This window comes from Pelobates fuscus, chromosome 3 (genome assembly GCF_036172605.1).
Source record: "Pelobates fuscus isolate aPelFus1 chromosome 3, aPelFus1.pri, whole genome shotgun sequence".
Classification (NCBI taxonomy): domain Eukaryota; kingdom Metazoa; phylum Chordata; class Amphibia; order Anura; family Pelobatidae; genus Pelobates; species Pelobates fuscus.
In genome coordinates, this window is record NC_086319.1 from 113,206,545 (window position 1) to 113,350,723 (window position 144,179).

Genomic DNA, 144,179 nt, shown 5'->3' on the forward strand with positions numbered 1-144,179 from the left:
ATTCCCAACTACAACTTCTGTTTCCACAGTACACTACTAACCCCCATATTAGCCCCTGTTCCTCCATTACCGCCCCATCCCCCATTAGAGCCCCTAATTCCACGCACCCCAAACTACATCTCCTATCCCATACTACACCCTACAACAACCCCTATCCTACTTTACAGCCCCTATACCCTCATCCACCACCTCATACTACAGCCCCTAAACCACCATTATAGCCCCTATTTGCTCACTGCAGCCTCTATACCCCATTACAGCTCCAATTCCCTCACTACAGCCTCTATCCCCCAATTACAACCCATACCCCTCCCCCCCCCCCCCCCTACGCCCCTGCAACAAAATCCTAATCTCCCCATTACAGATCCTACCCCCCTATTATGGCCCCTAATTGTCCAGTACAAATCCACAATTACAGCACCTAGTCTCTCCATTTCAGCCACTATACCCCTATTAAAACACCTAACTATTAACTACAGCTCCTGCCTCCCAACAACAACCCCTATCCCACTTTAAAACCTGTATATCCCTATCCCTTACACTACATCCCCTATCCCATACTACAGCCTCTATCCCCCAATTACAGCCCTTATTCTCCTCATTTCAGCCCCTTACTTGATACTACATCCCCGATTCCCCTTTTAAAACAGCTAACTTCCAACTACAGCTCCTGCCTCCCAACAACAACTCTTATTCTACTTTACATCCCCTATACTCCCATCCCCCAGACTACATCCCTTATCCCATACTACAGACCCTATTTTCTCATTGCAGCCTCTATCCCCCATTACAGCCCCTATTTGCTCACTGCAGCTTCTATTTGCCATCACAACCCAAATCATCCCGTTACAGTCCTTATTTGCTCACTGCACCTCTATTCCCCATTACAGCCCTTACTCTCCCTATTTCAGTCCCTTACTCGCTACTACAGCCCCTATTCCCCTACTACAACATTTAACTTCCAACTACAGCTCCTGCCTCCCAACAACAACTCTTATGCTACTTTACATCCCCTATACCCCCATCCCCCACACTACATCCCTTATACCATACTACAGACCCTATTTTCTCATTGCAACCTCTATCCCCCATTACAGTCCCGGTTCCCTCACTACAGCTCCTATCCCCCACTACAAAAATCATATTCCCACTGTCTCCCCTCTATAGCCCCTATTCCCCCTCCATATCCCCAGTTCCTTATTATTTACCCAACTATAGCTCCTTTCCTCCCATTACATCCCCTATCCTCTCCATACTACAGCCCCTATCGCCCCTCCCCCCCTCCCTCTCAACACTGCAGACCTTATGCAGGGCTGGCGCTACTGGCAGTGGCAAAACTAGAGGGGTCGCTGAGGTTGCGAGTGCGCCCCCTGTATTCCACCTGTCAGGTGGCCAGCTGCCCACCTTAGGGCTTCCCAGGAGACGGCCAGCTGTTTGCCAAGGCAGAGTAGGCACCTGCTTATCTGAATGGCTATTGCCTACTCTGCCGAAATATTTGTGTCCTGGGGGTGGCTGAGCATGGGCAGCAAGTGAGAGCTATTTCTCATTGCTCCCTTTCGCGCCATGTGTGGTGATGCCAGGATTACAAATATGACGTCACTCTGGCGTATAAGGGAGCAGTGAGGAAGAACAAGAAGATTCAAGCAGCCTTGATAGACCCCAGGGAGAGGACCCACTGGAAGGCAGGATGTGCCTAAAAAAATATTAAAAGAAAAGATTATAAATAAAATAGCAGTGAGTGTATGTCAGTGTATGTGTACCAATAGTAGCATAAGGGGGCTCTTCTTTGATTCTTGAACCAGGGCCCTGTGATTCCTTGTTGCACCCCTGGATGTAGCCTCTCTGCCAGGCTTGTACTGCTCCCAAGATGCATTGTTGTTTACAGCCAGAGTTAAGATTGGCTGCAGTTTGCAGGACACGACATAAAGTGTGACAAGGAATCTTAATGCTGCCTGCGCACAACAACAGTGCAACTTACAGGCACGTTAAATCCCCTGTCAGCTGTCAGTCACCTTTCCCTCGTCTAGTCTGCTTAATGCCAACTCCCACAAAGTTCAGCCAATCCATGAACAGGATTAAGGTCGCCAGCCAATGAAGAGCAAGCTGAGCAGCATCACTTCCTCCTTCTGACTCTCCCCACACGTTGACCAAAAGGCAGCTGCCGGTATGGAGGTTTGAAGGAGCCCTGCACTGCTCATATAATTAGATCCTGACTTGTTGTAAATAATTCAATGGGTACTGCCACTTAGAAATTATTAAGAGTTTTTAACTTATAATAGTGTCTGTCAGGGGCATACCTGGAGCATTTGGCACCCCGGGTGGATCTTATATTTGGCACCCCCCCCCCACAATGTAAAAAATACCCACACATTTTTATATATATTTTTTTATGTATTTAGCATTGAGCAGTGTTAGCATTTTTTTTTTATGTATTTAGCACTGAGCAGTGTTTGTGTGTTTGAATGTAAGCACTTTTTTTGTATGAAGTATGTGTGATTGAATGTAAGGGTGTGTTTGAATGTAGTGTTGATATTTGGATGCAGGGGTGTATTTGTGTGCAGTCAAAATGCTGAGATGTATGCACATATACACATATACTCAAATATACACACACTGGCACACATGTAGACACACAGATGCACACACTAGCACATACCGATCCACAGACACATAGGTATACACATGCAGATACATAGAAACACAGTCATGCACAGATACAGACAAACATTGACACATATACAGATAGAGACACACAGATACAAACACACATATAGATACAAACACACACACTTACAGACACACACTGACACACATGTACAGAGGCACAGACACATATACAGATATACACACATACACTGACACACAGATACAAACACAGACACACAGACACACATACGGATACACATATATATACACACATACAGATACAAAGACACACACGTGTCAGGGTACCTGAAGTCTCTACCTCTGGGAGAGGTAGAGACTTAGACGTCTATCCATCCGGACGGTCTGTTTCCCCTGTTCCTCGCGGTCCACCCGGTCACATAAACGCCGGCCGCGAGGGAGTCACTTCCTTTTGTAGCATGACGTCCGGAAGTCGACGTCATGACGCCAACCCGGAACGACCTGTCACTCAATTGTTTGGAGACTAATCAGGACTCGTCGGAGGCGTGTCTACCCTTCTGAGCCAGGGTATTTAACAGTGCTTCTCTCATTTGCTCATTGCCCTGTCGTGGTTCTAGCCTGCCTAGTCACACAGTGCTCTGGTATTTTCTGTTATCCCTTTGGTTCCGACCCGGCTTGTTTGACTTACTCTGTTTACCTCTGTTATCCTTGACCCGGCTTGTTCCTCGCTTACCTGTCCTCTCGTTCCCTCGACCTCGGCTTGTCTCTGACCATTCTCTATATTCTCCGTACGTTAGTCCGGCCATTCTAAGGTCCGGTATACGTATCCTGTACCTGTTTGTACTCTGCGTGTTGGATCCCTGTCCCGATCCTGACAACACGAGAGTGTTGCCTGGGTTACCATAGCAACGTGTGACATTGCTCTAGCGATCGTGAGAACAGAGGACATGCTGCTGCTGGATGTGGAGACTCCTGCAAGCAGCATGAAAGAGTGCCCCGGGGGGGCGGGGCCTGACCACTGACTGAGCAGGACGCAGGCTGAGGGAGCTCCTCAGCCTAAATACTTTTCTAAGCAAAAAAGGACAATCTACCCTCTAATTCCCTCTGACATGAAAAAGTGCCCCGGGGGGGCGGGGCCTGACCACTGACTGAGCAGGACGCAGGCTGAGGGAGCTCCTCAGCCTAAATCCTTTTCTAAGCAAAAAAGGACAATCTACCCTCTAATTCCCTCTGACATGGGCATGCCTCGACAGGGGTATGTGGGGGCAACCTATTGGGGTGAAACCTCGAAGGCAATGCGTACTCTTGGAGATGAGGGTTCCCTGCGGCCTGTAACTTCCTACAGGGCGGGGGATGCGGCCAGTCCCCCGTCCATCATACACTCCATGGACAACTTATGTCCCGCTTTCTCCCCCTCTGGGCCGGTGGGGTTATCCCGGCCCCCGCTGGGCTATATGCTGAGGCCCCCCAGACATGTTGGGAGAAGTGCAACAACAAATTGAGCGCCGAGCGGCGGCACACAAGATGGCGGACGCACCCGCGCCTCTGAAACAGGACCCAGTGCCGCGTCAAGACGACCACATGGACCCACTTAGCCACATTGAAGAGCGTCTGGAAGCAGCCTTCAACCGCTTTTGGGCAACCTTAATGGACCGGATGAAGCGGGCACCCCCTGCAAAACTACTCATTTTAATTTTACATCTCTCTATCACTATGCCTAGGATTTGTATAGCCTAGTATCACTCGCTCAATAGTTAACCCAGACATGCTCTGCCTAGCCTGTAATTTAACCAACAACAAAAAATACACCTATAATCTTATGCATGACTAGTTGTGTTGAGCGCACACTTTGCCTAGCAGGATATACTACAATACTTATTTATTGTGCAAACTTCAAAGAAGCAAAGTGTTACTTTACCCTACTCATGTCTGTTTAGTATAATTATTTTCTGTTTGACTAGCTTATGACATAGCGTAAAAACCTACTATCCAGAAAGTTACAAGCGATGTTGTTTCGTGTTATGTATTGAAATGCTTCAGCAACGTAAATCTATACTGTTCATAACCTTATTTACTTAAAAAATGTGCTAGATCCACCGTCTACCCCTATGTTTAAACTGTTTACCACGCGCTAGAGGACTGCCTTTGGGGTACCTCACAAGCGACTGTAATAATCGTATGCACAACTAAAATAAAGAATAAAAGAACAAAAAAAAAGCGCCCCGGGCACCCCCCTAGTGAGTGGCACCCGGGGTGGACTGCCCCCGCCACCTCCCCTTAGTACGCCACAGGTGTCTGAGTATCCCAAAGTTTGGATGTCATGGAAATACGTTATTTTTTTTTAATATAATAGCATTTTTTAAAAAAATTCCTACACAATGTTGGAATAATAAAAAAGTACCATTATATATATATATATAAGTACCGCTAACTCAGTATGTGCAATGTTTCAACTATTCAAATCAGTGAAGTGGTCGTGGTGATTGTAGTAAGCCTTTCAATATAATTTATACACTTCACTCACAATTTGGACAAAAACGGATATAGGGCAGCTGGAATGGAGTGCTCCTGTGGGTTACCTGATTAACAGGTCTGATGCGCTGTTTTATTTACAAGCTACTGCAGTTCTGAGGCACCCTGAGAACTAAGAGCGAGCTCATGGTATCTTTTGCAATGATACAAAGTTGTAACGTTGCTTAGAATGACCCCTTAAAACCGAACAAAACTATTCTATTTACCATGATACAGGCATATTGTTTAACAGTTCAAAAGAAACAAAATAGACAGACCTGATACAACTATCCGGATGAGTACTGGATCACAGAACCAAAACAAGGAACTATTCCTTTAGTTCCAGGATACTTGTCACATATTTCGAAAATATGGAAGTGTCTCTGAAGAATGCATTTTTGTCAGTATGGTGGCAACTATATGGGAGAAGATGAGAGACAGAGAGACAAAGATTAATATTAACCCATTAAGACCAGATGATTAGGCAAATCCCAATATTTAATGACAGGGCTGGCATGTCACTGATCTTTTTTTTGCAGTTTTACAATTCTCCACATGCCCCAAGTAGGGCATTCGAAAAGCAAAATACAAAGGTAGTTCCAGCAGGTGGACATGAACAAGCAGACGCAAATAAATGCTTACTTAATGAACTATAAAAAGAAAACTCTGACCTGCCAAATTTAGGCTAAAAAAGTAAACCCTCTTTCTATAGCGATGGTGGACACTTTTTCTAAACGTACTATTTTAACCTAAATTTGGCTATACCTTGTTCAAGTTGAGGCAATGGATAAACCCCTTATATTGTAAATACGTACTCAGAAACCACACTCCCCGGGGCTTGCATAGGCCCCATAATTAAAATGTCCTTATCATTTGAGTTTCTGCCCCCCCCCCCCCCCCCCCATGTCCCTTGTTTGTATAACTCCAGCCATTTGGACCCTACTCAGAGTCTGTGAATTGACCCAACCAATGAGAGACTCCCACAACCCCTGTGAGATACTACAGACCCCAAAATTGAGATAACCAACTCTCATCTTGCACAGTCAACCAATAGGTCAGAACTCAAACCATTGTACTATAAAAACACATTTCTCTGAATGTATACAGTCCCAATATTAAATATACTTCATTTTGAGATTGCTTTATTTACTAAACTCATGGCCATAAATAATTTCTACAAAATAAATAAGTTTACTAAACAATGCAGTGAAACTGAGCACAGGAAGAGAAATGAACTACATATGCAGTCATTGATTTTTTTTTTTTTTTTTTGTTCAACCACCAATCAGCTGCAATTCAAGACTGTCACTGGTTTATTGTAAAGGGAGGGTGAAGGAGAGTTGGGGACTTCCCCCTGAACACCATGCTATACAACAGCATGATTTCCCAGAAATGATGCTCGCTAATGAGTTCCACTGTGACCAATAGGGGCGCCGTAACGTTTGCTGGGCTGGACTTGCTCTTTATAATACCTGGGCTTCCCCACAACATCTAATATATTCTCTGTAGCTTGATCAAGAAAAGATCTTTCAAGGAAAATATTATTGCACCTACTTTGCTCTCTACCAAGAACAGCAGAAGGATTATTACTTATCTTTTATATTTTCTAAGTGACAGCAGGATTGTACAAGCCAGAAAAGGTACAGTGTGCAGCTATACACTCATTGATACATCACTTGTCTAACCTGGAACTTTTATTCATGCACCCTAGTAAATCTGACATATTGCGCACATGCAAAATAAATATGCATTTGAAGTTTTAGTGAGGCTGAGTTGGATGTTATCTATTGAATGTGGATTTGTATTTTATTTTATTTTTTATAATTTTTGAGTTATTAAACACATCTAAAAATATTTATGCATTTTCTATGCATTTGAATGTGTTTTTCTGCAGAATTCTGTAGATTGTTGCTGGTTTAAAATCTTGGCAGTAATTCCAGCACGCATTTTCATTAAATCCATTGTACAGCGCTGCGGAATGTGTTGGCTCCTTATGAATAATAATTTGCAACACTGCAATAGTTTTAAAAATGCTCTATTCTATTAGACAACAGGCAGTGTTTTATCACTTGTCAGTTATTATCATTGTCAAGTCAATGCAATAACTATTGTTCCAAGTTTAGAATCCAGCTCTAAAACTGAAAATGCAACAAAAGTATATAAAAAAAAAAGAATGATATAGTATTATTAGAATGTAGCTCAAAAGCGGCAAATGTTATAATTTTTGCATTTATAAATATATATATACATATGCAAATATTTTATAAATCAATAAATATGCATGCAGCGTGTTGTGTTGCAGCGACCGGCAGAGTGAATGAGGAAGTGCTGGGAGAAAAAAAACAAAGTCTGTTAGACAGCAGGGGAGGAGTGAAACAGGGGCACAAAGGGCACAACCATGTAAAGGCTATTGCAGGGTGTTATTGTCATCATAAATCTATATTTGCATAGATTTAAGGAGCGTCCTTTAGGTTTATAGTTATGCTGATAACGTGCCTAAGATCTCTAAAGTATCTTGCACGAATAAAAAAAAAAAAAAATAATAATAATAATCTAAATTTGAGGTTATTGCTAAAAGCTAACAGCTGGTTCGTTCCTGTGTATCTGTCACGCACATGGCTCCGAATGTTGATTTTCATGTAATTAAATTGCTTACCAGGAGATCATTGAGAAATGTTTTTTTGGCAAACATTCCATGTGAATGTTCCAAGAAATGAAGTAAATACATTAGAAAATGTAGTGTAATGGCTTCCCTTGGTTGCTATAAAGGACTAAATGCACAGTTGTTGTGGACAGAACTCTTGACAACATGCATGTAGTAACCCTGTGGCACCACAGGAGTTATCAGCTGCAGCTGTGTTTGGGATTTTTTGCAAGCTGTCAGCTTTCCCTCCATTAGTGATATACAGTGCAATACAGACAAGGGGTGTGGTCGTGCACAAAAGTTCAGCCATAAGAGGGATCTGTGTGCAGACTGCCTACTGCCTTCCAACTTTAGCTTTTAATTAAAATATAAAAAAACAAAACTTCTGTGTATACAGTCACGTATAAATGTGTAGCAAGAGGCAGGTAGAGTCCACAGCTCCGTTCATTGGAACTTAACATTATTATTCGCTTTATCTGTAAAAGCTCCAACATGTTCTGTAGCGCCATACAATAGTTCACATGCACATGCTATGATTACCGCAGATTAATTTATCTGTTAGTGATTTATTTGAATTCTCATGTCTCGAGTGGTGGTTTTTGTAAACATTACGCTGCCAGAAAAAAAGCAAAACACACACTGTGCACTTTGTGGCAGAGAATGAGTTAAAATTTTGGCTTGATCGGTCTCCTTAGTTTATTGTATGACATTAAATCCCTTGGCATAGCCATGAAAACTTTGATTTGTATTGTGTACAACTAAATTCAGTGCACCTGATTTACTTTTTTTGTTATCAAGTATGTGCCTAAAAATATGTAGATTTCATATATTAATTGGGCAGAAGACAAAACGAGATTAGCGTAGGAAGTATTGTTCCTGAAGAAATCTATTTTATATTTATATTCCTTCCGGTATTATGTTACAACTCACAAGGTGGCAGTAAGACGATAGAACAGCTAAACATGTCCAAGTGTAAACACGAGGATAGGAGGACACCGTCCACATGTATGCACTAGTTTGTATTACTCAAGCTGTGTCAGCCACAACTGTTTTAACTGGTATTCCCCCAGATAATCATTGGGCCTCAGGGTTTTTTTTTTTTTAATCATTTTAAGCCAAATTTAAAAGAAAAAAAAAAGTTACTGACTTGTTTCAGTGATTATGACCACAACTACATATATATCTATATATATATATATCAGCTTAATTAAATTCAAAGCTTTTAAATCTTTTCACAGAAACATGCCTGTCCCACGTCTGCGGATGAGACCTTGGCTTGAAAAGCAGATTGAATCTAAGGCCATCCCTGGCCTCTCATGGGTTAACAAGGTAACCTATATATATATATATTTTTTGTATTCATATACAGTGCTTATCCATGTAGACTATGTAGTCATTCCAACAACAAAAAAATTGAAAAATAAAATAGTACATGTAATATATTTTATGATAACGTATATAAAGCTCATAAGTAGGAATTATCCCCAATTCTATTCACATACACCCTTTACAGGTAAAGATAACAACTTTTACATTTGAACTTCTAAGTAGAATACAACTAAATATGTAACCATGTTACAATTGAGAAAATACAATTATTTACTTATGTTAAAAAATCAACAATTATAATATTTTAAATGGACAACAATCTAGGCCAGGGGTGGGCAATCTTTGGCCCTCCAGATGTTATGGACTACATCTCCCTTGATACTTTGCTAGCATTAGGGCCCTAAGAGCATTATGGGAGATGTAGTCCAAAACATCTGGAGGGCCAAAGATTGCCCACCCTGATCTAGGCTATTATTTGCTTAAACATTTACATAGTAAGACAAAATCATTTTATATTTCTTTTCAATCAGGAAGAAAAACTTTTCCAGATCCCTTGGAAGCATGCAGCAAGACAAGGCTGGGACATTAATAAGGATGCTTGCCTGTTCAGGAGCTGGGCTATTCACACAGGTACACTTCTTATAGTAATCTACTAGGTGTGTTATCTACAGTTGAAAGTGGTTTAGATAAATCAGATTAGATTATTAGCTGTACTTATTTTTTTCATTTTCATTCAAGGGAGATTCAAAGAAGGAGAAAAGGAACCTGATGCTAAAACGTGGAAAGCGAACTTCCGATGTGCTATGAACTCTTTACCTGATATACAAGAACTTAAGGACAAAAGCGTGTACAAAGGATCAAGTGCTGTCCGCGTTTACAAAATGCTACCTGCCCAAGTCAAGGTAGAACGAAAAGGTAAGAGATAAGGATATAGATATATATATTATATATGCCTGTATGTACTGTATGGTTTCATATTGTTTGTGATATGTATATGCCATGTAATATGCATATACTGTATGTGATAATAAATGGTATGTGGGATATTTTAAATGGTTAGTGTGATTATATCTTAATATAACATTTCATCAAAGAAAATAAAGACGTTAAATAAAGACGGTCACGGGGGATTGGTTTATGTCCTCTATTCTTTACCTGTAAGCCCTATAACTAATAATACATATAATAATAACTAATAAATATGTTTTGCAAGGAAACTAAGGTTTACTGCTTTGTATAAATTACAGAATTTCCAATATTAGAATTTTAAACTAGACTTTTCTTTTGTGTTTTTTTTTTTTACAGAACGGAAGTCCAAGTTAATAAAGGATGCAAAGAGCAAACTTAGTAAAAAGGTACTTTTTGTTTTATAATGTAGTACTCACACTGCTTGTGCATAATGTCTTAATTAGTACTGTCAACAAACTTTATAATTATGTTACCAATGACTAAAAGTATATATTTTTTTCTCTTGTAGGGTTCTGATTCATCGCAAGAAGAAATTGAGGAGGCTGTTAAACACACTCACCCTATGGGAGACCATTGCTACACTTCAAATGTCTTCACAGAACAAGAAATAGCCATTGCAAATGTAGACATCATGGGTGAGACATTATTTTTACAAATCTTAAAATGCTCAACTATTCTTGCAGTAACAATGTTGTAGATCTAATCCATTTTTTTAACTTAGTGCCCAACATCTACATCATCAACTGCATTAGAAGTTTTATCTTTTTTGTTTTTTTTTATCAGTGATAAAAAGTTGAATTAAGGCAAACAGACATTATAACCCAAAATGCACAACATGTTATTCTTGTGACTTTTCTTTATGGCCCTTCCATTATGCTATGGAATACTCTAACGTCTAGAATATAACAGAATATATGTTTAAAGTATTTGTTTTGATGGATTGTAATTAAATTAGAAGTCTGGTGCCTCTGATATGGCTCAGGCACATACGTTTACAACTGTTTCTTCATTCAGTGTCTGATATTTTCAGTAAGTTAAAATATCAGACTGTTGAAAAACAAGCTGTCATTTCTCAAAATTAAGGCAGCCGTACTCATGTACTGGGCATTTAAATGTGGATGACAAAGGTTCAAGACAGATTGAGATTCAGTCTTTGAATATGAAGACTTTCAATTTAATACCTTAATAGCGTACGGTCTGATATCTGCATATTAAGGCTAAAGAAAACAATATAAATAAATGTTTGACAATTTTTAATGAACATCTAATTATCATTAAAAAAATACTTGAAATCTAACACAAGCTTTTTTTTGCAGATTTACTTGAAAGTGAAGAAGTCACCAGCAGTATGAAAGAATGGAATAACCAGTTGGATATACCATTACCTGACAGTACAAATGATATGTACCCTTTCCAAGTCTCTCCCATCACTTCTTCCTCAGAAGGTAACTATCAAAGATCAATATAAAATATGTATTTACTTTACTGAATCAAGGCAGAATTGTATTGTATGACTAGATAAGCATTTTCATGTGACATAGAAATATTGTAGTTTTAGATGATGGTAAAGTCTAAAGAGATACAAAAAGTCAGTAAGGGACCAAACTGGACACTTTAATTTTAGGGGTGTGGGTAGGGGCGTGGCCAGATGCAGAACTGTACTGAGAAATGTAAAGTTTCTTACTAATAACAATTTATGCAACTAAAATGTAATTTAGAACAAGGACATTGAATCTTATTTACACAGACTGATTTAAAAACATGACTGAGGGAATTATTGCGGTGTCCTACATTAGGAAAGAAAATAGGGACAGAGGGATTTGGGCTCAAAATAAGGACTGTCCCTCCTAAATAGGGACACTTTGCAGAGATGTGAAAGGGGAGCAGAAACCCAACACCTTGATAGGTCGGTCTTACACCATGTGACTCAGCAGAAGCAATAGGCAGCTAAGCACACAATACTAGTGGTGACAGGTGAATATAGTGCAATTGTTTACAATAAATGTAAAGGAATTCAATGTTTTAAGGAAAGGAAACATGATCATTGTATCTTGTTTTAATGTATGACATGGAAAACACTTTGCAATCTCTTGTTTTGTTAATGAAAACGTCTAAAATTGTTAAAATAAAATGTTGGATATTAGCAATGTTTATTTAACTAACTCCATCATGTCGTCTTCAGATATCAAATAATTTTTAAGCTGGACTGCTAAATTTCTGTTTTATTTTTAGAAAGTATATTTTAGTAATATTGTATTTATTCACATTATAACTTCATATTATACATATAAACAGTCTAGGAATTAAAATGATTTCAATCTCAAATTAAATTCCATTTTCTTTTCTGTTACAGAGGAGGAAGATGAAATAAAGGTAAGTTACTATCCTTTTTTTCCTGAACCTAAAAGAAATAGCTTAAACTAGGGGTAGCCAAATTGTAGACCCCAAGATGTTTTAAAACCACAGCTTCCATGATGCCTAAGGCATGCTAACAACATGCAAAACAGTGATTTATACATAGTGTAGGAGTTAGAACAGGTGAAGTTTTCCAGAGATAAGTTGCATTCCAAAAATATGTGAAACATTACTTCTCTGGCACTTGTTTAGCATCAGCAATCCAGAAAAAATCCAAGGATCAACAAGCATTATTGTTTTGCACACCAGGCTCACAAGAGTTTAGATTCACAGTAGCAAGACAGCTTAAGCTTACTCATATCTGGCCTAGAATGTAGTATGTGTTTTAAATGCACTATTTATGAATGTAGTTATTGTAAGTGCAGTCTAAGAATACAAAATGCATCATGATTTTCTGTGTGAATCCCATGAATGTTAATGTTTTGCTGTTTATTTCAGAAGTGGGATCCAAATGTTGAATGGCAACAGACCAACATAGATGGCATCAGATATTTTACGAATGAATCTGGCGTCCAAAACAACTGCATAACAGAGATGAATCCAGTGTTCGATGACCTAAGTAAGGTGGCTGGTGTACATACATTTTCTATAATTTAATAAAATAAATAAGTGTATTGCTTATCTTTATAGATGATGATCACCACTGAAGCATTTATATTTGTGCTTTATTTTAATACCCTCAATATACTTAAACGGAAAAAACAGTGGCAATATTCAACATTTTAGACAATTTTAGAAATTGTCTCAACAAAACAAAGATATTGCAATTGCAGGAGACTAAACCACAACAAAATGGCAGTGAGTGAGCAGGCCAGAACCTATCAAATCTATTAAAGTTGTATTGCTGCCTGGAGTATCCCTTTAAGGCCATAATAGCTGAAATTGAAACCTTTTTAAAGTCAACTATGCTTCCAGTTGTACCTTTTTTTGGTCTAATTTTTTTTAAATAAACTTTGATTTTCTGGCAGTTCTCAATTAAGTGAACAACCATGTTGATGTATAACTGTCACTTCACTATGCAAAACTACCTAAAAGTTAAGGGTTGTTGGTTTTTTTTAATCCTCGTGGTGCTTAGTGTGCAGATGCATGTACATTACCATGCATACGTGCACCTGGAACATCATGAGGTGTTAACCTCACACATAGAAGTGCTGTGGTGGAAGGCGTGTTCTATGCTTTCCTCTGCACTCTTCACCTCAGAGACCACTTCAATAGCATTCATTAGGGTGATGGATTGATAAACTGTAAATAAGTGTTCTAAAATGTCAGTGTATTTGCATGTAGTTTTCTTGTAAGTTCTGTTGCAGTTGTTGTCATAATAATTTTTCAATCTCATTAGGGTTAGTTATTCTCAGACTTACAGTTCCACAGACTAAGGCATTCTTGTCATTCTCAAATAAGGGCCATGTTTGTCCTCGTGGTACAACTTGTTTATAAAGAGAGTAATTTATAAGGCCGACCATGGCTAAAGATTCCAACTTAGCTGGATAGAGAACACTCTTCTGCAACAATTTTTCTTAACCAATAATAACATTCATCGCCCTGATCTACAGTGAGGTCTGGGGCACCTATTTATTTTTTATCACTGCTGCACTGAAAGAATGCAATGACATAGAAATGCAGAAACATGACTGAGGCTAGTCAGTGGCAAACTGAAATACAGATTGAAATAAAATGTATATATGCTGGTGTGTGGATTTTCATCTTTAAGTTATTCTGGAGCTGAACTATGTTTGTTTCTTTAATTAAATTGTACCACATCCTGCCAGTCATTTTTCTGCTTACATTCGCATGCTTTTTTAGACAGTGTAATTGTATTCATTCCTGTTTAGTTGTGTTTCTCACTTTGTTACATTTTTCTTTTATTCCAGGAGAAAATGACCCCCGGTTGCCAACAGATATGAGGACTGGGTTTGATATCTGGAAAGAGCACTCACTTTCATGGGCTACAGGACTGTCTCCTATTTGCTCTTTGTGAAATGAATCCTGCCTTATTAGAAAGTCTGTTTATCACTGAAAATAGTGACAATTAAGAAGATGTTTTCCTCTCTTTGGAATCAGAAACAAAAAAGAGAACCAAAACAATTATTTCTTCATGGCGCTTAACCATGGGATGGAATTATGAACTTCCTGTTGCTATTTTGTTTCTCAAAAACTTTAGCACAGAGCATTTCACTACATTCTTTCTGGTCATCTTAGAGGGGATTCTGCATTTCAGAATCTGTCTGGAAACACAAAACGTTGGTGCATCAGGGATCTGGAGACATCCTTTGGTAATGAGAGAATTTCATTAGTGTAGAAATATGTACTGGGTGGATTGGTCAAGCAGGGGAAAATCAAAATACTTGCTGGATAAGAAGAGCTGAGCTCAGAGTATGCATTATTTAACCGAACTCTGAAGAATAGGGCTTTGACACCAATAGCTATCATAGCTGTGAATTTCAGATTATTTGGAAAGATCTTATGACTGAACCACATGGGAATACTTTGCTAAACCAGTCATAAAGCACTTAATATTCATACACTTTGGAACTTCCTGTATATTTAACATTATTGCATTAACTGTGTGATGCGGCTATCAATTAAAAAAAAAAGTTCACTTATTTATTTAGATCAACTAAAGCCATACTGAATACATGTCTTACTGAACTGTAAAGTAACAGGAGAACATTCTGCTATAAAACACCCACAGATGTGAAAACAGGTGCAAAATTGCTCTCAGACTCCATTTTATAGCAAGTATGGATAAAAGACATGGAAAGTTATTACATCACAACGCACTTTATATTAGTGATGTGAGACATTTTACATGAACAGCTTCTGTCTTATTTGTGGGCCAAAACCTTGCAAAACATATGTTTAACATATACATATATATATAAAATCATTGTTTGCCATTCACAATTCAGCCACCTCAAACTGAATTTGAATGGATGATACGTGATAATGTTGGCATCCTATTAAAAACAGATGTATTCTTGGAACAAACAAGAATGCGCTGTTGGTGTGGGTGGTAATATTCCACTCTTGTAAATAGTATATGTAGTTTGTATAAAATATTTTCATGTGTGTGAATAAATTTTTATTTTAAAACTAAATTTTGTTTAAAGAATCTGATTTTGAAAATCTAAAAAGAAAAAATATGGTGTGAAGTAAAGCATCTGGTGCATTGTTTTGGATTGTACAGGAAAGTGAAAAAAGACACTGAGATAAAGAAGTATCCGGTTTTGTAGGGAAAACAATGCAATTAGTAAAACAGACATAAGCAGCGACGACGATCTGCAACTCAAGATGTTTTGGGAAAGTGGCTGTGGCTACCAAATGTTTTAAACCTACTGCTGTGTGTCTTAAAGAAAGGAGGCCCAAAATGGACATTTCAAACTGTTGTAGAGCTGCACATCCTATTGCATTTCTGCCAGTATAAAAGGACACTGTGACTACTTAAAGGGACACTTAATGTAGTTGTTCTGGTGTCTACAGCCTGTACTTGCGGGCTTTGTAATGTAAACACTCTTTTCTCTATGAAGAGATGCTGATTGGCATATTGTTTTGCGCAGAAGTCTCACAATGCTTTTCTATGGGAAAGCATTGGATTAGCTGAGATTGTCAAATAGAATGATCTCAGCTAAGGAGGCACAGCAGGGCGGAGTCAACTGCAACAGACCTGCGTAGACCACTTTCAGCTTATCAGAGCTGCTTATTGATTGTATGAATTGGGATTTTCAGGGTTATTTACTAAAGTGAAGAATTTTGGAAATTTAACATGCATCTCAAATATGAAGCCAAAATGAAATAATTCTCCAATTCAGTCATGCCCCCACTAAAATTTGAGATGCCTTTTGAAACCCTGATTGCCTTTTGAAACATCATCTTTCCAATTACAAGTTTATTTTGTGCCATTCTTATTCTTTCTAAGTTGGAATTGCTCCAAGTAGGGGTACATCTAGGATCCACTGGGCCCAAGTGCAAGAATAAAAAATATTTTTTTATTTAAGTATATTGACTTAAACAATACACCTGAGTGGGATGGTTGTGGTGGTTCTAGTTCACATATTATAGAAAGCCAAAAAGGTAAGTAAACATTCCAAATGCGATTCATCATAAATAGACCAAGACAATATTGTGAACATAATCCACTAACATATATAGTTAGGTGTGGCACAAACTCCACCAAATTCTTTGCATGCAAGAATTTTTTTTTTATTATCAGTGGAATAGAGGAGAGTTATGGTCTAAAAGATTAGGAAAAAAGACAAAGGGAGGACTAAACAAAAAGTGGGAAAAAGGCAAACAAGAAAGAGGAAACAAGGGAAAGAAGAAAAAACAACAATCCCCATGAAACAAAGACAAAGGGCTCTGCCCAGAGACAGGATCCATCTTACAGATGGGCCTCTCCCAGTCATCTAGTGTCAGGGTACCTGAGGTCTCTACCTCTGAGAGAGGTAGAGACTTAGTCGTTTATCCGTCTAGACGAGCCGTTTCCTCCGTTCCTCGCGGTCCATCCAGTCACTTAAACGCTGGCCGCGAGGGATCCGCTTCCTTTTCTAACATGACGCTCAGTACGTGACGTCATGACGCCAATCCCGAGTGACCTGTCACTCAATTGTCCGATATCAAATCAGGACTTGTCGGAGGCGTGTCTACTCTCCGGAGTCAGGGTATTTAAGCTTGCTTCTCTCTTCAGCTCATTGCCCTGTCGTGGTTCTAGCTTGTCTAGTCACTCAGTGCTCTTGTATTCTAGTATTCTCTTTGGTTCTGACCCGGCTTGTTGTACTATTCTGCTTATCTCTGTTATCCCTCTGACCCGGCTTGTCTCTCGCTTACCTGTCTTCTCGTTCCCTCGACCTCGGCTTGTCTCTGACCATTCTCTGTTATTCTCTGTACGTTAGTCCGGCCATTCTAAGGCCCGGTACACGTACCTTTCTACTGTTTGGACTCTGCGTGTTGGATCCCTGTCCCGATCCTGACATTACGACAGGGCCAATGGATCCTGCAGGTACAAACAGTCAGCTTGGTTCTTCCGACCCCAGGTTTGATGCCATGGAACACAGGATGGATCAGATGGCCCTAGCACTACAGGCGCTATTGTCTCGTGCTAGTAACCCACCAGAGGAGACACGTACTCCTTCGATCTCTCCTGTAAGTTCAGGTCTAGAAGTAGCTACTGTAGGTGCTTCTTCTCGTATTACTCCACCAGTACGTTATGGCGGTTCTCCTGAGAAGTGTCGTGGCTTTTTGAACCAGATCAGCATCCATTTCGAATTACAACCCCGCTCCTATCCTACAGATAGAGCGAAGGTTGGATTTATTGTTACGTTACTCATTGAGAAGGCTCTGAGATGGGCTAATCCTTTATGGGAGAATGATAACCCGTTAGTGTATAACTATAATGCCTTTGTAGCTGCTTTTAAAAGAACTTTTGACCCCCCTGGTAGGAAGGTCAATGCAGCTAGATTACTGTTGCGCCTTAGACAGGAAAATCAAACACTTGTGGATTATGCACTAGAGTTCAGATCCTTGGCGGCAGAAGTTAAGTGGAACGAACAGGCTTATATAGACGTATTTTTAAATGGGTTATCAGATGTAATCCTTGACGAGGTCGCTACTAGAGAGCTCCCTGAGAATTTGGAGGATTTAATTTCTTTTATCTCTCGCATTGATGAACGCTTAAGAGAGAGGCAGAATACTCGAGATAGGACTCGTAGACCCTCCTTTAAACTAGCTCCTGCATTTCAAAATTCTGAGATCAAAACCTCACGTTTCCCAGAGCCTATGCAGATAGGTAATACTCACCTCACAGAGGAGGAGAGACAGTACAGGAGAAGGGAGGGTTTATGTATGTACTGTGGAGTCAGAGGTCATTTACGCCTAAATTGTCCCAATCGTTCGGGAAACGCTCGCACCTAAGTTTCTCTAGAGGACAGGCCTTGGGTGTATCTATTTTGTCCTCTGTTCACAATTATAAAGATCACAGGCTTCTGTTACCCGTTTCTTTGACTTGGGAGAAGGGAGTAGTAAAAACCATGGCTTTGATCGATTCTGGAGCCGCTGAGAGCTTTATCGATCAAGTTTTTGTTAACAAGCATACTATCCCATCCCAGTTAAGGGAGACACCCCTGGCCGTTGAGGCCATAGATGGTAGACCTTTACTTGAGCCTGTTATTTTCCGTGAGACCATACCTGTTAATTTAACTGTTGGTATCTTGCATGAGGAAGACCTATCCCTGTTGATCATTTCCTCTCCTTCTATTCCCATAGTCCTGGGGTACTCCTGGTTAAAGAGACATAACCCTATCTTTAATTGGGAGTTAGGGGAGATAGTTTCATGGGGTCAGAATTGGCAAGAGAAATGTTTGCGGAGGGTCTCGCCTCTTTGCCTGGCTAACACGTCGGCTAACTCCTCTAATCCTACAGAGACACAAATACCGCCTCAGTACCTGGATTTAAAGGCAGTATTTGATAAAAAGAGAGCCGATACCTTACCTCCACACAGATCCTTTGACTGCAAGATTAACCTACTTCCTGGTACTATGCCTCCCAGGGGTTATGTATACCCGTTATCTACTAAAGAGAATTCAGTTCTAGAGGAGTATATTCACGAGAATTTAGACAAGGGATTCATTAGGAGATCCTCCTCCCCTGCCGGGGCTGGATTCTTTTTTGTTAAAAAGAAGGATGGTACACTTAGGCCTTGTATTGATTATCGAGGTTTGAACAAGATAACCATTAGGAATGCTTATCCCATTCCTTTGATTACCGAACTCTTTGATCGTTTAAAGGGTTCTAACATTTTCACCAAGTTAGATCTCAGAGGGGCATATAACTTGGTGAGAGTCCAGCAGGGACACGAGTGGATGACGGCGTTCAATACTCGATACGGTCACTATGAATATACAGTTATGCCTTTTGGGTTATGTAATGCACCGGCTGTATTCCAGGATCTGATAAATGAGGTTCTTAGGGAATTTCAGCATGAGTGTGTTATTGTATACCTGGACGATATATTCATACATTCTAGAGAGATTGAGACTCACCACGAACAAGTCAGAAGGGTTTTGCACAAACTTCTTCAACATGGTCTGTACTGCAAATTGGAGAAATGTAGTTTCGATCAATCCCAAGTAAACTTCCTCGGTTATGTGATCTCTGGGGAGGGATTTAAGATGGACCCGGATAAACTCCAGTCCATTCTAGATTGGCCTCTACCCAAGGGTCTTAAGGCCGTTCAGAGATTTATTGGGTTCTCCAATTATTATAGGCGCTTTATTAAGGGTTATTCTTCTATTATTGCGCCCATTACCAATATGACTAAACAGGGGGCTGATACTAAGAATTGGTCTAAGGAAGCTCTCCTTGCTTTCAAAACTCTCAAGGAGCTTTTTGCTTCCGCCCCAATTTTAGTTCACCCTAATACCACTCTTCCTTTCCTACTTGAGGTTGACGCCTCGGAGACTGGCATAGGTGCTATCCTATCCCAAAGGCTAGGTGTGGATAAACCGTTACACCCATGTGGATTTTTTTCTAAAAAATTGTCTGGTGCTGAGAGCAGATATGACATTGGTGACAGAGAACTACTAGCTGTTATCAAGGCTTTAAAAGAATGGAGACATTTATTGGAAGGGACATTACATCCTGTTACTATTTTAACGGATCACAAGAACTTGTCCTATATTGGAGAGGCCAAGCGATTGTCCTCCAGGCAAGCTCGTTGGTCGTTATTCCTCACCCATTTCAATTACGTTCTCACTTATAGGCCTGGTTCGAAAAATTCTAAAGCCGATGCCCTATCTCGCCAATATGAACCTTCCGCTTCATCTGAACCGGTTCTGTCCTCTATTGTACCTAAATGCAATATTATTGCTAACACTAGTCTCAAAATCCATTCTCCGTTGCTTGCCCAGATCATGAAGTCACAACATCTGGCACCTGGACAGACTCCTGAGGGAAGAAACTTTGTTCCTCCTGAACTCCAATTGGAGCTCTTACAGTGTTTCCACGAAAGTAAGGTGGCTGGTCATCCTGGCATTCGCAAGACTTATTCCCTGATCTCCAAGGATTTCTGGTGGCCTTCCTTACGAAAGGATATTAAGGAGTTCATCGGAGCTTGTGAGATTTGTACCAAGACTAAACAGCCTCACACATCGCCATGTGGTCTATTACACCCTTTGGACATTCCTGAGAAACCATGGTCCTGCTTGGCCATGGACTTTATTGTGGATTTACCTGCTTCCAAGAGACAGACTGTTATTCTCACGGTGGTTGATAGATTTACTAAGATGGCTCATTTTGTGCCGTTACCTAAACTCCCGACTTCTCCTGAATTGGCGGAGATTTTCGCGAGAGAGGTTTTTCGCTTACATGGGATACCTTCTGAAATTGTTTCTGATAGAGGTTCTCAATTTGTCTCACGATTCTGGAGATCCTTCTGTTCTCAATTAGGCATCAAATTGAACTTTTCCTCTGCCTATCACCGCCAGTCTAACGGGGCTGCTGAACGTACCAATCAAAAGATTGAACAATATCTGCGCTGCTTTGTTTCCGAACACCAGGATGATTGGGTCGGTTTGATTCCTTGGGCGGAGTTCGCACACAATAATCTCGTTTGTGATTCTACTCGTTCTAGCCCCTTCTTCATGAACTATGGCTTTCATCCTTCCATTTTTCCTTCGGTCCCTTCTTCCCAAGGAGTACCGTCGGTTGATGATCATGTCGCCAATCTGAAGAAGTTGTGGGATCAGACTCGTCAAATTCTCCTGCATAATTCTATGTTGTTCAAAAAACACGCTGATAAGCACAGAAGGGCGGCTCCAGTTTTTGTTCCTGGGGATAGAGTATGGCTGAGTACTAAGAACATTCGTTTAAAAGTTCCCTCTATGAAGTTTGCTCCTCGTTACATAGGTCCTTACAGGGTTCTGACTCGTATCAACCCGGTTGCGTATCGCCTAGCTCTGCCATCTGCCTTACGCATCCCCAACTCCTTCCATGTGTCTTTGCTGAAACCGCTAATTTGCAACAGATTTTCCTCTACGGTTTCCTCACCTCGTTCAGTTCAGGTGGAGGGTCAGGAGGAGTACGAGGTCAACTCCATTATCGATTCCCGAGTCTCCCGGGGGAAGCTACAATATCTAGTCAACTGGAAGGGATATGGTCCTGAGGAGAGGAGTTGGGTACCTCAGGAGGATGTTCATGCCCCTCGCCTCCGCAGGGCGTTTCACTCCCGCTTTCCATCTCGTCCCGGTTCCTTCCGCCCGGTGGGCGTATCTGAGGGGGGGGTACTGTCAGGGTACCTGAGGTCTCTACCTCTGAGAGAGGTAGAGACTTAGTCGTTTATCCGTCTAGACGAGCCGTTTCCTCCGTTCCTCGCGGTCCATCCAGTCACTTAAACGCTGGCCGCGAGGGATCCGCTTCCTTTTCTAACATGACGCTCAGTACGTGACGTCATGACGCCAATCCCGAGTGACCTGTCACTCAATTGTCCGATATCAAATCAGGACTTGTCGGAGGCGTGTCTACTCTCCGGAGTCAGGGTATTTAAGCTTGCTTCTCTCTTCAGCTCATTGCCCTGTCGTGGTTCTAGCTTGTCTAGTCACTCAGTGCTCTTGTATTCTAGTATTCTCTTTGGTTCTGACCCGGCTTGTTGTACTATTCTGCTTATCTCTGTTATCCCTCTGACCCGGCTTGTCTCTCGCTTACCTGTCTTCTCGTTCCCTCGACCTCGGCTTGTCTCTGACCATTCTCTGTTATTCTCTGTACGTTAGTCCGGCCATTCTAAGGCCCGGTACACGTACCTTTCTACTGTTTGGACTCTGCGTGTTGGATCCCTGTCCCGATCCTGACATCTAGAGACTATGAACTATGCAAGAAGGGTCTGCACCTCGCATGAGGAGAGGTTACCCAGCCAATAAAACCACTGGGTTGTAAAACGCTACATTTCGATCTCCTTTGTGGCCAACATACTTTCAGACTGCCTGAGCTCCTCCGCTCTAGCCACCAAGTGGGTGAGAGATGGGGACTCAGCGCTATGCCAGGTCAGTGGTATTGTTGCTTTAGCAGTGCATAGCAATGAGCCACCACCGAGGTCCAGTATGATTTAATGATTTCTTATATAGTAATGTAGAAACATGAATGCTGGCATAAAGGAGGGGTGGGTCCTCCAAGAGTTTGCAAATAATTATATGGTTTGCTTTCCAAAAGTACTGCATCCTGTGCACTCCAACCATATGTGTGCCATACTGCCTGTGCTTTGTGAGCATGTCCAACATATATCAGATATATGTGGAATCTTAGCGTGTAGTGACTCTGGTGTTTGATACCAGCGTGTGATCTCCTTATAGGAGTTCTCCTGGAGCAGAATCGAGGGGCTACATTTGTGTGTCAGATCATGATTTTGTCCCATTTTGACTCTTCCAGTCTGATTCCCAACTCCTTCTCCCACTTTCATGCACAAGAGTGCAGCAAAGAGTATCTGTTTTCCACCAACATTGAGTAAACTAGCGAGATGCCTCTCTGTGGGAGGGTCTCCATGCCATTATAGTATACAGTCGATAAGTTCTGGTGGCTTAGTGTGGTTTGTATGAAGCTGTCTAAGTGTGCTTTTGTGTGACGTTGGCTGAGTGATGATTGTCCGTTAAGGTGACTGAATGTGGTTGTGCATTGGTGCATTGGGTTGACTGAGTGTGTGAGGGTTAGTGATGTTCCGAACTGTTCGCTGGCGAATAGGTCCCGGCGAACATAGCGTGTTCGCGTTCGCCACGGCGGGCGAACACATGCGCGGTTCGATCCGTCCCCTATTCGTCATCATTGAGTAAACTTTGACCCTGTGCCTCACAGTCAGCAGACACATTACAGCCAATCAGCAGCAGACCCTCCCTTCCAGACCCTCCCACCTCCTGTACAGCATCCATTTTAGATTCATTCTGAAGCTGCATTCTTAGATAGAGGAGGGAAAGTGTAGCTGCTGCTCATTTGATAGGGAAATGGATAGCTAGGCTAGTGTATTCAGTGTCCACTACAGTCCTGAAGGACTCATCTGATCTCTGCTGTAAGGACAGCACCCCCAAAAGCCCTTTTTAGGGCTAGAACATCAGTCTGCTTTTTTTTCCTGTGTAATCTAATTGCAGTTGCCTGCCTGCCAGCTTCTGTGTCAGGCTCACAGTGGATACTGTGCCCACTTGCCCAGTGCCACCACTCATATCTGGTGTCACAATAGCTTGCATTTAAAAACAACATTTTTTTTTCACTGTTATAGATTGAATAGCAGTTAGTTCTCTTCAAGCGTGGGGTCAGGCCTACAGCGTCTACTCTGCCAACCTCTGCCAGTGCACAGTGCCACTCATATCTGGTGTCACAATAGCGTGCATTTAAAAACCCCAAAACTTTTTTTTCACTGTAATAGATTGAATAGCAGTTAGTTGTCTGCAAGCGTCTGTGTGTCAGGCCAACAGCGTGTACTCTGCCCACCTCTGCCAGTGCACATTGCCACTCATATCTGGTGTCACAATAGCGTGCACTTAAAACCAAAAAACTTTTTTCACTGTTATAGATTGAATAGCAGTTAGTTGTCTTCAAGCGGGTGTCAGGCCTACAGCGTGTACTCTGCCAACCTCTGCCAGTGCACATTGCCACTCATATCTGGTGTCACAATAGCGTGCATTTAAAACCAAATTTTTTTTTACACTGTTATAGATTGAATAGCAGTTAGTTGTCTTCAAGCGTGTGTGTCAGGCCTACAGCGTGTACTCTGCCAACCTCTGCCAGTGCACATTGCCACTCATATCTGGTGTCACAATAGCGTGCATTTAAAACCCAAAAACGTTTTTCACTGTTATAGATTGAATAGCAGTTAGTTGTCTTCAAGCGGGTGTCAGGCCTACAGCGTGTACTCTGCCAACCTCTGCCAGTCCACATTGCCACTCGTATCTGGTGTCACAATAGCGTGCATTTAAAACCCCAAAACTTTTTTCACTGTTATAGATTGAATAGCAGTTAGTTGTCTTCAAGCGGGTGTCAGGCCTACAGCGTGTACTCTGCCAACCTCTGCCAGTGCACATTGCCACTCATATCTGGTGTCACAATAGCGTGCATTTAAAACCCAAAAACTTTTTTCACTGTTATAGACTGAATAGCAGTTAGTTGTCTTCAAGCGGGTATCAGGCCTACAGCGTGTACTCTGCCAACCTCTGCCAGTGCACATTGCCACTCATATCTGGTGTCACAATAGCGTGCATTTAAAACCCAAAAACTTTTTTCACTGTTATAGATTGAATAGCAGTTAGTTGTCTTCAAGCGGGTGTCAGGCCTACAGCGTGTACTCTGCCAACCTCTGCCAGTGCACATTGCCACTCATATCTGGTGTCACAATAGCGTGCATTTAAAACCCCAAAACTTTTTTCACTGTTATAGATTGAATAGCAGTTAGTTGTCTTCAAGCGGGTGTCAGGCCTACAGCGTCTACTCTGCCAACCTCTGCCAGTACACATTGCCACTCATATCTGGTGTCACAATAGCGTGCATTTAAAACCCTAAAAACCTTTTTCACTGTTATAGATTGAATAGCAGTTAGTTGTCTTCAAGCGGGTGTCAGGCCTACAGCGTGTACTCTGCCAACCTCTGCCAGTGCACATTGCCACTCATATCTGGTGTCACAATAGTGTGCATTTAAAACCCAAAAACTTTTTTCACTGTTATAGATTGAATAGCAGTTAGTTGTCTTCAAGCGGGTGTCAGGCCTACAGCGTGTACTCTGCCAACCTCTGCCAGTGGACATTGCCACTCATATCTGGTGTCACAATAGCGTGCATTTAAAAAAAAAATGTTTTTTCACTGTTATAGATTGAATAGCAATTAGTTGTCTTCAAGCGGGTGTGTCAGGCCTACAGCGTGTACTCTGCCAACCTCTGCCACTGCACAGTGCCACTCATATCTGGTCTCACAGTAACTTGCACGCATAGTACCACTAATCCAAAAAAAAATGACAGGCAGAGGCAGGCCACCCCGCAGGGGCCGTCGTGGTCGTGGTGCTGTGATTCCCTTTTGCCCTAAAATAATGCCCAATTTTCAGAGGCCACGTACCCTGAACTTGAAAAGTTCTGAGGACATAGTTGACTGGCTAACACAGGACACCCAATCTTCTACAACTTCCGCTCGGAACCTTGACGCACCATCCTCCTCCAGCTTAGCTTCGGGCACCTCTCAAGATACCACTCACCCGCCTGCCGCCACCACCAACACTAGCACCACAGCCGCTTATCTGTCAGAGGAGTTATTTACACATCCGTTTGAAGAAATGAGTGATGCGCAACCATTATTGCCAGAGGATGTAGATAACAGGGATATGTCTCAGTCAGGCAGCATTACACACATGGACGTACGGTGTGATGATGATGATGTTGTACCCGCTGCTGCTTCCTTTGCTGAGTTGTCAGATACAAGTGAAGCGGTTGATGATGACAATGCGTCCATGGATGTCACGTTGGTGCCCGCTCGGCAAGAAGAAGAACAGGGCAAAAGTTCAGATGGCGAGACAGAGAGGAGGAGGAGACGAGTTGGAAGCAGTGGGAGGTCGTCGCAAGGAGCTAGTGGCACAGTCAGACAGCATGCATCGGCACCCGGGGTCAGCCCGACAGCACGCCAATCAACGCATGCTGTGTCCACCACCAGAATGCCGTCATTGCAGAGCTCAGCAGTGAGGATTTTTTTTTGTGTGTCTGCCTCTGACAACAGCGATGCCATTTGCAACCTGTGCCAAAGGAAACTGAGTCGTGGGAGGTCCAACACCCACCTAGGTACAACTGCTTTGCGTAGGCACATGATCTCACATCACAAACGCCTATGGGATCAACACATGAGTACAAGCAGCACGCCTACTCTAAGTCGCCATCCTCCTCCTGGTCTAGCATCTTCAGCCACGTCAACCACTGCTGTCCTTCTTGCCCCCTCTCAACCATCCGCCACTCTGTCTCTCGCCTTGAGCAGTTCCCGCTCATCTGCCCACAGTCAGGTGTCTGTCAAGGACATGTTTGAGCGTAAGAAGCCAATGTCAGAAAGTCACCCCCTTGCCCAGCATCTGACAGCTGGCTTGTCTGAACTATTAGCCCGCCAGCTTTTACCATACACGCTGGTGGAGTCTGAGGCGTTCAAAAAATTTGTAGCTATTGGGACACCGCAGTGGAAGGTACCCGGACTAAATTTCTTTTCACAAAAGGCAATCCCCAACCTGTACTCGATTGTGCAAAAGGAAGTAATGGCATGTCTGACCACTGATACCTGGTCTGCAAAGCATGGTCAGGGCAGGTATATCACCTACACTGCGCATTGGGTAAACCTGCTGACAGCTGCCAAGCATGGAATGCGTGGCTCTGCAGAGGAGTTGGTGACACCGCCACGACTTGCAGGCAGGCCTGCTGCCACCTCCTCTATTCCTCCTACTCCATCCTCTTCCATAACCTCCTCGGCTGAGTCCTCTTCTGCTGCTGCGTCTTGCTCCACATCAACGGCACCCCCCAGCTCCCCAGGTACTATTCCACATCCCGGATACAGCAGTGTCACGCCGTCTTGGGTTTGACTTGCTTGAAAGCAGAGAGTCACACCGGACAAGCACTCCTGTCCGCCCTGAACGCACAGGTGGAAAAGTGGCTGACTCCGCAGCAACTGGATATCGGCAAAGTGGTTTGTGACAACGGAACAAATTTGTTGGCGGCATTGAAGTTGGGCAAGTTGACACATGTGCCGTGCATGGCACATGTGTGTAATCTGATCGTACAACGCTTTGTGCATAAGTACACAGGCTTACAGGACGTCCTGAAGCAGGCCAGGAAGGTGTGTGGCCATTTCAGGCGTTCCTACACGGCCATGGCTCACTTTGCGGTATCCAGCGGCGAAACAACATGCCAGTGAGGCGCTTGATTTGCGACAGCCCTACACGTTGGTATTCAACACTCCTAATGTTCGACCGCCTGCTCCAACAAGAAAAAGCTGTTAATGAATATTTGTATGACCGGGGTGCTAGGACAGCCTCTGGGGAGCTGGGAATTTTTTTGCCACGTTACTGGACGCTCATGCGCAATGCCTGTAGGCTCATGCGTCCTTTTGAGGAGGTGACAAACCTAGTCAGTCGCACCGAAGGCACCATCAGCGACATCATACCATTTGTTTTCTTCCTGGAGCGTGCCCTGCGAAGAGTGCTGGATCAGGCCGTAGATGAGCGTGAAGAGGAAGAGTTGTGGTCACCATCACCACCAGAAACAGCCCTATCAGCATCGCTTGCTGGACCTGCGGCAACGCTGGAAGAGGATTGTGAGGAAGAGGAGTCAGAGGAGGAATGTGGCTTTGAGGAGGAGGAGGAAGACCAACCACAACAGGCATCCCAGGGTGCTCGTTGTCACCTATCTGGTACCCGTGGTGTTGTACGTGGCTGGGGGGAAGAACATACCTTCATTGAGATCACTGAGGAGGAGGAACGGGAAATGAGTAGCTCGGCATCCAACCTTGTCCAAATGGGGTCTTTTATGCTGTTGTGCCTGTTGAGGGACCCTTGTATAAAAAGGCTGAAGGAGAACGACCTGTACTGGGTGTCCACACTACTAGACCCCTGGTATAAGCAGAAAGTGGCTGAAATGTTACCAAATTACAACAAGTCAGAAAGGATGCAGCATTTGCAAAATAAATTAAAAAGTATGCTTTACACAGCGTATAAGGGTCATGTCACAGCACAACGGGAATCTAACAGGGGAAGAGGTGAAAGTAATCCTCCTCCTCCCACGACCACGCCGGCAAGGACAGGATGCTTTAAAGACGTGTTGTTGATGGAGGACATGCAGAGCTTTTTAAGTCCTACGCATCGCCACAGCCCTTCGGGATCCACCCTCAGAGAATGACTCGACCGACAGGTAGCAGACTACCTTGCCTTAACTGCAGATATCGACACTCTGAGGAACGATGAACCCCTTGACTACTGGGTGTGCATGCTTGACCTGTGGCCTGAGCTATCCCAATTTGCGATAGAACTTCTGGCCTGCCCCGCTTCAAGTGTCCTGTCAGAAAGGACCTTCAGTGCAGCAGGAGGTATTGTCACTGAGAAGAGAAGTCGCCTAGGTCAAAAAAGTCTAGATTACCTCACCTTTATTAAGATGAATGAGGGATGGATCCCGAAGGGACTGACAGTGGGCGATACATTCAACTAAAAAAGGCCTGATGAGATGAGCTGCCTTGAGCTAAAAATGGTGACCCTATGTAGGGGGAACAGTCCCTATTCTGCTCTGTGTCAGTGTGTATCAGGGTCTCTCAGGACAGGTGTCAATCCATATCTGCCAAGTGACCCTATGTAGGAGGAACAGTCCCTATTCTGCTCTGTGTCAGTGTGTATCATGGTCTCTGAGGACAGGTGTCAATCCATATCTGCCAAGTGACCCTATGTAGGAGGAACAGTCCCTATTCTGCTCTGTGTCAGTGTGTATCAGGGTCCCTGAGGACAGGTGTCAATCCATATCTGCCAAGTGACCCTATGTAGGGTGAACAGTCCCTATTCTGCTCTGTGTCAGTGTGTATCAGGGTCTATGAGGACAGGTGTCAATCCATATCTGCCAAGTGACCCTATGTAGGGGGAACAGTCCCTATTCTGCTCTGTGTCAGTGTGTATCAGGGTCTCTGAGGACAGGTGTCAATCCATATCTGCCAAGTGACCCTATGTAGGGGGAACAGTCCCTATTCTGCTCTGTGTCAGTGTGTATCAGGGTCCCTGATGACAGGTGTCAATCCATATCTGCCAAGTGACCCTATGTAGGGGGAACAGTCCATATTCTGCTCTGTGTCAGTGTGTATCAGGGTCTCTGAGGACAGGTGTCAATCCATATCTGCCAAGTGACCCTATGTAGGGGGGGCAGTCCCTATTCTGCTCTGTGTCAGTGTGTATCAGGGTCCCTGAGGACAGGTGTCAATCCATAAAAACGGCCTGTTAGGATATTTATGCCCTTTATGGATTAAAACCAGACTCTGCATCAACTGTGTAATTTTCCATGGGAGTTTTGCCATGGACCCCCCTCCGGCATGCCACAGTCCAGGTGTTAGTCCCCTTGAAACAACTTTTCCATTACTATTGTGGCCAGAAAGGTCCCTGTGGGTTTTAAAATTTGCCTGCCCATTGAAGTCTATGGCGGTTCGCCCGGTTCGCCGGTTCGTGCACGTTTGCGGAAGTTCGCGTTCGCCATTTGCGAACCGAAAATTTTGCGTTTGCAACATCACGAGTGAGGGTTGTGTATGGTTTTTTGTTGTCTTTTTAAAGTGTTTAATCACCTGCCTGCTTACATTTCTGCAGGGCTGCGGTATAATCCCTGGTGATCCCGTAGGGAAGCATGTGGTTTGCACCTCCAGCAGGTGCAGACCACATAAACACTGTAAAGTTCTGGCACTCAGTGGATGAGTCAGAGAGTTGCCATGATCACCTGGTGGGGTAGTTTGTATATTAGTATACAAAGGAAAAAGACAAAAGGTTAACCGTCAATATCTATATAGCACACAGTACCTTAGATTTACAAGTGTACCCTTATAAACACTCAAAGTTCAGTGACAAGAAAAAAAGAAAGAAAATCCAGGTACAAAATATTGTGAATCACCAAAGTGATAATGTATGAATGAATATAATACAAACTGCAGATGTGTAGAATTATATGGATTCAAAATGATATCTGCAAAAAATATATAAACACTACATAGGGTAATATTGTAAGAGACCACTGAGAAGTATGGGTGGTAGAGAACTCACAAGATTAAGCAGAAATCAGGCGTATCTCCCTCTAAAATGGGGAACTGGACAGTATAGAAGATCTCCAGCGTTGAATCTCAATATGAGATGATGACAAATCTTCTAATGCACTCCAAATACAAAAAAGAGAATAGATAGTGCAGATGGTATAAAAAATTAACAATTTAATTGCATATATTGCACTTACAATGTATCAGAGTAAAATCAGCTTTTCTCCACACTGGGTGGTATTTATAAGCAGCAACTGAACCAATCAGGATGTGGGATCAGGAACAGTAAAGCAGCACCAAACAAAATAAAATAAAATAAAAGTTCGGTATCAGAAACAAATAAAACAATTCCAACGCGTTTCGTCCTTCTATGGACTTCCTCAGGGATGTACATCCCTGAGGAAGTCCATAGAAGGACGAAACGCGTTGGAATTGTTTTATTTGTTTCTGATACCGAACTTTTATTTTATTTTATTTTGTTTGGTGCTGCTTTACTGTTCCTGATCCCACATCCTGATTGGTTCAGTTGCTGCTTATAAATACCACCCAGTGTGGAGAAAAGCTGATTTTACTCTGATACATTGTAAGTGCAATATATGCAATTAAATTGTTAATTTTTTATACCATCTGCACTATCTATTCTCTTTTTTGTATTTGGAGTGCATTAGAAGATTTGTCATCATCTCATATTGAGATTCAACGCTGGAGATCTTCTATACTGTCCAGTTCCCCATTTTAGAGGGAGATACGCCTGATTTCTGCTTAATCTTGTGAGTTCTCTACCACCCATACTTCTCAGTGGTCTCTTACAATATTACCCTATGTAGTGTTTATATATTTTTTGCAGATATCATTTTGAATCCATATAATTCTACACATCTGCAGTTTGTATTATATTCATTCATACATTATCACTTTGGTGATTCACAATATTTTGTACCTGGATTTTCTCTCTTTTTTTCTTGTATATTAGTATACAGCTGAACTGGTGTCATATTCAAAGAAATGGCCCTGCTTGGGGGATCTTAGCCTGGCCCGGGTCCCCTTAACAACGAAATTCCAGGGCCGTTTGACTTTCCTAACCCTAGTAGTTTCACCACTGCTCCCCTTTTAGTAGCTTAGAAAACGTTTGTAAAAAAAAAAAAAAAAGTTGATAAATCTCCCCAGTATGTTTGCCTGCCCCCACACTAGCATTGCATGTATAACTATATATATATTTAAAACCATCTTAAAATGATTACAAGTGTTCTACTGTGGGGAAATCTACTTGCAGACATGTATATACATTGTGACATTGAAAAGGTTGGAGAAATGGTAACAGTAAGTTTTTATATACATTGTGGTTATATCAGCAGTTATGTTTACAAGGGACGTGTGTAGCCCTGTTATCCACTAGGGCTGTGCAAAATGATCCCTAATACTTTTACGGTAATCCTTGTCTAATTCTGTCAGTCCAGTTCAGTTCCTACACCTATTAATTACACTTAAATTGTGAGAATGCATTTGATAGAATTTGACTTCGCTATGAAAGAATGCACAACTGACCTGTTGAATGAACGAATCACACTCACATGTTGCCCAGGCAGCATCCATTCATTTGTTTACAATGCTTTTAGATTATTTTTTTTTCCTGTAAATGAAAGCAAACCACAGATGAATAAGAAACATCCAGAAGTATATATTTTTTCTATGCTGCATTATCCGTAAGTGTACATTCAATTATACATCGAAATAAAAAAATTCAGTTCATCTGGAAAATTATTTTATTTGTGCAATTGGATTTTTTCCATTGAGCGTTTTGATTTAGATTCATTTTTGTCCATGCTAAATTTTTGGGAAAAACAAGTAGGATAAACCAGAAGCTTAATCAGTATGTATAGCAAAATATAAATATGGCAAATTTGTGCGCCATTTGGTTTACAGTTCAAATGACAAGAAGTAACCAACAGAGGAGGATATATTATATATTTATGAGATATAAAAATACTGTTACTTTTTTATTTCTCACCATTTTCCCCACTGTTGGTCTCTTCTCACTCGATCTGTGAATAAAATCAACATTGAATGATTGTCCTCATAACGATCAATCATCTTTTTTCCCTAGCGATCATTTATTTATTCCTTTTGACTCAACGAAAGAACTCTGAATCATGAAACAAATTAAACTGGTATTCCATTGTCCATTTATTTTGCTTTGTGATTCATCCATATGTCATTTTGGAATATCAGATGATAATTTTTTCAGGAGAAAGTCTAATGTTCATTATCCCATTCAGTGGATACACTAATCATTTTTAATACAGTATAAAGAGCATGGACTGCAAGGGAGTAGAGCTGGGTGAAAAGTTCACATGAGGTCCCACTGCAATATTTTACACACCTCTAATATACCTGTAACCTAAGGAGATCAATGCAGTATTATTATGTAGAACTGTAATTAGTCACCTGGTCTCTCTAACCTATAAACACGACACGCTAATGCCAAGCCAGCAATGTCACTTGTTACCTGTTACTAAGACACATTACACACACATCTAAATTATAGGAGTGTACACAGCGCCAAAACATAATGCAGGTAGAGTGTTAGGCTGCTTCACAGCTGGCAGACATCAAAAGATCTCCCTGACTAGCCCTGCGCTGTCTAATATTCTTCCGATCAATCTGACCTGCACCATGTGTGCTATTTATTGTTCCGGACATCCCAAAGTCATAAGGCTGCACTCAGCACATTGCTTCCTACACTGCAGTCTCAGCTACTTTTACAACAAAAGTAGGCAGCTATGTTTTTTTTTTATTATAATAATAATAATAATAATACAACATTTTTATAATAATTCTAGAACTAGCACAAAGCTCAACAGTTCTGAAATGTATATATTTATAACGAGCTCTGAGTTTTATTGCTGCCACAGTGCCACCTCATATCTCTTCCTAACGCACCCATCCTGCCATCAAACCCTCTCTACTCTTACTCTCTCCCTATCACGCCCCTCCATGTCTCCTTCTTTCTCCATTCCCCCCTACCTCCCTATCACCCCCACCCATCTCTCTCGCTCTCCTATCACATAAACTAATCCCTCTCTTTTCTCATAATTCTCATATCACTACCACCCTCACTCCAACTTCTAAAACTACCCCTCCCTCTCTTGCTATTTTACCAAATCCCATTCTTACTCCTCATCCCCCCATCATTCCTCCCTCACTACCCCTCCCCTCCATTCTTCCATCAAAGAATTCTTGGATGCACAGACTAATAAAATGCGCACGCATATGGTCTAAATCTAGCTAGTTAACCATGAAACTATATAATGTTGTATGTGATCTGATCTTGGCACCATACATAACATTTGAAAGTTCAAGCTACTAAAATTCCACTGCAAGTTCAGGGGAAGGTTACAAAACCAGAGGCAAAAAGAACAAATGGACTATTGGAAAAACAAAACAAAAAAAACCCACAAACATAAAAAAAGATTTGTGTGAATGCGAGTCAAATTTGAATATAAATGTAGTTAGGCTTATATAATAAATGCATATTCTATAAATATTTGTATTTATCTCTAAATATATATTTATATATAAGATGCCAAAATATCAGAGTATTGCAGTATTTAATTATATTTTTTTTATTGGACTAACATAATATTTAAAAAGACAAGCTTTTGAGAGTTTTTCTCTCTTCCTCAGGTCTGAAGCAATACTAATCAATCTGATAGAGTTTAACAGTTAAAATAACTGATGTTTTTTAAAACGGGGGGAAAAAAAAAGAACAGGGCAGAGAATACAAATACAGACACACACACCGCAACGCTCTGACCTTTATCCTTAACACCGGACCACCAGGTAGCCCACCGAACCACCAGGGAGAGAAACAAGGTAATTCTCCTCCCCAGTATCTCCCCCTTCCACATCATCACTCCCTCCCAGTATCTCCCCCTTCCACATCATCACTCCCTCCCAGTATCTCCCATCCCTTACACCCTTACCCTCTCCCAGTATCCCCCCTCTTTCACACTATCACCCCCTCCCTCCCAATGTTCTCCCTCACAATATTACCCCCTCCCTCCCCAGTATCCCCCCTCACAGCATTACCCCCTTCCTCCCAGTATCCCTCCCTGCTATAATTCTTATTTAATTATTCTCTAATAAATGTAATGTTTCGTAGATCTAAAGCCAGAGGTTTATACCCCCATCATATCACCCTATGTTAAGAAACAGCCTAACCGTTTAACCGTTCTTTGCTTATTTTCTAGATGTGTTTGTAATCTTGAGCATATAGATTTTGTGGGCCTTATCTTAGGGACATCAGTTACCGCTTACCTGAGGGCACGAATTAAAGACTTGCAACATACTAACCTGTATAAACGTGTGGAGAGGCAGCTATACAGCAACCAATTAAGCCCCTAAACTCCCATTATTTAATTATTACATGATATATTTTGAAAGTCCACTTACTTAAAGGACCACTCTAGGCACCCAGACCACTTCAGCTTAATGAGCTGGTCTGGGTGCCAGGTCCTTCTAGGGTTAACCCATTTTTTCATAAACATAGCAGTTTCAGAGAAACTGCTATGTTTATGAATGGGTTAAGCCTTCCCCCTATGTCCTCATTGACAGCCGCTAGAGGCGCTTGCGTGCTTCTCACTGTGATTTTCACAGTGAGAGCACGCCAGCGTCCATAGGAAAGCATTGTGAATGCTTTCCTATGTGACCGGCTGAATGCGCGCGCAGCTCTTGCCGCGCGTGCGCATTCAGCCGACGGGGAGGAGAAGAGGAGGATCGGAGGAGGAGAGCAGGAGGAGATCTCTCCGCCCAGCGCTGGAAAAAGGTAAGTTTTTACCCCTTTCCCCTTTCCAGAGCCGGGCGGGAGGGGGTCCCTGAGGGTGGGGGCACCCTCAGGGCACTCTAGTGCCAGGAAAACGAGTATGCTTTCCTGGCACTAGAGTGGTCCTTTAAACACGAGCCAAAATGTAATTTTAATATCTAAAAGCGAAAGATTAACTCTTTCTCTGATATTTGCTATAAAAAAAAAACAAAAAAAAAACTTTCAGATGCATATTAAGGCTTACTTTTATTTAATTTCTTTTCTACTTTATTTTAATTGTATGAGTTTGATGAGGCTTAGCCAGGGCAGAACCAAACATGTGATATGTTACTGACCTACATGCCAAGACCTTATTGGGTGCTGTTATAATGCCAATAGCTCAGATCTATCGGTGACTCATACGGCCTGAATACTATATTCCATTCTTGCCGCATGCGCTTAACATTACGCTATATAGTTAGGATTTTGCTTTATAGATAGCAATTAATAGGGGTTAACCTGCTGTAAAGCCCGGCCATACATTTAATAGGAGCCTTACTGAGCTGATCTCTACTTCTTTAGCTACGATTAGTTATCAAATACAGCACTATGGTATGCCCTTCTGTTCAGTCATAGTTTAATGGTGTGCCCTTTTGTTATGCCATAGTTTAACCCCTCCCTGCCAACATATGTGGACTTACTATTGGGTTGTTGCGCATTGCGTAGTCAAACAAAGTCGAAACAGGCATAAAACGTTATTTAACTTGACCTGTTATAATTCAGCGTAGACAACAGTGTATATACTTCGGTTCAGATTTAGCTAAAAATTTTACTGCTAACATATGCCGACTGCAAAATAGGATACGGAGAATGGCTTATTATTGCTAATGGAACGGATGTGTAATATGACATTTGCCTAACCTTTGTTATGTTACTTGTGTTCACATACTTTAACCTTTCCGCCTTACTAGGCTTTGACTGTTCTAATTTGATACATAATGCACTTTGAGGCATATGCTTATGACGTATGTTTATTATGGTTCGTTTACCTCCCCTGCGTGGGATGACTGCTTTTCCTATGAACCAATAAAATTATTTAAAACAAATGCCCGTAGGTCCCCCATATTACCTTTTTTTAAACTTTATTTTGTGCTCGGACCTAGGTCCTGGGAACTGCCATCTTTGTGTGGGCAGATGAAGGCCCTGTGGGACACGTCATCTGCCTACACTAGATAGCATTGTGAAATACCCGTGCATGCCCAGTTAAACATTTGGACGGGAATTTCATCTATTTACTTATTCGTCAAAAAGACGAATGAATGAAAAGAAATTTCAAACGAATTAACGAAGATCTCTTTGTTCATTCGTTAGTTTATTACAAGGAGGGAGCTACCGGCTCGCGGCTCCCTCCTTGTAATATGGGAAAATAAAAGCGGCGGGGAGCAGTGCTCCTAACTCCCCCCATGCCTACTGTCATTCTATGTGGGTCATGTAATAATTAAATTACAATAATTTTCTCAAATAATTAACAGGGGAGGACATAGTGTCCTCTCCCAGCCTCCACCCGTACCCTGGAGTCAATGGGATCTGTTGTCTCCCCCCCTGCCCCCACCCGTGAGCAGTGGGTGGGGGCACTAAGTAACAAAAGGGAGGGGGGACCTATTGTCTTCTCCCCAACCGCCACCCATGAGCGGCGGATGGGGGCCAAGAGTAACAAAAGGGGGGGACACCTATTATCCCCCCCAACCCCCACCCATTGGCGACGGGTGGGGGCTGAATGTAAAAAAATACCCCCCCACAATTGACTAGGGGTCCCCAGGCTCGTAGTCACCCCCCTCCCCAATAAAATTACCTACCTACCCCCTCACCCTAAAAATAGTGAGGGGGGAACAAAAATCGAAATACCTGTAAATAAAAAAAATTATACTTACCAACCCCCCAAAAAGTCGAATAAAAAGTCATAATTCCTGTCGGAAAAAAAATCCATCTTCACCCAGTGAGGGCACCGCGCAGACTGAGCTCCGCAGGGCGGGGAAAGCTTATAATCCATAAGCCGTCTCCAAAGGCATTTCAGAGAATTTGGCAGTACATCCAACCGGCCTCACAACCACGTGTAATCACAACAGCCCAGGACTTCGTCATCCAGAATTTTCACCTCCAAGATCGTCTGAGACTAGCCACCCGGAAAGCTGCTGCAACAATCAGTTTGCATAACCAAAGAATTTCTGCACAAGCTGTCAGAAATCGTCTCAAAAAGCTCTTCTACATTCTCGTTGTCCTCATTGGGGTCTCGACCTGACTGCAGTTTGTCGTTGTAACCGACTTGAGTGGACAAATGCTCACATTCTATGGCGTCTGGCACTTTCGAGAGGTGTTCTCTTCACAGATGAATCCCGGTTTTCAGTGTACAGGGCAGATGGCAGATGGCCCACATTCTCCCAGCACAGCACCACCTGTGGCTGCATGGGGAACAGATGGTTAATGTAATGCTTGCAGGATGGCCAGCTGCTGCAGAACCTCTTTGTTCCCATCTCTGCAAAGGGCTCCAGGCACTGCTTGTTGTGAGTGTGAGCCACTGTAAATTAGGGGCAGAGGGCACTTGCACTGCAGTAAAGACAGATCTGGCCAGGAGGAGAGTGCTGTGCAATCAGTGCACTCCCCTCTTGTGGGTCACCAGTAGACTGGTGCACCTGCCCAGTGCATAAGGGATGCAAGGTGTGTGTCTGTAAGTGTGTGCATTGAGTGTGTGTAATAAATGCATTGTGTTTCTGTGTATATGTAAGAGAAGCAGTGTGTGTGTTTGCATGTGTGTGTACGGGTTTGCATTGTGTGTTTCTGTGTATGTGTGCAAAGGATGCATTGTCGTTGTGTGTAATGGATGCATTGTGTGTTTCTCTGTGTGTAAGGGAAGCATGTTGTGTTTCTGTGTGTGTAGGTATGCATTGTGTGTTTCTGTGTATGTATAGGGATGCATTGTGTGTGTGTGTGCGCACGTAGTGTGAAAGAGCTCCCTGTCCTGCCCCCTGTCCTATGGAGCTCTCCCTTCTGTCCCTTAGAGCTCTTCCCTGCCCCTTAGTGGTCTCTCCTCTCCCCCCCTCCTCCCCTAGCGGTCTCTTCTCATCCCCCTCCCCCACCCTCCCTGTGCTCTTCTCACCCCCCCCAAACCTCCAGTGTTCTTTTCACCCCCCCGTGTTCTCACCTTCCTATCACTCCGGCCGGGCACCGCAGACCGGAGAAGAGCTTGGCCACGCTACAGGGGAAGGGAGGGGAGAAGCAGCGCTGCAGCCGCCTGAGGCTCTTAACAGAGCGCTCAGGCGGCTGCAGCATTAGGACCGGCCCGCTGCGGCCGGTTTTAAAATTATTTAGAGCGGCCTGGGGGGCAATTGCCTCCCTGCCCCCCGGCCCAGCCCGCCCCTGGTTACACCTCCAGCAACAGCGGGGTTAAACTCATAAACTCATAAGAAAAGCTGCACATACAGACTATGGCACCAGAACCAGGACCAGGAGCAATTATTTTAGGTGTTACAGGAAGAGCAGCTGATATGCACAGTTTGCATGTGCAGCTTTGTCTGGTTTTCATGTATGCATTTAATATCAGACATTTGTGATGGAATAAATCTGAGGAAGGAACTAGAGGGAGGAGGCAAGTAAAAAGAAAGGTCATACAAAAAAAAGGTTAGACATACTGTAGGAGTTGGTGGGAGGACATATGTGGAGAATAAAAACAAGAGAGGCTGCCAGCAAGGCATGCGAGCAAGTGAGGAGGGGAAAAGCAGAGCAACACTCACATACAGTTTGGTAAAATATGGTGTGGATGATCATTTACTATTACTGCTACTTAGTTAAACATGTTCGTTAACACTTCAAGAGCTGGAGGAGAAAGCAATGCATTGCTAAAAGATGTATTCCTAACACTAAAGTTCCCTCTTTCCCCGCAGCTCAACCCCCCCCCCCCCTTTCTCCCCCATCCATGAAAGGGTTAAAAAAAAACACACTTTTCTTTCACAATCCTGATTTAGAGGCCTCTTGGCCCTGGTTGATGCTCCTCCTCCACCAATGTCAGCTGAGTGGTGGACCTTATGCACATATGCAGCGAGCATTGGACTTAGCATTCAATCAATGCTTTCCTATGGAGTGTTGCTTGAAGCTAAGCACATCCAGCTTCGCTTCACGGTGGCAAGTCCGGGAAACTACAGGAAGCTGATTGACAGCCACTAGTGGCAAACAAAACAATGAGATGAAGTTGTCTGGCTGCCTATAGTGTCCCTTTAATGAATAAAAAGAATTATTTCCTACTATTTTTTTACTGTAAGACCAATAAGGATGTGAAATTCTCTGTCTGAAGAAGTGGTTTTATCAGAGTCCATACAGATGTTCAAACAGCAACTAGATGCATAATTGCAAAAACAGAATATTCAAGGATATAATTTTTCAATGTAGGGTAATAGCTTATTGATCCAAGGATAAATCTGACTGCTATTCTGGGGTCAAGAAGGAATTTTTCCACTAGTTTGTAACATTGGAACTGCTTCAAACTGGTTTTTTTTCGCCTTCTTTTGGATCAACAGCAAAAAACAAATGTGAGGAAGGCTGAACTTGATGGGCGCAAGTCTCTTTTCAGCAATGTAACTATGTAACTATTGTAACTAAGTAACTTGCACTTTTTAATTTTTTTTTTATCGGCTTTTAAGGGGCACTCCAGGCACTAAAACAACTTCATTTAAATGAAGTTGTTATGGTGTCAGGAGTCCAACTGAGGCACTGTTACCTCAATGGTCAACCCAAACTGAGTCTCCAGTGCCGATCTCAGTTCTCCCCAGATGGCATTAGGTTTCTGAAATGACAGGAAGCATGGAGTGCCACCGGGCAGGGACGCAGCTAATTGGCAGAGAGTGGTCAGCTGACTCCCCATTCACTAAACTAGCTTGAAAATAAACATAACTTTTTCAAGACAGTTTAGTAAATGGGGAGCCATTTATTGTCTGAGGGCATCAGGTAACCTCTCTCTCAGCCAGTCAGCAGCGCCCATGTCTGGCGGCACTCCACATCATAACCATAACTGAGTTTCTGAGAGAATGCTGAGTGGTTTCTAGAATCCTGAGATAGTGTTAGAGGTAGTGTTAGTGTAGTATTGGTCTTTATTAGTTATGGTATGCTCTGTTAGTGTAATTGGGTTTTAACATGTAGCATAGTGTTTAAGGGAAGTGTAGGGGATAAGGTGAGGACTGTACTGTGCCACTGAGACATAAATGCTGTTAGAGTGCCACTGAGACATAAATGCTGTGGTGCCTGGGGAAACCCTGGTGCTGACTAGCCTTGCCCCTAGAGTAACCCTTAAATAGGTCGCCAGGTGGTGATTTGAAGTGGTTATGGTCCCTGGAGTCTGTATGAACAGCATTGAAATTTATATGGAGTTTACCCCTTTTCTAGTGAAGAAGTAAGTACGCTTCCGAAAGCATCATTGAGGTGCCAACAGCCAGCAAGGAAGTAGAGTCCCAGGCTGTCTGATGTCAATACTGTGCAAATTTTGATACACAAAATCGAATTAATTTGCTGACAGCGATCAGCTGGCTCTTTTAGTTGAGGTATGAGTGTCAAGATCGACATTTGACTTCTGCAGTTCGTAAAGCTTGATTCAGAGGAGTCCTGGAGACCCACTTGTCCAATATTGTCCAATAAACTCCAGCCCTCCAGATGTTGCTGAACTACAACTCCCATGATTCTATGAATGAAATAGATAGGCTAAGAATCATGGGAGTTGTAGTTCAGCAACATCTAGAGGGCCGGGGTTTGGAGAAGCCTGGTCTATTTGTATGTATCTCTGCATGTATGTGTGTGTCTATATGTGTTTTTCTATGTGTATCTGTTTATCGGCATGTGTGTCTGTATGTGTATCTGTATGTCTGCGTATTTGCTGGAGTTTGGGGAAGCTTGATATAGACACACACATACAGAGACACACACAAAAATATAGACACATACCCACACATACATACATACATACATACATACATACATACACACACAAATTCATACATACAGACACACACAAACATCCAGACACATACACATACATATATACATACATAGAGACACACACATGCAAAATGGTTTAGTCATGTTTCCTACCTTTTAGGTGCAGAAGGGTGACTTCCCTGAGGTCAAGTGGTGGCTCAGGCTGATGGGAGTCGTTTTGACTGCCTCCTCTCCTACCTCCTCCCGCGTGGCTCTCTATGATAGCTGGGAGGAGTGACCAGGGCTGTCACTTCCTCCCAGCTCTGACCTCATCATAAGGGGCTCTGTCGCGCTGTTAAAGCGTTGCAGCCATGGCCAAGCCCTCTACTTTGCCATCGGGTGGCCCTAACAGCATGGGCAACCCGATGGGCCCCTGAATGTGCAGCCCCGGCGGTTCTACAGCGTGGGCCGGGGCCGCAACACATGGCTAGCGGGCACCTAGGTCGCAGGGGTCCACAGGGTAGTGACAGGCCCGGTCTCAGCTGTGATCCCTGCGACCACGGTAGTTCCACCACTGTATATATCATGACCTGTTACTTCTGTAGTGATTATGATGCTTGGAGTACCCTGGCCCTGTTTCTATGAATGAAATAGATAGGCTGAGAATCATGGGAGTTGTAGTTCAGCAACATCTGGAGGGCCGGAGTTTGGCGAAGCCTGGTTTATATGTATGTGTCTCTGCATGTATGCATGTCTATATGTGTTTCTCTATGTGTATCTGTTTATTGGCATGTGTGTCTGTATGTGTATCTATATGTCTGCGTATCTGCCATATGTATCTGTATGCGTCACTGTTTGTATCTGTATGAGGTTCGTTCTGTGCATCTGAATGTTTGTCCTTAAGTGTCTGTGTATCTGTATGTATGTGTGTCTGTGTATCTCCATGTGTGTCAGTGTATCTGTATGTGTGTCAGCGTTTGTATCTTTAGGAGTGTCATTCTGTGTATCTCAATGTGTGTCATTCTGTGTGTCTGTGTATCTGCACGTGTATCTGTGTATCAGCTTGTGTGTCTGTGTATTTGCATGTGTGTCAGTGTCTGTATCTGTGCATCTGTATGTATGTGTGTCTGTGATGTATCTGTAAGTGTTATATGGTGTGTATCTGCAAGTATGTCAATGTGTGTTATCTGTTTATCTGCATGTCCTGTCATATTGTGTATTACACCCCACCTCCTATACACTGTAAGCTCGTTTGAGCAAGGTCCTCTTCAACCTATCGTTCCAGTAAGGTTTTTTGTAATTGTCCTATTTATAGTTAAATCCCCCCTCTTATAATATTGTAAACTGCTACGGATTCTGTAGGCGCTCTATAAATGGCAATAATAATAATAATAATAGTAATAATAATGTGTGTCAGTGTATGCACCTGTGTGTCTGTCTAACTGTCATCCAACCACACACACACTGCCCCCCCTACTCCAACCTGCCACACTTACAATAAATACCCCAATCTTTTCACTCACCCATGCAATACTCACCTCCCATCGCCCTGCCATATTAACCCTATTACACTCACCTTTTCTAGCCCTGTCACACTCACCCCCCCCAATCCTGTCACATTTATTCTCCATCACTCTGTCACACACGCCCCCTTTCACCCTGCCACACTCACCCTATCACATTAAGCCCTCCAATTTGGTTATACTCATCCCCCCAACAATGCCACACTCATCCTGTGGGGTGTGAAGGAGACACAAGGAGGGGCTGGGGGGCGTGAATGTGACACATGGAGGGACAGGGGGGGTTCGACATATTGGGGGGGCCCCAGGGCAATTTTCACTCCGGGGTCGCGTGGTTTCTAGTTACGCCTCTGGGTACACACACATATATATATATATATATATAAATATATATGTATATATACAGTATCTCACAATAGTGAGTACACCCCTCACATTTTTGTTAATATTTTATTATATCTTTTCATGTGACAACACTGAAGAAATTACACTCTGCTACAGTGTAAAGTAGTAAGTGTACAGCCTGTATAACGGTGTAAATTTGCGGTCCCCTCAATATAACTCAACACAAGGCCATTAATGTCTAAACCGTTGGCAACAAAAGTGAGTACACCCCTAAGTGAAAATGTCCAAATTGGGCCCAAAGAGTCAATATTTTCTATGGCCACAATTATTTTCCATCACAGCCTTAACCCTCATGGGCATGGAGTTTACCAGAGCTTCACAGGTTGCCACTGGAGTCCTCTTCCACTCCTCCATGACGACATCACTGAGCTTGAGGATGCCCCACATATGCTCAATAGGTCTGGAGACATGCTTGGCCAGTCCATCACCTTTACTATCAGCTTATTTAGCAAGGCAGTGGTTGTCTTGGAAGTGTGTTTGGGGTCGTTAGCATGTTGGAATACTGCCCTGCTGCCCAGTCTCAGAATGGAGGAGATCATGCTCTGCTTCAGTATGTCACAGTACATGTTGGCATTCATGGTATCTTCAATAAACTGTAGCTCCCCAGTGCCGGCAGCACTCATGCAGGCCCAGACCATGACACTCCCACCACCATGGCTGACTGTAGGCAAGACACACTTGTCTTTGTTCTCCTCACCTGGTTGCTGCCACACACGCTTGACACCATCTGAACCAAATAAGTTTAACTTGGTCCAGTAATCCATGTCCATAGTCTGCTTGTCTTCAGCAAATTGTTTGCGGGCTTTCTTGTGCATCATCTTTAGAAGAGGCTTCCTTCTGGGACGATAGCCAAGCAGACCAATTTGATGGAGTGTGCGGCTTATGGTCTGAACACTGACAGGCTGACCCCTCACCCCTTCAACCTCTGCAGCAATTCTGGCAGCACTCATATGTCTATTTCCCAAAGACAACCTCTGGATATGACACTGAGCACGTCCACTCAAATTCCTTGGTCGACCATGGCGAGGCCTGTTCTGAGGGGAACCTGTCCCGTGAAACCGCTGTATGGTCTTGCCCACCGTGCTGCAGCTAGGTTTCAGGGTCTTGGCTCAACATGTGCAATTATTTTCGTTACGAATGTAATTTTGGATGAATTTCAGAAATTCGGATATTCGGATGCTTCTGAATGTCCGAATTGCTGAATTGCCGAACTGAAGCGAATTGCTGAATTACTGAATTTCGGAAGTGCCGAACCGAACTGAAATGCCAAAGTGCCGAATTTCGGAAGTGCCGAAGTGCTTTGGATTTCTGAAAAGTGGCAAAACAATAGAGGTAGGGAAAATTACGTGAATGATGACAGGAATCTAGACCAATAAGCTAATTCCTTGCACTGGGAGCCTAACCTTAACCCTAACCCTAGATGTGTAAGTGGTTGTGGTGGTTAGGGTTGGGAGTAGGGCTAGGGGTAAGGGGGTCCTACAGATGTGTAAGTGGTTGTGGTGACAAGAGAGGGATGCTCACGAATGTCCGAATTGCCGAAGTTCCGAATTTTGGAAATGCCAAACCGAACCAAAGTGCCGAAGTCCCGAATTTCGGAAGTGCCGAAGTTCCAAATTTCGTAAGTGCTGAAGTCTCGAATTTCGTAAGTGCCGAACCCAACCAAATTTTTTGACAATGCACATCACTAGTCTTGGCAATCTTCTTATAGCCTAAGCCATCTTTACGTAGAGCAACAATTCTTTTTTTCAGATCCTCAGAGAGTTCTTTGCCATGAGGTGCCATGTTGAACTTTCAGTAACCAGTATGAGAGAGTGTATAACAAGAGCGATAACACCAAATTTAACACACCTGCTCCCCATTCACACCTGAGATCTTGTGACACTAATGAGTCTGATGGCACCTGGGAGGGAAAATGGCTAATTGGGCCCAATTTGGACATTTCCACTTAGGGGTGTACTTATAGTCAATACATTGCTAAACACAGATATGCACACCAGTCAAGTCGTAAGACATAAAGCTTTTCCCTACTGCAAGGGATTCTGGGTGGGCACAAGCAAATTAGTTCAACAAAGAATTACCTTTTTTCCCCATTATTCCATTTTAAACATGGGTTTCTTAGAGTTTATGTTTTCAGTATATAACAGCTCACAGACAGTGGTTAATGCAACTCATCAGCATGAGGTTGCTTACTGGCTTGCTATTGAGGCTTGACGTTTCTTGCGGAGCACAAACCAAGAAAGTTATGGTAGAGAAAATGTAATTAACAACTAAACAGCTGTTGAACTAATTTGCACTTGTTGTACTGTAGAAACAAAACTAAAGGGCAATGTGGTCAAATGAGAAATTAGCAATAAAAGGAAAAAAAAATTGGGAAGGAAAATACCCTCCTGAGTCCAATAGAATTTATATAGTTGCTGTTTCTACTGTAAATAGGGGACACAGACACATAAAACAGTCAGAAAAAAAAAACATGGAGAAGGTAGATTTTGCCTCCTGTCAGTAAAATGTATTCAGTCACTGAAGTTAGAATAATCCTTAATTTATCTTCATATCAAAGGCTTGTGGGATGTTGACTACAGGCAATTCCACTGTAAGAGAACAATCAGTGTTCAGTTTGCCAAGATTAGTTTCTTTTCTTCCTTTGTTTATTAGAAATGGTATTGGTAGTAATCTTAAATACTCTTTGTGTGGTAAGGGTTTGACATCACTGAGTTGTGTTTTTTTTTCAGTACAGCTAACTGAGGTCAATGTAGCCACAATAGCTGTTGGCAGGACTGTTAATAAACCAAGTCTGTGAGTAAATCATGCCATTGCTGCATGTGGGAGATTACACAAGGAGACGTTAGCAGCACATTATTTATAAGCCGATGTCAAATTCCTTGAGACATCATCTGTTATGGCTAGAATTTCTTTTTTTTTTTTTTTTATTCTTTATTTTTGTAGTGCAGGTATATAATACATGAACAGGAGAGAACATGTCTGCAGATCAGGCAGTAAATTATGCAGAAAATAACATAGACATCAGAAAATAAATGCAATTATTTTGTTTTTTGTTTCATAGAAATGAGTACCGTAGCTTAACCCCTTAGTGACCAGACCATTTTTCAATTTTCTTATCGTTAAGGACGAGGCTGTTTTTACATTTCTGCGATTTTTGTGTTTAGCTGTAATTTTCCTCTTACTTATTTACTGTACCCACACATATTATTATATACAGTTTTTTATCGCCAAATGGTCTTTCTAAAGATATCAATATTTTTCATCATATCATATATTTTACTATAAATTACTATAAAGATATGATGACATTTTTTTTTAAAAAAAAAACAAAGTTTTTCTAACTTTGACCCCCAAACTCTGTTACACATCTACAACCACTAAAGAACACTCATGCTAAATAGTTTCTAAATTTTGTCCTGAGTTTAGAAATACCCAATGTTCTTAGCTTTTTTTTTTGCAAGTTATAAGGCTATAAGTACAAGTAGGACATTGCTCTTTCAAAATTTATATTTTTAAAATGTATCAATAGTGACATTGTAACACTGTTATCTGTCATAAATCTCTGAATCACACCTCACGTGCACATATAGACAACCTAGGGTATTCAATATGGGGTATGTCCATTCTTTTTTAGTAGCCACTTAGTCACAAACACTGGCTAAAGTTAGCATTTATATTTGTTTGTGTGTTAAAAATAAAAAAAAACGGGGGGCGGGGCCTGCCCGCCATGCAGACCGGCCGCAAAAAACCACAGCTCCTGCAATTGAGCGAAATTTTATTAAGTACAAGTTAAACGGGTACCTTTTCAACGACCAGAGAACGCGGTCCGATACATGTGGGGGCACTGGACCTGGGGAGAGGCTTGCACTCCGTGTTTTAGTCCCCCAGAAAGACTTAAGTCATCCGCACAGGATGAGGCCTACTTAGGCGGTGAGCGGGGTAGACGGCCGCTGCCCCGCTATCCCGCCCGACTGAATCACGCCGGACCACCTCAGGATCATGGAGCAGGCCCTGTCTCCCCCCCTGGGGCCGGTGGGGGTTATCCCGGCCCAAGCCTCAAGACCCATGCAACAGTGGTGAACCTAAGGCAAAGAATTCCCACCATACTGCGGATGAGATCCTGAACAGCATGTAAAATGGCGGCAAACATACTCAACAAAAATGGCGTCAAAAAAGCGTGTACCTTACCCGTACAGACCGACCCCACGAAAGAGCCTGCAGAACCTAAGCAAGGGCCCGCTCCGGGCACCTGCGGCCTCAGAGAAGACCCCCCGCGGGCACCAAGGTACCAACTGTCCTCACCCACTCCCGATTACCTACCGCATCCAAGGGGAGATCCACGGGCACAAGCCGAGTTTCATGACCGGGAGACAGAACAGGTCACATGGCACTGCACTGAGGGAAATAATCATTGCAAACCGGACCCGGCCAAAGAGGAACTTGTAGCAGTGTAACCTCAGGGGACTTAATAGCAAGACCATGTCCCACATTAGACACACGCAAGTTTAGCCTTATTACTTAATTATCATTTTTGGTTTTAATCATTTCCCAGCGCAAGCAACGTGACATAGTGCTGCACAAATAATATATTTTTGAACCTGTAATCTTGTTTAACTATGCATCCACTAGATAACATGTATAGCCTGCCAGTTCCGTATATTTTATCAGTCTACTCCCAGTATGTTATGCCAACATCTTACACCTCACTTATTGACCTTGGTATTTCCCAAACCACTTTAAAATGCACAGCTACAAACCTTAACAGGTCTCAGGGACCCATTGTTTACCACTGTTTGACAATCTTGTTTGACAGTCTTGATGCATAACTTTACATGACTTTCTTAGCTCTCCCTTGTCTCAAGCGCTGAACACCCCTCTAAGCTACTGACCATAAAGCTGACCTCTCATAATGATAATAAATAAAAAAAAAAAAATATGCAAGTTTACCTATGTGTACCCCAATGTTATAAATGTCATAAGTGAAAAGTGTGTGGAATGCCGTCGGGGTACCACACATACATTGTTATACCTGCATGCATTACAAAAATAAAGAATAAAAAATAAAAAAAAATAAAAATAAAAAAAAAATATTACTTTGGCCAGTGCTTGTGATTAAGTGGCTACTAAAAAAGGCTATACATACCCCATTTGCAATACCTTGGGTTGTCTTCTTTTGCAAATGGTATGCCATCATGGGGGTTATTCTCATTCCTGGGCTACCATATGCTCTCAAAGGCATCATAACCAATATTTTGTTTACATTTGTTTTATTTAATTATTATTTATATTTTATAATATATATATATATATATATATATATATATATATATAAAATATATACTGTACCTTGCACTCAAGCTGCCTGTATTTGCAAAAAAACGGGTGCATTAACAGGGCCAAATCATCATAAATACAGATAGTGTGGCTGCACTCACGGAGTATTTCTTTAAAATATAACTTTTATTATTATTCCATAAAAAATCGACGTTTCAGTCCAACATGTGGACTTTCATCAGGATTACTAAACATTAAAAAACATGTTACATATAAAGGAATGCAATAATTGTAATAAGTGTGTGTAACTCACTCCAGGTGTTGATGGTGCGGTTGCCGGCGTCCTACCCGGCAATGTGTGCATGTGCAGTAATGTGCCCGCCCATTCGCGTGACGTAACCACATTACGTTGATGCCGTTGCTATGGGAACGCGGGTAAACAGTGTTCCGTCACCATAGCAATACTGAAACCTCACCCGGTCACAGTGATCGAGAATTACATGTGCTGGATTAGTAGATAAAGTGCAAGATATGTAATAGAATAGAAGCTGTCATTTACATCAGGGGTGAAAACTCCCCAGAACTCATAGTGTTGAAGGCAACTATCTAAAGTTGCTATTACAGTATTAAGAAGTGGCTAAAAGTGCCATGTGCTGGAAGTACTTAATAGAGTTATACATATATAAAGTGCTGTATATAAAGTGACAAGTGATGAAAAGTGACAAGTAGTGACATCAATTAAAGTGCTAGTAGTGCATAACTAATACATAACTCTATATATACATATATATTCAGACAGATAAAATATTAATATTAAAATATTGATATTACATATGGATGGCTAGAAACAGCTGTAGAGGTATATATATGTACAAAAATTATATATGCACAAAAATTGTCTATGTGCCAACCATATCTCCAATTATTTCTTAAATTATTGATAGCACTTAATATTGTACATCTACATCATACTGAACCTCTATTGTACGCCACCATTTGTATATCAAAAATTATATAAAAATGACAGAATAAATATACTAATACATTGTATATGTTCTATATATTCTTTCCATAACCCTCATCAAGCCAATACAGCACCTTTTTTAGACACTATGGGGAGTGGAGAAGTGACGAGAAGCCGAGACAAAGGAAGCGCAGATCAAGAACACGGAGGGGACACAAAGGGAAGAAGATTTGCACAGGGGAAACCACCGCGCAGAAGATAATCCCCATATTTAATTTGTCACGTAGGTCTTTAGATGCAGCAGAAATAGACCTCCTCAGCAGGGTCTATCGTTTGTGCCTACATCAAGACCAGATCAATTTAAATGGAAAATCAAATTGCACAAATTTGGAAGAACTATTTTGCTAACCCACATGAAATTGCGGGTAGCAACATTGGAAATATGGGAGAGTCCTTTCAGGTGAAATCCACCTTTGATCCAATATCACACAAGGCTTCTATCAAGTCATTTTTGTCAGTTATGAATCAAGATGCGTTGGGACATATGCAGCAGGACCATAAAAGAAAACAGAACGTGACAAAACAGCAAAAGAAAATCATCAAAGAGTCTGGCAGAAGACTCCACAATTATAATACGCTCAGCAGACAAAGGGCATTGTGGTAATGGATTATATCTATTATGCCACGGAGTTCAAATCACAATTGGCTGATCGAAACACCTATATGCCACTGGAGGGGGATCCCACGAGGAGCATCCAAAACAAGATAGATGAAATTCTAACTATGGGCCTGACGGCAGGCTACATAGATTTAAAGCTGCGACAATTCCTGGCTAAACAACACCCACGCACACCCATAATATACACGATTCCAAAAATTCATAAGGATGCTAACCGACCACCAGGACGCCCTATAGTCTCGGCAATAGGAGGTGTCCTAGAACCCATCGATAAATGGTTGGACCACCTCTTCCAAGACCCAGTAAGACAATTGCATACCTGCATTAAAGATACACCGACAATCATCTCCAGCATTAAAGAGATACAGTATGATGAACATAAACCTGTCCTCATTACCATGGATGTACAAAGCTTGTATACGATTATTCCACATGAAGATGGCGTTGAAGCCATGCGACAAGTTTTGACAAGATCTACTGTATATAAAGGTCCGCCCATAGAGTTCGTGTTAGAACTCCTCATTTTAATTCTCCAAAATAATTATTTTAGGTTTGAGGAAACGTGGTACCTCCAAATAGCAGGTACTTCCATGGGGTCAGCTATGTCGCCTATGTACGCCAATGCGTACATGTTCATCTATGAAGAAAAACAAGTATTGGAGCGGTACACCAACAATATCATATCATACTATAGATTTATAGATTACCTGCTCATCATATGGAATAAATCAATTGAGGAAGCACAAGAGATGATTCAAGATCTTAACCAACTACCACTACCGGTTAGATTTACGGCAGAAATAAGCACAGAAAAAGTACATTATCTGGATCTTCAGATAGAGGTGGGAGACACAAGCCTCCAGTATTCTCTTTATACTAAGCCCACAGATAGGAATACAACACTACATTATCAAAGTGCACATCCCAAGGCACTCAAAGACTCATTACCAAAAGCACAGTTTTTGAGAGTCATCAGAAATAATTCGGATGTCCAAACTATGGGGAAACAGATTTCAGAGATGAAGACTACATTTTTACAAAGAGGCTATGATAGCCGAATTCTTGAAAAAGCGCTTCAAGAAGCACAGAGTGCGCGCGCCGAAGAGAAGAAGAAAAAGAAGTCTTCAAAACTAGTTTTCCCCATGTTGTATCAACCAGCATCTCCACAGGTAGCAGCCTCAGTTAAGAAGAATTGGAAGATACTGGCAAGTGATGAAACGCTTCCAAGAGAGTTCAAGCAAGCACCGTTGGTTTGTTTTAAAAGAAACAAGAATTTGAAAGGACCTTTTAGTGCATACGGACCCTGTAGCAAGTTATCAAAGGATATCTAAAGATCAAGTAAGGGGATCAGTTAGATGCCTAGGATGCGTCATGTGCAGTCACATGATCCCGGCAAAGAAATTCAATAACCCACATAACAACAAGGTATATCCCATTAGGTTTACAATAACGTGTAGAACTACACACGTAATATACAAATTGAATTGTCCATGTGGGCTTTGCTACATAGGGAAAACTGAAACTGCCATATGTGAGCGCATCAGGGGACATAGGTCCAGCATACGGTTGGCCTATAGGGATGGCCAATCGGACAAACCAGTGGCAAAACATTTCTTGGAACTTGGACACCCTTTGGCCACATTGAAATTTGTGGCGATTGACCACATCCCATTATCAAGAAGGGGTGGGGACTGAGGAAAAATACTTTTAAACAAGGAGGCGTTTTGGATACACGAACTTGATACTGTTTCTCCTAAGGGGCTTAATGAATCTTTGTCACTACACTCGTTTCTGTAAAAACATAACAGATCTTCAGCCCTAGCTTGCGAAAGAATATATAGAACATATACAATGTATTAGTATATTTATTCTGTCATTTTTATATAATTTTTGATATACAAATGGTGGCGTACAATAGAGGTTCAGTATGATGTAGATGTACAATATTAAGTGCTATCAATAATTTAAGAAATAATTGGAGATATGGTTGGCACATAGACAATTTTTGTACATATATATATACCTCTACAGCTGTTTCTAGCCATCCATATGTAATATCAATATTTTAATATTAATATTTTATCTGTCTGAATATATATGTATATATAGAGTTATGTATTAGTTATGCACTACTAGCACTTTAATTGATGTCACTACTTGTCACTTTTCATCACTTGTCACTTTATATACAGCACTTTATATATGTGTAACTCTATTAAGTACTTCCAGCACACGGCACTTTTAGCCACTTCTTAATACTGTAATAGCAACTTTAGATAGTTGCCTTCAACACTATGAGTTCTGGGGAGTTTTCACCCCTGATGTAAATGACAGCTTCTATTCTATTACATATCTTGCACTTTATCTACTAATCCAGCATATGTAATTCTTGATCACTGTGACCGGGTGAGGTTTCAGTATTGCTATGGTGACGGAACACTGTTTACCCGCGTTCCCATAGCAACGGCGTCAACGTAACGTGGTTACGTCACGCGAATGGGCGGGCACATTACTGCACATGCACACATTGCCGGGTAGGACGCCGGCAACCGCACCATCAACACCTGGGGTGAGTTACACACACTTATTACAATTATTGCATTCCTTTATATGTAACATGTTTTTTAATGTTTAGTAATCCTGATGAAAGTCCACATGTTGGACTGAAACGTCGATTTTTTATGGAATAATAATAAAAGTTATATTTTAAAGAAATACTCAGTGAGTGCAGCCACACTATCTGTATATATATATATATATATATATATATATATATATATATATATATATATTAGTATATATATGTGTGTAATTTAATTCTGATTGTATTTTTATATTAATATATGTATATATGAATATAAAAATACACTTACCGTATTTTTCGCTCCATAAGACGCACCTCACCATAAGACGCACCTAGTTTTTAGAGGAAGAAACCCAGAAAACAATATATTCTGAACAAACTGTCCCATAGTGTTTCTTACTATGGGACAGTTTGTTCAGAATATTTTTTTCACCCCCCCTCCCCATAGTCTTCATCCCCCCCTCGCCATAGTCTTCATCCCCCCTCCCCATAGTCTTCATCCCCCCCTCCCCATAGTCTTCATCCCCCCTCCCCATAGTCTTCATCCACCCCCTCCCCATAGTCTTCATCCACCCCCTCCCCATAGTCTTCATCCACCCCCTCCCCATAGTCTTCATCCACCCCCTCCCCATAGTCTTCATCCACCCCCTCCCCATCCCATAGTCTTCATCCACCCCCTCCCCATCCCATAGTCTTCATCCACCCCCTCCCCTCCCCTCCGTCTTCATCCCCCCTCCCCTCCCCTCCCCATAGTCTTCATCCCCCCTCCCCTCCCCATAGTCTTCTCTTCTCTCCCATACTGTCCCCCTCCCCTTGTCCCATAATTACTTACCTGTCTTGTAGCGTTTCTCGGCAGCACAGGGCGCACCGCGGTACTGGAACTTGAATTTCATGTTCCGGTTTCCGGCGGGACTGAAAGGAAGTGCGCACACTGAGCTGAGATACAATTCGTATCTTGTAATACCTTTTTTATTGGACTAACATAATTCTTTAGTGACACGCTTTTGGGAGAACCTCCCTTTCTCAAGTCTGAAGCATTTCTGAGCAAGACAACACATAGAATTCAAAATTGAGTTGTGATACAGGGGTTAAAGTGACATGAGTGCAGATAAGACAGGTTTGCTAGAACATAGACACCATTCTTGCACAGGGCCATAAATATATAGGCGAAGATCACAGAGTAAGGGGGGAGTGAGAGAAAAAAAAACAAGCGAACAGTGCAGAAAATGGTGCTAGAAGGGGGGAGTATTGATATAAACAATGCCTGATTTCCCATCCAAGAGTTACAGGATATGCATGAAGGCCTATATTCAGCATACACAGACACACGTACACGATTGGCGATCGGGTAAGTAAAAAGGAATGCCGCAGATGTACTAGGTACTTTTGACGGACGTACCTAGTACGTCCGCGGTCCTTAAGGAGTTAAGCCTGGACTGCGACTCTCGTGTTAGTAAGCTCCACCCCCGACGGTTAGGATTTTATACGATGAATTACAAATTCTTTGTACTAAGTTAAGAAACTTATGAAGGTATTAAAGAATCACTCTGGGCACTGTAACAACCTATTGCTGCATCTCTTTGTGTGACTCTGTTTCTCATTGTGTGAGTCTTTCTGTCTCTCTCAGTGTGTGAGTCTGTACTCAGATGACATGAGCTTGACTATCTCAGATTAGATGTGGCTGTGTGGAAATATTTTGTATATTGTTACCCACATAACACACCTTAAATTGACACGCCACTGCCCAAATACAATACAAATATAAATACGGTAAATAGAAATCACTGTTGTATATAGTAGTTCTGTGGAATGTGATTTGGTTTCATTTAAGGAATATCAAAAGTTCAATTATAATGCATCTCTGAATAAAATAAAATAAATATTATGTAGTAAGTGTGCATGCATGCCAGCAGGTGTGTTTGTGTGCATGTTTGCGTGTGCGTGTGTGTATGAGGGAAAATATGCAGTCACAGGAGAAAACACCCACCCCTTGATAGCTTTCAATTTGCAATTCTTAAAGTGTCTCCCACCCTAGCAGCAAGGTTTAGAACAAAGCTTACATAGGTGTCAGAGAGCAAAGTTACAAATAAGAGTGAATGTTCCCTTTAAGGGACACATCACTGTCCAAATAAAAAACAAGTAACTATCATTATTTAGTAGACATGCCCCAGTGAAATCATATATTTTTTTGAAAGACGACAACCTAACGTATTAAAATTGGGGTATTTTGACTCTTTTCATGCAACCATTTTACCACCAATCTATGCCAATTTTTTTTAAAAAAGGGTGATTTTTTTGACACACATGGTAATTTAAGAATACATGTACTGAGAACTTTAGGGGTTGGTATGAAATTAATTAGTTCAGTCCATAGGGACAGACTGTATTCAGTTCATGAATCCAAAATGTCTCTTTCACCTCCTCTTCATCGTATAACACCCGACCACGACACTGCAAACGATCACAACGGAATTCAAGACATACGGCAACGTCTCCAACTTATGCATCAATTATACCAAATCGGAAATATTAAATCACAACGTTGGACACACCCAAGCGCAGATGCTCAGGCACTTCTTTCCCTTCCGTTGGTGCACCACCAAGATGAGATACCTAGTGGTGTGGCTCACGCCGATCCCGGCGGACCTATACACTCACAACTTCCTACCACTCCTCAAGACCGCGCAGGCGGTACTTCAGGCCTGGAACACTTACTACATATCCTGGACAGGCCGCATTAATCCAGTGAAGATGTTCAACTCCCGAAATTCCTATTGGTTTTCCAAACAATACCGGTTGCGGTACCAAAGCTTTTTACATCCATCCAAGCGGCAGTCAGACACTTCATATGGAAAGGCAAACCCCCCCGAATAGCTCACTCTCAACTGACTCTCCCTAAGCTCAAAGGGGGCCTAGCCATCCCCGACTTCAAGAAGTACTACATTGCAGCCCACCTCACTCGGATCATTAGTTGGTTGATCACATCGCAAGAAAAACCCTGGGCCCAACTGGAAGTGGATAGCACTGACTTCAACCTTAGGGCCCTACCCCGGCTTACACGGGAATCCGATCGTCAAGGCCACCCTCAGAATCTGCCACCAAAATGGCGCCAAATTCTATCTCACAACTGACCCGGGCCCCCTGCTCCCTCTCAGGGGTAACCCAGATTTCCCGGCTGGAGACATGGGTACCACCCCGCGACCAGGGCCCAACACCGCATTGCCCCGAATAGCGGTTGTGACGCCCAATGGCACAATACGACCAATGGCTGCCCTCTTCCCGGACCAAAGACACACCTTCCTACACACTATAGCAAGAGAACAAATAAGGCGCTATACACGCTCAATCCCCCAGCCTTATACGGAAATGTACAAAGTTTGAATCCTTGTGCCTGTCGGACACACCACCCCCGAGAGCGATATCCCAAATATACACCTCGCTGGCAACCGGACGATACCTCCTGGCACCGCCGTGCATCCAGAGATGGGAAGAGGACCTTGAGGAAGCACTCACGGACGCAGACTGGGATAAAATCATTACACTCACCCAGAAGATCCCCGGTTCAGCGAGGCTCCAAGAAAACTCATAGAATCTTCACAAGATGGTACTTCACCCCTGTGGACCTCCATGCCAGAGACAGCTCTAAATCGGACATGTGCTGGAGATACGGAGGGGAGACCGGGATGCTTCTACACCTATGGTGGGACTGCTCCCTCATTAGACCTTTTTGGGAAACAGTAAGGCGAGTGATCAACGAAATTGCAGAAGAAAACCTCCCAATGACACCAGCTCCCTTCTTGCTACATCACACGACGATACCCATGCCGGCATATAAACGATCAGTGATACCAAGGCTTCTCAACGCAGAGAAAACAACAGTCCCCATCTTCTGGAGGCAACCACCCCCCCCCAACCACTCAGAAGATGGGTGGAGGAGGTAGAGGACACCTGGAAATTTGAAGACGTGAAGGCAACCACAGCGAAGGCAAAAGAAAAATACACAAAGAGATGGTTCTACTGGTTGAGATATGTTGCCTCGGATGACTTTGTGGCACTCCTGAATGCACCCGAACGTAGGGAGGAGCAGGCAGGAGGCATGTGAGAATTGACTACCTGTGGTGCCGGCAGGGCCGGACGAGCCGGGGCGGAGACTGGGGATAAAGATCGGCCGGACGGCCCATGCCCCTCTCTCCTCCGCTCCTTCCCATTTTCCTCCCCTTCTTTCCTTGTCCCAGAACCTTGCCCACACGAACACACCCAAAATGGGGCCCACATAAGAATATGAACTGAGCTCCCTGGCGATTACTGAACACATGAATGGGACAAGCACACATACCCACATACCACAAACCACGACTCTAGGGCCCACAACCGACGTTTCTGGCAGCGTCACCCACAACCCCACATGACGGTGGCCGTACACCACGGCAACACGCAGTCTACAGGGACACATAGCCCTTCGACTACCTTATCACGCGTAATCCAACACCAACCAGAAATCGATACCTACACCTGACATGACCTGATTATACACAGCAGGGCCACTCACATTGCATTATGCAACTACTTAAACATCTCGCCAGCTCGGCCACCTACGCAGGTGTGGACGACAGACATGGCATGGAAAACACAAACCAGGCTACTATTTAGGCACTTGCACAACTCACGCTATATACCATAATCAGTCTCTACACAACCAATGCCGCACCAACTGTGACCGTACAATTCATGCAGCACTGAGTAAGATGCATGTATCTTAATTAACAAATAACTTAGGATGGTCACACCAGGTAGCATATAATGCATATACACAGATAGGAACCTATATGCATATGACATACTGAAGATTGATAATATATTGTGATGCGACACCAGGCCTCTGCGAAGGCACATGCAAGTCCATCATAAATTACCGTGCTAAGCCTCTGTGTAGGCAATGATGCAACGACTCACACCCTTGTTATATGCCAATTCTGACAAATTTTAGTCAATGTCCCAACTCCAAAAAATGCTTTGCCACTGGCTTGTCAGAACTACCATCCCTGTAAGCGATCCTTATGTTGGATCTATGGCCCCTGATGCGTTCACATAGAGGGCTTTCAGTTTTCCCTATGTTGTCTTACATGTAATGGTATGGCAAGTTTTGTAGCTTTTATTTTTGTGAGGGTGATTAAAATTACGTGAAGGGACCATATGCCCGCATGTGACGCAACTGAGGCATCTAACGCTGCCCCTAATCTGTGTCGTCTGGTTCTGTTGGTAACATGTCACCGGATCCGTCTTAACCAGCATGTCTCATAAGTTTTTATTGTGTTGATGGCAAATCATCGGTGGTTCCTTAAAAACCTTGGGCAGTATGTCATCAGACGACAACATCTTCCAATTCTTTTTGACGATATGTGAAACTTGACAAGATTTGTTGTGATAAGTCATAGGGAATACCATCCTGTGGGTTTGTGTAGGTTTCTTTGGAGCGTGTGCATGCTTTGCTTTATTCAACACTTTCACCAAGATGTGCCTACTTTAACCACATTCCAGGAATTTATTGGTCATGCCTAGTACTATCGTCCGAGTTATTACGTATAACGTGGCGATATTGTGCATAGGGAATAGATTCGATCAGCGCTTGTGGATGGGCACTATTATGATGCAAAATAGTGTTACGATCCATTGATTTAGAGTAAAGATTATATATCAACTTATGGTCCGAAATTCTTAACTCCAAATCCAGAAAATTAACTTTCTCGATGCTAATAGTAGCTGTCATCTTTACTGGAGATGGAAGGAAATTAAGATGTTCAACCATTGCATGTGCCTGAGCTTCCGTTCCCTTCCAAAGAATGAGCAAATCGTCGCTATAACGAAATTAACTGATGATGTGTTGTTGGAATAAAGAAAAAATATTATTGATTTCATAAATATACATGAAGGATACAGAGGAAAGGGTTCTTTACAGTAAGAAAATTAAAGATGTGGAATTCTGTGTTAGCAGATTCTATAGATAGAAACATAGAAACATAGAATGTGACGGCAGATAAAAACCATTCGGCCCATCTAGTCTGCCCAGTTTTCTAAATACTTTCATTAGTCCCTGGCCTTATCTTATAGTTAGGATAGCCTTATGCCTATCCCACGCATGCTTAAACTCCTTTACTGTGTTAACCTCTACCACTTCAGCTGGAAGGCTATTCCATGCATCCACTACCCTCTCAGTAAAGTAATACTTCCTGATATTATTTTTAAACCTTTGTCCCTCTAATTTAAGACTATGTCCTCTTGTTGTGGTAGTTTTTCTTCTTTTAAATATAGTCTCCTCCTTTACTGTGTTGATTCCCTTTATGTATTTAAATGTTTCTATCATATCCCCCCTGTCTCGTCTTTCCTCCAAGCTATACATGTTAAGATCCTTTAACCTTTCCTGGTAAGTTTTATCCTGCAATCCATGAACCAGTTTAGTAGCCCTTCTTTGAACTCTCTCTAAGGTATCAATATCCTTCTGAAGATATGGTCTCCAGTACTGTGTACAGTACTCCAAGTGAGGTCTCACCAGTGTTCTGTACAATGGCATGAGCACTTCCCTCTTTCTACTGCTAATACCTCTCCCTATACAACCAAGCATTCTGCTAGAATTTCCTGCTGCTCTATTACATTGTCTGCCTACCTTTAAGTCATCAGAAATAATCACCCCTAAATCCCTTTCCTCAGATGTTGAGGTTAGGACTCTATCAAATATTCTGTACTCTGCCCTTGGGTTTTTACGTCCAAGATGCATTATCTTGCACTTATCCACATTAAATGTCAGTTGCCACAACTCTGACCATTTTTCTAGTTTACCTAAATCATTTGCCATTTGGCTTATCCCTCCTGGAACATCAACCCTGTTACATATCTTAGTATCATCCGCAAAAAGACACACCTTACCATCAAGGCCTTCTGCAATATCACTAATAAAAATATTAAAGAGAATATTTAGATACATTTTAAAAAGTCTTGGATGCTTTTTTGCATAAACAGAATATTCAATGATATAATTGATATGTATGTAAACAGGTTGTTGATCCAAGGAGAAATCTGATTGTCATTATGGGGTCAAAAAAAAACTATTTTTCTCTATTTGTGGCATGATTGGAAATAGTTGTTTTTTTTTTTTTACTTCTTTTGGATGAACAGCATAAAAGCTTTATGGTTGAACTTGATGGGCTTTAGTCTTTTTTTTCCCAACCTAGACAACTATGCAACTATGTAACCCCCTGTGTAGTGCTGAATAATATTAGAGTGTTTTGGTAAACAATAATAAGCACACAGTGTGTCTACAGGTACCAATACGACACTGGCTTAAAGCAGAATGGTCACTTCCCACATTTTTTACATTTTATGTTTACTTATTCCTATATTTAACAAATATGTATTTGTGAGGAGTAAGAAACAAAATACAATGTAGAAATCTACACTTCTTTATTCTGTAACTGCGCACTTCCATCTTGATTCCTTGCCAATAACTTTACAAGCTCTTTCCTTTGCATATGGAGTCTGCATGCAGAAGGAATAGAGCAGATGAGAAATTAAAGGGACACTATAGGCATCCAGACCACTTAAGCTCATTGAAGAGGTTTGGGTGCAGTGTCCCAGGTCCCTTAACCATGTAGTGGTAATTATTGCACTTTTTAATATACTGCAATAATTACTATCCAAGATTAACTCCACCTCTAGTGGCTGTCTACGAGAGAGCCACTAGAGGGACTTCCGGTCATTAGGTGACGTTTAGCATGCATGAATACAGCGTTACCTGAAACCCCATAGGAAAGCATTATATAATGCTTTCCTTTGGAGAAAGTCCTAATGTGAGTGCGGCCATCACCGTGCATGAGCATTAGGTCCCCTCTACTGGCTGACGTCAGTAGGGGAGATGCAAAGGTGGAGCCTGAGACAGTGCCAAGGCATATCGGTGTTGGAATCAGGTAAGTGACAGAAGGGGTTTTAATCACCTTCTGCACCACAAGTGCAGGTGGGGGATGATGATACGGGAGGGAGCCACTATAAGGAGCTATAGTGACAGTAAAACAGCGTTGTTATTTACTTTACTTATTTAGTTACCCTTTAAGCAATCAAGTTATTCACTAAACTGAGAATACAAGGTGAATTCAAAGTGAATTTCAAATTTAAGGTTAAAATAGCCAGCTATGCTTTCATTTTGGCTACTCTGGCCTTAGGTACGTCCGCCAAAAAACAGTTGTTAATGACCACGAACGTACCTGGTACGTCATTTAGTAAATCGGCACTTGCCTGGTCGCTGGCAATCCCCTAACGGCGATCGCAATCCCACTGCCCGATCCGGGGCTCCCCGGCCATGTGATCGCGGGGTCCTTGCGATCACATGGCCGGAAAGTACGTTAACATGCACATAAACACACATACACCATTATTAAAAGTGTATTTTAATATGAATTATATATATATAGCAGACAAAAAAGGAGAGGAAAGGAAGCCTTAGACAGGCACTCAATAGGTAGGGGATAACCCTCAAGAACTACCAGGGTAGTAACAAACAAAACAGAAACAAGAAGAGTGCCCTGCGTTATTAATACGTAACCTTTAATAAATATATTAATAAAAATAGGTGAAATACCACCAAAACAAATGTGAACCAATAAAAAACTGTTATAATTCCAATAGAATGAAATATCGAAAATAGGTTATGAGTACCAAAGTATTGACAGATTATAACAGATGTTCCAGCATGTGAGGGGTTAAAAACCCAATTCCGTAAACCCCCACCATGTTGGAAGTACAAACTGCTTCAAAAAATAAAATGAAAAGAGAGGACATGTACTGAGGTGATCATTATCCCCATGGATATACCACTGGACGCTAGAGCGAAGATGGTATCACAGTACTAAACTGAGGGTAATCTGCCCCATGTTTATAGGTGTACCCATGTGAACGGAAACCTCATTCTATAGATCCCTGAGTCCATACATGAGACTTCAGTAATGAACTGTTATTAACAATTGTAGGTCTATACAGTGATACGTAGAAGCCTGAATCTAGAGAGAGGTCCTGTTCAAAAGTTTTCAGTGTCCTCTCCTAAATAGCTATGTGCAAAAGAGCAGTAATTTTGCACGTAAAAATATATGAAAAACTGAGATCTCCAGGGTATGAGGTTTCAGATAGATCACATAGACATATAATGTAGGCACACTGGGTAACAAGCTGTATACATTGGTAGTATATGTGAGATGTTAGAGCGACCATGGGAGTAAAACACTCCTAAATGCAGATCGCTAACACAGCCATAGTGGCTGGTACAGCCTTAATGCATGGTATAGTACCAATGCTAGTCAGGTATACCCCCCTGTGTCTCATAGGTACCCCTATATGGCCTAACACATATATGCATGGGTACCACAATCAATAATGTACCCTCAGTCCGTATTCCATAATAAGTCAGAGAGAGACTTTAAAAATGAACCCGGGGAAAACAGGATAAAAAGCACGGCCAATGCAATAGTAATGGTGAGAAGGTTTTAAACTACTGCAACATAGCAGTAAAACTGTGGCCACTTAACCGGGTTGCTCCTAGTAGGAGTTTGAAGTCAGCTCAGGACCCATAATATCACGAATGCCATGATGAACAAAAACTGGTGATATAGCTGGATCGTCAGCCCCTGACGTGCACGTTTCGCCCGCAGCTCATCAGAGGGGAGCCGATGTGTGGGAACTGAGCCGGTATTTAAAGGTAAGTAAAACGTTTTCATTGGAGGAAAGTTAGAAAGCTGTCAGCCGTTGGCGGCCAATCAACATCAGGTAAGGATTTGAAAGTACAACGTAATGTTAACGTCCCCTGGGTTAACCCCTTCAGGGGTCCTATTCTTGGAATCCAAAAAGGGAAAGAAACAGAAAAAGGACCAGACTAGAGCCCTTGTGTCCACTCTGTCGGGTGGATTTGTAAAACGGCCCTGACAAGGTAAAAGTATGTAGTTTACCCGGCATCTGTCATGGAATAGTCACAGAATCTGCCTACTGCACACTTAGTAAAACCGGCAGATGGTGAGATCACGGCACTGACACGGAGAACACTCCTGTCCGTGTCAGTGCTGTATGGGAGGTGGACTAACCCCTTCGGGGATCCCAAATATTTAGAGCCGGAATATTTCTATCCTCCCCTAGGGGAGGATGTTAACAGAGGCCATAACAAAATTAATGAGTACAGCCACAAAGTATTGACACACCGATACATGTTATCGGAGTGTGATACAAAGTGCTCAAACTGCATGAGCGCTCAGTATGGAAAATGGAACAGTGAACAACGGTTTCAAGTGGTGCACAGTCCGTATATTCGTGATGTTTAGGGTATGATAACATTGTAATTAAATCCCTACTATAACATATATACACTGCTAATTTACGAGATAAATACCCGAAAAATTAGCCACAGAGTTGTTGTGGTTGGGTCAAAATACTGTATATAATCAGTGAACATTGCCTATAAGTTAATGGTCAAATACCCATAATAGTAAACAATAACGAGACAATATTGTTGAATGCAGTGAATGTCACTCGGATGACGATAGAGGTGAATGATTGTACAGTGGAATCCCTCTGGCGCCACAGTGCCAACTGATTGGAAGTTGATATTTCAAAATCACGGTCTAGTGGACTTATGTTCGAAGTCCAAAAATTGACTTTTATATCGAGCCTCAGAGTCTCAAAGTAAGGGAGCTCACAACATTCCAACACATGAGATAGAGTGAGATTGGTTTAGTGACTGTGGAATGGTCCAGAGTATCTGGCCTACCCCGGTGATACCTAACGACCACCACAAGACATTAGTATGGGATCCCAGATATTCACCAAATTGCTCGAGAAACGAGCACAGGTGGATTAGTGGATGAACCAGCCACTATGGCTGTGTTAGCGATCTGCATTTAGGAATGTTTTACTCCCATGGTCGCTCTAACATCTCACATATACTACCAATGTATACAGCTTGTTACCCAGTGTGCCTACATTATATGTCTATGTGATCTATCTGAAACCTCATACCCTGGAGATCTCAGTTTTTCATATATTTTTACGTGCAAAATTACTGCTCTTTTGCACATAGCTATTTAGGAGAGGACACTGAAAACTTTTGAACAGGACCTCTCTCTAGATTCAGGCTTCTACGTATCACTGTATAGACCTACAATTGTTAATAACAGTTCATTACTGAAGTCTCATGTATGGACTCAGGGATCTATAGAATGAGGTTTCCGTTCACATGGGTACACCTATAAACATGGGGCAGATTACCCTCAGTTTAGTACTGTGATACCATCTTCGCTCTAGCGTCCAGTGGTATATCCATGGGGATAATGATCACCTCAGTACATGTCCTCTCTTTTCATTTTATTTTTTGAAGCAGTTTGTACTTCCAACATGGTGGGGGTTTACGGAATTGGGTTTTTAACCCCTCACATGCTGGAACATCTGTTATAATCTGTCAATACTTTGGCACTCATAACCTATTTTCGATATTTCATTCTATTGGAATTATAACAGTTTTTTATTGGTTCACATTTGTTTTGGTGGTATTTCACCTATTTTTATTAATATATTTATATATATATAGTGTTCAAGTAGAGATTGTAGCCGTATTAGTCCAGTGATGTATATGTAAAAAAACAGATAAAATGTGTATCTTGTAATACCTTTTTTATTGGACCAACAGAATTTTTTAATGACAAGCTTTCGAGAGAACCTCCCTTTCTCAAGTCTGAAGTATTTCTGAGCAAGACAACACATAGAATAGGGATTAAGTAAATATGTTTTTTGCAGGACAACTCGCTGGGGACAGTGGTGTATCCTGGAGGCACCCCCCTTCCCCCACCCCCCCGCCACCCCCACCCAACCCTTCCCCCCGCCCCACCTTCTAAATGCACACACACATTCACTGACAGATATGCATACATTAGCTAACAGAAACACAAACACTCACTAACAGACACACACACACTCACTCACTAACAGACACACACTCACTAATAGACACACACACACACACACACTCACTAACAGACACACTCACACTCACTAACAGACATACACACACTCACTAACAGACATACACACAGACACACACACTCACACACTAACAGACTGACACACACACTAACAGACACACTCACTAACAGACACACTCACACTCACTAACAGACACACACACACACACACACTCACTCACACACTAACATACATACATATACACACACACAGACACACACACACACAGACACACACACACACAGACACACACTCACTAACAGACACACAAACACACTCTAACAGACTGACACTCACTAACAGACAGACATACACACACACTAAGACTGACACACACACACTAACAGACACACTCACACTCACTAACAGACATACACACACACTCACACACTAACAGACTGACACACACACACACACACTAACAGACACACTCACACACACTAACAGACACACGCACTCACTCACTAACAGACACACACACACACACACACTAACAGACTGACATATACACACACTCACTCACATTAACACTTTTTTTTTTAATTTTGCCCCCCCCCCCCAGTCTCCTTACCTTTGGGAATGCTGGGGGGGGGGGGGATTCTCTATCTCCCTGGGGTCTAGTGGGGCTGCCGGTCGGGCTGCTGGGCTGGTTGCTGGGTGGGCGGCTGGCGAGGGAGCACTTTCCTCTGAGCTGTCTGCTCAGCTCCCTCGCGCGCCGCAGATTGAGGCTGGGAGCCGGAAGATGACGTCATATTCCGGCTCCCAGCCTCAATCTGCGGCGCGCGAGGGAGCTGAGCAGAGTGCTCAGGGGAAGTGCTCCCTCGCCAGCCGTCCACCCAGCCCAGCAACTAGCCCAGCATGTCAGTTAGCCGCAAGGCTAACAAGGCATTTGCCCTGGGCATTTGGGGGCGGCTTTTTTTGGCGCCCCCTGGAAAATGCCGCCCAAGGCAAATGCCTTGTTTGCCTCACGGCTAAAACGTCCCTGGCTGGGAAAGCACTTATTTAATGGTGAAGCGTTTGCTTGATCTTAAAGACTTCATAGAAGAAATGAACAATGAAAATCTTGCATTAACTGAAAGCCAGTGGACACAAACAAAAGAGCTGGAGACCCTTCTTTCTCACCCCTTCACTGTCACCAAGAGTTTGCAATGTGACAATCTAACCCCAGGTAAATTCCTCTTGGAATGGAAGAGCCTGTTATATCGCCTGAACAAAAATGGAGGGTTATTAGCTTAGGGCATTGCATCTTCGAAGATGAAAAGACAGAGTCTTTTGCTGGAAAATGAAATCTTGTTAGCGGCTATTTGTCGACCCAATGAGGCGACTTTTGTTGAACAGTGAACAGACTGCTACTGGGAAAAAGGCCCTCTATGATTCAGCAGTTCGCATGAAGGGATTACGACCTGAAATACCTCCATTGGATGAAGTTCTTTTAAGCAATAGTGGTAAATCAGGATCATCTTCTTCAAACGAAGAATTAGATTTTGATTCCTTCTTAGACAAAATGGAAGGTTCTAAAAGAAAGCGAAGTCGCATAAGCGTTACAGAACCAGTAAATGTCCAAATAAAAAAATTCCAACAGGAGTTTTATGAAGCACTAAAAGAAGTTTAAAAGTATGATCGCTCATCAAAACTTACTGTTGAAGAAGCCATCCTTGTTTATCCAGAGATCGTTAGTGATGTAGCCAGAATAGTTACTGCAATGCCACCCACCCAAGTCAGTGTCGAAAGATTATTTTCAGCCCTAAAAATAATAAAGTCTGACTTAAGAGCCCCTATGAAAGAGGATCTGACAGAGGCAATTCTCTTCCTTAGAACTCTACATTGAATTGATTTGCATTTGCTAAGCCTATAACTACATTTCAAGATTAATATAAACCATTTCTAGGTTTTACAGATTTTGTTTTTGGTTCATATAGATAAGCTTTGTTTTTGTTCTAAAACAACCAAATAACGTGGTTTGTATTTTTGAACTGGTAAAGTTCCTGTTCCTGATGTTTATGCCTGCTGCTACTATCCAGCCACTTGATTGATTAATAAAAACATTTTAATAAAACTTTGTTGTTTTCATTGTGTTTGTCTTTTGCTTAAACTGTTCAATACAGTAGACTGTTAGCTTCCCAACCAGTAGTCCTGTGGTAATGACATGTATGTTGCCTTTCTTTCCTTCAAGGAATGTATAAAATGAATTTGCATATTAATACAGGATATATGTAGATCTTTGTGTATTAGGGAGGATAGGTAGGTTGGAGCGGCATTATGTAGGGACTTGTAAGCAAGCACCAGAATTTTAAATTGAGCCCTATATCTAGCTGTAAGCCAATGCAGGGACTGACAGAGCGGGGAGGCGTGGGAGGTTCGAGCGGACAGGAAAATGAGCCTCGCCGCCGCATTCGTTATAGATTGCAGCGGTGCAATCTGGGAACACATAATACCACTGAGAAGGGTATTGCAGTAGTCAAGGCGAGAGAGAACAAGAGCATGGACCAGCACCTTAGCCGCATCCGGGGTTAAATAGGGGCGAATGCACTCTGTTTTTGAGATGGAAGCGACAGGATTTGATTGGACATGAGAAGTTAAGGAGAGGTTGGAGTCAAAAGGAACACCCAGGCAGCGAGACTTCGAGGTAGAGGTGATGGTAGCGCCGTTGACTTGGAGGGAGACAGACACGGGAGTAGTAACACTTGAGGGAGGAAAGACCAGAAGTTCTGTTTTGGACAGGTTGAGTTTAAGGAAGTGAGCAGCCATCCATTTGGAAATCGAAGAGAGGCAGTCAGAGACACGAGTCAAGATGGGCAGAGAGAGATCAGGAGAGGACAGGTAGATTTGCGTGTCATCCACATAGAAATGATAACGGATTATAAAACTTTCAAGGACGACCTCGCGCCGAGATTGGAAAAGCTCTTCAATTACCTCATGGACGGTGGGGCCGCAGACGGTGAGATGTCCAGAGCTAATATAATTCTCATGCAGAAACCTGGAAAGGACCCTTTACAAACTGACAATTACAGACCTATCTCCTTGATCAACCAAGACATCAAGATCCTGGCAAAAATATTAGCGGACCGACTCAACCCCAGCTTGAAGACGCTGATACACCCTGACCAGGTGGGATTTATAACAGATAGACAACTTTTCGAGAACACCAGAAGGAACATCGACCTCATCTGGAGACAAAAAAACATCAACACACCAACGCTACTAGTCTCAATAGATGCTGAAAAGGCCTTCGACAGGGTGAATGGCCTTACCTGTTCAACCTTCTAGAATATCTAGGCTTCCCTGACAGATATGTGGCATCGATCAAGGCAATGTACACCCACGCAACCGCACAGGTCAAGATCGCAGGGACAGGACCCACACCATTCAAACTGGGGAATGGAACCCGGCAGGGATGCCCCCTATCCCCACTTCTATTTGTGCTTACATTAGAACCGCTCCTGCAAGCCATGCAACGACATCCTCGCATCAAGGGGATACGGGTGGGTGGGAAGGAGTTCCTCGTCTCCGCGTATGCGGATGACGTCTTATTGACCCTCACGACACCAGAGGAGTCCATAGAGGCATTGCAAGAACTCCTTATTCGTTTCGGCTCTTTCTCCGGATATAAGGCAAACCTAAGCAAGTCCAGCGCCCTCCCGTTGTGCATGTCAGAGGGAGACGCGGCGGCATTGGGGACCACCTGTGGTATCCCTATGGTAAGGGACCACCTGAAATACCTGGGGGTAACCCTGCCAAGCGATCCGACCAAACTTTATCAACTAAACTACGCTCCACTAATTCGTACTCTAATAAGAGACATGGAAAAGTGGCACGATAGACCCATTTCATGGATAGGGCGCATTCACACAGTAAAAATTAATGTCCTCCCCAGGATCTTATTCCTCTTCCAAACACTACCAATAAAAATCCTAAAATCTGACCTGGCCCACTTACAAAAAGCCATAGGCAACTTTATTTGGCAGAATAGGCGCCATAGAATTTCCAGAAATATCCTATACAGACATAAGCAAAGGGGGGGTCTAGGTCTGCCGAACCTATACTACAATTATCTGGCAGCACAATTAGCGCAGGTGGCTATGTGGCACGCTCCATTGGAAGTGAGGAGATGGGTGGACCTTGAATCCCTCCTAACTGGAGCGGACGTCCCGCAGTACCACATGTGGGTCCCCAGGGAGGATAGGCCCATCCTAAGAACGACGTGCCCGGCAATACTGAACTCTCTGAGAGTTTGGGACGCCTCGGCACCTAAATACAAACTAGCCTCCTTCCCTTCCCCGCTGACTCCCCTCTTGAGAAACAGAGCTTTCCCCCCGGGATTGGCAGCGAGGGAATTCGCGACACTTGAGGGGGTGGGCATACAGCGAATTTGTCATATGTTTGACAAAGGTCAGCTGATCACGTTTGATCAAATACAACAATTAGCGCATCTTTCCCCAGCCGATTTCTTCAGGTATATGCAAATTCGAGATTACGTACAGCAACCAGTAGTGCAACAGGCCGCCAAAACATCACAGACCTTCTTTGAGAGGATGTGCTTTACAGAAACCACACAACGAGGCCTAATCTCCAGCTTATACACACACTTAAGCTCGGAAACAGGGGAATGGGGATCCCTAGCGTACACAGAAGCATGGGAACGGGATTTAGGGGAGGTACTGGAAGGAATAGAATGGAGAGAAATATGGGAAGCCAACAGCTCCGTGTCCATCTGTGTATCCCTTCAGGAACAGGCATATAAAACGATGCTTCGTTGGTACACCACGCCAGCTAAATTGCACTGCATGAAACAAACACCTACCGACACCTGTTGGAGGGGATGCGGCCATAGAGTCCCACATGTGGTGGGAATGCACCCTAGCGCAAACCTATTGGTCAGGGATATACGATTTGATTAAAATAATTTTCCATAGAGCGCCCGACTTAAACCCCTGGACGTATTTGCTTAGCAGATCTATAGACGACTGGACGAGGAGGGAACAGAAGCTGTTACATAAAAGCACCCTAGCTGCCAGGAGAGCGATAGCGCAGACCTGGCTACAAACACAAATGCCATCGACTCGGAGAGTCATATCCAATATCAAAGAGGTATATTTAATGGACGATCTGACCGCCCGACTAAAGGGGACCATGTCCAACTTTGACAAACTATGGGAACCCTGGCAGAACTGTGACCTCTACAACACACTGGCACCCTGCGACCCCCCGTGAAACAGCGGGAGTACCTAACTTAAGATCCCCCCAGAGGGTCCGGACACTGTTTGGGTACCCCGGGCGGGGCTCTACTGCATGAGACTGACGTACCCCCCCTCTCCTCTTTTCCCCTCCCCATTCAGTTTCAGTTAACTCTCTATTCTCTCTCTGATTCTACACTCTGTCACCTTTCTCTTGTTCGTCATTTTTTACCATTCCATAACATTAGCTACAAAGTACTACATAAAGTTAGAGGCCGCACACGGCTGCACAGTGAGATATATAATAATGGCGTAAAGTGCACCGCCCTGATGGAAACAGAGTCTCCCCAATCACAAGGGGAATCGTCGGGAATGACCCCGATACAGTGGGTACCGCTACCGCACTGTACCAGAGGGGAAAGAGTGTTAAAGAGTTGAACATACAGGACGTGAGGCACACTAATCTGAAGCATATACTATGTTGTTATATTTGTATTCAGTAAAATATTTGGTTTTAATAAATAATATATGAAAAAAAACCTTGACGGGATACTGGACAAGCATACTACTCAAGCTAAGTCGCCTATGTTACAAGTTGTCTATTGTTTAGCAGGGATTGTACTATGTCGCATATTTTTAGGCTTTTGCATAAGCCATGTTGCCTATGTTATGATAATATCCTTGTCAAGATGAAAAAAAAAAAAAGAAAAAAAAGAAATGATAATGGAAGCCAAAGGAGCTGATGAGTTTACCAAGGGAGGCAGTATAGATAGAGAACAGTAGGGGACCAAGGACAGAACCTTGGGGGACGCCAACAGAGAGTGGTTGGGTGGAAGAGTCAGAGTCAAAGAAAGAAACACTAAAATAGCGCTGGGAGAAGTAGGAGGAGCACTAGGAGAGAGCAGTATCCCGTACACCAAAATGACGGAGAATGCAAAGAAGCTGTTGATGATCAACAGTGTCAAAGGCAGCAGAAAGATCAAGGAGAATTATGATAGAGTAATGACCGCAAGATTTAGCAGCAATTAAATAGTTGGATACTTTGGTCACAGCCGTTTCGACAGAATGACCAGCGTGGAATCCAGACTGAAGGGGGTCAAGTAGAGAGTTGGACTTGAGAAAGTCAGTCAGTCTGGTGTACACAACTCTCTCGAGGATCTTGGAGGCAAATGGCAGTAGCGAGATAGGGCGGTAGTTGGATGGGGAGTTGGGGTCAAGGCTGGGCTTTTTCAGAATTGGGGTTACAGTTGCATGTTTGAAAGGTTAGGGAAATGTGCCAGAGGAAAGGGAGAGATTGAAAATTTTAGTGAGAGGAAGAGCAGAGAGGGAGACAAAGTACGGATGAGATACAAGGGAATAGGATCGAGGGAACAGGTGGTGGGGCGGGAGGATACACACACACATAAATATGCATTTATACAAATACATGCTCATGAATTCATATACACAAATATAAATGCACAGACATATATATATATATATATATATATATATATAACAGACCAGACTCTGGCACTCAACCCAAAAAAAGTATATATAGTATGTAAGTATATTACCAGGGTGCCTCCAGGCCAGTACATATGAACGGAAAAAACAGGAGCACTCACTTGGATTTTTCAAACGTGTATTAACAGTCTAAACACAAATCTACATCTACACAGGTTTTTTACCTTCATATATATATATATATATATATATATATATATATATATATATATATAAACGCATACATGCATAAGAGTATGGGAAAGCATAGGTCTACACATAGTACTTTGTATATTGATAGAATAAACACATTGGAATGCGTTTTAAAGTGTTGGTACAATGCAAAAAAACCTTGCAGCAAACTTTGTCAGCACATATGCACAGACAACACAGCCACACATAACAATAACACCTACAGCATTAAAGCTTCATACTCCTGCACATCCAGCAATGTGGTATACATGATACAATGCACCAAATGCCACCTAGGATGCTACATTGGGGAAACCACCCAGCAATTAAATGGCAGAATATATATGCACAGGCACTCTATTAAACACCACAAAGAAGAATCCTACTGCACTCCTGTGGGACACCACTTTACCCAGCCTGGCCACTCAATGAAGGACCTAAAAATCAAAGTACTGAAAAAATAACCAAGAAAGGGGGGCGGAGCTTGACTCCAAGCGGACCAGACGTACCTGCCAAGAGCTCCATTCGTCTGGGGCCAAGATTTGGGGTGTACCGCCCGACCACTTGGTGACACTGGCTACAAACAGCAATCACTCTGACCGGAGGACACGCTGTCCGCACGAGGCACACAAGTTAAGATGGCCGCCGACATGTCATACATGACATGGGCCCACTTTGAAGAGCGCATCGAAAAAGCCTTTAAACTCCTGTGGTCTCGACTACGTGCTGCCATCAAGAGGCAATCGAAACGAGAATTACCTCCAAAGACCGTGGAAAATCAGACATCAGCAACACGGCCAGCACTGGCCAGCACATTCACAGTGCAGTCGGCTCAATGGAAGGGAGGAAGGAGGAAGACGGCGCCTCCACTCTACAGACGCCACTCCAAGATCTGCCGCCACCCACCTAGACCTCAGCCCACACGGGGTATATATACCCAGGCCCTGCTCACAAATCCAGGTACTCTATGCTCAACGACAATGCCAGCTACAAGCAGGAGGGTCCCAGGATTCCATCCAAACCGCGGGAAGCGAACGGACTGTACTGGACTGTATCAGAATATGGGGCTGGTGGGGTGGCCTTGTAGAATCACAGTACTTGATTATACCTTGGGGCAGGCTGTATGGATCAGTGGGCATAGGATGATGATCCTCCTCAACAGGGCCCCACTCCCACCAGGCACCCCTGCACCCCCATTTTCAACAACTTGCCAGTCTGAGCAACCAGTTTAGTTTTTCCTTATTTTGTGCTCATAGTTTATTTTAATCTTGCACCAATCTGTGGCATCAATCTAGCTGGTATCATCTAAGTGCTCCTCATGGGCACTGTGCCCTCATTTAACCTTAAAATGCATACTTCTGATGTACTGATATGACTCACGAAAGTGTTTATGTTTTATTAAGCTTATGACCCTTTACACTTCTAAAAAGTCAGTATGTTATTCTTGGACTATAAAAAAAAAAAAAAAAAAATGTGCAATGCATCACAAGCCACATTGTTGTATATTAATTTCTACTGCTCTGTCGTCACCAGCTGTTGTGGCGGTGTAAACCTGTCTGTTAACCCATGCACAACCTAAATAAAGAATTTAAAAAAAAAAAATACCCAAGAAAGAAAAACTTTTGAAGCCAGAACAGCAAGAAATGAGGACTAAATATTGATTTGGGTTTCCTGTCCCACTACCTACACTTTACATGAACACCCCCTCACATTGTCGTACTGTTCTGTCATGTATTAACACTTTAAAATGCATTCCAATATGTTTATTCTATCTATATACAAAGTACTATGTGCAGATCTATGCTTTGCCATACTCTTATGCATGTATGCTTATATATATATGGCTGTGCATTTAAATTTGTGTATATGAGTTCATGTGCATGTATGTATATGTGTTTATTGTATGTATATGTATATATGTTCATGTGTTTATGCGTTGGCATATAGATATTTTATGTGTGTGTGCATGTATAAAGTGTACCATCTTTTGCACTGTCTGCTTGTTTTTTTTTCTCCCTCTCCCCCTCACTCTGCTCTTCAGAAAGATATTTATGACCCTCTGCAAGAATGGTGTCTATTTTCTAACAAACCTGTGTCTTATCTGCACTAATGTCGCTTTAACCCCCCCTGTATCACAACTCAACTTTGATTTCTATGTGTCGTCTTGCTCAGAAATACTTCAGACTTGAGAAAGGGAGGTTCTGCCCAAAGTTTGTCATTAAAAAATTCTGTTAGTCCAATAAAAAAGGTATTACAAGATGCACATTTTATCTGTTTTTTACATTTATATTAAAATACACTTAGAATTACGTTAATTATATATATATATTAATAATAAATAAATTGAAAATAAAAAATAAAAAATGTAATTTTTTTTATAAAGCAGTTGAACTTTGTTCTAACTGTATTTTCATATTAATATACATATGTATTTAAATCAAAATACATTGAGAATGACAATATAAATACATATATCCCCTTAACGACCGTTGAAGTACTAGGTACATATGGGGCAAATAGGAGCCCTGGACTTATCTGGACCAGCTATCCACGGCGATCACAGTTCGGGGGTGGACTGCCGGAGACCCCAGCAGTCCCCCTGCAGCAGCTCCAGCCACCTCGGCAACCCTAACCTTAACACTACTCCTAACCCAACCCTAACCCACACCCTCCTCCTAACCCTATCTCTACCGTAATCCTAACCCTACTCCTAACTCCTAACTCTAACCCAACCCTAACTCAACCCTAACCCTACTCCTAACCCAACACTATCCCTACTCTTAACCCTACCCCTAACCCTAGCTCTACACTAAACCTACCCTAGCCCTACACTTACCCTAAGTCCCGAAGTGCCAAAGTGCCAAACTGAACCGAAGTCCCGAATTTAGGAATGCTGAACCGAAAAAAGAATATTCTGCCCATGCACATCCCTAGTGTTTTGTCAAACTTTCTTTTATTGAGGCGTAAAGTTACATGGGTACAGAATAAAGAAGGGGAGACGATAAAGACACATACACGATGGGTATAGTACAGTATGTTATCAGGGCCAGTGCAAGGATTTTTGCCGCCCTAGGCAAAAAATAAATTGCCGCCCCCCCATATGTCCTGCCCACCATGTGACATCACAATGCCCCGCCCATATGCTCTGCCATATGGGCCAACGCCAGTCTGCACAAAGTGTCTTTTATCTGAAAAGACAGTGTGTTTACATTAAAAAGCCTACAGGCACAGGCTATAGCCACCGAACCACTACATTAAGCTGTAGTGCTTCTGGTGACTATAGTATCCATTTAATGTGAGGTAAATTAGAGATTAGTGCCACTAATAATATATTGGATTGCCTACTTACCACCAGATGAGGACAAGAGGCTGATGATGGGCTCAGTCTGGCTCCACAGGTCTGGTGTAGAAGAGGCTCTCTGGAGACTGTTTGTTTGTAACAGTGCTCACAACAATTAACGAGCAGGAAGCAGCTCCATTTTTGGGGCACCTTACACAGCTCAAGGTCTGGGCCCCCAGGGCTTGACCGTGAGTATGCCTACAATGCCCACCCATAAATCCACCTATATGGCCCACCCATGAGTTCTCTCACAGGGAGTGGAGTGTATGTGTGTAGGGGATGTTTTATGTGTTATTGCAGAGGATGTAATGTGTATGTGTTCTTATAAAATTTAGTGTATAGGGATACCAATTTGTGTAAGGGATGTAGTGTGTGTGTATAGGGGATGCAGTGTGTGTTTGTATGTAAGGAATGCATTGTATGCTTCTGTGTGTGTGTGTGTGTGTGTGTGTGTAAGGGATGCAAGGTGTGTTTCTGTGTATATAATTGAATGCAGTGTGTGTCTGTAAGGGGTGCATTGAGTGTGTAAGAGATGCATTTTGTTTCTGTGTGAAAGAGCAGCACCCGGAGTCCTGCTTTTTTGTGGAAATATCCAGGGAAGTGTCCAGGGGAACTCCCCCAGCCCCCCATACCATCAGGGGAGGCACCATATATGCCTGAACTGTCCAAGATCCTGTGAGTGCATTTCATATTGCGCAATGTCATTTTTGTAAAACTTTATTACACTATATTCGTTTTGTATTTATCTCTATTTAGGCTACCAGCCGGTTCCCTCGTTGTGTTTTGTATATATTGGTATTGAAGTTGATTGCTAGCTGGGAGCGATCTGAGGGAGGCTGTATTTCACCTACCACTGATAAGTATCATTGTATATAAGTGTGTGTATAAGGTGCATTTTTTTTTTTTTTGTATTTGTAAGAGAATGAGTGTTTGGGGGGGCGGAGCCTGGACTGCAAGCAGGCAAGACGTGCATCACACGAGCTCCTGCTGTCAATGCCGAATACCTGGTGATATCCTGGGGACCGCTTAGTTTCCGAGCGGACGCGCGCGCTACTCCCCGGGGGAGGCGCCCCTCGAGAGGGGGCCCCCCGGGGGGTCGGCGCGTCCCTGTGGGGTCGGCTGCGGTCAGAGCGAAAGTGCACCCCTAGGTGCATTATTAGTAATGCACCTAGGGGTGCACTCAAGGGGATTCCCAAGCTGGGGGTACCTAACCCTACCTTTAGATACCTTAATCGACGCCCTGAGGCAACAGGAACCGCAACAGCAGGTTGAGGCCTACTGGACTCAGACCGAGGGAGAGACGGACGCTCTCCTTCTACTGAATAAAGCTAAGTTAAGCACGACTCCACACCCCTCCCCCCCATCTGGACCGGCGGGGGATATCCCGGTCCCCCCCTGGAGAGCAGTTAGCTGCACCAACATTACCCCTGCAGCAGACCGCACAAACATCCCTATTCCCACAATGGCGGACGCACGTGGCACAGCTGCAACAGAGGGGACACTCAGCAACGCCTATGCCTACACATTGAGGCGAATGGATCAAATCTTCCAGGCCTTTTGGCTTAAGGTACAAGCCCGTCTGCAAGCCACTGCTCACAGCTCAGTGCCACGGAAGGGAAACAGGAGAATGAAGCACTCCAGCATGGTAAAGCCTCCTCAGGGCACCAAATATAAAACAACGCTCCCAAGACCTCACTACCGCTCGCACAGGCGGAGAGCCACACGAGGCAAGTCCTCCAAGCATCGTCCACGCGGGTGGAGAACCGCGCACCGGCTGAGACAAATCCTCACTACCTCCGCCACCCCTGAAATGGGGAAAGACTTGGTCCTTCGACGAATCCAAGTCTGTGGTTCACAAATGCCGGCCTTCCTGCAAACCTGGGGCAGAGGAGACAACACGCTTCACAGTGCCACCAACTCCAGTGATCCAGATACCCTACCACCTGACGGAATCGGCTAAGCTTATGGGACTGACACCGGGCTGGACTTTAAAGACCTTAACGACCTGAGACGCTATTTTTATCTTTAAATGCCATAAACAAAATATTGAGTATTATGTTCTTTTTATAATTTGCTTATCATTGCTATCTCTCCTCACGCTGTCTAATGACACTGCAGTGCGGCGTACTACTAATAATGCACCTAGGGGTGCACTAAAGACCTTAACGACCTGAGACGCTATTTTTATCTTTAAATGCCATAAACAAAATATTGAGTATTATGTTCTTTTTATAATTTGCTTATCATTGCTATCTCTCCTCACGCTGTCTAATGACACTGCAGTGCGGCGTACTACTAATAATGCACCTAGGGGTGCACTAACTCAATAGCATGTTTACTTACAGTTATACTTGTATATATTAACATGTCTAGCTAGAAGTCTTGGCTCCCAACAATTAACGTGCATAACAAGTATGATATACTGTACTAGGCCCTCCTTGCATTACTCTTGTACTTAGACATGACTGTATAGCTGTCAGGGTACCTGTGGTCTCTACCTCCGAAAGAGGTAGAGACTTAGCTGTTCCTCCATCCAGACGGTCTGATGGCTCCCTTCCCCGCGGTCTATCCGGTCATGCTAGGCCGGCCGCGAGGGAGTGACTGCCTTTTACAGCATCTAGGCAGGAAGTAGTCATCAGGACACTCCCCCGGAACGACCTGTCAGTCAATTGCTGCAGGACCAATCAGGACGCCTCGGAGGCGTGGTTACTGCTCTGAACAGGGTATTTAACAGAGCTTCTTTCATTAGCTCATTGCCCTGTCGTGGTTCTAGCTTGTTCTAGTCACTCAGTGCTTGTGTATTCTATTATCCCTTTTGGTTTTGACCCGGCTTGTTTACCTTACTCTGCTTATCTCTGTTACCCTTGATTCGGCTTGTCTCTCGCATACCTGTCTTCTGTTACCCTCGACCTCGGCTTGTCTTTGACCATTCTATACTGTACTACTTACGTTAGTCCGGCCATTCTAAGGTCCGGTATACGTATCTGGCTACTGTTTGTACTCTGCGTGTTGGATCCCTGTCCCGATCCTGACAATAGCTTGAGGCCATCTTGTTTCTATAACATCATAAAATAGTAGTCGTATTTAGTAGATAGGGGTGTCTTCGAGTATCCATCCATGTGAGTAAATGTCGTGACCCCCTCGTGCAGGTCATGATTAAATATTGTGTTACGCGTCTACAAAAGCCTGTACACTCACTAATCCCATTACTAATATAAAAGCATGCATACGTAGACTAATTACGCTATTATAGTCCTACTCAAGTATTCCTAGCCTGTTTACTCTCATAAATATAAAAAATGTGCTGTATTACTCTGCTATGACAATGTTTGCTATTGAAATGCCTGTACTAGCTGTCGTGGCGCTACAGGCCTACATCTGTTATGTTTTCTTATGCACAAGAAAAATAAAGAATAAAAAATAAATAAAAAGAGAATGAGTGTTTGTGTGAGCGTAAGGGATGCATTGTGTGTTTCGGGTGTGTCTGTGTGTGAGTAGGGATACATTGTATGTGTCTGTGTGTGTGGGGGATGCATTGTGTATGTGTGTAGTGTAAACAAGAGGGTTTGTGGGGTAGGATAGGGACTGAGAGGGAAGCAGCTCTTTATTTAAAAAAAAAAATGTCATAGTGCTCTCCCCTGAAGTCAATTAGTGATTTCCCCTCCTGTCCCTCAGTATTCTTCCCTTCTGTGCCATAGTGCTCTCACCCCTAAGTGGTAATCTCCCTCCCCTCAGTGGTCATTGTCCTCTTCCCCCCCCCCCTTAGTGGTCCTTACCTTTCTCCCCTCTCCTTAGTGGTCCTCCCTCCTTACCTCCCTTTGGTGGTCCTTCCCCCCCTCCCTATGTGGTCCTTACGTCCCCCCTCCCTATGTGGTCCTTACTCCCCCACCCCTCCCTCCTTCCCTCCCTCAGTTGTCCTTACTCCCCCCCTCCCTCAGTTGTCCTTACTCCCCCCCTCCCTATGTGGTCCTTACTCCCCCACCCCTCCCTCCTTCCCTCCCTCAGTTGTCCTTACTCCCCCCCCTCCATCAGTTGTCCTTACTCTCCCCCTCCCTATGTGGTCCTTACTCCCCCCCTCCCTATGTGGTCCTTACTCCCCCTCATGTGGTCCTTACTCCCCCCCCACTCAGTTGTCCTTACACCCCCACCCCTCCCTACTTCCCTCCCTCAGTTGTCCTTACTCCCCCCTCCCTCAGTTGTCCTTACTCCCCCCTCCCTCAGTTCTCCTTACCCCCCTCCCTCAGTTCTCCTTACTCCCCCCCTCCCTCAGTTCTCCTTACTCCCCCCTTCCCCTTACTCCCCCCTCCCTCAGTTCTCTTTACTCCCCCTCCCTCAGTTCTCCTTCCCACCCTCCCTCAGTTCTCCTTACCACCCCCCCTCCCTATGTGGTCCTTACTCCCCCACCCCTCCCTCCTTCCCTCTCTCAGTTGTCCTTACTCCCCCCCCTCCATCAGTTGTCCTTACTTCCCCCTCCCTATGTGGTCCTTACTCCCCCCTCCCTCAGTTGTCCTTACTCCCCCCTCCCTCAGTTGTCCTTACTCCCCCCTCCCTCAGTTCTCCTTACTCCCCCCCTCCCCCAGTTCTCCTTACTCCCCCCTTCTCCTTACTCCCCCCCTCCCTCAGTTCTCTTTATTCCCCCTCCCTCAGTTCTCCTCCCCCCCCTCCCTCAGTTCTCCTTACCACCCCCCCTCCCTATGTGGTCCTTACTCCCCCACCCCTCCCTCCTTCCCTCCCTCAGTTGTCCTTACTCCCCCCCCTCCATCAGTTGTCCTTACTCCCCCCTCCCTATGTGGTCCTTACTCCCCCCTCCCTATGTGGTCCTTACTCCCCCTCATGTGGTCCTTACTCCCCCCCACTCAGTTGTCCTTACACCCCCACCCCTCCCTACTTCCCTCCCTCAGTTGTCCTTACTCCCCCCTCCCTCAGTTGTCCTTACTCCCCCCTCCCTCAGTTCTCCTTACTCTCCCCCCTCCCTCAGTTCTCCTTACTCCCCCCCCTCAGTTCTCTTTACTCCCCCCTTCTCCTTACTCCCCCCTCCCTCAGTTATCTTTACTCCCCCTCCCTCAGTTCTCCTAACCCCCCCTCCCTCAGTTCTCCTTACCACCCTTCTCCTTACTCCCCCCTCCCTTCTCCTTACTCCCCCTCCCTTCTCCTTACTCCCCCCTCCCTCAGTTCTCCTTACTCCCCACCCTCAGTTCTCCTTACTCCCCCCTCCCTCAGTTCTCCTTACTCCCCCCCTCAGTTCTCCTTACTGCCCCCTCCCTTCTCCTTACTCCCCACCTCCCTCAGTTCTCCTTACTCCCCCCCCCTCAGTTCTCCTTACCACCCCCCTCCTTATGTGGTCCTTACTCCCCCACCCCTCCCTCCTTCCCTCCCTCAGTTGTCCTTACTCCCCCCCTCCATCAGTTGTCCTTACTCCCCCCTCAATATGTGGTCCTTACTCCCCCCCTCCCTATGTGGTCCTTACTCCCCCTCATGTGGTCCTTACTCCCCCCCACTCAGTTGTCCTTACACCCCCACCCCTCCCTACTTCCCTCCCTCAGTTGTCCTTACTCCCCCCTCCCTCAGTTGTCCTTACTCCCCCCTCCCTCAGTTCTCCTTACTCCCCCCCCCTCAGTTCTCCTTACTCTCCCCCCTCCCTCAGTTCTCCTTACTCCCCCCCTCAGTTCTCTTTACTCCCCCCTTCTCCTTACTCCCCCCTCCCTCAGTTCTCTTTACTCCCCCTCCCTCAGTTCTCCTTACCCCCCCTCCCTCAGTTCTCCTTACCACCCTTCTCCTTACTCCCCCCTCCCTTCTCCTTACTCCCCCTCCCTTCTCCTTACTCCCCCCTCCCTCGGTTCTCCTTACTCCCCCCTCCCTCAGTTCTCCTTACTCCCCACCCTCAGTTCTCCTTACTCCCCCCTCCCTCAGTTCTCCTTACTCCCCCCCTCAGTTCTCCTTACTGCCCCCTCCCTTCTCCTTACTTCCCACCTCCCTCAGTTCTCCTTACTCCCCCCCTCCCTCAGTTCTCCTTACTCCCCCCTCAGTTCTCCTTACTCCCCCCTCAGTTCTCCTTACTCCCCCCCTCAGTTCTCCTTACTCCCCTCCTCAGTTCTCCTTACTCCCCCCTCAGTTCTCCTTACTCCCCCCTCCCTTCTCCTCCCCCTCCCTCAGTTCTCCTTACTCCCCCCTTTCTCCCTCAGTTCTCAGTTGTCCCTACCCCACTCTTCATTCCTGCCTTTGTAGCGTGGCTGGGCGGCGCGGAACGCGGGACAGGAACCTCTGTTTCCTGTACCCAGCCGCCGGCAGTGCTCACTTCCTGTCATTCCGCCGGCAGCCGGGTACACGAAACAGAGGTTCCTGTCCCGCGCCGCCCTGCCACTCTACATTGAGAGACCGGCAGGAGGGAGCGTTCTGCGCTTCCCTCCTGCCGGTCACTCAAACCCGGCCGCCCTCCATACAGCAGAGCAGCGGGGATCCGGCGCCCCCTGCTAAGGTGCGCCCTAGGCGGCTGCCTAGGTCGCCTTACAGGTGGCGCCGGCCCTGTATGTTATACATCATCTCCTAGATTTGTCTGCCTCCATTTTATAGTAATTAAGGAAAGTAATGGCATGCACATAACTGTTATGAGAAATTAGTAAAATTTCACTAAAGCTACGCATGTAACAGTATGATTAATAAAGAAACAATATGCAAGTTGTTCAGACAGGCTAGTGTGGTTAGACTATGTGGTAGCTGAGCATATGTTTACAGCTCGTCTTATGAAAGAACAGTAGATTTGAAACAATAACAAGGTAAGTATGCTCTTCTAACTTAGGTACCCTATCTCAGACATTGATAATAAACGTAGCTAGGTAATTATGAGTCGTCTAGTGAAAGAACAGTGGATGCGTTAAGTATGCAGGCTGGTCAGTGAGTGAAAGGTAGGACGCAGGCCAGGATATTATGTTTCACGGGTAAGTCAAGTAAGAATTTTACGTTTGTCCAAACATAAATGCCGCTGCATGCAGGGGTCACCTATCTGGGAAATATGCGGTGCACATCAGGTAGATGAGGGAAGCATGTTAGTGGAGTCTAGAGACTGCCGGGCTCGTCTGTATGGGCAGATCTAGTGCACTGTGCTATGTGTGTAGGCCATGCCTCGGTGTGGTAAATATACCTAGTGACTGGAACTATGAGCGCGCTTGAGACCCGACCTCCCTGCATGGCTGATTACATCGTGAGTTAAAGACAAATGAGAGTACGCAATATCTAAGCTAAAACAAATTATGCACGCTTAACCGGATAGGTTATGTGGCTAGCCTGCTGGTTAGTTAAAGGGACACTCCAGGCACCCAGACCACTTCTGCTCATTGGAGTGGTCTGGGTGCCAACTCCCACTACCCTTAACCCTGCAAGTGTAATTATTGCAGTTTTTCATAAACTGCAATAATTACATTGCAGGGTTAACTCCACCTCTAGTGGCTGTCTACTAGACAGCCACTAGAGGTCACTTCCTAGTTTCTAGCACAGGTTTCCTGTGCTAGAGCGTCGCTGGACGTCCTCACGCTGTGTGAGAACCTCCAGTGTCGCTCAAAACCCCATAGGAAAGCATTGAAATGATTTTTCAATGCTTTCCTATGGGGAGACATAATGCGCATGCGCTGCATTTCCGCGCATGCGCATTAGGTCTCCTCGGCCGGTGGGCGAGATTAGTCTCGCCCACCGGCCGACGTAATCACAAGGAGGAGCGTCGCGGAGGCGGAGACAGCGGCGAGGGACATCGCCGCTGTCCCAGGTAAGTCACTGAAGGGGTTTTCACCCCTTCAGTAACCGGGGATTGGGGGGTGGGAGGGAGAGGGACCCTCCAGTGCCAGCAAAAACTGATCGTTTTTCTGGCACTGGAGTTTCCCTTTAAAGTAAAATAAAATAAATAGGGCGTTGTCAATGTTGTCTAACAATAAACCCGTATGGGTATGCAGGTGTGTTTATGCTGTACAGGTTTCTTCAGGAAGGAAGAGATCTTTATTCGATTCACCGACCGGGGCTCAGATGGACTAGCGTCACCACAACAAACAGTCTGAGCCCAGAACTGACTGTGTAAATGCATGATATAGACCTATAGCTCCTCCTATAGTTAACTCTACCCACATATACTCTTTACCCAATCAGCTGAACAAAGCCTAACTTCCCTTACCTGTTAGACCACATGGCTCACCCAGAACAATGGAGGAGGGGAAGTGTTTTCAGTTCCTGCATTCCTGCACTTGCTCAGTACACTGTTGATTGTATCTTAGCTACGTGTAACTGACTAACTGATACACCAACATACACATATGCCACGTGGAAATCTTGGCCTACTAAATTTAATTTCTACCGAGCTTCCACCACATTCCCCCCTCTGATGCTTCTGATATATATAATAATTCCAGATGCATCACCTAATCATCGCTTACTTACACCTCAAGTTGCCATGAATCAGAACAGACCTCGTAAGCATCTTAGCATCATTACAAATTCCTTCAGCACTCCTCATTCTGAATATATTCTCTCTGGGCTAAGGGTTCATACTTGCAAACAGCCATTACATGCGCAGCTGTTTTCCTTTCTGTCGTGCTCTCTATGACACTATGTATGGACCTAATTACCAATGGAACCAAACATGGTAGAAAGAGACACAAAACTATAATCAACATGACTCCTCCTACCAATGTCTTGATCCCTCCAAGCTGCTCGTACCTACTTCCAAACCAACTACTAGAATTGTACCCGTTCCGGGCTTAAGTCGGTACATGTGTCAGTTTAGCCATGTGGCTTGTGAGATCAGCCACTGCCTGCCCTTCATCATCTATGTGCAGACAACAGTTGCCGAGATTGAACTTTCCACATACACCTCCTTCTATTTGCACTGGAAGTGAATGGAGGACTTTATCAACAGCCCAACTGGTTTACCTGGTAAGAAGGCTATGTGCTTTACAGAGGAATCCATAATTGTCTAATGGTAGAATGAGGCTTGAATCCCTGTATTAGAATACAATAAAACTTCATGGACATACAGTTTGGCTGTTAACCAGTTCCCTCACATATTACATCCCTCCTATTGGCAATGAAGCGCGCTAAGGTAGCCAGTGCCACTCATTATCTTCCCAGCTACCTACATTCAAGGATGCTAGCTTCTTTTTATGATTCACATCATAAACCTTAACTCCCAAGGTCTCTCCTGTTTCAACTGGCAACAAGAAGAAGGATGGTCTGAGCATACCTAATACACATGCCCCTTCCCAGTCCTGTGGTAACTCCGAATAGGCTTTCTTACCACAGATCCAGTACAAATTTGCTGGGGCTTTCCAACTAGATGTAGCAGATAGGTCAAACCACACATCCTTTAAATTGGTATAAATTGCAAACAGATTTGGTGGTTCTGAGACATTTGAAGCTGACCACCAAGTTGTATCTCTTGTACTATCATTATAAGCTTTTTGCCCTAGACAAGTCAATTCTCCTACAGATGTATTAAACATTATTCCTTTCCTTGCTATGCAAACATAACCTATAATGGAGGTCTTTAATCGCCACTCAGATTTACCTCTAACACTCACTTGATAATCAGTTTACCTCCTTTGCTTCCCATAGCCATTGGTCTCCCATGTTAGTACCTCCACACACATAGCAGTTGGTTACATTAAGACTACCAGCAATGCTTTCGGCTAGATCTATAAATAAGTTTTTCGCATTATGGGGAATCTTATTTTTCCACACTCATCTCCTCATAGAAGGAATGAAAGACCTGATGAGTCTGGGTTGCCACAGTATCGGTCTCTATTCATATAAATAATATTGTCCCAGGATCCAAACCTGTTCCATATATCTGGAACTCAAATAAGTTCCCAAACCTATCTATGAATAGTTTTGGGTCATTGATAAGTATATGGACTGGGTTACACTCCCTAGACTTACAATATGGCTTGGTAGGCAACTTAGTGACGATCATATCCTTATCTACTGTCTGTCCCCAGGTTGCCCACCCTACACAGGACCAATACGGACAATAATTATATCTTTATTTGGGCACTTTGGATCCATATATTTGTACTTACTACTGGGGCAAATATATTTATCATTAGACCCATACGTTCTTTCCCATTTAAGATCACCACATGCATTCCACGGTTTCCTACCACCTGATATCGCCTTACATGCATCAAATAGCAGAACACCTGAAGAATGTACGGTTTCTAGTATGGTCTTATTTATCAGGGTCCCCTGTGAGTCTCCATTCCGAATAGTCAACCAAATTGTACGGGGTTGATGCTCTGGACTAAAACACCTAGGTTCTCCTGCTCTTAGATGGCATACACTATAATCTATACTCAAGTATCTACACTTAGATACATGTCCTTTACACTCATATTGTGAATGTCAAATAAGGGTCTGGGAAATATGATTGCCTGTTTTCGTAGTCTTAATGCAAACCTCACAGCCTGGTGTGTCGGTACCTCTACCTTCCTGAATAATTAAACCACAAATATACACATTATCAAACACATCACTCCTGACATCTTTGTCCTGACTCTTCGACCGTGCGATGGCACCTCAGCTTCCAGGATGTGAGGGCTGCAGGGAATGGAGTCCTTCCTGATCCTCACTTTTCTTCACAGAGGTTTTTCCTCTGGCTTAACGTTGGTAGGAGGTCAGGCTTTATTGTGGCCGTCAAAACACCTACTTGTAGATCTTTGTTGATGTTCCCTTTTAACAATATTCTCTTCGCAAAAAACACTTTTAATCCAACTGGGTCACACGCTTTAACCGGATCTTGCAAGGATTCTCTGGATCTATGGTAGCTTGTCAGGAATCTGCCGCTGGTTTTTACCCTAGAGTGATGAATCCACGGAGTCACTTCTACAACCTTTACAACTGTTGGGGTAGATAAAAGAACAACATAGGGACCTCTCCACTTGGAACCTAATGGAACAGTGTTCCATTCTTTTATCCACACTTGATCCCCTGGATGGTAAGAATGAACAGGTGGATATATGTTTACAGGTAACCTATCTTGCACCTATTTCTGTACCTTCATCATAGTTTTACTCAACTCAGCCACCTACAGCCGAGTAATTCCATCATCAAACTGACATAAATCTCCTCCTAAATTACTGAGTATGGAAGGTAGATGCCCATACATAATTTTTCAGCAGTAACCCAGAAACAAAAGAAAACATCTTTGAGGTCTAGGAAGGTATAGTAGGTTGCCCCACCTGGTATTAAAGCAAGCAGATTATAGGGGATGGGTACCACTGGGTGTATATTGACTACTGCATTATAAACTGCTTTTAGATCTTGTACAGGATGATACTCATCTGATCCCGGCTTCTGAACAGGTAATAATGGAGTGTTCCAAGGGGAGGTACAGAATTTTAGGATGTCATACTTTACACACTTATCCACATAGGTTTGTATATTTTCCTTAGCCCTCTATAATATATGGTACTAACTAAGGCTAACAGGATACGCTCCAAGCTTTAATTCAATGTGTATTGGTGGAATATTGCGAGCAAGTCCTGGAGGATTATTCTCTGTCCATTTTCTTGAAATGTCAAATAAGGATTCATCACTCTTAGGGTCTGTATTTGTTATTATAGAGTAGAAGTGCCATTCTTCTTCCCTTTGCACCGATACTGATATTATGCCTGGTGATCTATTAAACTTCAGAGACGTTGATCCGTTGGGTTTAAAAGTTATCTGGGCTTGAAGCTTTGATAATAGATCTCGTCCTAGAAGCTGAACTGGACACTCCAGCATATATAGGAACTGGTGCTTAACAAAATGGCCTCCTAGAATACAAGTATGACTCCTGAGAATTGGTCTAGCAGCGCTTTTCCCAGTAGCTCCTATCATAGTTATAGTCTTCCTGAAGGAGGAGCAACTAGGTTAGTTACCACAGAGTACTCAGCACCAGTGTCAATCATGAAAGAGCTCCTCTTTCCCTCTATTGATACATCGACCATAGGCTGCACTCGGCTAAAGGCGGATGGAGCCCAGTCGGTATCAATAGTCTTCCATGACAGTGTCAGCCAGACCGACAAAATCTCTATCTTCTCTATCCCTTAATCTCTGGGTAGGGGAATAGTATCTACTTCCCTGAACACCTCCTCTGTTACTACTGTCATTCCCTCCAAGACTTTCTCTATAGCCACCTCTGTAACCATCTCGTAACCTTCTCTCTTGTCTTATCTATAACTTGCTTTATATTCCCTCTGTGGGCAGTCACTTTTCCAATATTCTTCCTCTCTACAATACGCACAGTGATTCCTACTTCCTCCCTTACTCAGCCTATTCTCAACTCCTCTATTCACCTCCCTTCCCTGTCTCTCTACACTTATGATAGCTACAGCTAGCATATCTGCCTTCATCCTCATTTTACGTTCTTCCTCCTCTTTTTTTTGATATCACCTTGGGTCTGGCTGACAAATGCTGAGTTGTTCATTCAAGAGTTCTCAGGGGCCTCTGGATTAAAAGGAGTATATAATCTATATGACTCCAGCAATCTCTCATAGAAAGCACTAGGTGACTCGTCGGCTTTCGTAAAGGAATTATGGGTCTTCCAATTAAACAGACCAGTCATGGTGAAAAGGACATAAACAAATACAGGGTCTGCCAACTGTAATTGACCATTAATATCAATGTGTGGTGGACCAGGGGTAAGCTGCAGTGGCATTTGTAAATGTCAAAGTTGGAGGGCACCGGTCATTTGTCAGGTTAGGGTGGGACTTAGATAGGGTTGTTTAGTCATAGGTTCCGGTCGGGTAGTGGTGAGGTAGGTGGAAATGGATAAATTAATTTTACTGGTCAGTAACTCGGTTAACAAAATGTTTCGGACAGGGCTAGGAGGAGCCTGACCAGTAACCAAAAATGGTAAAAGTGTATTCCAGCGTCCTATACCATTGACCATTTCATCCAGTTGTATTTCAAAACTAATTTACTGTTACTAAAGGCACACAAGGCTCAGTAATTATAGTGTTATGTCAGTGGTTATGGTGTTTTCAGTGATTATGGTCTTGTCAGTGGTTATGGTGTTTTCAGTGATTATGGTATTGTCAGTGGTTATGGTGTTTTCAGTGATTATGGTGTTTTCAGTGGTTATGGTATTATCAGTGGTTATGGTATTATCAGTGGTTATGGTGTTTTCAGTGGTTATGGTGTTATCAGTGGTTATTGTGTTTTCAGTGGTTATGGTATTATCAGTGGTTATGGTGTTTTCAGTGATTATGGTATTGTCAGTGGTTATGGTATAGTCAATGGTTATGGTATAGTCAATGGTTATGGTATTGTGTAATTGCTGAGAATTATCTGATTCAGTGGACTCAGTTACTGTTATTAAGAATTCTCCTCACAATTTTGACTGCTAATAATAAAACTGAACAATAATAAAAAAAACACTAAAATACCCTTCCACCAAAAAGGGCCTCAGGGTACAAAGAACCAGTTGGGGGGGGGGGGGTAGGTAGGCACAGAAGGAGAGGCGGCTGAGGGCCAAAATCAGGATCCGCCCCAGGTGCCAAATGCTCTAGGTATGCCCCTGCCTGAACATATTTCTTTACACCAGCAGCATTTAGATAATTGCTGCAGGGTTAAAACCTCCATCTCTCATGGACATCAAATACAGATGGTTTACTACATGTTTTACTTCCTCAATTTCTGCCCACACTTAACCAAGTTTGTATATGATGAGCACCTAGTTGATGCACATCTATCCTCTAAAATCTTCAGCTAAGAAACCAGAGACACACGACCAACCCACAGATAGGGGTCTTCAAAAAAGTGTGTTTTTCGATGTCCACTAATTTGTTATGCCATTGTAGAGCAAATGTGGACAAAAAGGAGTGAAAGTGAAATTAAAAGGGGTACATATATCAACAGACAGATTAAAATTCAGATACTTGGGGTTTGAGGGAAACTATAGTACCAGGAAAACAAACTAGTGATTGTCTTTCCTCTTCACACTAAAGAGAAACCATGAGAAAAAAATATGCATCTGACTGTTTTATTGCCAAACATATAGTTGTAGTCTCGAAGGGAGAGTCAATATAGGCAGGTGTGGACTGAGAACCCTCAGGGCCCCCGGGCAAAATAAATCAAGGGCCCCCTTACAGGCCCCACCCATGCTCCACAGCAAGCGCCACCCTTGTCCCGCCTCCAGCCACACCCTACACAATCTTTAGGCACAAGGAACAAAAGTGCAATTATCCCTTCGAGGCCCCTAGTAGAGACTACAATTGAGGGCTAATGGGCCATGGAGTGAGGTCTTTCTAGCAGAGGCCATCTCAGCGTCCATTAGATAGCCTCTACTGGAAACAGTCGCCTCCAGGCCCCAGTAGAGATTACAATTGACAGCTACTGGGCCATGGAGGGGGGGTCATTCTAGCAGAGGCTATCTCAGTGTCCTTCAGAGAGTGTGTTAGAAGGAATCTCCTCCAGGCCCCATAAGAGACTACAATGGAGTATAATGGGGCCTGCAGGGGGGTCTCTCCAACACTCTGGTTCCTATTCACAATATAGCAACACAACATAGCTCGCTGATACCTAGGCCAAGTTGGCTCCTCTTACCTTAATTACTGTTGCTGGCTGGCAGTCTGTGGGCTTGCTAGAAGGCTGTGGGCTTGCTGGCTGCGGCTGGCAGGCTGTGGCTTGCTGGCTACTGATGGCAGGCTGTGGGCTTGCTGGCTGCGGCTGGCAGGCTGTGGCTTGCTGGCTGGGGCTGGCAGGCTGTGGCTTGCTGGCTACGACTGGCAGGCTGTGGGCTTGCTGGCTGTAAGCCTGTGGCTTGCTGTAGGCCTGTGGGCTGGCTACTGGCCTGTGCCTGGCTGCTGGCCTGGCTGGCCAATGGGTTGACTGGCTGGCTACTGGGGCACTTGTAGATTATTTAAAGAAATAATCCATGCACAATAACCACTACTGCTCTGTGTAGTGGTTATGGTGCCAGGAGGGCCGGGACCCCCTCCCAGAGTAAGTAGTCAAACCGTTTAAGAACAGTTTGACAACTTACCTGGGGTCTGCTGGGATATGGGGCTGTAGTAGGGTATAGGAGCAGTGGTGCAATGTGTGCGGGGTGCAGTGTGAAAGGTTCAGTGTGTGTGGGGGGGTGTAGTGTGTGAATGTGTAGGGTGTGTGGTGCAATGTCTGTATGAGGGGGCTGTGTATGTGTGTGGCAATGTTAGTATGGGGGACTGTGTATGGGGGTCTGTGTGTGTATGGGTGGGCAGTGTATGTGAGGCAATGTGTGTAAATGTGTATGGTGTGTGGGGGGCAGTGTGTGAATGTGTATGGTGTGTGTGTGGGGGCAGTGTGTGAATGTGTATGGTGTGTGTGTGGGGGCAGTGTGTTTATGGGGCTTGAGTTCACTCTCACCACTGTGACCACCAGGAATCCCTGGTGGTCACAGTGTTGAGAGTGAACTCTAGCCCGTAGCTCCAGGGCTAGAGTTAACTCTCGCGAGAGCCGGAGCGCGGCAAACGCTCTGTGCTAGCGCAAGAAAGACCCAGAGGAGCTGCAGGCTGAGCTCCCGGGTCCTCTCTTCCTCCCTCCCTTGCTGGCTGCCCGCACGGTGCCTGCGGACCGGGGAGAGAGATTGTCCGGCAGGGGAGGGGCAATTGCCCCCTGGATCCACCAGTAATATATACAGCCCCACTGTGTGCCTGTTTTGTCTCCCCCCAGTCCCTCTGTATGTTTCTTTCTCCCCCTCACTGCTCCTCTGTGTCCATGTCTCCCCTCTCCTTCCCAGTCTCTCTTACACCTCTACCTCTTTCCCCCCCTCCCCTTGTGTGTCTTTCTCCTTTCTCCCTGTGTCTCTCTCTTCCCCTGTGTCTCTTTCTCCCCCACATCTCTCTTCCTCTCTGTCTCTTTCTCCCCCCTCCACCATCTCTCTTTTCCCCCTCTTTCTCCCCCTGTGTCTCATTCTTCCCCGTCTGTCTCTCTCTCTCCCCCTCTGTCTCTTTCTCCCTCCTCCCCCTGCGTCTCTCTCTATTCTCCCACTGTCTATTTCTCCCCTCTTCTCCTGCCTCTATCTATTCCCCCCCTCTGTTTTATTCCCCCATCTATTCCCCCTCTCTGTTTTATCCCCCCTTATCTATTCCCCCTCTCTGTTTTATTCCCCCCCTATCTATGACCCCTCTCTGTTTTATCCCCCCCTATCTATTCCCCCTCTCTGTTTAATTCCCCCTATCTATTCCCCCTCTTTGTTTAATTCCCCCTATCAATTCCCCCTCTATTTTATTCCCCCCTATCTATTCCCCCTCTCTGTTTTATTCCCCCACCCCTATCTATTCCCCCTCTCTGTTTTATTCCCCCATCTATTCCCCCTCTCTATTTTATTCCCCCATCTATTCCCCCTCTGTTTTATTCCCCCATCTATTCCCCCTCTCTGTTTTATTCCCCCACCCCTATCTATTCCCCTCTCTATTTTATTCCCCATCTATTCCCCCTCTGTTTTATTCCCCCATCTATTCCCCCTCTCTGTTTTATTCCCCCACCCCTATCTATTCCCCCTCTCTCTTTTATTCCCCCATCTATTCCCCCTCTGTTTTATTCCCCCATCTATTCCCCCTCTCTGTTTTATTCCCCACCCCTATCTATTCCCCCTCTCTGTTTTATTCCCCCATCTATTCCCCCTCTCTGTTTTATTCCCCCCCTATCTATTCCCCCTCTCTGTTTTATTCCCCCCCCTATTTTATTCCCCCTCCCCCTGTTTTATTGCCCCTTCCCCTGTTTTATCCCCCCTATCTATTCCTCCTCTCCCCCTGTTTTATTCCCCCCTCCCCCTGTTTTATTCCCCCCTCCTGTTTTATTCCCCCTCTCGGTTTTATTCCCCCCTCTCCCCCCCTGTTTTATTGCCCCCCCTGTTTTATCCCCCCTGTTTTATTGCCCCCTCCCCCTCTTTTATTCCCCCTCCCGCTTTTTTATCCCCCGTTTTATTGCCCCCCTCCCCCTGTTTTATTCCCCCCGTTTTATCCCCCCTTTTTATTGCCCCCCTCCCCCTGTTTTATCCCCCCCCCTGTGTTATTGCCCCCTCCAATTTTATTCCCCCCCTATCTATTCCCCCTCTCTGTTTTATTCCCCCTCTCCCCCCTGTTTTATTGCCCCCTCCCCCCCTATTGTATCCCCCCCCCCGTTTTATTGCCCACCCTGTTTTATTGCCCCCCCTCCCCCTGTTTTATTGCCACCCTCCCCCTGTTTTATCCCCCCCTGTTTTATTGCCCCCTCCCCCTGTTTTATCCTACCCCTCTATTTACCAGAAGTCTGTGCTGTGCTGGGAATTGTGGGAACCGCAAAAGAGCATGAGTGAGAGAGACACATGCTCCTCCCGTCCTCAGCGTCAGTGACAGCCAGGACAGGAATGCCGCCGGACCGCCCGGCGGCTCCAGCGTATAACGCGGCCAGCCCCCTCAGAGTGTGTGCCAACGGACCGGCCACCCGGGCCAATCCGGTCCTGCCGCCGGGCCCCCTGGTGGCGACCTTGGCGGCGGGCCCCCCTCCCGGCCGCGCCCTCGGACCATGTCCAAAGTGCCCGAACGGTCAGTCCGCCCCCGAATATAGGCTCTGAATGAGTGAGGGTACTCCTTTTATGTAATTTCCTAATGACATAAGCAGAATATACTTTGTGTTGTAGACAGTCTTGCATTAAACCAATCATTGTAGTGATGGTTTGCATCTAAATCTGTCTCAAAACTAATTATTGAAGATACAAAACAGTACAACTAGAGTTATAATAAAAACAGGATTTTGAGAACATGTAACAACATTATTGAGTAAACTTCAGTAGTTGTCATTAAAGTTGAGGTTCTGGCAAATTTCTCTGGCAAGCGAAAATATGTTGCCTGGCACCTCAGGCAGCTCTAGAAACATGCATATAGAAATCACAAAAAGGTTTCTTTTAGCAGAGGCCTAAGACAGGGGTATGTAACCTTCGGCACTCTAGATGTTTTGGACTACATCTTCCATAACCTTCTTACAGCCGTAATGATAGCAAAATGTCAGGAAACAACAACAGGAGTGCAGAAGGTTACATACCTATGGCCTAGGATATAAATTAGAATGTGTATTTAATTAAAAAAAAAAAGGTCTTAAAGTGCCCTGACTTCTATGTAGGATTTTGATGCACTTCAGTAAATCATTTATTGATTGAAGCGAGCTTATAGATAATAATAACAAAGTATTTAACTAGGAAAGGTACATTCAGATTACTCTGGTTTCCAAGTACGTCCTGGAGATGTTACCTTAGCCCAACATCCAGGGGTTGTAGTGTATAGAGGAAGTGTATATGGTTTTCTCAACTAATTGAAAAGCTGTTTCTAAGAATACAAGATAAATAGATACATGGAAAATAGCGAAACTTAAAAACACGGTTAGGATTCCTTTACCAAGTTCACAATAAAAACATAACCATGGGATACCACCACTTGTTGATATCTCAGCAGTAATGCAAGTCACGGTACTGTGGTTATGTCCATGTTTTTGTGGGTTTGAGTCATCATGTGACTATATATATAAATCATTCATTATTCAAAAACGACTTGGCCTTGGGTATTAGATTTTTTTTGGTGTGTGGTATTTCACAGTGATTCATGCATTTCTTTTATATTACTAACTTTTTATTGCTGCGAGCAAAGCATGTTATATCACAGCATGCATCATTGCTATAAAGTCGATACGATATTTGTATTGTGTCACATGCCAAAATGATGAATAGAAACATGCATAACAAGATACAGCAAGCAAGGTGAATCGACAGGCAATTCCTGGAAAACACCAACGTGTTTATGCGTTCATGGCTTCCTATTTTAGCAGTTCTGGCCAAAAATAAATTTAAGACGTCAGAAAACGAAACCGGTTTTGGTTTTTATTCACTTTGAGCATGAATAAACTAGTAAGTGATTGCCTATTATCATTATAAATATAATAAAGAATCTATGTTTACTGTTAACTAGTACATCATAAAGGTGGGAGATATTTTGGCATGGCCAAGATCAATGTGAGTTGTAAAATAAAAGACACTCGCAGTGGCTGGACGTAAGGTATTAGAGTTACAACATTGGCATTACTGATAAGTATTAAAGGGGTTACTTATCTTAGTATCTTACAACAAGTATTAATCTCACCTGTGCAAAAATGGCAACAGTAAATCATCCTAGAGTCTAAAGATTTTAGTAAATTCTACTAATGTGCATGTGTCTGCTCAAATGGTCAGAACTCCATGAGGGTGGTATGAGGACCCGACGTCCACAGGTGGGGGTTATGCTTACAGCCCAACACCATGCAGGACGTTTGGCTTTTGCCAGAGAACACCAAGATCTGTGCTCTTCACAGATGAAAGCAAGTTCACACTGAGCACATGTGACAGATGTGACAGAGTCTGGAGACGCAGTGGATTTGATTTCCATTTTTTTTTGTGTGTGTGTGATTTTGTTGTCAGCACATTTAACTATGTAAAGAACAAAGTATTTCAGAAGAATATTTAATTCATTCAGATCTAGGATGTGTTATTTTTGTGTTCCCTTTATTATTTTTGAGCAGTGTACAATAATACAATTAATGATTTACTTACTTTAGCTCAGCTTAGCTTGTTTTCCTCTCTGCCACTGTCAACGTCACTGAGGAGGCATGGCCTCCTTTGCTGATGTCCAATCCAATGCTCACGGGTGTAGGAACCGGGAGGGATGGGGGGGACGCATCCCCCCCAGGAAATCATCCGGGGGGACAGATAATGCAGAAATCCCCCCAAGGTCCGCCGGCCAAAGGGGAGCGCAAAAATCACTTGTCAGACTGACAAGTGGTGTTTGCCGTCCCCCTGACAGGCTGCGTGCGGCTCCATAATGGAACCGCACGCAGTGTACAGTGGGAGGGGGTAAGAAAGAAATGAGTTTGATTCCCAGCAAGGGGAAAATACTTCATGTGTGTCCGGGGGCGACCAGACCAGGGGGTAACCCTTACACAATTGTATGAAAAATAGAGAAGCAGACCTGGTGGGTCAGAAAAAATTGGGCGCCCCCTAGTGGAGATCCATGCATATATACAGAGGGTAAAGCATAACCTTTAATGAATGCTGTATAAAAATGTATAGTAACCTATAATAGGATCGCAAATAAGCGATAAACAAAAAAGAAAAAAGAAAACAAATATATAGGAGGTTATAATAGAGAGAACACGTTGGATGGGGTGAAGTGTCCTAAAATAAGTTCCCTGGAGGACACTTCAATTGTCCCCCCAACGTGTAAAAATAGCTCTCAAGTGCACTGGTAACTCGATGCAGTTATACTATATAGCACCCTCCAGTCAGTACCCAAAAATCGAACCCAACAAACCGGGATCAATGAGGGTGGATAGAGTAGCAAAAACCTGCATACTCAGGAGAGAACTGTAGCAATAGGAAATAACAAAACGAGGTATGTATACTAATATGATAACACACTGTCCAGGATATATACAATGTAGCTGAGACAGCGATCTGGTTATTGGAGCCTAGCCTCCAGTGGCCAGGGGAACAGAACTGTGGGAGAGAGAGAATCAACTGTGCTGAACAGAGTTCCCCACCCCAACCCCATACGTCCCTTCCCTCTTACTGCCTCTGAGGTGACTATCTCACAATCCAGATTACTAGTATCACTCGTGGAATTGACCTTGATTGCTAACTAAATCTTTGCCGAGAGCAATGACACCGGATAACCTCGCTGCCTGCCTATATAGGAGGTTATAATAGAGAGAACACGTTGGATGGGGTGAAGTGTCCTAAAATAAGTTCCCTGGAGGATACTTCAATTGTCCCCCCAACGTGTAAAAATAGCTCTCAAGTGCACTGGTAACTCGATGCAGTTATACTATATAGCACCCTCCAGTCAGTACCCAAAAATCGAACCCAACAAACCGGATCAATGAGGGTGGATAGAGTAGCAAAAACCTGCATACTCAGGAGAGAACTGTGGCAATAGGAAATAACAAAACGAGGTATGTATACAAATGTGATAACACACTGTCCAGGATATATACAATGTAGCTGAGACAGCGATCTGGTTATTGGAGCCTAGCCTCCAGTGGCCAGAGGAACAGAACTGTGGGAGAGAGAGAATCAACCCCATACGTCCCTTCCCTCTTACTGCCTCTGAGGTGACTATCTCACAATCCAGATTACTAGTATCACTCGTGGTATCAACCTTGATTGCTAACTAAATCTTTGCCGAGAGCAATGACACCGGATAACCTCCCTGCCTGCCTGACACGTGTTTCGGCGCCGCTATCTGCGCCTTCTTCGGAGGCTTAACCAAAAAGGTATGCGAGCTCAGGGGGCTCCTTAAATAGCCCATAACCTGTGGGCGTGTACTGTAGTGTCCGCGCCAAAATGGCCGGATTCAGACAAGCCCCTCCCCCTCATGACGTGCTGAGATATAATTGGGTTATGCTAATGAGGCCTGATTAACCCCTCGAGTGCCAAAACCATATCGTAGAAGAATTAGTTCGTGATGTGGGAAATCATAGGACCAACAGCGGTGGCACACATGTCTGGGTAAACCCAAGATTCAGCAAGGCTATAAGTAAAGTAGCTGCTGTGACTTCAATATGTCATAGTATTACAGCATTAAGAGAGGGAAAAGTGGATGTAACACAAACGTTTAGCCCAATCACTTACTGGCTAACACGAGCAAAATAAGTGTTAACGTAGGGACCAGGACAGTGGTATCCAAACGGCGCATCCACTGGGGTAGACCGCCGGGTAGAATTACTAATGATGGTCTACTGGGTTCGTGGATGTCCCTCTCTCTGCAATTACGAATATAGGGTAAATTCACACATGTAGGGGGGTGCTTGCCATGTGTAAGTGTATGTGCAAAGGGTTAAGCTGGACCCCTGATGTTACAGAAAAGGATGAGCATACCAAATGGAAATAATAATAACGATAACAAAAGTATATACAGTCATAATAAAGAAAAATGAAAATATATGTACATATATGGTTTAATCATAAAATGATTATCTTGGTGTGGTTTATTTTTCAATAAAGGGAGTAAATGTGAATCCCTCATTTAATCCATTGGGGGCCAAGGTTTTGAATCTGTAGATCCAGAAACACTCTCTTTTGAGCAACATGTGATCCAGGTCCCCCCCTCTACGGCCTACAGTCACCTTTTCAATACCTGCAAACCTCACTCCCTTGGAGTCACCAGAGTGTTGGCTTCTTATGTGTCTTGCCACAGGTGTATCCCTCAGGTTTCTCACGGAGTGTATATGCTCCATAATGCGTCTCTTGAAGGGGCGGATTGTTTTGCCCACATATCTGAGGCCGCACGTGCATATCAAGAGGTATACTATACCTTTGGTGCAGCAATTAAAAAATTGCTTAACACTGCAGGCTACTTGATCGCACGAATCCTTGAGATGTTTGGAGTCTCTGCAAATGTAGCTGCACGCCACACATTTGCCACATTTATACGTGCCCTGTAAAGATAGCCAGTTGCACCCGGCTTTTCTAGAGGATAAATGGCTTGGCACTAGTGTCTCCTTAAGGTTTTTCCCTCGCCTTGCTGTAAGGGATACATAGGGGGTGACTGCTCCTTTGAAGTGGGGATCTTGTGATATGAGTGGCCAGAACCTCCCTAGTATCTTTTTTGCCTGGTCCCAGCCCGAGTCGAAATTCGCAATACAACGGATCGGCGCTTGCTCATTGAGAGTCACTTTGTCTTGGAGGAGGTCCAATCTATCGCTATGTAGGGCCCTCTGGTACGCCTGCTTCAGACAGCGATTAGGATAACCCCTTTCCTTAAACCTAAGTCTAAGGACTTTGGCCTGAGTAATTAACTCCTCCAGGTTTGAACAATTCCTCCTGAGCCGGAGATACTGCCCTACAGGAATACCTCTCTTTAATGTGGTCGGGTGATGACTTTCCCATCTCAGCATAGTGTTGGTGGATGTAGGTTTCCTAAATAGGGTTGTTTCAATTGTGTGTTCAGGGGTAGTACTGAACGTGCAGTCAAGGAAGTTCAGGGAAGAGCCCCCTATCTCCATTGTGAACCTCAAATTGAGGTCGTTGGAGTTTAGGCTCTCCACAAACAATGTGAAGAGATCCCTTGTGCCCGTCCAGACCACTAGGACGTCATCTATGTATCTCTTCCACATACAGATGAATTTGGTGTAACCGCTGTTGGAGTCACTAAAGACCACATTCTCCTCCCACCACCCCAGGTGCAGGTTAGCATATGATGGAGCACAAGACGTGCCCATAGCTTCTCTCCTGAGTATGCAGGTTTTTGCTACTCTATCCACCCTCATTGATCCCGGTTTGTTGGGTTCGATTTTTGGGTACTGACTGGAGGGTGCTATATAGTATAACTGCATCGAGTTACCAGTGCACTTGAGAGCTATTTTTACACGTTGGGGGGACAATTGAAGTGTCCTCCAGGGAACTTATTTTAGGACACTTCACCCCATCCAACGTGTTCTCTCTATTATAACCTCCTATATATTTGTTTTATTTTTTATTTTTTGTTTATCGCTTATTTGCGATCCTATTATAGGTTACTATACCTTTTTATACAGCATTCATTAAAGGTTATGCTTTACCCTCTGTATATATGCATGGATCTCCACTAGGGGGCGCCCAATTTTTTCTGACCCACCAGGTCTGCTTCTCTACAGTGGGAGGGGGAGCGCCTCCCCCTCCCACTCTGCATAGGATCGCCGGGTGTCAAGTGACTACCCGGCGCTCAGTCTGGCACCGTGCGCCGCTTGAAGAGGTCCCCCTCCCCTGCTCTGTGCGGTAAAACGGCAGGGAGGGGGACAACAGTATGCAAGGAGGAGAGTGGAGCCGGCGTCATTATAAGCTCAGACGCCGGCTCTGAAAAAAAAAGCAGCTGCCTGCCCTGCCACTGCCAGGTATTTAGTATGGAAGGGTTAGAGGGGAGATATAATTTGGGGAGAGGGGGTGGGTAGAAAAATGAATGGAAGGGGTTCGAGGCTACTAATAGGAATGGAGGGGGGTGGAAGGGTACTAATAGGGGTAGAAGGGGATCCTAATATGAATGGGGGTGGGGGTACTAATATGAATGGAGGGGGGTAGGAGGGGGTACAAATATGAATGGAGGGGGTTAGGAGGGGGTATTAATATGAATGGAGGGGGGTACTAATATGAATGAAGGGGGTAAGGGGCTAATAAAATGACTAGAGGGGGTGGGGCTGTGGGGGGGTAGTAATATGAATAGGAGGGGGTAGTAATATGAATGGAACAGGTATGGAGGGTAGTAATATGAACGGAAGGGGTATGGGGGGGTAGTAATATGAACGGTAGGGGTATGGGGGTTAGTAATATGAATGGAAGGGGTATGGGGGTTAGTAATATGAACGGAAGGGGTATGGGGAGGTAGTAATATGAACGGTAGGGGTATGGGGGGTAGTAATATGGCCGGAAGGGGTATGGGGGGTAGTAATATGAACGGAAGGGGTATGGGGGTTAGTTATATGAACGGAAGGGGTATGGGGGGTAGTAATATGAACGATAGGGGTATGGGGGTTAGTAATATGAATGGAAGGGGTATGGGGGTTAGTAATATGAATGGAAGGGGTATGGGGGGGTAGTAATATGAACAGTAGGGGTATGGGGGGTAGTAATATGGCCGAAAGGGGTATAGGGGGTAGTAATATGAACGGAAGGGGTATGGGGGGGTAGTAATATGAACGGAAGGGGTATGGGGGGTAGTAATATAAACGGAAGGGATAGGGTAGTAATATGAATGGAAGGGGTAGACGGGGTAGTAAGTGTCCCTAAATGGCAGTTAGGAAATGTGGTCACCCTAAGTCAGGGCAGCCATTAACACGGGGCAAAAAGGGCAGCTGCCCCGGGCCCAGTTGCTCCTGGGGGGCCCAAAGCAGCTGCCTCTTGAGCCCCGCTGCCCACAATAATATGCAAAAAATTTTCCCTCTCAAATCCTGATCTGATTCAATCCTCCACTATTCGGCATCGCCACATATTAAAGGACTTTGTTTGCTCCTCCCGACCTCCCTTGCCCTCTGTGTACGCGCATTCCATGATGTCATGACAACGCTAGGGTGAGCTCCGGTCTCCTACAACTGCAGAGCAGCGCCTCACGCTTTCAGCCCTGAACCCAGATCACTGCTGGTGTCTTCAGTACTGTAAGTACAAGAAGATATATTACTTGTTTTATGGTGGTTAGGAGGCTAGGTGGTTGGAGGGGAGGCAATTAGGGACGGTGGATAAAGGGGTTAACAAGGGATATCATACCGATTACATGAAATGCTCCCATCCAGCCAGGGATATCATTAGTACAGTACTATCTGCACATTGTTTACAAAAAAAATGATAGACATTTTTATTTCATACATTTGTGATGATTATTTTTTTCCCTCTATATACAAGTGACACTATTGTCACCAGAACCACAACGGCTAAACCTAGTAGTTTTGGTGTTTATAGCATGTCTCTGCAGGCTTTTTAATGTAAGCGCACTGCCCTTTCAGACAAAGGCAGTATTTACATTACTGCCGAGGACTACCTTATCAGGCGGCCACTAGAGGTGCTTCCTAGTCCAGTGTTGCACAACGTGCAGCACTAGCATTCACGCTGAACACTCCTCATAGAAATGCATTGATTCAACGCATCTCTGTGAGGAGATGCTGATTGGTGCAGCGCAGTGTTTTACCACGCATTGGGTTGGCTGATATATATTCAAACACTGTACATTCCTGTGCATTGTATTGATGAGGTGATCTGTAATACGCTCACAAACTGCACGTTCCTGTGAGTTATTTTGCTGTAGAGCTTGTGATGCACTCACACACTGCACTTTCCCATGCATTTTATTGCAGAGGTGTTCTGTGATGTACTTGCACCTCACACATTACTGTCAGTTGCATAGCTGTGGAGCTATGCGATACACTGATATGCTTCACATTATATTATTTCACACACACACACACTGAAATGTAACATTATTATTATTATTATTATTATTTTATTATTTACATAGCGCCATCAAATTCCGTAGCGCTGTACAATGGGATAAACAACTCCCAGTTTACTGAATAAGAATATACCCGGCGAGTAAGAATGCTAGCCCCCCCAGATCTGTGGGGGTTTCTACACCCATGCCAATGCTCCTCATTGAGCTGTCACGAAGACAACCACTCGAGGTGTGTTTAACCTTGCAAATGGAATCATTGCAGTTTCTACCAAATGTTAATATATTACATTGCTGGGTTAAAATGAAAGGGCTACTGCACGCAGACCACTTCATTGAGATGAAATGTTCTGGGTTTAGTGTTCCTTTAACTATTTGCATTCTCAATTTGAACATTCACTCCAACCCACCCTCTCCCCCCTCCCCCCAAAAAAACTAAACAGAATTCTGAAATATACGAGTGAACAGCCTTAGTGAAATATCTTATTTTCCAATGTTTATTTTTTAGGTCTTTTTTAAATTCAATTTTAAATGTGGGGCACCATTTTGAACAGGTACCACCAAATGCGGTTTGATAAGTGCAATCACACGCCAGAAAGGAATATTATCCTTAGTCTACTCTACAGTGGGTGGCCAGTTATATCAGTACTAACCTATTTTTTTCATTAATATTTTTTCAACACAGTCACTTATTTAATTGGTTGCAATACCTGTGATGGTTCCTGCATAGACATCATTAACATAATGCACTATACACCATTGATTAATAAGGTCATCTGCTAATTCATGTATTATTGTAACAGTTTCCTTCCAGATCTTCTTCATCCATCTGGCATTTGGTTGGTTGTGGGGTCATTAGCACTTCCGCAAGCTAATCATATGAGCAGAATGCAGGACTATTACAGAAACAGCAGAAAATATGGTGGCTTATAGAAGTATCATCACTTATGTGAATATTTGGTAGATTTTCATTCTACCTGTAGTAACAATACCTGATCCTTGCAGTGCTGCGTGATCGCGGTGCAGACACCACTTCTGCACGACATTGTCATTAGCATCATGGTATGTCATTCTGATATCATTAATAATGAGGAATGCTTCTCATTGTAACCAATCACAACCCAGTATACGGTATAGATACTTCTAGGATATCCTTGTTTCCTTGCCCTGTCCTGTTTTTTGGTTATCTGAGATAGCGTTCCTATAGTTATTGATTTTACTATTCCTGAATTCTATTAATCTGACCTTGCTTCTCTGTTTCCCTTCGACTTTGTTTATTTTCAATCTATTGCAGACATTTCCTCTATGTGTTTGTAGTGCTAGCCTGGCAACTCTAAGTACCTGTAAAGCTTCTGTCCTGTCGATACCTAGGTTTGTGTATTAGGGTTATTCCAGTCCTGACAGTACTTTTAACAGATGTCAGAGGATAATTAAGCATCTGGATTTCTATTTTGCTGATGTTATCAATGGTGTTCAGATTCATGGTGAGATTAGTGCATGTGTCACATATTTTTACGGTGAAGATAGTGTAATTGAAAATTACTTACTTGAAGGATTTGTGAATAACTTTCTTTTCTTATAGATTCCAGGACAAAGGAAGTTATCGTCCCAACCAGTGGAGAAATGAGTAAGGCACAAGGAGGTAAGAATCTTTACGATCGATGATTAATTCACTTGAAAATGAAAAAAAAAAAATAGGTGCATATCACTTTAGAACAAATTAGGCTAACCAAAAGGAAAAATCAACTAAGCGGTACAGTTTGTGAAGAAAATACAGAGGATCCGTCAAAAAGGGAGTGTAGAAGTGTAGGAAAAGTAAGTATTTAAAAATCAGTCCGGTTTATAGCAATGAGAGAAGGACGAAATCCAAAGGCAAGTCAATGCCAAGTCCCAAAAAATCGATCAGATGTGAAGTTATCGTAAATCCCTACATCCCTAAATCCCTACATCCGCTCCAAGTCAGGAACAAGAAAGCAATCCACATTTAAGGTAGTAGCATTGAGTGTCCAGAGGCAGACCAAGGTCAAATTCCAGTGAAGCGATCCGAGGAGAAGATTTATGGGTAAGCTTCTAAAGGAGTAGGTGTTGGGGCCCCTAATTGGAGAACCTGTAGGATTGAAATGTTAACAGTATACTGTTAATAAATTACACGCATTAGTGGTGCATAGATGTACTTATGGCGCACACTTTTATTATAGTGCATAGCATCAGTGTCTCTTAACCACTTAGTGACCAGACCTTTTTTCAATTTTCTTACCGTTAAGGACGAGGGCTCTTTTTAAATTTCTGCAGTGCAGTGTTTGTGTTTAACTGTAATTTTCCTCTTACTCATTTACTGTATCCACACATATTATTATATACAGTTTTTCTCGCCATTAAATGGTCTTTCTAAAGATACCATTATTTTCATCATGTCATATAATTTACTATAATTTTTTGAACTAAAATATCATGGAAAATGTATAGAAACTGTTTTTCTTACTTTGAACCCCAATATCTGTTACGCATCTACAACCGCCAAAAAAACCTGTGATAAATAGTTTCTAAATTTTGTCCTGAGTTTAGAAATACCCAATGTTAACATGTTCTTAGCTTTTTTTTGCAAGTTATAGGGCTATAAGTACAAGAAGCACTTTGCTATTTCCAAACTAAGTTACATTGTAACACTGATATCATTCAGGAATCCCTGAATACCCCATCACATGTATATATATATTTTTAAAAGGAGACAACCTAAAGTATTAAACTTGGGATATTTTGACTCTTTTCATGCAATAATTTCACCACCACTCTATGCCAAATTAAAAAAAATAATAATAATTGGTGATTTTTTTGACACACATAGCAATTTAAGAATACAGGTACGGAGAACTTTAAGGGTTACTGCCAAAGAACACCCCAATATGTGTTCAGCAACATCTCCTGAGTACAGTGATACCACCCATGTACAGGTGTGTCGGGTTCTCTGGGAACTAAAATACCTTACTTGGAGGGTGCGCATTCCAGTTTTCCAACTTGGAAATTTCACAGCTGTCTTCATGCAGCCATGTCCCATTAGGGACATTTTTGAAGCAGGACTATCTAATTTACCCCCATCAAACCATATATTTTTGAAAAGTACGCACCCTAGAGTATATCAAATGGTGGTATTTTAACATTTTCCATGCACTAATTCTACCAACAGTCTTTAGCAAACGTTTGGGTAGTTATTTTTTTGTGTTATTTTTCACACACATTCTACTTTAAACACGGATTCTCAGCTCCTGTTAGGTGTTACTGCCGAAGAACAACCCAATTTGTGTTCAGCAACATCTCCTGAGTACAGTGATACCACCTATGCATAGGTTTGTTGGGTTGTTTGGGGTGTGCAATGCCAAACTTCTGACATGTTTTTTTCAAATTTGACATATCTTCTTTGGCTATCTTCTTTGTGAGGGGCCTTTTGACATATCCCAATTTATTTTCTGGCCATGAGCATGCATATATTTGAAAAGTTGACACCCCACAGTATTGTATATGGAGTGTTTTGATGCCTTTGATGCAATCGTTCTAGTCAAAAAATTTGAGAAAATGTGTGATGGTAATTTTTCAATTTTCATTTTTACACACACATTTGTGAGTGATTTAGGGGAGCCTATTGTTGGTTATTACAAGAAAACACCCCAGGTTGTTTTCTGCAAGGCCTCCTGAGTACAACCATGCCCCCCATGCATAGGTTTGCCAGGATTTTGGAAAGGTTCAGTTACAATTGTATGACTTGTCATTTGAGTTGAAATTGAGAGTATTTCTTCTGTTAGGCCTATCTTTAGTTTGGGGCTTATCACGTACCTATGTTTTATTTATTGCCATGAAAGTGTATATATTTGAAATGTAGACATCCCGCGGTTTGTATATGGAGTGCTTTGATGCAACTGTTCTAGCCCAACAAATTGGAGAAAGTGCGAGTTGGTAATTTTTCAATTTTAATTTTTACACACACATTGCTTTTTTACTGTGATTTAGGAGAGCTTGTTGTTGGTTATTGCAAGAAAACACTCCAGGTTGTTTTCTGAGTACACCCATGCGCCCCTCCAGGGCAATCAGGACAGTAATATACGGTATGTTTTCTCTGCCCCCTCTTAAAATAAACTCTGCATCTTTTTGGGTGATTCTGCTTTGCCGCAGTAGGGGGGATTTTAAAAATAAAATGTGTAACCCCAACTCTGTGCTCTCCCATCACCGCCCGGGGTTTGCTTTTTTTTTAACAATAAGCGTTGTCGGTTGTAATCTGCATTAAGTAGATTGCAACCTTTTTTTTTTACCAAGCCCTTGTCTTCGGTATAATTAAGTAGGGCTGGAGCAGCTGATCTGCCAGATCAACCCCACCCATATGCCGGTTAAAGGCCTTGATGCACACCGGCTCCCTTGTGCTCCCAGCTCTGCCACGTACAGAGACCTCCACAGACTCTGTGTGGATGGTGGTAAAAAGGTACACATCCTTCTCGTCTCTGTACTTAACTGCTAACAGCTCCTCTTGTCGCAGAGCTGAGGTTTCCCCCCTTCGTAGCCGGGTGTATGCAAGCTGTCCTGGGAAACTGATGCAGTTCTTTTTTATTGTACCGCAAGCTACTGTATCAAAACAATACAGTAGCTTGAACAAAGGGACACTTGTATAAAAATTGTCGCTATACATGTGGTACGCTTTGTTCATCAGGTCCCAGACTATCTTGTAACTGGTTCTCATATGTTCTGGGCAACCTGGAGGATCAAGGTCCTTTCCCTCGTACACCCGGAAGGCCTGAGTACACCCAGTCTCGCTATCACAGAACGTATACACCTTTACACCATACCTGGAGCACTTGGAAGGAATATACTGTTTGATTCCCAGCCTTCCCTTATACTTCATCAGGGATTCATCCACGCATATATGACAATGTTCCCAATACATCATTGTCCAGAAACACCTCCATAAACTGCTGAGGGCTAAATCCTCAGCATCAGTTAACCATGGACCTGGGCACTCACAGGGACCAAGTCCATCAAGGGGCTCTCGACCCAGGACATAAGCAGTACATAACCAGACTGCTCTGGCAGCACAGGTCCTGTGATGTTTTGACGGTGCCCTGACATTGCAGCCTGTTCACGGTTATGGACTCTTTCCCACATGTTCCTGAAGAGTGCATCAAGCTGCTGCAGGTTATGTTCGAAGGAGCCACAGTAAGGCCTGCGAGTCCACCTCAGGACTTCGGCCTGTGGGGAAATCCACACTTCAAGTGGGCATTATCTGGGTTTCAGATTTTGGAATACATTCAAAGTGTCACCGGGCTACCGACCTAAAGTGGGAATTCAGTGTAAATTTTACATTTAAGAACAGAGTAGGTGAACTGAAAGCATAGCTGATTCAATTTTCTAGCATGTCTACTTTGACCTTAAACTTGAAGCTCACTTAAATTCACTTTAAATTGTCACTTTAGTGAATAAGAGAATGTGCCACTTACGATTTGCATAGAGACCATTTTTCGCTTTTAATAAAGACAGATTATAAAAATATTTTTATGTTATGATAGGGCACATAACAATGAGGTGACAAGTTGACTAGCATGTGTCAGCACATTTTCTATTTTTTATTTCCATTTTTTTTTTCCTTGGAAGTGCTTGTTCGGTTTCAGAGAGGCAACAATTATTATAACTTATTGGTCAATAAAGGGCAAAGCATTTGTTTGGCTGAGTTAATCAGGATTGACAATCTCTGCCAGGGAGGAAAAGACCAGCGTGCCAAGCGAATAAAGGCAAGTAAGCCTAATAATTTATTTCATTGGGGTGAGCTTGGTAATCTAGTTATTAGAGAACCATAGCCTTAGGAAATTGTTCCTATAGTGTTCCTTTAAGAAGTATTAACTAACTGTGCTAAATCACTTTGTAGCATAAATAAAGCTTAGGCTAGATCTGCAATGCAAGCATTTAATGAAGGCAAGGTTCACATTGTAATAGGTTAACATAAGACATAGAGTGGTTCAAGGGAGGGAAAGACATATTAGCGGGCTAGCAGACTGTTAACAAAATGTAAAGATATGTAAACAAGAAGAATGAATTTATAACAAAGAACAGATGCAGGAAAACCTGCAAGACACCAAACATGGATTAGGCCGGTCTGGCTATTTATGTCTTAAAGGGAGCTACAATTTAGAATATTAGATATTTTGTCAAACCCGGAACTGTGTGTTTCTTGTTTGTTTGTCTCCTTCTTTTTAGGGGAATAATGGTTTTATAAAGTAGATAAAGAGGTCACTTAATTTATGTTATTCTTACTTATTAGTCAGAAGTCATTATGTTTCCATCGGCATAAAGTTTTACATCCACTGAGAGTTTTATTTATTTGTAATTATTGTTATTTTTTTTGACCTTTGATTCACAGTGCTTCCACAGCTCGATAGAAGCATCTTCAAAAACAAACAGCTTCAAAAACTCAAAAAAGTGGAACAAATCAGAAAATAATGAAACTAAACAATCAGCAAATAAAACATACAAAGATTGCGATGCATGGGCTCTAATGAATAAGCACAAAGTATGAATTGTTTATGGTTTGGGTCTTTTGCTAAAAGCATCATACGATTACACCTTTTTATATTATACTATTTGAGTACATCTAAATTTTGTTAGGCGCACCGTCTACTTTCCTGTCTACCGGTTGTTGTCGAGAGAGAGATTCACTAAGTAACTGCTAATAGCTCTGTGACGAACAAGACAGTAACAGAAAGACAGTTTTGTTACTGGTCTGTCTTCATGTCAGGACTATGTTGTTGCTTGTTTTGCCAAATTTGCCAGGGACTGTAACCATGTTCAGTGGTGCAGAATATCCTGCATTTCCGGTGGATACACGACTCAAAGATTTTAAATGAGCCCGTAGTCTTTTGGTATTCCATAGATACCTTGGTTTGTGACTGGAATAACTATCAAAAGGGGTATTTTGTTCAAATCCAGTTAGGTAGTAAGGAGTTAAAGTGCGCTAGTACCCGTCATAGAATGCAGGGATGCAGTGTTTAATAAATTGGACCAAGAAATCCATCTTAAGAAACGGAACATCGTGCAAAATTCATTATAAAGCAATATCTGAGAAAAGTAAGTGGCACTCATTCAACACAAAGGAAAAAAATCGCTTTGAGGTACATTTAGACTAATGGAAGAAAGTAGAAATAAAAAAATAAAAAGCAGGACATATATGTAAAATAATGGAAATTATTAGCTGTTGGAATTCAAGGTTGCATTCCAAAGACGACTTGTCCAATACAGGGACGTTTTAGCCGCGAGGCAAACAAGGCATTTGCCTTGGGCGGCATTTTCCAGGGGGCGGCAAAAAAAGCCGCCCCCAAATGCACAAGACAAATGCCTTGTTAGCCTTGCGGCTAATTGACATGCCGGTGGGCTGCTGGGCGGTTGGGCGGCGCTGGCGGGGGAGCATTTCCTCTGAGCACTCTGCTCAGCTCCCTCGCGCACCGCAGAGTGAGGCTGGGAGCCGGAATATGACGTCATATTCCGGCTCCGCCTCCCAGCCTCACTGCGGCGCGTGAGAGAGCTGAGCAGAGTGCTCAGAGGAAGTGCTCCATCGCCAGCCGCCCGCCAGCGCCGCCCGACCGCCCAGCAGCCACTGGACCACCAAGGAGAAAGTTGACCCCCCCCCCCAGCATTCCCAAAGGTAAGGAGGCTGGGGGGGTTAAAGTAAAAAAGTGTTAATGTGAGTGAGTGTGTGTGTGTCTGTTAGTGTGTGTGTGTGTGTGTGTCTGTTAGTGTGTGTGTGTCTGTTAGTGTGTGAGTGTGTGTGTGTCTGTTAGTGTGTGTCTGTTAGTGTGTGAGTGTGTGTGTCTGTTAGTGTGTGTGTCTGTTAGTGTGTGTGTGTGTGTATGTGTGTGTCTGTTAGTGTGTGTCTGTTAGTGTGCGTGTGTCTCTTAGTGTGTGTGTGTGTATCTGTTAGTGTGTGTTTTTTTAATGTGTGTGTCTGTTAGTGTGTGTGTGTGTGTGTGTCTGTTAGTGCGTGTGTGTGTGTCTGTTAGTGTGTGAATGTTAGTGTGTGTGTCTGTTAGTGTGTGTGTCTGTTAGTGTGTGTGTGTCTGTTAGTGTGTGTGTGTGTGTGTGTCTGTTAGTGTGTGTGTCTATTAATGTGTGTGTCTGTTAGTGTGTGTATCTGTTATGGTGTGTGTGTGTCTGTTAGTGTGTGTGTGTGTCTGTTAGTGTGTGTGTCTGTTAGTGTGTGTGTGTCTGTTAGTGTGTGTGTGTGTCTGTTAGTGAGTGTCTGTTAGTGAGTGTGTGTTTCTGTTAGTGTATGCGTATCTGTCAGTGAATGTGTGTGGGGGTGTATTTAGAAGGCAGGGGAGGGGGGAAGGGTTGGGTGGGGGTGGCGCGGGGAGGGGGGGGCACCTGAGTTTTGTCCTGCCTAGGGCAGCACAAAACCAGGATACACCACTGGTCCAATACGATAACACAAGCATGCTTACCAACTTTGGGAGGTTCGATGTCCGGACAGGCGTGAGCAGGTCTATAGAGCGGCATGATATTGATACAGTGTGCCTTGCTGGTGATGCCCAAAGGTAGCCTATATGAAACATGTGAGTGCCAGTCTGTTATGCATGCCACGCTGTCTGACAGCCTCCTTGATTACCACAATCTGGCAGCATTTACTCAGTATACTTGTAAAGCAGTCTGACTATGGGCTGACAGTCCTGGATGCATTTATTGTAGCACAAGCACATCTAATGATGTTCTGGCACTCTGCTTATTGAGGGCAATTCCTTGTTATCTCTAGAGGCAGGAGGCAACGGAACAAAACCAGACAGTGGTACAGGATGGTCTTGCTGTACTTGGGACTGTTTGGAGGTATGCACAAATACACATGATTACCAGGAAGGATGAAACAGGAAGAAATTACAAGGAAAAACATTTATAATCTTGCTAGTGGAAAATAACCAATTTATTCACATCATGAACAAAAACAAAGAAAAAGTTATATTAAGAAAGATATGAAAAACAATACTGCAGTGGTGTTATTGTGAAGCCACAAACTAGAAATCAGCCAGGCAGTATATTTACTGTGAAAAGGCTAGACCTATTGATAAAGCACTCATCTGTCTGGGTAGCAAGGCAACATGGGACTGTGTCAGGTTCTTGAAAGGAAGTGGTTTGCAAAAAAAGTAATGATGGTCCAAACACTCAAGTTCAATCCAGTGGGCAGATTTATTGGAGCAAAATCGAAACAACGTTTCAACTCACAACAAAGGCCCTGTTGTGTGCCAAAACGTTGTTTAAATTTTGCTCCAATAAATCTGCCCACTGGATTGAACTTGAGTGTGTGGACCATCATTACTTTTTTGCAAATCACATTGTGAGACTTGGCCAACCCTAGGCCCGGTTGCACCCTGGGATCCAGTGCAGTATTAATATTGGTAATGATCTTGAAAGGAAGTGAAACTCCTATAAGAAAGCATTGGGTTGGCTGAGATAATCTATTACAATGATCTCAGCAAAGGCTGCTGAGCTTCCCCATGGAGACAAACATTAAAATATTCAAGAGAAAATTCTAAATATTTTGGTTTGTGATATTTTTATACTGACGGACCAAGTACTCTAAAAAAACAACATTTAGCAGCTATATGGAATATCCATTCAAAAATAGAAAAAAACATAAATGAAAAGTTGACTTGTTCAAATGCAAGGGAGAAATGTAAGCAAAATAAGCCATGTGGGTGGAAGCCAGTCACTTCAACAGCCAACAGGACACTATACTGCTAGGAATGCATATTTGTACTCCTAATGTTATTGTGTTAAACTGCGACACTATATCTTGTGAAATGGAGTATGTGAGTAAATGTTGTATTTTTGTTACCATGCACATCATCAATGTCTCTTTCTTTTATTTTTTATTTTTTCTGTTTTTATTATTTTTTTCATCAATGCGTGTCATATGATAGTCATGATACATTCACACGGATGTAGTTTACAATACAAGATGTCATGAAGCTTAACGGCATACATAGTAGGTATAATAACAAGCATTAACAATTTTATGTAGGAAGGTGTAACTGTGTAGTACGAACAGCCTGAGTTTAAGTTGTGTCTTTTTTGGTCTTACATGTGAAAAACCGGGCTATCTTGCGTCATGGTGTAGGTAAGAGTAGTTTCAGGCTTTTTGCTATTTACCCCCTTTCCATATAGTGGTGTGGGGGGGAGGTTGTGGGTGTGGACGCATGGAGCTTGACACCCAGCAAATAGGGCTAGGCCATCTTCCACGGAGCTCCAGAGAGCAAATAGTGGGGAGATTAGGCTCACTCCTAAGAGCAGGGACGTTTTAGCCGCGAGGCAAACAAGGCATTTGCCTTGGGCGGCATTTTCCGGGGGGCGGCAAAAAACGCTGCCCGCAAATGCCCAGGGCAAATGCCTTGTTAGCCTCGCGGCTAACCGACATGCTGGGTGGGTGGCACTGGCGGGCGGGCTGCTGGCAAGGGAGTACTTCCTCTGAGCTGTCTGCTCAGCTCCCTCGCGCGCCGCAGAGTGAGACTGGGAGACGGAATATGACGTCATATTCCGGCTCCCAGCCTCACTCTGTGGCGCGAGGGAGCTGAGCAGAGCACTCAGGGGAAGTGCTCCCTCGCCAGCCACCCCCCCGCCAATGCCGCCCGCCCAGCATGTCGGTTAGCCGCGAGGCTAACAAGGCATTTGCCCTGGGCATTAGGGAGAAAGAGAACCCCACCACCAGCATTCCCAAAGGTAAGGAGCCTGGGGGGAGATTAAATAAAAAAAAAAAAGTGTTAATGTGAGTGTGTGTGTGTGTGTCTGTTAGTGTGTGTGTCTGTTAATGTGTGTGTGTGTATGTGTGTGTCTGACTGTGTGTGTCTCTGACTGTGTGTGTGTGTTTGCCTGTTAGTGTGAGTGTGTGTGTCTGTTAGTGAGTGTGTGTGTCTGCTAGTGAGTGAGTGTGTCTGTTAGTGTGTGTGTCTGTTAGTGAGTGAGTGTGTGTCTGTTAGTGTGTGAGTGTGTGTCTGTTAGTGTGTGTGTGTGTCTGTTAGTGTGTGTGTCTGTTAGTGTGTATGTCTGTTAGTGTGTGTGTGTGTCTCTGTGTGTGTGTGTGTGTTTGCCTTTTAGTGTGAGTGTGTGTGTCTGTTAGTGAGTGTGTGTATCTGCTAGTGATTGAGTGTGTGTCTGTAAGTGTGTGTGTGTTTGCCTGTGAGTGTGTGTGTCTGTTAGTGAGTGTCTGTTTTTGTTAGCTAGTGTATGCGTATCTGTCAGTGAATGTGTGTGTGTGTGTATTTAGAAGGTGGGGCGGGGGGAAGGGTTGGGTGAGGGTGGCGCGGGGGCACCTGAGTTTTGTCCTGCCTAGGGCAGCACAAAACCAGGATACACCACTGCCTAAGAGCATGCATTATGTTGTAGGGTATGAGAGACTTTAAGGAACATGGTCAGAGAATAATCAAAAATAGCAAAATAACCAAAATAAACTAGACAGGTAAGCTGGAAGCGCATATTATCTCTATGCCCAAGAACGTGACTCCACTTCAAGTCCCTGTGGGAATCTTTAGTCGGGTTATCAATGTTTATTTCTAATACCATTAAAGGTGTATCCCCATGATTTAATTTTGAATCTTGCTTACATTATTCCAGCAAGAATAAATAACATTGTCCATGTCTATTCTTTAAATTCCCAGTTTAGCACCCATACATGTTTGTTGATTCCAGATTGGTGCAACACTGTTCAGTGTCAGTGTTTTAAATTAAACCTACACCCCACTGCCCAAATACAAAATATTTTGTTTCAAATCACTGTTTGTAGGTTTTCTCCCCCACCCCTCCCCCAAAAAACATGAATGAATATTAGTATCATTTTTCATTGGGGGTTATATCTAAATACAACTTGTAAAACCTGCAGATTTCTTGTTTGCTGCCTTTGCAAGCTCGCCATTATTAACCCCGCCCAGACTTTCTATGGTTATCCAATCACAGACATGCAGCTCAATGAGAAGTCTTTGCGAGTGCTCTGGGCTATTGCTGCCTCTTGAGTTTAGCTCCACTGAGCTAAATAACCATGACATGAAGTAACAAGTCCTGTTGTCTGCTTGAAAGCCAGGGGGAAATCTTCACTTTTTGTAAAAAAAAAAAAAAAGTGAAAAAAAAATAACAAACCCGTTACACATAAAGTTTTTTAGCAAGCTAAAGTGCTTGAGGGCTCTGGAATTTCCCTTTCATACCCAATTGATCAAGGATTAGGATACTTATAAATCACCAATGACATACCTTTGTGATGTAATACCACAAAAAAATATAGCACTATAAAAACGTGCATTGAAAGGGTGTGTTATTTGCTTTATGGTTATTTAGGGGAATTCCATGTTTATTTATGACCAGTGTGCAGTAGAGTTAATCTTAACTAAGTAACACCAATTATTAGCAATAAAAAGAAACCTGTTTAACAAATATAATTAAACAATGCATTCTGAATGGTGGCTTAGTAGAACAAATGCTGGTGCATAAGGGCATGAAAACATGGCTGTCATTCTGGTGCCAGAGGAAATATGATGAATTGAAAGTGAATATGGTCTGAGGCCTCCTTTGAAATTTCTTATCGAATTTTTCACTTTTGAGGTCCCTCTACTGAAAATCTGCAGGATCTAACTTTTTTTGCAGTTAACTCTCACCAACCCAGGAAGTGGCTGCTAAGCCAGTTCTGTTGCGTCTATTTTTTTCCTTTGTGGCCCTGTTCATATGCTATAAATTTGAAGTTCAGTTGGCAGCTTCCTATTGCAAACTGCAACATAACGAGTCATTGCAGTTTCTTGAAATACCCTTTTTTATTAACTAATAGAAAAGTTTAGTGTGATAGTATGATGCTTTTAGCAAAAGACCCAAACCATACACAAAGTTTAGTTTAGTGACAAGCTTTTGGGAGTTCCTCACTTTATCAAGTCTAAAGCATTTGACAAAAGTAAAGCTATTAAACTAGCTAAGAATGCAGAGGTTACAGCAGCAAAAAAAAATATTCCAAAGTGTTGTAAATCTGTTTTAGAAGAAAAGAAAAAAGAAAGAAAGCAAGGTATGCTTTCACCTCTCGCCCAAACACAGTCCCACAATAGCCACCACGCACCATGCTCATCCAAAGTGGCGGCTATTGCGGGACTGTGTTTGGGCGAAAGACGAAAAGCTATGTTTTAGTTTTGACAATACCCAGTGGCACCAACGCTTTTAAGTATTTCCTCTTTACGGTCTTGCCTGTGATATTACGCATACACTCTTATGCATTTAGCCGTTTCCACTTCAATCACTACGGTTTATAAGCCTTGATACTCTTAGCTCTATACTTTACATCCTGTCTATTTTTTTTCTTTTCATAAAATATGTGCAGCAAACAAGACATTTGTAAAGCATCTTACACTGATTCTTAATGTGTTTATTCTTGTGGAAATGTCTTTTACAAAGCATGTATCTATCACCATGCACTGCAACAACAACAAAAAAGGTTGTAACATTAAAAAATATATAATATTAAAATGAAGAGATGGCAAGTTAAGGAGGGGAAATATAGGTAACTGTAAAAAACACAATGATCTGTGTGTTGTATAAATACCCACAAATTGACATTATGGTTGTAGAATAACATATATATAGCAGCTCGATGAGAAGGTGTACAGCGCCAATGAAAACTGTGACTGAAGCTATTTGCACAAGGAAATAGAATCTGCAGCTAGGCTTTTATTATCTTAGGGTAGCTTCATTTACAAAATTTGCTCATGAACAAAGCTTAAAGATGCTACGCTTGCATGTAATGACAACGTAAAACCCTCCAGAGAAAGCAAAAAATAGCCCAGAGACTTGTGTGAAAGAGATTAAATTGCTTTGGATTTGTCTGTGGAAGCGTAGTTTCACTGGTATGTAGGCAGTCCATAATAGAGAATACCATAGAGGAAACAGTGGTACTTGCCTTCTGCAGAGGGAAGCCATTTAAAAGATTAGATTTATTTTGCAGGCATAATTGTTTTCTCTAAAATATCACAGATATACACATGGCTGAATGCAAGGCAGTAGATTTATGCAGTCTGTGTATATATACATGGGTTGAATGGATTAAATAATTGATAAATAGAATATTGCACAAACATTCATAACATAAACATTCAAATATTCAAGGTACAATCCTAAATATTTGGATATGGGATATTTTTTATACTGACAGACCATGTACTCAAGAAAAAACATTTAGCAGCAATATGAAATATCCATCCAAAAATAGAAAATAACATGAATGAAAAGCTGACTTGTTCAACTTGCTAGGAATATATTGAAAGGTAAATTGGAGAACTGTTGTAAATTGGAGAACTGTAGTTTAGTACACTTAAATGCACCCCCACATTCACACACTGGTGCTGTCATAGTTTACCTAAAGGGTCAGTCATATTCTATACAGAAATACACCCACAGTCAATCACTTAGAGGGACATGGAACACAAACAGAACCCTGCAAGAATAGGCAAATCGTAGATCTTCAGCTGGCAAAGCCTTATGGGAGTTGTACAATAGTTGAGAATCTACCTTTTAGTCACTGCTGCTGTATATGGCACCAAAAAAAATTATATTTTAAATAATTATTTTAAAATACTTTCTTCATTTGCAACTATAGACAGATCACTTTGGGGACACGTTACCACTGATTACCTTTTTAAAAAAAAAAAAAAAAATTAGCTTCATTTTTAATTAGCTTTAATTTTTTAATGCATTTAATTTATATATAAAGGGTTAATTTTTACTCTAAACTCACTTTTTAATTAACTCAATTCAGGCTATACCTATTAATGATGAAATTGTAAAAGAGGGCCCAGAAAAGACGTCTCAAAGTGCAGACTTCAATAGAAGCAGAGCCACCATAAAAAGGCTTTGGTCACTAACAGTGGCCTTTGTCCACTTGACTTGCTTCCATTACCTGCACTTTGAGACATCTTGTGTACCTGAATGTAACAAATACCTTATAACATACAGACATATTTTTATTATCATCTTTTAATTTGTCTAAAGAACACTCCAAAAACCATAGCCACTACAGCTTACTAACTTCCATTAGCTCTCAATGAGCATCCCAAACAATGACCTAAGCGTCAGGATAGCTTCTAGCTCTTCTGCGAGAGTAATGGAGGGGGTGCTTGGTTGACCCTAAGTAAGTCAAACCATTAAACAAAGTGATAATATATGATAAGGTTGATAATAATATGTAAAGTGCATGTTTACTCAGAAGTAACCACAAGTTCTATTTATGCAGTATCAGTCATCCTGAAATAATGTTGTAACCACCCAGCTTTGCTTAATAGAGGTGATATTGGGTCACCGTGCATCCACTGAAAGAATGAGGAAATAGTGTGTGATATGTTGACTCAAGAAAATAATGCTTGGGCATGGGACACATTGCAAATCATTAATTTGATACTGACCAACGGCAAATTCAGAACCATCTGGACAGGGTAAAACACAGGGTAAATTCACACCCATTCAGTAACTACAACTATATCTGCAAAATTGGCGATGATAAAGTTTGTGAATAAAGTCCAAATTTTTGACTGTGAAGGTCTCTGGATAGTCCAAAACATTTTGTGCCATTTTGGTGTGGTTACAATCAGAATTCAGTGAATGTTGTATTGACACCATAATAAACCACAAGACTAAAGACTGCTCAGAGGAGATATGTACATTTTGTCTCCAGGTTATATTTTAATTCATTTTTTATCACCAGTGTCTGTGGGGGACGCTGCTATCCTTTCATGAAACTATGTTATTTCTGTAGAAACTGATGTTTGTTTATTTATTTTATTTTTCTAACTGTACGTGCTTGGTGCAAGACTCTAAGAGTAGACTGGACACATTTATGTTTGCCAGGCCACTCAGAGGCAGGCTCTATCTTTTATGCCCCTTATCCTTTTTTGTTTTACTGTTTATTATGCAAAGCATTTCAGCTCAAAATTCTATTTTTTGCCACTGACTTACTATATAGACAGTTATATCAGGTTATTACTAAAGCTATATAATATTTTTATCCCCCCAGCGCCATCCACTCTATTGCTATTCTTATATAGACTGCTATCTGTCTTGCTCCAGATGTACCTTACATCATTAATCTACAGTGCCTTGCAAAAGTATTCACCCCCTTTGGCATTTTTCGTGTTTTGTTGCCTCACAACCTGGAATTAACATGGATTGTTTGAGGATTTACATCATTTAATTTACAGAACATGCCCACAACTTTGAAGATTTTTTTTTTTATTGTGAAGAAAACAAAAAATAGGACAAAATAACAGAAAATGTCAATGTGCATAACTATTCACCCCCCTAAAGTCAAGCCACCAATCACAGCTCCAAGTCGCTATGGATAAGTCTCTATGAGCTTGCCACATCTTACCACTGGGATTTTTGCCCATTCCTCCTTGCAAAACTGCTCCAGCTCCTTCAAGTTGGATGGTTTGCACTTGTGAACAGCAATCTTTAAGTCTGACCACAGATTTTCTATTGGATTGAGGTCTGGGCTTTGACTAGGCCATTCCAACACATTTATATGTTCCCCCTTAAACCACTCAAGTGTTGCTTTAGCAGTGTGTTTGGGGTCATTGTCCTGTTGGAAGATAAACTTGCCTCAAATTACGCACAGAGTGGTACAGGTTTTGCTCAAGAATATCCCTGTATTTAGCACCATCCATCTTTCCCTCAACTCTGACCAGTTTCCCAGTCCCAGCTGCTGAAAAACATTAGGCAAACTGAGGTATATATACACGTTATTGATGTCCTCATATAGGCTGCTACAGGTCTTGCTCTAGATTTATTGTATAGGCAGCGCTCTTTAACTAATTTACCTAGCTACCTGTGTGCTATCTAAGTCTAATGCATATTATTGTCTGCTCAATAAACATTGAATGAATTTTTTTTTTAATTGTGTAAATGCACAAACATGATTTTCATAAGTCTCCCTTCAAAGCAATTTATGCATAACATTTTTATTTACCTAGCTACCTACTCTATGTATTAAAACTATGTCATGCTATTAAGAAAAAGAAGTTGAATAGAGACATACATTTAATTCATTTACTGCATTTACATATTTTTTTTCATTATGTATTTGATTCTTGATTTGCTATACATTTCAGCCTTTTGTCCATGGGTTACCTAAACGTTTGAAAAATATTTAAAGACAGAAAAGAAACATTAACTAAAAAAAAAAAAAAAAAGATTTGAAAAATAAACAACCCAGAGGTGATCTTTGGGATATGGCCTCGCCCTAATGCATGCCAGATTGTTTTTCAGCTGCTTCCTACTTGGCGTCATGTTGCTATCGACTATCAAGCTTGCTTTGACAAGCAGAAATCTAGCTTGGTTACCGAGTTAGCATGCCATGTATAAAGCAACTGATGTATGCAAATAGCTACATGTATTTATTTTACAGCTTGGACTAGAGTAACACCATCAATTCATCAAATACTAACATAAAACCCCTTTCCAAACCACATTTAATGATGATGAGTTATGAAATATGATAATATATACTTGTGAACAGAAACCTTAAATCAGGCTTCTACTACATTTTCATTAGGATATATTCTATGAGTAAATGTTTAAAGGAACACTATAATGTTTGGAGTACAAACATGTATTCCTAACACTACAGTGATCTAGAGGCGATTTAGATTATTGTGCCCCCATTAAATAGATATACTTATGTTTTTGCTCCCGTAGCTCTGTCTCACCATGGCTGACACTCCTGGCTGAGATCATCATTACATATTATCTCATCCAATCCAATGCTTCACCTTAGAGAAGCATTGGGAGGAAGATAGTATGCATGCTGGTCAATCACTTCACTTCACCAATCAGCCATCTCCTCTTAGAGATGCTTTATATCAGTGCATCTATATAGGGAGCATTTCGAATCTTCATGCAGAGTGAAGAGTCAATCCTGCAATTATTGTAGCACTGCACCAGAAAGGACTAAGTAAAGCTATTAGAAGTGGTCTTAGAAACAAAAAAAATCTCGCCTTTTCTACATTAAGCAGTAGAGGATCGGGTGCTTAGTGTCCTTTTAAGAAATTCTAACATGTAAAATATATATTTTAAAGGGAAACTATAGTGCTAGGAATACAAAGTTGTATTAATAGCACTATAGTGCCAACCTCCCTTGCGCCCCCCTGTGGTCTGTCCTCCTGCATCAGCAGACCCACTTATCTCATAAATGAATTTAATTTATTGATGAAAGTGATTTTGCTATGACAGAAGACAAGCTTTCATCTTATCCATTCCAGTGAGGCGGAGTTCAGTGTCACAGAACTGGGATACCCATAAGGTGTGCCCCTGTCTGGACCTGAAGCTCTGACTCTGGCCATGAAGTAGTCCTCCCAGAACTGTCAGGAAGATCAAAAGATCTCTCTGCTTGAACCTGAACTCCCTCATCTGCTCGAGGGAACATTTTGGTCTGCACCAATATCAGGTACAGATCCCTTTTTTTTATTATTATGGTTGTTATATTAGTACCTGTAACGGATCCCCTATACTCAGACTGAGTATATCCGCTGTAGTTCTCCCAAATCCCCAGTGAAGCAGTGATTATAAGTGTGAATACTGCTCCCAATCCCCCAAACATGAGCCTAGACTTCATGAAGGGGTAAGATGGCCTGCTTTTATGCAGTACAAGGACACAGAAAACACACCCATGACACTCCCACACAACAGAGAGTGTTCTCTCCCAAGGCTTTTAGTGGGGCTGGCAGCCATTGGGGCCGTCTGTCTGGCAATCCCTCCCGGGACTTTCTTCCCAGTCAGAGGCAGATCATAGTAGTCCGCAGGGACCAGGGGTACCACGTATGGCCGACGGCCTACTGGTAAGTGCTCTACCATCCCCCCTTTTTGTATGTCATATGTGGGGGGCATACTATCCCATTTTATCGAGGCTTGGCACAGACTAACATTGGATGTTTGGGTCCTCAATACCATTCTAGGTTATCGGATAGAGTTTGTGCAAACCCCAAACCAAACCTCAGTGCAGGGATCTAGTAGTGAGTACTACAAGGGAAAGGCATGATCTACCAAGTTCCGCCTTGCTCTCCCGGTTTCCTGAGCAACCTCTTCTTGGTGCCCAAAAAGGGCGGTGGTTTGAGGCGGGTTATAAACCTGCGCCCCCTCAACGCATACGTTCAATAGCATCACTTCAAGATGGAAGGAACCAACTGCCTTCGGGACCTCCTCAGGTTGGGGGATTGGATGGTCAAACTCGACCTCTCACTATCCCGATTGCAGAGGAGTGTCACCACCTCCTTCAATTTCAATGGGATGAGAGAACGTGGAGGTTTCTGGTGTCTCCCCCCTTGAACTCATGACAGGATCATTTGCCCTAAAGAACCGCCTCGGTTTCGCGACAAATTGCTCCATTATTCTGCGAGTGGACAATATATCGGCAGTCCATTACACCAACCACCTGGGCGGCACGAGATCCAAGATACTGGCGGACCTAGCCATGGAATTCTGGCAATATTGTCTGGAGCACAATAGATCAGTACAAGCAGAATACATTCCAGGTCTGTCCAATACAATAGCGGATTGGAATTCAAGACATCTACGAGATACCAGCGACTGGCGTCTGGACCGCAATGCCTTCCTACAACTGCAAACGCTCTGGGGCCCAATGTATATCGACCTGTTTATGTCTCAATAGAATTCCCAACTCCTGGTGTTCTTCAGTTGGAGGCCAGACCTGGACACTCTAGCAGCAGATTCCTTCATCCAGTTGTGACCAGACAGGCGACGTTATGCATTTCCTCCTTTCGCCCTACTGGCTAAGACATTAGTACACCGTTCGCGGACATCTTTGGTTCTCATAACCCCATTCTGGATGGCACAGCCTTGGTTCCCCTCACTCATGGAGATATCTATAGATCTTCCCAGACTGCTCCCCGAATCAACGCACCTCCTATTGGATCCCGATGGAAACCCACACCCTCTTCTGGTGAAGGGACACCTCAGATTGTAAGCGTGGCTCCTCTCCGGGGACCCTGGGTTGTGCCAGATGTTCCACAATCAACTCTCGAATTACTGTCGGGAGCCTGGGCCCCTGGAACAAGATGATCCTACGGTCATTTATGGAACTCATGGAGTCGTTGATGCATGGAACAAGTGGATCCCGTATGTGCTCCTGTGAACTGCCTATTGCGTTTCCTTACGGGCCAAGGTCTGGCCTATCACACTATTAATGTCTATAGATCAGTGATCTCCGCTGGACATTGTGGACTAGAGGGTTCTCCAGCGGGTAAACATCTTCAACCTCAACCTCGATATAAGTCAGTATGGGATGTGAACCTGGTTCTGACCTTGCTGGAAACCTGGCCACGGAATGCAGACCTCATGTTTAAACAGCGATCAGCAAAATTGGCCCTGCTCCTCTGTCTGATATCATTCAAACAAGTTTCAGATATCCAAGCATTGGACATTGATGCACGCTCCTTCACCCCTGCGGGAGTTTCCTTCAACATTTCCAGACATACTAAATCATCGATTACTTCAGTTTTCTATCCATCATTTCCTCACAACATGATCCTCTGCCCAGTGGCGTGTCTCAGGGAATACAAGAAACGAACTCAGGCATTTTGAGACCCAGCACACCACTGGGTTGTTCCTGGCTATTACATTAGCTCACCACTCCGTATCTACGGTGACTCTAGCCCACTGGGTGAAATGGATAATGGTTTCGGCTCACATAGATACCTCTGTATATAGAGCACATTTTACTAGAGGGGCCATGGCTTCTAATGTTTTTAACTTGGGATGTAAGCTTGAAGACCTTCTGAGAACAGCCGATTGGTCTTGCGAATCTACGTTCAGGGAGTATTATTTTCACCCTACAGAATATGTATCATCAATGGTTATTTCACAGCTTTAAACCAGCATAATATGGGCCTCCGTGTCCTTTAATAAAATTACCAAATTTTACTAATTACATGATGTAAACTCATGATTTTATAAAGAACACGGAAGCGAATATTAGCCCACCCAATACAGGTCCGTTTTCAGTTTCGTTTCTTCTCCCACCTTTGTTAAGTCATAGAGATTGATATTTTATGTCTGTTTTCTTTTTGTCCGTGGGTTAATTTTTCTAAGTAGTATATCAAGATTTTATTGTCTACTATATTATTTAAATCATTCAGTCTAGTCTGTACTGTGTTAACATAGACGATGGTCTCTGGGACATATTTTACCATTTCCTTTCTCTGTCCATTTCAGCTTGACACTTTTCTGATTGCTACCAACAAGATCGATTTTCCTTCACGGTTTCTAGCGGATGTGTTCCTAAAGATCCGTTCTTTATAAAATCATGACTTTACGTCATGTAATTAGTAAAATCTGGTCATTTGCGCTATATGTCTGTTCACCCATAATTCACCTATTTCATATTAAATGCACCCACACTTATTATACGTCATTTTGTGCATGGGAAACAGGGTTTTCATTTCATATCAAATATATATATATGAAACATAATTTAATATGAATAAAATATTTTAAAAATGAAAAATTAAGACATTTTGTTATTTTTTTATAGGCGAAAACAAGGGTTTGGCTGCACTCACCTAAACATACTTAAATGGGGTGCTGCTGGGAGCCAATAAGTACAGTAACATTTTTTACTGTTGTTATTTTTTTAGTTCTGCATGGCATTTTAAGTTGAATGTAGACAACCAAAGGTATTACAAATGGGGTATGTCCAGTCTTTTTTAGTAGCCACTTAGTCATAAACACTGGCCAAAGTTAGGGTTCATATTTGTTTGTGTGTGAAAAATGCAAAAAAAATAATTTGAACACTAATTTTGGCCAGTGTTTGTGACTAAGTGGCTACTAAAAAAATGGACATACCCTATTTGTAATACCTTGGGTTGTCTACTTTTGTAAATGGTATGCCATCATGGGGGTTAATTCTAATTCCTGGGTTACCATACGGCCTAAAAGGCAACATAACCAATCTGGCAAATTTCAATGTAAAAAAACAGAAATGCAAGCCTTGTATTTGACTCTGTGACCTTTGAAAACTACTATAAAACCTGTACATGGGGGTACTGTTATACTCGGGAGACTTTGCTGAACAGAAATATTATTGTTTCAAAACAATCAAACGTATCACAACAATGATAACATCAGTGAAAGTGCCGTTTGTGTGTGAAAAATGCATAAAATGGCCTTTCACTGACGATATCATCGTTGTGATAGGTTTTACTGTTTTGAAACACTAATATTTGTGTTCAGCAAAGTCTCCTGAGTAAAACAGTAACCCCAATGTACAGGTTTTCTGGTATCATTGGAAAGTTACAGGGTTAAATATAGGGCTTGCGAACCAAATTCTGTGGACTTTATGTCTGGGTTGTCAGGTAGGTCCCTCAAATCATAATTAATAAAATTACTTAATTAAGTAAAAATATGACATAAATATATACGTATAATTTAAATTTAAGTATATATATATATATATATATATATAAAAAAAAAGAAAAAAAGCCTTGCACTCCAACTCACATCAATACGGACCCGGTGCTTGATTGCACTGAATAGATACAAGCGAAGAAAAATCAGCACTCCCAGGATTTATCCAAAGTGAAATGTTATTTCTTTATTCCAACAGTCAACGTTTCAGTTCCTCTAGGGAACTTTCATCAGGACAGAATACAAAATGCAAATAAAATCAATCGAGTTAAATAAGGGAAGTAATCAACTTTACTCACAGTTCAGGTTTGCAAGGAATCAATCAACCTATCCTCCGAGCTTCTGGGCGGGTGCAGGGCGGTTCAATAGAGCTAAGCGCGCGTTCAGTTTACTTTCTGATTGCCCGCGTCCTCCATCACCATGGAGACGTCGGGCGCATGCGCGATTGCTTAATAGAGTCTTCCTCTGCTTTCTGATCGCCCGCATCCTCCGTCACCATGGAGACGTCGGGCGCGTGCGTACTTGCAGATGGGAACGTCCTCTGCACCCTACCACTCGCACGGAGGCAGGAGAACGCCCAAAATCATAAATTCTACATTAATAGGCTCCCTCTTTCCGGGGGAACATAAATACATCCTCCTCAATAGGTAAATAAAAGTCTCTGTAAGCCAGGACCACCAATAGCCTTAAAGTGACCATCTGAAACACAGTGACCATATTTAAAGTGAAATATTAATGCATTGGATAATTATCAAAAATACTGCAAACTCCATCTAGATGTACATATAGTCAAAAAATCTAGATCCACATATAGTGAGAAAATCTATATATATTATTTATAACTACTGAAAAAAGATCACTGGAGAAGTGATCAGTGTAGTATGTGACACTGCTATATTACTGTGTCTTACAAAAATAAGTGTGCAAATATGAAAATAAAAAATTGTAAAAAAAATGAAAAAGTAGAACAAAAATTGCTATTAATGTCATAATTTAAAGTGATACTGCATCATATTTTGAGATGATATACAGTATTCAAAAATGTGTGTTCTAATGTGAACATACTACAAGCTCCTATACAGGAGCATACAATGTTGTGCATTGTGTCAACCCTGTTCAGTGAGTAAAAAAACAGAAGGATTATTTTGAGTATGGATCAAGTGCTCTCTCCATATGCTCTTCAAACTATTCATAGTGAGCACAATACAACATGATTTCTATTTCCTTCCCCATCATAACTGGAGCTCTCAAGATTACTATAATGAAGTACATTTGATCTCTCAAAAAAAATAAAAAATTGGAATCAATCCAAAAATAATGAAATTTAAAATAAAGGAAAGCCCAATTCTTCTACCATATTCTTCTTATATGCTATCCCTAACCAGCCTATATTAAAGCTTCCTATAGCGCATATAGTATCAGAGAAAATACATATATGAAAGTTTCTCATTTAAGCCATTGGGAGCCAAAGTCCCCAACTTCTGGATCCACCAAGTCTCTTTTTGTAATAATTGTTGCTGTCTGTTACCACCTCTTCGGGAAATTGGGATATATATATATATACACATATACATATGTGTATGTATATATATGGATTTTTTTTACAAATTATTTTCATTTATAAACAGATATATATATATATATATATATATAGAGAGAGAGAGAGAGAGAGAGAGAGTGAGAGATATATACATATATATTTATTTATATAGTTATACATGTAATTTTGACCTAAGTGTATTTTGATATCTATATGAATTAAGGCAATTTTGCCTGGATTTGTGGGAGGTGCTGGTTTGCTACCCCTAGCCTACTTAAGGCACTCCCCTTACCTTGCTACTTACCGTTCGAGGTCAGCGTTGAATGAGGATCCACTTCCGGGTTCTCTCAGACGCCATCTTGGTTTTCTTACCCACGAGTCTCTCCGCGGCAAGCTGTGTCCAGGAATCCTCTTGCAGGCCTTTTCTGTCCATCCAGCTTCTTACCCGGGTCTTCGTCGTAGATCGGACCAGGGACTCCTAAACCGTAAGTTAGACCAACCTGTCACGCCAGGATCAGTTCCCACGGTGCACCGTACAGCACGGGTCCTCGCTTTACGGTTTTCTCTGCACAGTCGCATTACACAGTCTTTCTCGCGGCTTCATTTCGTACAAATTGTTCGGCTAAATCATGCGTATTAAGAGAAGCGATCATTTCGCACAACTGTTTTCCCTTGCTTCATTTAGCGATTATCATTTTGGTTGTGTTTTCCGTTCGGCACTTATTCATGTTAGATTTATGCACGATTGCTGTTCGCATTAAAGTGCATACGATTAAGCTATTCGTGCTAACGTCTGGTTCCCTTCATACTAGATTTGGTTATTCTGCTATGTATTCACATAGATCTGTTTCGTGAGTTACATTTCATCATTTCATGTATATACATTCGGTTAAATAGTTGCTTGTTTTAATAGGAAGACCATTTTCATTGCTATTTAAAGGTATCACTTATTACATCAAGGGCATGAAACCAGCTAACATTTCTGTATGGATCATTGGACTCCCACGCTTCCAGGAGTTTTCATAAATTATCCATTTCATTACAAATGGACTCAGCCTACGTTACAGGCCTCATTTCTTTGTTGTTAACCATGACACATAAGGCTATAATTCCTTTTCATGCATACTCGGGTTGAATCACACGTACTTATCCAACCAATCATACGTTTCCTGCACAGTAATATACATATATATATAACTTGCATTTTATTTTTTAAATTCTTTATTTTTGAGTGCATGAGGGTTACAACATAGCTTACTCTGCCACGACAGCGGTCGTAAGCTTGAACATTTCACATTATGATATAGTAGTGGCATATAATCATTGCACATTTTTATATTAAATTAACGGTCAATAAAAAGAAACTAATGATATTTAACATTTGTTGCTCGAAACTAGTGTCATTGGTGGCTGACGTTGGGGTAGAGTGACAGGTTGATGCAGTTTGTGGGAGTAATTGTGAAGGCACATGAGAGTCATGGTCGAATAGTCGGCTAGTGAAACTCAGTTGAGCCGGTCACTTTACAACTTTTGGTCAACCTGTCTGGTTGTCGTGGGGGTGGTAGTGCTTTACATGCTGACTTTTACAGTATGCCAGAGGTTGGGTTTGGGCTTAAGTAGTAAGCGTCGGGTCGGTCAGTACTCAGTTTGGGTTGGTGTATGCTTGAGTAGTCGTGGTACGTTTGTTGTTTCCTCGTGTGTCACCCCGAGGGCCACTTGACCAACGGGGAGGGGGGGGGTTGTCTGAGTGTGTCCTGTCGTGTTGGCTGTGAGTGGTGGGAGCAGAGAGGCGACTATGTTAACGGCCTCCTGGTGCCATTGTCCGCAGATTATCTGCGGTCACAGAAACAAGTGAAGGGCTATGAGCAGGTCAGGTCATGGTGCCAAGGGGCTATGGCTAAATAAGGTGTAATACAAAGTCCTAATAAAGACAGTATGCAGCTTGTGTGTCATTCAGGGTCCCCGAGCACCAGCCCCGTCAGAGGGTTCCAGCCTCGGTTGTCGCGGCACAAAGATTTTAGCCCGATCCGGGTTCCAGTCGTGTGTAGGTCTTGTGGTCTTCTGGGGCGCCGCCTGTTGCATGCTGTCCTGAGGTAGGCCCAATACTGGTAGCGTGTTTCTGGCTTCTTGAAGATCGCGGACCACGTGCTTGTTTTCACCTCGTGTGATGAGAAGGGAACGGTCTGGGCGCCATCTATATGGTATATCCTTCTGTCTGAGGAGCGTGGTAAAGGGCTTTAATGAGCCTCTCCAGGCCAATGTGTCGCCCGTTAGGTCCGGGAAGAAAGCTAATGGATGGCCTTCAAATGTGAGTTGCGCCCGGTCCCTAGCCGCTGCCATGGTTGCGGCCTTGTCTTTGCGAAGCTGGAAGCGGATTATGAGGTCGCGGGAGGCTGTCGCTGGGGCTTTGGCCGGCTTTGGGATCCGGAATATACTTTCCAGTGGAATGGCCTTGGCTACTTTTGGTGTGTGTAGGGCGGTGAGTAGCCTGCGCACGCAGTGGGGCAGCTCTTCGGTGGGCACATCGTCCGGTATCCCCCGTACCTTAATGTTGGCAGCTCTGCGCCCGTCTTCCGCCGCGGTGAACCGCCGCTCGAGGGCCGTGGTCTTTTGTTTGAGGTGAGTAATCTCCGATTGCAGGGAGGTGATGGTTAGGTCATGTGCTGCCAAAGTGACTTCCAGGGTGTCCAGTCTCGTGGTGATGCCTTGTAGCTCCGTGCGGAGCGCGGCTATGTCCCCTTGGAGTGTGGTTTGCAGGCCTGCCAGCAGGTTTTTTAGTACCACTGTTGTAATCGGTGCTCCATCAGGGTCCTGGGGTTTGGGCACAGCCACCGGTTGTCTCGGTGTTACTATCGGGTCCTCCTCCAGGGAGTATTCATCCGATAGGTCAGAGTAGTTGTCGGCGAAGGTCGCCATCTTGGGCCCTGAGGCTTCGAGGGCTTGTCTCCACATTGCCCCGATGTCATGGTTCTGGCTTGGCCGATCCGGCTTTGTTTTTTTGGATTTGCGACCCATTTTCGTTCTGCACCCTTGTGCCGGTGGTTGTGGCTATTTTAGGCGGTTTTGTCGGGCTGTAGCAACGTTTTTTGCAGTAGTTGCTCAGGAGCTCCGGCACCATGCGACCTCTCTGCTTCGCAGTTAGACTCCGCCCCTTTCATAACTTGCATTTCATGTTTCCCTTACACACCATTATTATATAACACATATGTTGTTTGTACATAGGCCACGGCCTCCATCAGATGTCTTATTAAAGCCATGACATCATTTTTCTGAGTAACACATTTCTATTCCCATGATATATCACAACATTTTATTGTCAATCATACTCCAGCAAACCATAAAAACATTGCTGCTACAGGCTACAAGTCTGTTTTCTTTCCAACAATCCACACTCATCATACTACTCTCTTTTACCCATTTCAGGCTGTCAAGCTTATATATATTTGCTCCACACGGTTTTTCTTGTGAATTTGTCATACTACCAGGTACGTAGACCTGCTCATATGGTATTCTACCATACATTTAATTTCTTCCCCCTAGGTTAGAGTACTGGCAATAGGGTCACAGGCTTCCCAATAGGTATTTACCCCGTCTTGGCAGTCGCCATCAGTTAGTGGTCCCGCGAGGCCAACACCCCGCCTCAACGTTTCAGAGGCAAACACCCATCGGGCCACACGTTAGCTAGCCGCCTCGCATGTTGCATAGAGAGGGCCTCACCTGTTACTCCCTTCCCCTATTTTCTGTCTTACAGTCACGAGAGGCCTAAAACTCCTGCCACTACGACGAGTGGCCTCAATAACCCCTCGTGCCAACGCATAGATAGAGCCTCTCAAGCCGCTTGGCAATTAGCAGGGCCTCATCTGTCACCAAACAAGTATAATGTTTCGCCATCCGGCCTAGCTAGCCTGCCAGTACAATTTGGTGGTTTCATATACTAATTAATTGTTTTGTTTATAGTATGTCTCAGGAAGGGGTAGAGCATTTCTCCCTGCTAGAGCTGTCACTCCCACACAAGGAGGAGAGCTAGCTAGTCCAGCATCGATCAGATCCGTATAACCACGGAATTGAGGAGACGACAAATCCCCTACCCCGCTACAGCAAGGAAAGCAGAACTTTTCAAACTGCTACGTACATCTACAAATAACATGGATGCCGGGGAAGGACCTAGCCAGTCCAACCCAGGAGACATACATGCCATGTTGTCCTCACTCATGGCGTCCATGAGCAAGGTCAACTCCAGGCTGGAGAAACTTGAGTCGGTCACCACGGCCCTTACTCTAGCAGGCCACCCGCTACTGCTTCACAAGCACCAGCCGACTTGCCATTAGTTGCTGCAGCCATCACCCTGGACGACCAGGAAGTTAGCCCGGCTCATATGATACCTGAGCACATAAAAAGGGATATCCTGGAAGGTAAAGACGTCAACCTGGCTTCCCTGTTGATTGCCTCCCAGGATATTGTTGAGAATAAGACGTATGCTTATGATGATGTATCTGTTGTTGTCAGATCTAGGGATGTCCGCCTGAACAGAAAACTGACTATCCCTGAATTTGTACTAGCCTTTGGTATTTACAGGGATGTCATCTGAGCGGTCTATCCCAACAGAAGAGAGGAGTTTGATCTCTATATGCACAAGCTGGTAGACCTGGGCAACAAATATGGTGGTTCAGCCTTCTATGACTACCATAGGTCTTTTTCTGCAAAAGTGTCTGGAGCCTTCTCCCAGTACGGAACACGGTCCAACTGGGGAAGGATTGATACCGTCATTTTTTGCAGACACTTTGCAGGTCTAAGAACACCGGCTCGTGCATACTGCTCCTCCACAGCCCATACTACAACTTTTTGTCCCAACACGGCGGACGAACATGCCTCCACGCAAGGAGCTAGTTCCTTTGGTGCTCCAGAGAAGTTGTCAAGAGACAAACTGGGACGCCCAATCAAGTTTCTGGGCAAGTCCCAGATATGTAATAATTTCAATGTTGGGTCTTGTAATTTTATGTCAAGACACGGAGGCTCATATTGCTTAACCCTTTCTTTACTGTCCACCAATAGCAGCAAAGTATATTAACAGTAAGAAAAAACAGTAACCATAGAGATAGGACACTCCTATATCCAGTCCCAGTATAATAGGCAGCACCTCCTCCTCCAATTCCTCTTTCTTTGCTGCTACCAGACAGATAAGTACCTCACAAATAATTTTTCTCTGCTGACATTTTGTACCATTCACTGGTTAATGTATGATTGTATTTTGTATTTATTTGACCTTCTGTTGTATACCTTGTTTGACCCCAGGGTCCCAGACCTTCCCTGTCCGGCTTTATCCTGCTCTACCTTCTCTGATTCCCTTGGTATCGCTCTAAACTTTCCCTCCATTACTCTGCCGGTCTGCCTGTCTTCTCTCCTATTACTGCGTTCGAATTTTCTATGCGAACGCCTTACTGCATTCACTTGTTTGATGTGATCTGGTCTGCCTGCCTATTCTCCTATTGCTGCATTCGAATTTTTCATTCGAATGCTGGATTCACCTGTTTGATGTGAACCAGTCTGCCTGCCTATTCTCCTATTGCTGCATTCGAATTTTTCATTCGAATGCTGGATTCACCTGTTTGATGTGAACCAGTCTGCCTGCCTATTCTCCTATTGCTGCATTCGAATTTTTCATTCGAATGCTGGATTCACCTGTTTTATGTGTTCCCCCCCGGCGGCCATTTTCTATCAGTCACTTTGGCGCTCCTTTTCCCTCCGTTCTCCTTATCTGCCGGTCTGGACCCTGGTGAGCTCCCTCCTTTTTCCTCTGTTTACACTGCCTAGCCTGGGGTGATTAACTCCTGCTAGTTGCATCCTCCACATATTTAGCAGCTCTATTTTCTATTCACTACTCAGTATATATTTTGGTTGTCTCCCTATATATTATACTGCATATTCCCTGTATATATATATATATATATATATATATATATATATATATATATATATATATATATATATATATATATATATATATATATATATATATATATATATATATATATATATATATATATATATATTGTATTTGGACCTGACCTTAGCCTCAGTTAATATTATTATGCCTAAACCTAAAAGGCCTGTCTCCCCTCTTTCCCCTGAGGATAAGGATATACCCCAAGCGCTGGCTGACCCTATCTCTGCCAGCTCTGGCCCCCCTTCTTCTGCGGGCGACCCTATGTCGGTGCCGGATGATGCCCAGGCCTTAGCACTGCAACGTTCAGTCACAGACGCCATTATGGCCGCCATGGGCTCAATGTCCGCAACCCTGTCTCAGACTATTTCTCAGGCTTTATTGGCACAACGCAGAAGCGTCTGCCATACCTACACGCTTAGCGCATCCCTCTGTAAACCTCCCAGGGGGCGACTCTAGAAAGGCTAAGGCCAAATCTAAACACCTGATCCCTCCCGCCTCCAGAACCACCAAGACTGGTGTGAAAATAGCCACCCAAGATAGCGTGCCTGTGTCACGCAAAAGAGCCTTTCCGCGCCAGGCAGAACGGGCGCGGCACTGGAAATGTGCCAGAGCACTTACAGAGAGCGACTCCGACTCAGAAATCGGGTCTTGTGAGGAGGCTATTGATGAGTCCGGGGATGACTCTAAGAATGAGTCAGACGGGCAGGACACTGACCCATTTGCCCCTACCCTACCAGGATTGGTAATTAGTGACTCTCGCAGTGACTCTCCCGCTACCGCGGGTTCGACTCTCATGGACCCGGCTGGAGAACCTATGTTTGACCCGGATGCTCTCCATCACCCGAGGTCGGCAGAATGGCTCCCAGCCGACCATGTAGCAAAATATCTTGAGAACTGGGTTAGGCGCCCTCTTAGCAAGACGGCGCGCAACAAGCTCAGGGCAGAATGCCCTAGACCCCTTATCCCTAATAAAGTCTGCGAGACACCTATTGTAGACCCTAAAATGACGCAGTTTCTTGCAAAGATGGGTTGGAATCCCCGTAAGGGTCTGGAATCTGCATTAAAGTCATGCCAGGACAAACATTTGGACATTTTTGGTCCCTTAGCAAAATTATTTGACCTGGCCGAGATGGCCAGAACTGAGAATAGACAGGTTGACCCGGAAGAACTCCGTGGTTGGGTGCAGAGGGCAATCTGCATAGCCGGTAGTGTGAACACTTCCCTGTCTATAGAACGGCGTAAAGCCATCCTCTGTAAAATCAAGCCCAAACTGGCCAACCTCGCCCTCACTGAGGCGGGCAAAGACGCTCAGGGCCAGCTGTTCGGAGACTCCTTTATCAAGGATCTGGGGCGCTTTGTAGGTGCTTTCACAGCCTTAGATAAGGCCCAGTCCTCCATGAGGAGAGTGTTTCAGGGACGGGTCTCTTCCAGGGCCGGCAGATTCAGGAGCCGTCTGTCCGGCCGATCTAATTTTAACTCCCGAGGATCGGGACGAGGCTCTTATAACCAGAGGCCACCTTATCAGGACACGAGACACCAGTCTCCCTTCTTCCCATCTCGTGGAAGACCATGGCGCTCCAGAAGCTTCAGAGGGAACCCCGGTTCCAGACGCCCTTACGGTAAGACCACACCTAATTCATGCTTTTTCCAATATCTGTGTAGGGGGCAGACTCCGTCATTTTTTACATGCCTGGTTAGAGATCACCTCAGATGCCTGGGTTGTGAACACGGTAAAGGGGTTCCACATAGAATTGGTAGACTCCCCGGGTCGCATTCCTCCCCCTCACCCTATGGTAATGTCAAAGGCAAACTGCGCCTTAATAGACAAGGAACTCTCTCCACATGAAAGGAGCGATAGAACGGGCACCACTGAACCATGCTGGGGTTATCAGCAACATTTTCCTGGTGGAAAAGAAAGGCGGCCAGATGCGCCCAGTTATAAACCTTCAGGCCCTAAACTCCATAGTGCGCTACCGACACTTCAAAATAGAGGGAATCCACCTCCTTCGGGACTTAGGAGTAAGACTGGATACGTGGAGACTGGATAGCAAAGTTAGACCTCAAATATGCCTACCTAACGTTCCCGGTGACCGAGTCATCCAGGGACCTACTGAGGTTCCTCTGGAAAGGCGGAACATGGCGATTCACATGCCTCACGTTCAGACTCTCGTCTGCTCCGTGGTGCTTCACCAAATTGATGCGACTGGCCATGGCTTGGCTGCGCAGTCGCGGGGTAAGGCCGATAGTCTATCTGGACGATATCCTCCTCATGGCACAAGATCGGGGAGTCCTCTTAGAACACCTTCAATGGACAATGGATCTCCTACGTCGCCTGGGTTTCTTGCTCAACGGGGAGAAGTCCTGCCTATCCCCGACCCGACACATGGAGTTCCTGGGGTTCACGGTCGACTCGGAAGCGGAGTCTCTCAGTCTCCCTCCAACCAAAATACGCTTAATCCGCAAGGAACTATGACGTGCCCTCACGAGACACCAGCTGTCGTTGCGACACCTGGCACGACTCATTGGACTACTGACCTCGTCCATCCAGGCGGTGTTCCCGGCTCCGCTCCACTAACGAGCTCTTCAACGCCTGAAGATAGCACACCTTCGCAAAGGGGCCTTGTATGCAGATTTGGTCCCCCTGGACTCGGAATCCCAAGACAAGATGACCTGGTGGATCCACAACCTATCCGCCTGGAATGGCAAGGCCATCTTCGGCTCTCAGCCAGAGTTCACGGTGGACTCAGATGCGAGTCTCCACGGCTGGGGCACACACTGCAACGGGGTGACCACTGGGGGTCGAGGGACAGACGCAGAGTCCCGACTCCACATCAATGCCCTAGAACTATTGGCTGGTTCCTTCGCGATCAAGAGCTTTGCGAACGGCACGGCCAGTGCATGCATCAGACTGCGTATGGACAACATCTCAGCGGTCCGGTATGTCAACCACCTGGGCGGCACACGCTCAACGATGTTGGCCCGCTTAGCGAAAGATTTCTGGACCTATTGTCTAGCCAGGAACCTGACGGTCCAGGCGGAATACCTTACTGGCCTTCACAATACCCATGTGGATTGGAGCTCACGCTATCTCGCAGACACCAGCGATTGGAAATTGGATACAGAGGTGTTCTCCACTATCTCGTCCCTTTGGGGGCCTTTCTCTATAGACCTCTTCGCTTCCAGACTCAACGCCCAACTACCCAGGTTCTACAGCTGGCGCCCGGACCTGGCCACGGAGGCAGTGGACGCGTTCCTACAGGAATGGCCCGACTCACGCCTTTACGCTTTCCCGCCATTTGCCATGCTCCCCCGAGTGCTACTCCAGATACGGCACCAGATGGCGGATATGGTCCTGCTAACCCCATTCTGGGGTACCCAGTCGTGTTTCCCTCAACTCCTGGAACTGGCAATAGATGTTCCCGCTCTTCTGCCGCCCAACCGGGACCTTCTGCTGAACCCGATGGGCCAACAACACCCCCTCCTACTGGACGGATCATTACGGTTACTGGCATGGAGAATTTCGGGGGACCCTGGGAAGTCCCAGGAGTTTCGGACACAACTCGACGCATGGGCTCCCGGCACTAGACGCTCATATGGGACCGCTTGGAGAGCTTGGGCTGGTTGGTGCCTGGCTAGGGACCTGGATCCCGTGGCGGCTCCTGTGACGGCGATACTAGTCGGACCTCACCTTGCAACAACTCTCTGCCAAATTGGTATGCCTGTTCTGCCTCATTTCATGTAAACGAGTCTCGGAGGTACGTGCCCTGGACCATGATGCGAGATCCTTCACCCCGGATGGGGTGACATTCAATATCTCCAGAAGGACGAAGACGGCCATACGCTCAGTCTCGTACCCGAGTTTTCCGTCTAACCCACTGTTGTGCCCAGTGACCTGTTTAAAGGAATACGAACTTCGAACGAGGGCCCATAGGTCGGACCCAACGCCTCAACTTTTCCTCGCGACCCGTCGACCATTCACCCCTGTATCCAGCACGACTCTGACTCGTTGGGTGAAGTGGATTATGTCGCAAGCGGGGGCGGATACATCCATCTTTAGCGCCCACTCCACATGTGGGGCGTCAGCCACGTCCATGGCCTCTTCGGGGGCATGCCTGGAAGACCTTATAAGGATGGCGGACTGGTCCAGAGAATCCACCTTCAGGGAATTCTACTTCCGACCTCAGCCACACGTTTTCTCGTCGGTCATTGCTCAGCTTTAAACTAGCAATATGAGCCTCCGTGTCTTGACATAAAATTACATGATTTTGCTATTTCATGACGAAAAGTATTGCCCCTCCCTATTACTTATTTATATCATTTTCCCCCCCTGTCATTTCTCGCTTCAGGCGGTAAGTATAACATTGCCTTCCATGAATGTATGACTTATATGTACATCTGACTCATGGCACTTCACATACATGGGGACTCTTGACTCAGGTACGAATGGGGGTACACTAACGGGTGGCTTGGTTTCCAATGTATCGTATCTTGACATGGGCAAATAGTGTTAGTACCGATTTAACCTTTGGGCTCCTGTCGGTATGTCTTCACAGGTTGATCCACTTCTAAGCGCATCGCATGAAGGGCGTCTCTATGCTCAGGACTTCCACAAGTTAGCTGAAGTTCAAGAGTTGACAAAGAGATGGACTCCCTATGGTTAAAGTTTCACCATTCGTTCCCGGTTTTGCCTATGTTTGAGGGCATCCGCTGTTCCTGTATCAACAAGGACTCTGGGCCGTGGCCCTTCTAGTGCTGGACTGTTTCCTGACTTCCGGTTACTGTTGGCGGGTAGCATCTCCAAAGAAAGAGGAATTGGAGGAGGAGGTGCTGCCTATTATACTGGGACTGCATATAGGAGTGTCCTATCTCTATGGTTACTGTTTTTTCTTACTGTTAATATACTTTGCTGCTATTGGTGGACAGTAAAGAAAGGGTTAAGCAATACTCGCCTCCGTGTCTTTTATAAAATCATGACTTTTCGTCATGAAATAGCAAAATCATGTAATTATAGTGGATGTAGACTATTGCATGTCTGTTCAAAATGTTTTAGGGCACATGCAAAGACCATGTGTCTAAATAAAATGTATTCCAAGCCTTACCTAACGTCCATTAATATGCCAGTATTTACTGCATTCATGTCTCAGCATCCATCTAGACACCTAGTAGACTTTTTTATCTCTGGTTTAACAGAAGGCTTCCATACAGGTATCCTACACATACCAGCCGGAACTCTGGAATGCCCTAATCTACAATCCGCACAACACAACCCCACAGCGGTTGACACCCTCATAGCCCAAGAAGTGGCTGAGGGCTTCGTATTGGGGCCTTTCAAAACTCCCCCATTCATAGAATGGTGCACTAACCCCATTGGTATTGTCACAGGGAAATCTTCCCAAAAACAGAGACTCATCATTGATTTATCGGCACCCCACTCATCGGCCAACCCCAGTCTTAACTCCCTCATACCCTCTGAGGAATTCTCCCTACAATACACCACCATAGATCACGCCATTACCGCTATCATACAAGCAGGGGTTGGAGCCTGGCTTGGTAAGACCGACATTACTAACGCCTTTAAATTACTACCAATCCACCCCACACTGTGGCACCTGCATGGCATCAAGTGGTCCGGGAACTACTATTTTTTCTCCCAGTTAACTTTTGGGTCCAAAAGTAGCCCAGCTATTTTCGACACATTTGCCGAAGCATTGTGCTGGTTACTATTGAACATAGCCAGATGCCCTACGGTATTACATTACCTGGACAACTTCCTATTGGTCGAGGAGAATACTTCCCCTCCTACTAGTCTCAAAGCTACCACTAAGCTATTTGAGCAACTAGGTGTACCTAGAAAACAGAGGGGCCAGACACGGTTATCACTTTTCTGGGTATCCAATTAGACTCCGCCACAATGCAAGCGAGCCTACCACACGATAAGATAGAGAATATTCTCACTTACATAAACAGCTACCTTCAGCTTGGTACTTGCAACCGCAAAGAGCTACAGTACCTGCTGGGATCACTAAATTTTGCTATGCGCATCATACCTCAAGGCCGCTCCTTTATATCACGACTATTGCATCTTTTCCCACTTTTCCTACATAACACGCACAGGTTGTCCTTAGATACCCAAGCTACGGCAGATCTAAACATGTGGAAGAGATTTTTAACCACTTGGAATGGTAAAAGTATGTTCCTCCCTCAATTGACTGACTCATCTCCTACCATTTGGTCAGATGCGGCATCTACCACTGGTTTTGCAGCAATTTTTGGGAACGAATGGCTTTGGGGCAGCTGGCCTTCAGCAGTTCAGGATTTGGAAGGTTTTTCCACTACCTCAGTTCTTTTTGAGATCTATCCCATCGTGGCGGCTGCCATAGCATGGGGTCATTCATGGGCTAATATGCCAGTGAGTTGTTACTCAGACAACCAGGCAACCTGTCACATCATCAACAAAGGTCGTTCCAAATCCCTTACAATCATGAGATTTCAGAGGAAACTCACTTGGTTGGCAGCTTGACATAATTTTTTCCTATGTTGTTTCCATGTTCCAGGTGTATGTAACACAGCTGCTGACAATTTGTCTCGCTTTAAATTTCAGGTGTTTCATCAAGCACTCCCGTCAGCTGCGCCCACAGCCACCATCACTCCAACATTTCAACAACTCATACTGGACTAGAAACCATCATGCAGCATAGCAGGACATTGTCCCAATTGGCACTTTCAAACAATACACACAAAACATACAACAGGGCTTTCACACTATTCAAAAGATTCCTTCTGGAACATAAAATTATGCAACCATTTGTTATGACATCTTTTTTGGGATTTGCTTCTTTTTGCCACCTTAAACTTAAAATGTCATATAACACCATCAAACTCTATCCCACTGGCATTCAACACCACATGCTAATCCTACACCCAAATAACAACAGTTTCATGGCCTCTCACCAGGTTAAGACCATACTCAGAGGTATTCAGAAATCAGAACCCACACATACAGCCCAGAGGCTACCCATAGATAACCATATCTTCAAAGCATTGTCTAACCTGCTTGACTTAAAACCGTTTGACACCAATACAAATTCTATCATCAATATACATAGCTTTCTATGGATTTCTAAGACCTAGAGAATTCACTACAACCACCACGACCAGAACTACTCCTTTCCTCCTCTATTCACACTTGACAAAACATATGGATCATTACATCCTGACTTTACCTCACTCCAAAACCAATCAGCACATACCCGTAAACATTCCGTACTATCCCACGCACAACAGATGGTGTCCCGTCAGGGTTCTTTTTTTTTTTATTCTTTATTTTTGCTCGTGCATAAAGTTACAGTGGATCCTGCATTGCCGCAACAGCGAATGTGAGGGTAGCAGTACATTTAATGATACATGTTGAGTAGCATTGAAAACTGTTAAAGACATTACTTTGCATAATTTGAGGGGTTAGCACGAATTTTTATATTTAAGGTATTGTAGTTAGTTAAGCAGTTAAACATAACATAGCAATTACGAGTAAACCAAGCAGTCATTTTAGATATAGGCGACCTGAGTAGATTAAAATAATGTGGCTGGAAAACATAAACATATTAGGTATCGTAGGTAAATTAGTAGCCCTGGTGGATGGTACAACAGAGAGCATCAGCCATACAGGTACATTAAGTAAGACTTTGTTTGCCTGCGAGTGATCTGCGTGGGATCATTGAAGTTCCGTTCAACATTTGGGGTTATCGAAGATAGATGCACAATTTTATATTTTTTAACAAGCTAAAGGCATGAAGCATGTAAGGTACAGTGTTTAGTTAGGCTGGTATGACCATGGAGACGTGCCTCCAGGGGAAGGAGCCCGCCCTGTCCTATCTATCTATATAATTACTGCATGCATATTATAAACATTTGTCGTGGGGTAACAGGTTACATGACGTCATACATAGCGGTCAATTAGAGTATGGCATTGCAAAGTTGGAGCACAGTTTTATAGTCATCATAATAAACATGTTTAGGTCATCATATAATGGTAACTGGAAGAGATCTAACATATTAAATCTACGATATACGGTATTGATTAGGTGTGTGCTTTACGTAGTATGTGAGATTAACTTTAAAGGCATGCATGTAAAGTTTAATACTAACTAAATAAAACCAGCAAAAAACTGAAAATACAGGTTCCCGCTGGAGCCAGAGACAGTGTTGCCCAACTGTGCCACCTTAGATAGGGATTAAAAAAGGGTGTATATCTAAATATTATCATGAGCTGCTTGCAGATTAAGTGATGCAAGATGGCAACCGCATGAGATCATACAGAGCGAGAGTAAGAATGAGCTAGTGTAAATTTTGCCTTTCAGAGTTAAAATAAACTTTGCATTGAATGGTCCAGTGCATGGGTTTGTTTAGCCAATGCCCATTAATGGCAGGCTGCTAACCCCTGAAAACATAAGTCCACCTTTCAGTGTGTGAGGTCGCTGCCAGCCACGAATGCCTGCGTGCTCCTGCATCCCGCTGACAGACAAGCAGCAGAGTCCCTTAACCGGCCCTGGGCCTCTGGGTATTCCAAGTGCTCGTGATCGTTGCCACCAGGAGTGTACCATTCGATAGGGCGGCTTGTAAGCACGGACTCGTCTTCCTCCAGTGAGTTCTTGCTGCGCTCTGCTTTCTGCGGGAGTGTATGGCTGTTCCGCCGCTAGGTGCTGGTCGTTTGTTGCTGGGGCTGCTGAGTGATGGGCAGGTTGGGTCCTGTTTAGTGGCATGAGATCGTTTGTTGCTTCGTGTGGGGGACCCGGTGCTTGTGCCCGCCCTTTTGAGTTTCGGCTCAATCTGAGGGCCGCTCTGGAGTCGCGGTGTGGGTTCCCCTGCAGGCTGCGCCGAGTGGCCGGGTGGATCCATGCCGTCACCTCTCTCATAGCTATTCTGTATAGCTGTCTCTGGGTCTTGAGTCTTGCCCACAGGTAGGTACTTAGTCGGATTATGTACTCCAGTGCATGCTTGGGCGGTTTAATTAGTGTGTGCTTGGTCCTGGGCTGCGTCCATGCCGCCATCTTGGCCGGGCCCAGTAGGTCTCGTTTGGTTGAAAGCTTATTCATCCCCATGCGGGGTCTGCTAGTTTGTTTGTCGCTTGATTGATTGCTTGTGCTGGGATATCCCTCACCGGCGAGGGGGGGTGATCGGGAACTTGAGCTTTGCAAAATTATCCCGCTGGTCCGTCGGCTGGGAGGTCGGCCGCCTTTCCCACGCCAGCACGCACTGGTAGGCCGCAAATCTGCGTCTGCTTCAGAGTGCCTCTCTGAGTCTGGTGGTCCGGCCAGATAAGGGTGCAACCGCTGCTCTGCTGTGCCAGATTAGGAAGCTCAGTGTGAGTTATTGATTAATAGTCACTTGTTTGCAGGTTTTTCTCACGGAGCTCCGGTTTCGTGCGACCAGTCTGCTCAGCGGTCAGGCCCGCCCCCTCCTCCCATCAGGGTTCTTGATGCATACATACAGCATCATAACTTACTGCCCTCACAACCATTACTACAGCTACAAGGTTCAGTACTCACCACTACAACCTTCATGACCTACGTCAGGTTCCTAGCTCACACAACTGGGCCTCAACGCAGCCAACTACTCCTTTCGTATAGGAGCCGCGTCCACAGCCTCCAGTGTCAACATCACAACTCATGTTATCAAAACACTGGGGCGCTGGAAGTCATCCGCTTACTCACGGTACATACCGAACCCAGTACAAGAATTAAGGGATGCTTTCAAAAACATGTCTGGTTGATAAATGTATCTGTATTGGTTGTCTGTAATAAATTTGATTACTTAATTTTTGCCCTCTTCTTTCTCAGGCCTACCTCATCGTCGGTTCCGGCACACCACAACCGACTTGCTCTTTTTGTTATCCTACATTTATTTATGGTATTTCACACTATACTATCATAAGCACCTAACACAAATATATATATATAGATATCAAAATACAGTTAGAACGAAATAACGCATGTATATATTTTTATTTATTTATTATAATTTTTTATTTTTTACTTATTTATGTATTTATTTATTTTACATTATATATATTTATAAAATTATAACTATATATTAATAATTAATATCATTCTAAGTGTATTTTAATATTAATATATAATTATATATCTTAATATTAAAATAAACTTAAGCTATATATAATTACCAACTGTTTAAAACTTTATTAAACTTTCTTACAGGCACTGGGGAGACTGCCTGTCATTCCAGGCAAGCCCCCTGCAGGCACTACTGTGGACAGCTATTCCGTCTATGTGATCGCGGGGTCATCGCGATCACATGGCCCAGGAGGGCCGGATCAGCCACAGGGGGACTCCCTGGGATGCCAGGTAAGTCCAACCATCGCGATCGCTGGCGGGGGGGGGGATCGCCAGCAATTAGGTAAGTGGGAAGGACGGCGTGGACGTACTACGCCATCCGCCGGCATTTAGGACAGGTCCCCAAGGATGGCATAGTATGCCCGCCATCTTTAAGGGGTTAAAGGAAAATGTAAATGAAATAAAAATACAGTTAATGAAAACACTTGCTAAATCTGAAAAAAAAATTATATAGAATAAACTGGAAAATCAGTATTTGTTATAAAAAGGAGCATGGCAATCTACAAGGAAATAAAAAAAACATATATTAATAGCCAAATACACATATAAATCATAAAAACAGCGATAAGTCAAAGTCTCTATTTAATCCCTTGTGCCTAGTGTGTAGATCCAGTATGCCTCATTTTTGAGTAATTTTTGTCTGTACCCTCACCGTGTCTGGGTGGGTGTGTGATCAATTATTTGCCACTTCAATTGTGAAATCGCATGGTGATATGTTATAAAATGTGAGGGAACTGGTCTAACCAATTTCCTGTGTTTCCATATAAATTGTAAAACACAAAAAAATGGTCACTATATGCTCTGAGGCACACAAGACACCTTTAAAGTGTTCCCTAGAGACACTCAAAGTTACAAGTAATGCAAAGAAAGAAACCAAAGGGAAAAAATTTGTGTACAATCACCAGAAGTGATAACAAATAGTACAACCTGTATAGTAGTCGGTAGACTCTACCATTAGCACCGAATATCTTTGCTTTATATTACTGAAATAAGATTTTGAATAAAAATGCGATTTACAAAAATACATTTCGGAGTTCAGAAGATTTCGTATTTGGCAGCACACAAAATTACCGAAAATGAAAGAGAAAAGGCAGTGTTTACATTGCCCCCTAGGGACACCTCCAGGGGCCACTCCTCAGATAGTCACTGGAGGTGCTTCTTGGGGCATGCTGCACAGTGTGCAGCACTGCCGTTCAGCATCTCCACGCTCTGCATGGAAACACTGAATTTTACTCATATAGATGCATTGATTGTATGCATAGCTATAAGGAGGTGCTGATTGGCCAAGCCGGCATTTTTTCAATCAACCTTACTAGAGTGAGGAGTTCCACGTTGCCAAAACAATGTGTACCGGGGATGTAACTATCTCCTGGCACACAAGTGCAGGTTACTCTCTACGTGCAGCGTTTCAAGCAGAAATGCTGCACATACAGATCCTTACCACCATGACCACTTCAAATCACTGACGTGATCATGGTGGTTGGAGTAACCCTTTAAGCAACTGAAACAGCAAATTGTTTTTTCTTTCAGCTGTTTAGTAGATAGCTCCCTAATTTGATCTTTCAGCTGTTTAGTAGATAGCTCCCTAATTTGATAGCCTTATGTGGAATCTGATACTTTCTCACCTTTGTTTAGTTGCTATTCCCCTCAATGCCTTTCCTACAGTGTTTTTATCTCCAACTTCCTCTAGACTGTAAGCTAGTTTGAGCAGAATCCTCATCAACCTTTTGTTCCTGTAACATTTTGTAATTGTCTCATTTATTGTTAAATGTCCCTCTTTTACAATATTGTAAAGCACTGTGGAATAAGTAGGCACTATATAAAGGCCCCAAAAATATATAATAATTGCCGTGATTAAGAGTACCACATTAGGGACTTATCGACTAAGCAATTGAAAGAACAAGGTTAAAGGGACACTATAGTCACCCAGACCACTTCAGCTCAATGAAGTGGTCTGGGTGCCAGGTCCCTCCGGTTTTAACCCTTCACATGTAAACCTAGCAGTTTCAGAGAAACTGCTATGTTTACATTGCAGGGTTAATCCAAACTCTAGTGGCTGTCTTCCTGACAGCCACTAGAGGCGCATCTGCGAAGCTGGATGCGAAATTCGCATCCAACGTGCAGAACGTCCATAGGAAAGCATTGAGAAATGCTTTTCTATGGACTGTTTGAATGCGCGCGCGGCACTTGACACGCATGCGCATTCCGCTCCACTCCGGAGCTGACGTCGGCGGAGGAGGAGAGGTCACCAGCGCCGAGGGAGCCCGGCGCTGGATTTAGGTAAGCTGCTGAAGGGTTTTAACCCTGAGGGTGTGTGTTTTCCTGATCCTTTAAGTAAAAGGGCTTTTCTTATTTTCCTATTTCAGCTATTTAGTAGATAGACACCCTAAGGTTTCCCCTAAGTAGGATTTTAATTTACGGTGCTGTTTAGTAGATGGCCCCCTTAATTTGTTTTCCTGGTGTGGGGTTTTCCTATTTAGCATACCAAATTAGGGCACTGTTTAGTAGATTTTATTGGGGGGGGGGATTATATATCCTGTTGTGCAGGATGTGCAAAGTGCTACCCTTGGTGACTTTGAGAACACTGTATTGGCGTGGCAACAGATGTCTTGAAGAATTTTATTTAACTTTTCTTTAATAATTGGAGAACAGAGAAACACGGAGACACTGATATGCATATGAGACTCACTATCCTAAGCAGCAAGCTTCACTGTGCCACCAGGGTATCTAGTGTCCAGTGGCGTACACATGACCCATGGGGCCCCGGTGCGAAAATTTATCTGTGGGCCCCCCTCCCCCCCCCCTCCCGCGGGCCGGGGCAGCAACACATGGCGGCGGGCACCTGGTCGCAGGGGTTGCAGGGCTGCGACCCCTGCGACCGCGGTATGTACGCAAGTGCATGCAGATGCACACACACTTAAAGGACCACTACAGACACCCAGATCACATCAGCTCAATGAAGTGGTCTGGGTGTCAGGTCCCTCTAGTTTTAACCCTGCAGCTGAAAGCATAGCAGTTTCAGAGAAACTGCTATGTTTCACTGAGGGTTAATCCAACCTCTAGTGGCTGTCCCACTGACAGCCGCTAGAGGCGCTTCTGCGATTCTAAGACACTGAACGTCCATAGGAAAGCATTGAGTAATGCTTTCCTATGGGCGGTTTGAATGCGTGCTCGGCTCTTGCCGCGCATGTGAATTCAGAGCTGAGAGGCGGTGGGAGTCCGGCGCTGGAGAAAGGTAAGTGCTGAAGACACACACACTCTCACGAACAAACGCATACACACTAGCTAACAGACACACACATTTACTGACAGAGACACATTCAGCGGCAGACATACATACACACTCACTTACAAAACATACACTCTCACTGACAAACACACATTCACTAACAGACATCAAACAGACTTACTAACACACACACACACACACACAAACACACTCAGTACCAGACACACACAGTAACACACTCACTGACACTCACTAGCAGACACACACTCAACAGACACACTCACTGACACTCACTAGCAGACACACACACACATTAACACTCAGACA

At 43.5% G+C, this 144,179-nt stretch overlaps 1 protein-coding gene and 1 long non-coding RNA gene across 3 annotated transcripts; one reads left to right on the top strand and one right to left on the bottom strand.

The window, feature by feature from the left end:
* Positions 1 to 5,420: 5,420 nt before the first annotated feature.
* On the bottom strand, positions 5,421 to 102,495 carry LOC134600874 (uncharacterized). Its single transcript, XR_010090372.1, has 3 exons — positions 102,114 to 102,495; positions 31,787 to 31,871; positions 5,421 to 5,552 (listed from the first exon to the last, which is right to left on the bottom strand). It is a non-coding gene; the product is annotated as an uncharacterized LOC134600874 (long non-coding RNA).
* Positions 6,621 to 15,591, top strand: IRF1 (interferon regulatory factor 1). Of its 2 annotated transcripts, none has more exons than XM_063447427.1 (10): positions 6,621 to 6,776; positions 9,019 to 9,109; positions 9,640 to 9,739; positions 9,848 to 10,024; positions 10,415 to 10,464; positions 10,587 to 10,713; positions 11,395 to 11,523; positions 12,432 to 12,451; positions 12,932 to 13,057; positions 14,365 to 14,481. In XM_063447427.1, exons 2-10 carry the CDS (start codon positions 9,023 to 9,025, stop codon positions 14,395 to 14,397), a joined length of 849 nt encoding a protein of 282 aa, XP_063303497.1. In that variant the 5' UTR covers positions 6,621 to 6,776; positions 9,019 to 9,022; the 3' UTR covers positions 14,398 to 14,481. The 2 variants fall into 2 exon arrangements, with proteins under 2 accessions (XP_063303497.1, XP_063303496.1); XM_063447426.1 differs by having other exon boundaries at positions 6,623 to 6,776; positions 12,932 to 13,052; positions 14,365 to 15,591.
* Positions 102,496 to 144,179: the final 41,684 nt, after the last annotated feature.

Excerpts from the sequence above, each read along its gene's own strand:
- IRF1 (XM_063447426.1), top strand. The coding sequence starts at position 9,023 with ATGCCTGTCCCACGTCTGCGGATGAGACCTTGGCTTGAAAAGCAGATT. Across the intron at positions 9,110-9,639 it reads GCCTCTCATGGGTTAACAAG|GAAGAAAAACTTTTCCAGAT; the intron begins GTAACCTATATA and ends CTTTTCAATCAG. Across the intron at positions 10,025-10,414 it reads AGTCAAGGTAGAACGAAAAG|AACGGAAGTCCAAGTTAATA; the intron begins GTAAGAGATAAG and ends TTTTTTTTACAG.